The following is a 144,179-nucleotide window of genomic DNA, read 5'->3' as shown; positions in this document are numbered from 1 at the left end:
TGAAGCACAGGAGTGTCCAAGGGCACACAAGAAGAAATTGAGGTACAGTCACACATATCCACAGTTTTTCTTGACTGTATTACACCTCCCTCCATGCATACTACTTAGCCTACAGGAATAAATGGAAATGATCTTAGTGCTTAACTGAACAGTAGGCACTGTTCCGTAGGCAAAGCAAATCCAAGCAAAGGAAATAACAAACAGCTTTTAAACAAGAGTATCTTAAAAGGACCCTTGCATTGTTTTGATAACACTGCCTTCTCCCTCTCAAAAACATACATTTAAAGATTTTCCCAAGAGTTGGATATTTTTAGGAAAATATTTGAAATAATTAGTTTTAAAATGCTGCACTGAGCATTTCTATGACTATTATCCACTTCCTCGTCTTTCATGCTCAGGGACTAATGACAATCAGAGAGCTCAGGTGCCAGTCTGTATATTATAGTCTCAGCCAGAGTATTTGGCTCCTTGATGAGATCCACAGGCAGTTATTCTGGCAGCTCTCAAGTTGTCCTTGCCTAGTAAATGATCAAGGCTGTTGACTGACTGCTCAGACTATCCTGTTGTGGACATCTGGGCTGTTTCCACTCTCCCCTTACTTGTGGAAGAACAGCTGGTCTGTGCATGTAGCCCATTTGTACAAGTGTGCATCCATTCATTTATTAACCAGGGATCAAGAAAGCCATGTTTATATAGGTCCCTTTTAAGCCACAAAACACATGGTTATCCCCTACGCTAGCATGATTTTGCATAAATCTGAGAGAAAATTTCCAAACAAGTACACATAGAAATATGCATGAAAGATTGTATCTGGGAAAAGGTCCCTACACACACGTAGGTCTGGGGTAGGCGATGCATATTGCCTATTGCTTTCTCTTGGAATCTGAAGTACACTTGTTTTAACATGTGCCTAAGAAAGTTGCCAGAGACTCTGTAAACCCCAACTCTGACCTTAGTCACCTCTTTGACTTCCTGCACAGAATTTCCTCTGCCTCGAATGGGCTAGAAACACTCCATATGTGGCTGATCTCTCAACAGTATTGGCCTTAAATTACTTATTATTTCTTGAGTGCCATCGAGGTATCTGAGGCTGTGTGATACAGAGGGAAAGACGTGTTCCCTGTCTCATGAGACTTGCTCTAAACGAGACAGAATGTTTAGTGCAGACATTCAAAGTAATACCACACAGCATGAACAGATGAAAGGCCTGGCTCAAAATTTCATCACTCAACTCTGTTATTATCTAACATTATTGCAGAACATGTGTGCTTTCAGTAAGGCCAGGTGTGCATGTAAAGATTTTCTTAGATTACCTATGTCAAGATGGAAAGTGATAAAAATCAGACCTGTTTGATATAATCATTCTGTCCAAAATGTTACCATAAATGAAACAAAGTCACAAGCAAAAATGTCTCTTTATGATTTAGTTTAATTGGTTTGATGAACAGGTATAGGCCATTGTAGCTGAAGAACTATTTTGCTGGTATAACCCATCTCTGTTAGAAGATTTGGCTGACATAGCAACTTTGCAAAATGTTCCTGATGTACCAAGACCTAAAACTGCTCTGAATGCCAGGTACAATCCTGGAGGTGGTGGCTAAATGTTTTTAAGAAAGCCTGGACTGAATATACATGTAAGGTACTTTAAGGTTATGTAACCTTAATAATTAAGTATTAGGTATAATTGCAATAAAAATAAATTCAACATAACTTCAATGATTAGATAGCTACCTCTCAGTAACTACTTCTATGCCTGGTCGTACACAGCAGTGCACATCCTTAACAGGGTAAGAATTTGCAGGAAAATTAATTATATTTACAGCCAGGAAGAAAATGGAGTTGGGTACTTATTGGGGTGCAGCTGATACACTGTAGATTTCCAACCTAACCTACCTTAGGGCAATTTGTGTATATAATCACATGCTTTGAGAAGTAACTTCACCCCAGTAAATGGGCAAGAAGATGATGTGGAAAGCAAGCAGAATTCCAGGCACAGCTGGAATCACTCATAGTTATGACTGCAAGGAAGCTGGAACTGAACGCAACAGATATGGGAAAGTCGTTAAAAGGGTTCAAAAGCAAAAATAATGTGGTCTAAAGAGTCACAGGGAAAATACATTGGATTGGTGGGACAGAACGAATTGAGAAATCTGAATGTTCAGATGGGTGAAGTATTCGAGGCAAACCCTATTTCTGCCAGACGTCCTATTCATAGACTAATTTACTGACAGGATGTCCCCTCTGCAACAGGGCAAATGCTCAAGATACCAAGTTCAGATATAAACCTGTGGATAGTCTACTCGGTCATTTTCTTTTTTATGCTTCACAGTATTTCAAATCCTGGTCTAAATTCCCATAAATGAAGAACAAACATGACTACTTACTGCCTACACATGCCCATCTGTTCACATGGCAGAGCTCCCACTAACAATTTAGTTGGGCAGTTTCACTAAAGTCTAGGTGCCAAACCAGCATACGTTTCACAAAGATAGTCTGTATGACACTACAAGCACCGTCCTCTTTACAAGATTCCCTTGTCTGGGACAGGTTTGAAGTTTAGCCATCCAGTGCTCCCCTGTTAGCCTGCTTTCATAGGAAACAAGCTTATGTAATCACAGTGTGACTCCTCATCTGTCAGCCTGCCCTCTTCTTTCCTACAGAAGTTTTGCAAATCCCAACCAGATTTGACAGAAGAGCAACATTTTCAAAGTTATTGTTTTCCTACACATTTCATTGAAATGAATGGCTGGTTTGAGGAGACCTTATCAGTGACTTTACTGAGGGAAATTCAATTGTGTGAACTAAATCCTTACCAGACAACAGAAAACCTAGACAGGTGAATGCTGCCTTACCCACGGAAAAAGCTATTGTCAGAACTAGACAGGTGTGCGTACAAATCCACAATAAAGAGGAGAGCTGCTCACAGAAAAACTTGGTTTTCGTCACATTTCTCATCAAAGTATGTGATCAAACCAAATACCTGAAGGCAAATGCTGAAGAATCCCAAAGAGTTTACAAACATTTCTGGACAGGGCTCAAACACTCCATATGTGTGTAGCAGAATAAATTGGCAGCACACTCGCAGCTTGCACAGGGCGAGCACAGTGCCACCCACCTACACATAGCAAGAGTGCATCGGAATATCTGTCGGGTTTTTCAGATTCCATGAGTTTCCTCAGTAATTTCCTAATGAATGCCACAGAACTTGGAAAACTCCCGTATACGCTCTCACACTTCCCTGAATGTTCAATGTTGTCCATCAAACACTCGGCCGCAGGAGAGGACTGATTCAATGAGCAAGTCATCCATGGACTTGTACAGTACAAAAGAAAAGCCTATGTGACAGCTTTGCCTAGTTGGTACAGTCCAGTCCAAGTACCTTAGGCCATTTTACTGATACAACAATTTACAAAGTTATGCCATTAAAAACTCTCAAGCAAAGTTACATTATACTCCAAAGACCAATGGCAGCAAACTGAGCTCTTTTTCTGCCTCAACAAATGGCAGTGCAGAATGGAATGAGGAACTAGAGGCTAGTTTCCAGAGTGATAACAAAAAGTGACCAATGCATACTGGTCATGAGAGAAGGCAATTGTTGTTTTTTTTCGTAGAATCATAGAACAGCAGGGGTTGGAAGGGACCTTTAGAGATCACCTCATACCCCAACTTCCTTACATACACCATTTAGATATTTGTAAATATTAATGAGATCTCCCCTCAGTCTTCTCTTATCTAGGCTGAGACTAGACTAGACTATATAGACTAGACTTTTTAGCCTCAAAAAAAACCAAAATCCAGCATACACAAGAGCTCTACAAAAGCAGTTGGCTGTAGGGAGAGATGGGGAGAACTACCATGTTTGTGCTCATAATGTGGATGCAGCCACATAAAAATCAGTTTCAGATGTCCTGGCTAAGAACAAGGAGGCTAAGGTCATGAAGAGAACTGAATTAACAGCACAGAAGGAGATGGCCAGCACCTGCAGCATGTAAGTAATGTCATCCTGACAGGAAGAAGGAACATTTTCCTGTTCCCTTTCAAATGCACTGTGGTCTCAAATGATCCGTCTCTACCATGAAGTTCATGGCGAAGAGCAGGATTTAATCTGGATGTGTGTATCACACCAGCTATCACATCTGATAGCACAGGACCTGCCCTAAACTGGAACCCTCCCAAATTAGGACTTTACTATGAGAAATGCCAAACCATCCTCACAATTAACAGAAGTCACTGAAACCCTTATTTCAATCCTTATTTTGAATAACAGCATTTTAGTTTCCTTGTTTCTTTTTTCTGTTTCTTTTTAAAGTAATAAGTGATTTCTTTGGCAAACCTGACTTTAACATTAGCGCTACTGTCACTCACATTCTGTCCCGAGAAGAGCGTTCCCATTAGAAATGGTGAATTTTACAGGTATATTAATTGGCCCTCTTGACCTTTTTGGATCAAATACAGCACAGTTTCTATTTACAGGTGGTTGACATCCTACAGAATAGCTTCAATGGAGTTATGCACGCAGAATGGTGTCATTGCCAATGAGAAAGAGGCAAATGTAAAATGGCCCAATAAGTTACCATTTTGATTTTTTCTGACTGCAGTTTTGGACTAAACAGAGAAAAACATTGCCTGTGTTTTCTGAGAATCTTTTACCGTTAGATAAAATTGGTGGAGATTTTGAAGTGTCCAGTTTTACTGGCAGTCACTCCTCAAACTAAATCTATAACTGTGACAATTTTTAATAGCAAAACTCTTTCCATCTGAGTGGCTGCAGTGCATGTGCATAAACTGCAGTGATGTTTACTGTACATCAAGAAGAAAAGCTTGACTTTAAATTGCGTAACTTTCCATAACACAGTTTTCCTGAGGGCTGTTCAACTCAAGAAGCAGCCAAGGAAAAAGGAGGCTGAATGCAGCAGACCTGTTCCTTTCCAGCTTGAGATGCAGATGAGGCCTCACCCAGCAAACCAAACCTTTGGCATTCATCCACGTGATCCTCCAGGCTGAGTAAAGAGAAGCCACAGAACAATGCAGCAATAGGATCCCTCCTCACCCTTCTCATCCTGGTGCTTTCCTTTCTCGGATACATAAACTGCCATAAATAGTAAACAAGACTGTCAGATTCGTGTCCTCCAAAACTGAAGTAGCCATGTAAATCTTGCTTCTGATATGCTACTGTTTTCCCAGTTTTAATATAGAAGCAATTGCAGATTTTTCTTCCCCATTCTTCCCTGAGTCTATTGTACTGGGCACAAAAAGGGGAGGCTCTTCAGCATGGGCAGAAAACATTCTTTTTCCAAACCTAATTATCAGTGAAGCAACAGGAAGATTCACTCATATGAAATTTGAGAAGTAACCAGAATTCCCTCAAACTACAAGATTTTTACTGCAAGATCAACGTGCAAATAATTTGGTAGAATATCACCATCTGGTGGATACACCCATTGACAATTTGAGTTTAATTTCTATTTTATTTAACACAGAGTTCTGCAGCTCACTGAGGAATATTAGATCGTGAGACCCCAGAAAAAGTACACTCAGTCTATTCAGTAGCAATCTACAGCTGATCTCCTTGGGACAGAATATAAACCTGCAGAAAAAGGTGATGAAGTTCCTCTTTTCATATACCATCATAGGTGACAGATCTGTTGAATAAATAGCCCAGCCTCATCTCAATAACTCTTCCAGGATGCTATGGAAAGTTCCTATCCTTTGTGGAAAGTAACAGCCACCTCCTTCAAACAAACTCAGAGAGCAAATTGTACTCTGCTACCAGTTGGTTAAACAGTGTATTCCACACCAAAGATGAGATTTCTTTTTTACTTTTACTCTCAGAACTGAGCAATTAGTCTCATTATTGATGGAAATCATCCTGCAGTTTCATATCAGCCCCTCAACAAGGGACTTTACATGATCATTCTCTGTCTTTATGCCTCTGAATGTTCACCTGCCCCTTTCAACCAGGATCTGAGAAAAGGTAGTGATCTCTAGGTCCATTATGTAACAGCAAGTTCCATATAACTTGGCTCATATATAAATAATGGGACAGAACTTATAACACGGGGGAGATTTCTGCAGCACAGAGATTGCATAGTGTGTGGAGCTCAGATGCCCAGAGACAGAAGTGCTTTGGTCAGTGAAGAAAAACTTAAAGCCCTGTGAGATGATTCGGGCTTCAGTGCTCCCAAACTACATACTAAAAACCATAGGCCACCATTAACTCTGCCCTACCTCCTTTATATTGTTCATAACTTACTCCCTTATCATAAGTCCCTTAGCCTGGCACACTTAAACTCTGCATTATACTGATAGCAGTAGATGTTTGGTAACAGAGTAGCACAAAAATCAAACTGATTTCAATAGAACTGTGTGTTGTGAGATTTACAGCATAATGTTACACCAATATTAAAGCATAGGTAAAAGTTGAGAATGGGAAAGAAAGTCTTTTTCTCTACTTTAATAAAATAAAACCACATACAATGCAGCTGCTACCTCCTAGGCTTGTCAGGAGTTGGTACCATAAAGTGCCCATGAAAGCATGTGAAAAGCAGTGACACGGCAAAGTATGACTCTAGAGCCACTCAAAGATATCTTATCCAGTCCAACTTGGAACAATAAATAATGTGCTTAAAAAATAACGATTTTCAGGCATCACTAGGGGAAAAAAAAGAGAAAAAAAAAGAAAAAGAAAGGGAGAGAGAGATCTGAACACATATTTAAAAAAACCATAAAGCAATAGTAAGAAGTGGATTCAAACTATCACTAGCACAGAAATTCAAGAGTTAACCACAAAACATTGTTTCTTATTTGTGAGTGTGGGAGAGGTCCCAGGGCATGGTATAACCTGAGAGAGAATCATATCTTTTCAAAGACTCTGAAGTCTGGAGGAGAAGCAAAACACCTGAGCAGTGGCTGAATTACCTAAAGCTTTTGTAATACATTTAAAACAAAAGATCTCTTTAAAGACAGCCAAAATACACACTCAGAAGATGACAGGAAAATAGGATCAATGGCAGATCAGAGATAAACACATCCTTAAGACATTGTCAATAAAAATAAATACAGCTTGGATTCCTTGTGGTGGCAAAAGCCACTTTGAAAAAAAAACCACAAAAAAACCCTGTTTAAAAGCAATTAAGCAATTTTACAGGAATAGTCTGGGATTTTGTGCAAAGGGAGAGAGACTCCAGGCTTGCCTCATCTCCTAGAAGCATCCCATATTCTTAGATGTGACGTTGCCATGACAACCACAACTTGGTGACCTCGTTATTTCAACCTAATCCTGCTTTGAAATTATAGTTGCTCCACCCTTTTGCCTGGCTAGCCTGATAACATAATCATTGTAAATGAGGATGGAAAAACACAGCAGGATATCATTCCCCTAGTGACATGGGACTAGTCTCACCTTATCAGGGAAACAGACCAACAATTAAACTGCACAAATCTAAAAGCTCAAAAGTAGATTTTTTTTTGTTTGTTTGCTATTCTGTTTTGCAAAAAAATCTAATAGCTTGTCAGTGCAGGGACTCAGTTTGGAATGGGGGCTTTTGAGGAAATTCCTTTAATTTAATTTCATGTCTTTATCAGGAAATTAAACAGTAATAAGAGGTAGTTCTCCTTAATTATGCATTTGTTTTGACTAACAGCTGGAGGAAGATTTAGGATATACACAAAGAGTCAGGACAGAACTTGTTTAGTAAATCAGATTGAGGTTTTTAGGTTCAGCTTGCCTTGCTTTATTTAAACTGGATAAAGCAGTGAGCATTACAAAATCCCAGCTGTAGCCATTGTGGAAATGCTTACTATATTTGCTCACATGTTACAGGAACATTACCGTAATTCTACTCTTATTAAACACATGGACAACGGTACTGTTGCTGTTGCAAATTTAAAGGAAACATTTTCTTGGCTCCTTGGGGAGAGAATTCAGAGTTTTCTATATACATAGGACATATGAAAGCTAGAGGAGGAAAAAATGGAGCAAATACCTTTAGAAGAACATAAATTCAGAGCTATTGATGTATGATCCAGCTGAAGCTCCATAGACTATAGTTCACAAAATCATTTTGTGACTGTTGTTACATACTTCCGTCTCCTTCCCTTTTGTTTCAGAGCAGCCTCATTTCTCCCTTTCTCAGCATTTGTATGTATGTATGTTGTGACGATGACTGAGACTTTTTGTGGGGATAACAAGTACACTGAGGCAACTAAAAATAATGTAAATAATGGTCATTATTAGGAGGAGAAGACAAAAAGGATGGAAGATGAGCTACTTGTACAGCGAGTATGGAGAATTATTAGCTTGCTCAATATGAACAGGAGACTTCTGTTATTATCTTTGTTTTCAGAAGACTAACACAAAGATTCCCTCAATTCTAAGCTTTTGTGCCTTGGCCAGCAAAGTGGCTGAGTCAGTCTCTGGGAATATGAACCCATCATTCTAGAAGGAAACTCTACATTTTAACATTTGGAAAGATGTAGCGCTAAATCATTCTTTCCAGCTTCCATGTCACAATAGGGAAGTTGCGTGATGGCCTCTAAAATAAATAAGCAAGGACTCCATGCACAAAGGTACCCATCAGGCACCCACAGATTTACTCAGTGACAACCCAGGAAAACCTTTACCAGAAAATGTTTTATTAACAGTGTAATCGCAAGTCTGTTATCAGTCATCAGCTCTGAGATAGCTGATGAAGCAGCAGGCCAAATGAAGCGATCCTCTTCTGGTGAAGCTTAACACACAAAAAAATCCTTTGAATGCTGCTTGAGTACTGCTTGGGGATCATTTTCCCAAATAGCCAAAAAACACCCCCAAAGCATGGTAGCCATACATTGCAGATACCACACGATGAGCTGAAAACCAAGTTCTGTCCTCTGTGCCATGCAAATGTCTTTGATTCAAAAGCATCTGCAACAGGCAAGACAAAACCAACACTTGTCTCTGTTTAAAAACTTGCAACTCCCAGGAAGAGAAAACAAGACCACTGATAGCTTGCACTGCTACCTTCACCTGTGATCAGTACAAGGTGTCTCAGACACAGAGAATTTCTCTTTTCTCAAGAAAAAAAAAGACTGACAAAACCCACAGTTGCCTCCCATAGTTTCTTCCATGAAGGGATCACTTGACATCCCCGTCTGGCCCTCCCCTTCAAGTGGGGCATTTTGCTGTCAATTGCCAATCATTACATGATTAGAAGATTAGACATTTCTTTCTTGAGGTATTCAGCAGGGGTTAGAAATCAGTCTCCATTAAAATATTTTTCTTAAGCTCTGTTGAATCCCAAGAGCAGAGAATAGACATGAGTAGGAGATGTTTATACAGCACTGCAGCAAAGGAAACAGGTTTTCCTTCACTAAAAGGCCAAAGTTCATTTTCTTAGAATAGCAGCATACATTCCAAAATGGTGCCTCACATTTACCAAGACCTATCAGTGAACAAGATTTATGTCCAGATTCAAATCTAGTACTTCTACATACAATAGTAAAAGGCCAGACCACCAACACTTGATCAGGATTTGAATCTGGTTTTTCCAGCCTTGCTTGAGATGGTGTGTAGGCTGATTAATCCTTCTAACCACCGATTCTAACACAAAAACAGGAATCCAAATGAAATTCCAAGTAGGAAGTGTACCTTGACAATTGATTTTTGCAGCTATAGCCTGACTTCTTAATCTGTTACAGTCTAGTTTTTTGTATTACTTTAAAAAAAAACATCAAATATAGTCCCTTTTGCATACAGTCCTGTATTTGAACAGCAGCTAAAATCATTCTGTGTTCAAAACAGCTAATAGTACTAAGGGAAAGAAAAAATACCATCTCTTCATTGTGTAGTTAAAGCCGACATTTTGTTGAAGTTGGGGAACACAGTGATTGTTTACTGATCATGGCATGGAGTCCATATAGACAATACAGAAGTTCTTATATACAAACCATTTTCTGCTTTGCACAAATTTAAAACAAAAATGGAAACAAAGCTTTGCTTTTCTCCTAGATCAGTAGTGACACCTAGTGACCAAGTACTAAAGGAACTGTGCCTGCAGAGGAGGCTGGAGGTTGTTCAGCCTGTAGAAGAGAAAGCTCTGGGGAGACCTTATTATGGCTTCTCAAAGATGTTTAAAAGAAGCTCATGAGAAAGATGGGCTCGGACTTTTTAGAAGAGCCTGTTGTGATAAGACAAGGGGTAATATTTTTAAACTAAGAGAGAGGAGATTCAGATTAGACATAAGGAAGACATTTTTTATTATGAGGATGGTGAACAACAGGAACAGGTTGTCCAGGGAAGCTGGAGATATCACATCCCTGGAAACATTCAAGGTCAGGCTGGATGAGACTCTGAGCAACCTGATTTATTGGAAAGTGTCCTTGCTCATAGCAGTGGGTTTGGACTTGATGACTTAAAGGTCTCTTCCAACCCAAACTATGCTATGATTCTGTGACTGACTTTCAAAAAAAAATGCTGTATTATATTAAAAAATATAATGTTGGCCGTGGACAAGGCCAGCACTGCAAAAATTCTAAGCTGTGACAGAAAGACATAAACCAAATAAATATTGACATCAGTTATGGAGTCATTTAAACTGATAAAAAAATGATACATCCACTTTAGTGAACAATATGCTGCAATTCAATTGTTTGCTTCAATTCAATTGCTGCTGCAATTGTGTTTTTCACAAACAGGGAAGAAATTATTTGTATAAGTAGAATGTAATCAACCAGTGAAACCTGGAAAGGTTCTGAGGCAGACCATTCCTACACATGAATGATGTCCATAAGACAGGGAACAATCCCTAGCTGTAAGAACTCCAGTTTTCCATCTTATGCAAAGAGGGTAACTACCAGAACAGAGTGCAACTGCACCAGTGCTATGCTTATTCTGGTCCTGGGTCTCACTGACAGAGAAGAACCACTGATATAGCTATATTAGAATAAGTTATTCCACTCAACTTACAACAAAGCAGACCTCTCTCTGGACATACTAGTCAAGAATAAAAATTACTTGGTTATTGATAATCACCTGGATCCATGACTAGTTGGTGCAGGGAAATGATGAAAAGACTAGAGTCTTCTCATAGGCCTTGTCCAACATTGTCACACATTCTACATTATTTGACTAGGGAAGACCTATGCAGGTGAATACATTTCCTGAATAGACAGCTAGCTCCAATCAGTAAGTTTACTTTGTAACACACTCTTTTCCCAAGTGGCAATAACACAGAATCTTAGCAAGTTGCAGTAATGCTCATCAATGTTAACAGAAATAATCTTTGCTTCAGTGGGAAATGAAGCCACTTTCTCTCTCAGAATCACTTCTCCTTTCCAGCTTTTCACTGGGCTTTAAGATTCAGAAAATGCTCTGTGCTGCACTTGAAATATAAAAAGTTAACAAAATGTCCAGGAGTAAACTTAGGAAAGTTCCCAGGGGAAGACATTAGTCAAAACAGAAAAAAATGTAAGGAAGATTACACTTAAAGTGGAAAAGAGGGAATTTTTTTAGTGTCCCTTGTATTCATCTTGTATTCCTTTCTCATCTGAGAAAGTGACTCCAAATCTCAATACAGCAGAGAATCATCACTGTAATGTCCAAAATGGAGAAACTATGTTGATTTCTGCAAAGGTGCTTGCCCAAAACTATTAAAATCCCAGATTACTAGAGGAGCTAAAAAAGAACTTGAATGAAAGGTGAGACATCCATGATCAGCAGCAGAGATCATTAACCATACAGATAGAAAGCTATACATGGTCCTTAGAGTTTCCAAGACAGGTGCACTAGAAAAAGTGTTCAGAAATAGAAAAAAAAAACAAAACAAAACAAAACAAAAACCAGTTGCTCTTTGAATTTCTGAGCTAAAGAATGCTGAGGATCTATGAGACTGAAGGTTTAAGAACTTTTCTGATGACAGCTTCAACTTTGATTTCTAAAAAAACTACCCAGCACAGTGACTGGTAGTGTCAGAAGTATATGACTTGTCACACCCAAAAATAAATCCAGCTGTGTTACTTCTGCTTGCTACAAGCAATTTGACCCATAACTATCCCATCTGACTTCACTTGTGCTCCTATTTGTACCACAAACTAGTGTGAGGTCCTCTCGAAGAAAAGGGAAAAAATTCTAATGGAGACTAATGGGTTACCCTAATCAAATAGCCTGGAGATGGGTTCAAAGCAAGCCCCACTGCACCAGTATAAGAGAAAAGAAAAGGCCCTATGTTTCATTGGTTAAGGCTTTTCCTCACTGCCAGCAAGATAACTGATGAGACTAGCCAGTTACCTCCATCTCATTTGTATAGACTGTATCTAAGTTTGAAGAGGAGCAAAAGATTTTGTTGCTTCAATCTGCCAGCAGACAGTGGATACTTCTATACGGAGAAACTGAATAGATTCCTGAAGTCAAGAAAGCTGTTCTGTGTGTGACTGGTCTTTGATAAGCAGTTTTCACCCTGGCCCTGAGTCAATGTAGTATTACTGAGGGGCCTAGAGGAAGTGAAATACAGCCGTTATTTGACCTTCATGAAATTTCTGAGAGTCAGAGGCACTGCTGGGAAATCTTTAGGGGTCCACAAACAGGAAAAAAAGAAAAAGAAAGAAAAAGAAAAAGAAAAAGAAAAAGAAAAAGAAAAAGAAAAAGAAAAAGAAAAAGAAAAAGAAAAAGAAAAAGAAAAAGAAAAAGAAAAAGAAAAAGAAAAAGAAAAAGAAAAAGGAAAAGGAAAAGGAAAAGGAAAAGGGAAAGGGAAAGGGAAAGGGAAAGGGAAAGGGAAAGGGAAAGGGAAAGGGAAAGGGAAAGGGAAAGGGAAAGGGAAAGAGAAAGAGAAAGAGAAAGAGAAAGAGAAAGAGAAAGAGAAGAGAGAAAGAGAAAGAGAAAGAGAAAGAGAAAGAGAAAGAGAAAGAGAAAGAGAAAGAGAGAAAGAGAGAGAGAGAAAAAGAAAAAGAAAAAGAAAAAGAAAAAGAAAAAGAAAAAGAAAAAGAAAAAGAAAAAGAAAAAGAAAAAGAAAAAGAAAAAGAAAAAGAAAAAGCATTGACTTAAATTGGCAGGTCTTCAGTTTTGTTGTTATCTCCAGTTTAAGTTGGCTGTGACCTTGGAGAAAGTTCAGCAAGACATGTTTGATTAAAATAAATTGAAGTGAACTTTATTTTAACTTGTATTAAGATTTTCAGCCTTCTTCATGTGGTATCTTTCTTTACAAATAGTGAAAGAAAGGTCACTATTTATTCACAGCATAATTTATGTATTTGCTAATTACTGTAGACTATATCTGAAATGAGGTGATCACACACTTGTTAGCTATAATTACAACAGAAAAAAATATTAATCATTGCTTTATAAAACATCATAGGTGTTGTAGCTACTAAACAGATGCTTAGCTTATTACTATTCAACTCCTGTGGTATCAGCTCAAACACCCTAAATGTACAGAGGTTATAAAATATCTGGAATGCCTCTGCTATTTTGCAAAGTTGTGATCTGAAATGCTTAATTGCCAAAGAAACCAGGTGCACATGCACTAGGGTGGATAGTGAGAGACTCTTGATGTTTCATAAAATGAAAGGTACAGAGTTTCATATGAAAGCCCCACCTCTACATAAAAATTCGGCTTTTTCCCCAAATTAAATGGAATGTTATGATTGAAGAATATAACCTTGTAAATTACTCTATGCCAATGACCAGTTGGAATGCATGGAGTTCTGCCTGGGGATGGATGAGGAGCTGACTGAGGGTCAGGATTAAAGGGAGGGCAGTAATAAGTGACATTATAGTGGGAGACTGCCACAGGTCATCCAACCAGGAAGATTGAGCAGATAAAGCCCTCTGTAGACAGATAAGAGCAGCCTCACATTCACAAGCCCTAGTCCCCATTGAGCATTTCAACCACCCCAATATCTGTTGGAGGGAAAACACATCAGAGCACAAGCAACCCAGAGGTTTCCTGGAAGCATTGATAACTTCTTTCTCCAAGTGGTAGTGGAGCTAATAAGAAGCTCTATGCTAGACCTTGTTCTCAGCAACAAGGAGGCTCTGGTGGGGAATGTGAAGTTCAAGGGCAGCATGGGCTGCAGTGACCGTGAAATATGGAGTTTATTATTGTTAGAGCAGTGGGGAGGCTGCACAGCAGGCTCGCTACCCTGGACTTAGGAGAATGAATGGGCTTTGGCCTCTTCAAGGGGTCTGCTTGATGGTGCACCATGGGATAAAGTCCTGGAGGGAAGAGGGGATCAAGAAAGCTGCTTAATATTCCAGGACCACCTCCTCCAAGCTCAGGAGCCGTGCATTCCAACAAAGAGGAAGTCAGGGAAAAATGCCAGGAGGCCTGCATGGATGAACAAGGAGCTTCTGAAGAAATGTAAACATGAAAAGGAAGCCTATGGACGGTGGAAGCAAGAACAGGTGGCATGGAAGGAATACAAAGAAATTTTCTGAGCAATCAGGGATTAGATAAGAAAGCTAAACTCCCTGATAGAATTAAATCTGTCCAGGGACATCAAAGACAATTAAAAAAGCTTCTATAGGTACATTGGTGATGAAAGGAGGACTGGGGAAAACATGGGCCCTCTCTGGAAGGAAACAGGAGACCTGGTTAACCAGGATATGGAGGAGGCTCCAGTACTTCACAAATTTTTACATCATTCTTCACCAGCAACTACTCCAGCCACACTGCCCCAGTCACAGAAAGCAAAGGCAAGGACTGGCAGAATGAAGAACCATCCACTGCAGCTTTCAGGCCATCTAAGGAGTCTGAGGCTGCACAAGTCCATGAGACCAGAGATGTATCCACAGGTCTGGAGGGAACTGGCAGATGAAGTGGCTAAGCCACTATCCTGCAGATGGATCAAGCAATCCCAAACACAAATACAGGCCGGGCAGAGAATGGACTGAGAGCAGCCCCGCAGAGAAGGACTTTGGGGTGTTTGTTGATGAGAAGCTCCACATGAGCTGTCAATGTGCACTCACACCCAGAAGGTCAACTGTACCCTGGGCTGCGTCAAAAGAAGTGTAGACAGATAGCATGCTTCAAGGGAGGGGAATCTGCCCCTCTACTCCACTCTGGTGAGCTCTCACCTGCAGTGTTATATCCAGCTCTAGGGTCCCCAACATAAGAAACACACAGACCTGTTGGAGTAGGACTAGAGAAAAGCCACGAATGTGATCAGAGGATTGGAACATCTCTGCTATAGTGAGTTGGGGTTGTTCAGCCCCAACAGAACAGAAGGCTCTGGGGAGATATTAGAGCAGCCTTGCTGTACCTAAAGGGGATGACAAGAAAGTTGGAGAGGGACTTTTTACAGTGATAGGACAAAGGATAATATCTTTATACTGAAAGAGGGTAGATTTAGGTTAGATATTAGGAAGATGTTCTTCACCATGAGGGCAGTGAGGCACTGGGACAGGTTGCCTGGCGAGGTTGTGGCTGTCTTATCCCTGGAAGTGTTCAAGGCCAGGCTGGATGGAGCTTTGAGCTATGTGGTCTAATGGAAAAAAACAAACAAAAAAAACACCCAAAACCAAGAAAACAAACAATTGTATCTAGCATCAGGACAAGGGTTAACGGGATGGAGCTGGAACAAAATTCCATTTAAACATAAGGAAAAACTATTTCACTGTGAGAGTGAGGGAGCCCTGGCACAGGATACCCAGGGAAGGTGTAGACTCTCCTTCTCTGGAGGTTTTCAAAACCCACCTGGATATATTTCTATGTGACCTGATCTAGGTGGACCTGCTTCTGCAGTGAGATTGGACTGGATGACCTCTAAAGGTCCCTTTCAATCCTTACCATTCTATGATTCTGTGATTCTACAAAGATATCCTTACTCATGTCAGGAGTCTGGAACTAGAGGATCTTTAGGGTCACTTCCAACTCAAACCATTTTATGATTCTATGAATATGTTGCCGCTACCGGCAACACCAGCAGGCCACCCACACGGATCACTCAGCTCACCGACCACTGACGGGACAAGATCACTGCATACTCAGTATGGATGATGCTTTATTCCAGCTTTATTGGTTGTGCCATGCGCTTTTATCTGCTAACACAAGCACCTCCTTTCGCTCCACCCCATGCCCACCTCTTCTGTACTCTCCGCCTCTCAAGTCACAGCCCAAGATCTTCTGGCCGCCTACAATATGAATAGATGTATTATTTCTTTGCATCAACCCTTAGACACTTTCCTAGGTGGTTTTCTCTAATGATCCTACAGTTAAGTTCCACAAAATTGAGCATAATACGATAAACTGATATTGAACTTGTTGATCAGTGCATGTTAACATTGACAAAACTGACAAGTGGCCTATTTCCTTTTATTTTATTGCACTTTCGGTTCAAGATGTGGCTTTACAAGCATAAGCCCTTTATGGCTTGTTGGTCAAAAAGTAAGTTAATGCTCAGGAATACATTTCTTTGGTCATGATTCAGGCACTTTTATCAGTTTTCCTCTTTGGTATAAATTTCAGTTTGTTAATGGTACCTGGATACAAAGGTAAAAACAGAAGTATTTCATGGACTTCTAGAGAACTCTATTTTTTTAATCAAGGAGTTTTTTCTGAAACCGTTTTCTCAGAGAAAAGGAGCAGCAGAGATACCAGTAAAAAAAAAAAATAAAAGATCATACTTTGGTTTTACTGATGAGATTGTTGCTAGACCTAGTGCTAAATGTAGGGATTGCTACCTGGAATGTTTTTTCTGATCAGCCACTAGAACATCTCTTTCACACTGACCCCAAACCAGCTACATTGGCAATTGCAGTGGTGTGGTGGAGGATAGTCAGGCAGAAATGTCAACAAAAAGCCAAGAAAAAGGATGATACATTGCCTAAATTTAGAATTTCAAAACTGTATGTAGTGGGTTGGTTTGGCTAGATTTTGGTAGCAGGCAGGCTATAGGGGTGTCTCTGTGGAAGGCTGCTAGAAAGTTCCCCAGTATCTGCCAGGGCCAGTGCCAGTCAGCTGGACCCACTGCTGACCAAGGCCAAGCCAATTAGCAATGGAGGTAATGCCTCTGTGATTAACGTATTTGAGAAGGGGAAGTTACTGTGCAGGGCTGAAAACTGCAGCAGAAGGGACTAAGAACGTGAGAACAACATCTCTGCAAACATCACGGTCAACGAAGAAGGAGGGGAGGAGACATTCCAGACAGCAGAGCAGAGGTTCCCCTGTGGCCATGGTGCATCCCATGGTGAGGTCCTGCCCCTGCAGCCTACGGGGCAGCAGAGATCCACCCGCAGCCCAAGTTGGATCCCATGCCAGAGCAGACCTTGGAACAGGCTCCTGGCAAGACCTGTGACCCTGTGGAGCCCACAACAGATCAGGTTTGGTGTGAGGACTTATGACCCCATGAGGGACCCACACTGGAGCAGGGGAAGTGTGAGGAGTCCTCTCCCTGAGAAGAAGCAGCTGCAAAAACAATGTATAATAAACAGATCATAATACCTATTCCTCATTCTCCTGCACTGCTGTGGGGGAGGAGGAAGAAACACAGGAAGAAGGGAGGGCTGGGGGCAGGTGTTTCGAGATTCAATGTTATTTCTCATTACCTTATTCTGTTTAGATTGTTAATAAACTAATTCTCACCAAGTTGAGTCTGTTTTGCTCATGATGGTAATTGCTGAATGATCTCCCAGTCCTTACATCAAGCCATGAGCTTTTTGTTACATTTTCACTGCCCAGTTTAGGAGGGGGAGTGACAGAGTGGCTTTGGTGGGCACCTGGTATCCAAACAAGGTTAAACCACCACATCATATTTCTAAGTAGCAGAATTCTACTAGGTAAGTTCGTCCCAACTTAAATTCCCATGGCTACCCAAACATTTTATGGGACTAGACTGAGAACCACATGAACCCCAAAAGATATTTGATGATCTGCTTCAACAGATGGGCTTATAAGTAGTCATATAAGGACAACTGAGATAATTAAATTTGGGCAGAAATTAGAGCATCAGAATCACCAAAAGTATTTTGCCTTCCCTGATTCTGTCTGTGTTTCCAGGGAAATCTCAAGTTTGCGTAGGGACTTGGTTCAGTGGTGGACCCTCCAATGTTAGGTTAGTGATTGGACTTGATGATCTTAAAGGTCTTTTTCAACCAAAACAATTCTATGATATCCAACATGGTTTGTGTTGAATCTAACTCTCAGAAGCAATTCAAAAGTACTTCATACATTTTTTAAAAATGCTAAATAAATAATACAATGCAATGTTTGCATGTAGTATGCTGCATATGAAAATACATTATAACTAATGCATAAATACCTATGCATTAATTTAGGCTCTAAGTGTAAAATATCCGTTTATTACATATATTACACAAGTCAAAAGAGTATTTACTGATCGCAAAACCAGGAACCTCAAAATTAGAAAAGCCCCTTTGGAGACTCCAATTACAATAAATGCATTAAAATCATGCTCATGTATCCTTTTTTACACCTAATCCTCATCAGCCCATTTCCAGTCTGACCAGAATCACTACTATACACTTTCTCTCCAAGCCCTAATCCTAACACTTGCCCTAATAACAGTAAAAGACTGATTCTTTACTCAAACTCATCAGTCCTTTAGTAGCCTAAACCCTTCTTTAGCAGCCTCTTTCCAGCCTTACTTCAAACAGATTCTGCCCAGCCTCTAAGACACTCAAAACAGAAGCTTTTGCCTTATTTCTGGGAAAATCCAAATATTCAACACTTCGTTATAGAAAAGCAGGGCACCAAGATCTCTCAGGTAATTAAGGCTTTATTCATAGACCTTCACATCTTCTCGTAGCATTAACATAGTTTTTAATTTTGCATAGGGAAAAGAGGAATTGTCAGAAATTTTCAGACTTTCAGAATACCCTACCATCTACCTCAGCTCCTGGCTGGATCCCATGAAATGCAGCAATGATATCACTTTTGACTGAACTATGCCTGCAAATCCTCTAGAAAGGTTTTAGAATGAACTGCTGCCAGCTTAACAGTAGACGTGCTTCCCATAGATTTAAAATAAAGTACCTGTGTCTAGTTATACAGTCACAATCGAACCTTGAGCGAGGGCTAAGTTTCCGCTTCCCAGTTAATATAATTCTTAAGTAATATTTTTGCCTGATGGAAACATTATAAAGAAACCACAGAGTAATCTCCAGTATCAAATTAGGAGATACTTCTGTGTTTAATTTAAATAGATTCACATGGCTGAAATGTGCTCAAACATATGGTTGCCTACAGATATCTCAAGATGAGTGAACCTTTTTCCTCCAATGCTTGCAAGGTCAAGACATTTCCTTTCAGCTGCAGTTCAGACTGCAGTAATCCATTCCTTCCTCACTTCTAAAACAGATTACAACATTCTGCTCTTGTCCACTTGAAACTGCAGCTTTTGCAGCTGCTCTCCTCAAATCACTCTCACATGCAACAAAAGATACTTGTGCTTCTAGCATCTGCCATAGCCTTGGATTTGTTTGGATTAAGAAAAATTCTGATCCTGTGGTTAACAGCTAGTTATATCACTGTACTATATCAAGTAGCTGAGGAAAGAGGGAGTCCTCTGGCTTGCAATGCTCAGACTTAAACACTTTCAGACAGGATAAATTTGGCTCATGATCCTACACTTTGCTCTGTTTTTCTGACAGGGAGAAAGTCTGATGAACTTTAAAATATCTGCTTCTAGTACTGTCTTGTTCCCAAGTGGTTTCCAGGTTATGTTTACATAAATCTTAGCTCCTAGAATTTTTATAATTTATATCCTAAATGCAATTAAGTATATTGAGAAAAGTATGTAATAAAAAAATATAGAGAGAGATGGTAGAAACAGAAAGTATTATTAAAAAGCAAAGCCAGTTGTAAAACTGAAACTGACCCCACATTTTTCAAAATAACACAATATTTTCCATATAAATGATTGGTTTGAGTTCTTTTCTAATTTTCGTTTCCTATTTCAAGTATGATGAATATTGATTTGTCCAGAGAATTACACCCACAAGAAAACTACTTTTCATTTATCCCTCTTGCTTTGCTAAAACTTTTTATATTCTACATTCTTTTCTTATTTTTCACAGCTGAGGAAGACACAACCTCAAATGAAACATGAAGTCCTCCTTGTGCTACTTTTACACTATGGAGTGTAAGTGCCTCCTAACTTTGCAGCTGTGGTGCAGACAAGCAGTGCAATTGTTTAATGCAATTTACTCGGGAACAGCTAAAGAAGGAAAAATCTGACTTAGGAAACATTTGAGACAGATTCCAGCTTTGCTCGTTAAGGTTTAATGAAAAGTACTTTATGTGCCTGAATGACTGCCTTAGAGTGGTGTACTGCTTTCAAAGTCCTGAATTTCATGCCTCTTATTCTTTCTAAAGCTGACTTGAATTTTGTACAGCACCCATTTAAAACAACTTGTGTGTTTTTAATCTCTCCTTTGAATACAGAATTAAAACAAACAGGTTTGGCTGGGTGGCTTTAATCACAAACAGAAAAAGAGAGTTTTGAAAATGAAAACTAGGTATGCCTCATGCACCAAAATCAAAATTAATTTCATTTACTCTTTCTTTTTTTAATATTATTTACAAGAGGATGTTTTAGCACTCAGAATTCTCAAAGACCTGAAGGAAAACAAATTAAAAAGAGCACCAAGGATACTGAAGTTACATATCAATTTTGTCCAGAAACCTGAAATTAAAGAGAGCGTCAAACAGAGCTTTTTGTCAGAACTAGATAAAGCTGGAAGTGAGTCCAAGGTAAATGGGAGATAATAAAATATCAAAGACCTCAAGAACAGAAGTTTGCCTGCTTTGGTGTTATGAACACATCTAAGGTTTTTTTGTAGTGCCCTAATTTGTTCTTTATTCTTCACTACTGGCAAGGTAAGATTGATTTATTACAATAGTGTTAACACCACTTAAGAATTTAAATTTACTGCAATAGAACAAAGGTAAGTTCTTTTTTAAGAAATAGAACTCTATGTGCAGATAAACCCCTTGAGATCTTGAGATTTGATATTAGCTTCTAATTGATCTTAGTTCGTAAAATCTTGGGATCTGGTCTTACCATTAAGATAAACCTCCTCAACCAGACTCAACTGACATTAAAAGTGGGACTACTTCTGCAATGAAAATAACTTCTAAATTCAATCCACCTCAGTAAAAAAATTAGTCTTGTAAAGAAATAAGCCTATCATGCTTCATTTTAAGTTCATTTCAGAACATGTGCATTAAAGAAACATATAACACTTTCCATTGTTGGAGTCCTCATTTAAATATATCTGTGCATATCACTGGTTGTTAAGCGTGTTAGAAATCAAAGCTTCATTGAAATCTTGGTTCCATCAATGTCAATTAGCACTCTGCTGTTGAATTCTGTATCATCAGGATTTCATCCAAGACACTACAATCTAAAACAAGCTCTGAGATGTTTCAGTTGCCCTGTTTATCACAACAGGGTTTTGTCCTGAAACCATACAAAGTGAGATTCTGAAAGTTACATTATTTTCACTAAAAATAATTTTTAGTATTGTGTTTATCTCTAACTTTTGAATCAAACAACAACCAAGGAAGTAGAGACTCCAGGCTTGTAGGCTACCATCTTTGTTGGATAAGAGACTAGAAGTTTGCATTGCAAGCAGTAGAAAAAGAGAAAGAAATGAAAAATCACCCAAAACTAACTTCTCCCCCATCCCGATTTTGGCTGGGATAAGATTGATTTTCTTCCTAGTAACTGGTACAGTGCTGTGTTTTGGATTTAGGATGAGAATACAGTGGGTAACACACTGATGGTTCAGTCAACTTCTTAGCAGTGCTTACACTAAGTCAAGGACTTTTCAGCTTTTCCTGTTGCCCTGCCGGCGAGGAGGCTGGGGGTGCACAAGAAGCTCAGAGGAGACTCACTCAGGACAGCTGACCATAGGGATGTCCCAGACCATAGGACATCATGCTGATGCTCAGATCAGCTGGCCATTGGTCAGCAGGTGATGTGCAATTGCATTGTGCATCACTTATTTTGCATATTCTTTTATCATTGTTATTATTTCCCTTTCCTTTTCTGTCCTATTAAACTGTCTTTATCTTAACTCACAAGTTTTACCTTTCTTATCACTCTCTCCTCATCCCACTGTAGGGGAGCGAGCTAATGGCTGGGTAATTTAGCTGCCTGCCAGGTTAAACCACAGCAGTCTGTATCATCCAAGTAGCAAGCACTGAATAAGAACAAATAGCCTCCAACAATTTTCCAGAAGTCAAGAGTATCAATTATTCCATATCCAGACATCAAATCCTTCTTCTCAACTTGTAACAGCTTCTACAGTAGTTATCTGTTAGTCAAACAAAACAGTTACAGCAATACAAAACCTCAGGCCTTGCTCGGAGGAGTGGATAGAAGAATGGGAAGTAACTACTGAATACATTATAGTAGAGCCTCTGCATCCAAAAACTTGCTTACATCTCACCCATATCCCTGCCATGGCATCAATAGGTGGAATAGATTTTTTTCTTCCCTTACAATTTTTGCCTGTGTCATTCTGTATTGAACAGAAATTACTCCTTTTTAAAATGTAATGACAGTAGAAGGGCTGCAGAAAACTAACTGCAATACATCCAGGGTACATGAACTGTTCCCTAAACCAAGAAAGGAGAGGAGAGGAGGGGAGGGGAGGGGAGGGGAGGGGAGGGGAGGGGAGGGGAGGGGAGGGGAGGGGAGGGGAGGGGAGGGGAAGGGAAGGGAAGGGAAGGGAAGGGAAGGGAAGGGAAGGGAAGGGAAGGGAAGGGAAGGGAAGGGAAGGGAAGGGAAGGGAAGGGAAGGGAAGGGAAGGGAAGGGAAGGGAAGGGAAGGGAAGGGAAGGGAAGGGAAGGGAAGGGAAGGGAAGGGAAGGGAAGGGAAGGGAAGGGAAGGGAAGGGAAGGGAAGGGAAGGGAAGGGAAGGGAAGGGAAGGGAAGGGAAGGGAAGGGAAGGGAAGGGAAGGGAAGGGAAGGGAAGGGAAGGGAAGGGAAGGGAAGGGAAGGGAAGGGAAGGGAAGGGAAGGGAAGGGAAGGGAAGGGAAGGGAAGGGAAGGGAAGGGAAGGGAAGGGAAGGGAAGGGAAGGGAAGGGAAGGGAAGGGAAGGGAAGGGAAGGGAAGAGAAGGGAAGAGAAGGGAAGAGAAGAGAAGAGAAGAGAAGAGAAGAGAAGAGAAGAGAAGAGAAGAGAAGAGAAGAGAAGAGAAGAGAAGAGAAGAGAAGAGAAGAGAAGAGAAGAGAAGAGAAGAGAAGAGAAGAGAAGAGAAGAGAAGAGAAGAGAAGAGAAGAGAAGAGTCCAACTTCAGTAAATAAGTCATAGGTCTAATACTCAGTGCAATAGAAATTCTGGGGCGTGACCACACAAATATCAGCCAATGCAATTATTAGCATGTTTCTGATAGTTCTATTGCAATTTTCATGCATCAAAGAAAGGAGAGGCAAGGACAACATACGATAAGCAGGTACTAGACCATGCCCCTGACTTCCTCTTTGCCTTGGCTTTCAGGAATGCTTAGAGTAAAATGATTATAAAAGAAATTCTGTGAAAACAGAGATGTTAACAGCTGTTTTGTATAGTGGGCCAAGCACATTACTGGTGGCACAGAAATAGCCAGTGATTTCTTCTTTGTTTTTTTATGTTACTCCTCAGCAAATTTCTACTGATTTAGGTGTTAAATAAAATTTTTCCTAATCTTCCCCCAGAAGATTTGTTTAGTTTGTGGATAAGTATTGGTGTCTACGGCTCCCTTTACATTGGCACAGACTAACACATGAACCCTTTACAGTTAACATACAGATGTTTATTTTGCTCAGCCATCTGTTCTGTCTGAAACACAAAAGAGATCACAGAAAATGAACTCTCACTCTAACTCTCTGAACACATAGACAAACAACTGGGTTCCCAACAAAGGATGTCCCTTCGTTTTCACAGTGTGTTGGAAAAGATTGCACTTTACAGACAACTCAGAAAGTCAGGTCCCTAAATCTGAAGAGTGCAGAATCTTGCTAAGGTAACAGTAAATAAAAGATGACTGATGGTGGGACGAGGTAGCATATAGATTACTCTAGAAGGAATTTTATTTGCAGGATGGTGTTCTGAGTTCTTACTATTTTTTTTTTCCTTTATAGCATCATTTGGTTCTATTATTTTGAGACACAACTAAGAACCACACTGCACCAAAGCAGATGCAGCAAAAGGTGGTAAACTGAAAGAAATGGATTTAATGGGAGACTTGAAGAGTGAGTGAGGTGGACAATGACAAAATAAAAGAGTCTTTTTTTCAAGCACAGGGAAGAGTTGGCCTGTAAGAATTCAGTGACAAAAGAGTTGTCAGGTAAGAAGCCCATGCAGAGGGGCATGAAATGGGAATGATAAAGGCTGGAAGAGATATAGACATAGTATGCAGAACAAGAAAAAAAAAACTAATTTGGGAAGGCCATTAGGAAGTATTTGGCTTTAAGTCAATGACAGAAAAGGGAGAGAGTGTAAAACAGTAAAGCTCGTGGTGGAATCTTTTCACTGAAAAGAAAGTTCAGGTAGTTGGTGCAACTGGAAGACAGTAGAGAAAGGCAAAAGAAGGGTACAGCTGCTATAGTACTGTCAAAGAAATGGTTCTCATGAGTATTAAAAGATTTTGGCTGCCTGGAAGTAGTGCTTATCCATTCCTGTCTCCTGACCATGTATCTGTATGAAAAATTTCCCTTGATGTTTTGTTTTTCCTGGAGTCTACAGCTATCCAAGGCCATTCCAAACTTTGGTCCTAAGTGGTTTATAATGCCCACAATCTAAAAACTGAGGAGGTATCAATAGCTTAGCCAGGGGATGATCTGATCCCCAAATAAGTGAACATAAATAGTTTCAAACGTCATTGGAGAAGACAACAGCAACATCTTGACCAACGAGGGTTCATTATAAGTCTTCTCATTAACTATTTATATCGACATATAACCAGTCAAATTTCCACACACCAGGCCAATTCCCTCTACAGGTTTCACTTGGCCATCACTACAATAGATCTTGTACTTCTGCATTGCAATGGGTACCAAAGTATGTGACTTCAGGATGAAAACTTTCCATTTTGTACTCCTTGAAATTAAACAATCAGACAAAGTATGAAGTTTCATGGGACCAAGTCAGTCAAATTCATGCAAGTCAGACTTTGAACCAGTATCATACTTGGGGACTAAAGGCCAGGCCTAGAAGAAACCAAGTACCACAACCTTGCTTCTTATCTAACATATTCAAAAATAAAAAAACAAACAAAAAAAGGAAACAAAAAAACACTGAACAAAAGACCACTAACAGTAGTTTTTAAACCTGAAATTTCTGTGGAGGTATACCTGCCTTCAGGATCCAAATACACATACCGACTCTGTACAACAGGCTACCTGATCTCCCTGTGTATTAAGTAGCAAGTAGCCTTCACATGTGGAAATTTGGTCCAGTGTTTTTTTAAAGTGAAGCTGTCTGATACTGCAGCAATTAGCTCTTTCAAGATAGGAAATTATGATTCTTAAAAATAAACACATGAAACATTTGCACTATAAAACCAAGAGTACAAACTAACATTTTGGGCTGTAATTTTATGACATACTAAAGTATTTGTTCATCTACAGAAACAACTGTTCAATATTACATTGGAAAAATGTACTGGCGTATTTGATGCACACATGAGTTTGGAAAATAAGAGTAAAAGTTAACACAAAGTAAGGTGACTATTTATAAATCTGCTAAAACTTCCCATTTCTAGACAATATACAACTGTCTAGAATTACAAAAAAAAAAATGAACTATATTCAGAGATCTCCAAACTGGCACTAGCCAAACTTGAAAGCAGTTCTATGATACTGCTCTGGCACAAATCTGCTAAAGCTGACTTATCTTGTACTGCTGACAGAAACTGTATCTTTGGAAGAAAGCTGTTAGCCCAAGAGGTGCTTCACCACTTATGCTGCAGTAACAGTTACATTTCCAACAGCTCGTTTAGAACTAGCTCATGAGTCCACACATTGTACTTCACCGCACAGTACAGAAAAAGAGAAAGAGCCAGGACAAAGGAATAAGCTTTTGAATATCTTGAGATTCATATTCAGCCCTCTTACTTGTGGATGAGTTTTCTATCTGACTTCCTGCACTATAAAAAAATGTTCATCTGGTACATGGGAAACTTTCTGGTTTTTTGTTAGAACGCGTGTTTTATCACACATGGAGCAGGCCTAGTGACATACGACACCTAAGTCAAAGCAAGTTAAGATTCAGTCAAGTTCCTATTAAAAAGAAATGACAACACCTCTCCTAGAGTCCTTTCATTAGACCATATTATTGACGCCACGTTTTTTCTACTGATGTCTTAGGCATGAAATAATAACGTTCTGCCACACATTCAAACTAAAAAGCCTAGACATCATTTAATAGGAGAAAAGATACATCCACATCTCTTCTTACTAGGCTCTGGTCTTGATATAGTCTGCAACTGCTGAACTCATGGCATAAAACGACTCTAATAGGTTGTGCTTCAAATGCCCATCCTGGCTGATTCACTTACTATATCTGCATATACAGTCCTTATACGTTAATCAGAGGGAGTTTACACACAGGTTAGTCAAAACCACTATTATTTTAGAAACACTGGTTCAGTCATTGCCATTGTGCTTTCAGTTAACCTCATTCAAAAGAATGTGTCTCTCTCTGCTAGCTCTGATTTGATACATAACCCTTCCAGACTCATTTCTGTTGTTGTTCTTGATGCATTCTGTTCCCTTCTCAACCTGGGTATAACCACATGGATTAATGCTGATGCTGTACTCAGTACAGTGACAGCGTTATTAAAGCACTATTCTGTTGTCCACAATAAGCTCCCTCTTGTGCCTCTGGTGTTCTGTAATTAGGCCCCTTCAGACACACAGTTTGGTTATTATGGTTCATCAACTTATAATACATTATTCTAAATGGCTGCATTTCCTTCCCCTCACCCCCCTTTTCTTTTTTTGCAGTGGAATAAAAACACCAGATAGTGAAGGTAAAAAGGATTACTCACCCTTCACCTCGATCTAACATAATATTTAAGGACAGCAGAGATAGCAGGAAGACCTTCTTGCGAAGAGAGGAACTTGAGCAGCTTTATAGGACAACAACCTAGGAAGAAATGACAAGCCAATACCCACATTTACTGTTTGTAAATCTGAGCATTGATTCTGCTTTCACAAGTGGCTTTCATCAAATGCAAATCAGAAGCCTGGCATCTGCTTGAGTAACCAGGCAGCCCTGTCCCCCTTTCAGGGGAACAAAAGCCATACAATCAAAGGGTTTTAAAAGGATGGCAAACTTATTGTAAGCTAGAAAAGGTTAAAAGTCTGCCAGGGCTTAAATATACCTCTCAGAACTCCCAAGTATGAAAGCATTTGTGACCTTTATTATTTTTTTTTCTCTGAAATGTTTTTGTATATTTGAAACATGATAAAAAGTGACCAAACGAGAAAGATACATATTTATTATATGTCTTCCTTACCAACTGATTTTGAAAGCTCCAGAAAGCAAACAGATAAGTTTATTTATTCTCAGATTTTAAAAACCCTGCTCTGACCAAGCGCACTCTGGCTATCACAGCAGGGCCTACCCGCACCTCCTGCACCACTGACAAACCTCCTTCTGCAAAGATGGGTAACAACTGGATAGCATCCCAAATATGCTACATCCCCATCTCAGGAATCTTCACTGAGACAGGCACACCCTGGAAAATGCCTGAATCATATCTGGGTAGACAAAATTACATGTTTTTTAATATGCTGAAAATGTGCTACCTGTGCTTACCTGTAAAAAGCATACATTACCAGCAGCAAGGAAAACCACATTACTGTTTATACTGAAAATCTTACGGAAAAATGTCTAGTACTTACTTTACCTGTATATTTATTGTGAAAATAAAGCCTTCTCCTGTCTGGTAACAGCACAAAATAGGACTTCAAATAAAAACATATTAACAGTTAACAAGTTAATCACAGTGTGTCTTTCTAATAACTTTATTTCTCGTTCATTTGGGAATAATCATAGAGCTTATCCTAATGCCTATGAAGCTAGAAGCTAACATTAAAAGATCTGAAACAAACCCCAAGTGTCAGATTGATCAATTTTTTTTGCTATTTATTTGATTGATTCCAAGTTTCAAAGTACACAAAGGAGTAGCATTCCACATATAAGTTTACCTTCCTAAGAATATGATTTGTCAATGCTGTTAATAACTACCTAGAAAACAATTCAGTCCAAGTAAAGTCTGAAGGATGCTGCTATAAAGATATCACTCTTTATACTATTGAACAATTGTAATTTAAAACTGGTCTTACTTCTAATGTTTTGAATACAGTCATTGTATGACAGAAAAACCTATGATTTCTTCTGAAGGAATTACAGCCTAAGAAGATTGTACGTAACGTAGAGACAATGGGAAAGTAAAAGATGGTAATTCTTTAAGGCAAAATCAGAACAAAAGATTCAAAGCAGTAGGAAGGAATTTTTTTGTATGCAGTATGAACTATACAAATCAAATTATGAAACTCAGTGTCATGCGATGTCACGGTGCTCTAAAATATAAATAGATATGAAATGAAATTACATGAACTATGGGTGAAATCTATTGACAGCTGTTAAACCTGATGATGCAAGGGTAACCTCCAGGTCACAAGTGCAGACTGAAAAATAACAGTCTTAAGCTATACTTTCTGTCTTTTTAATTCTATGATTTTTGCACCTCATGTTGGCAGTTATCTTTGTTGAATTACTCCAGGAATAAGCTAGCTTGAAACAAACAGCCTTCTCTCTGAAGCACAGAACCTGGAGTTCAAATAATGCAGATGGAACTGATGAAAAAACAACCTAAAACAAATCAGGAATGATGATTTTAAAATGAAGGATCCAACAAAAATATCAAGTAGGAAAGAGGTTCTGTAATCATTGTGGACACAGAGGGTAAGTCTACTTCAAGGAAGAAGCATGACCTAGGTACAAAATATGAATGTTGATTGCAGGACAAAGCATCTTGCATTCTGACCATCACATCTCAAAGCCCATCCACTCTATTTGCTGCCAGTGATGGCTTCTCCCAAATTGAAACTCCTTACAGTAAGTAAGAAAGCTACAGAAAACCACACGGAGAAATCAAATGATCCCAGACTACAAGAAACTAAATAAAGAAATAGATCAAAGCATCAAAAGTAGAAAAGCCAGGGAAATGGAGAGGGGTGATAAACAGTGCATTCCTGATAGTGACCATTGCTCCCTGACACTACCCGAAGGGCTGATGGATGCTGTCAAGTAGTGGTCTGCCCAGCAGCAGAGACATCCAGAAACAAGATACTGAGCTAAACACATCTGATACTGAGCTGGCACTTCCATCTAACTCACTAAGAAAATTCCTAAGGCAACATGATCAGGAAAAGAAGAACAGAAGTTACGCTATGCTGTTTTTCAATATAGTTATTTTGTGTTCAAAGCTGACTTGTGGTCACAGCAAGGTTTTCCCCACAGAGACCTGTATTTTAATTACATTGCAAGGCCCTTCTCCTCTTAAGAAAATGTCTGGGTTTAGTGTATCTATTGAAATATATGTTTCAGACACAGAAACAAAAAAAGAAATTCTGTGCTAAGTCATGGTTCTTACCTTCTCCATGATCCTTTTCATCTGCAGCCATTAAACAGTCTCTTGAGAAAGAAAAATAAACTGCTTTCTTATTAGCCCTGTAAAAGAGTCACTTTCACAATAACAAGCATTACATAACTTGCTTTCATCTAACACAGTCATCTACGTAATAATAGGTCTTCCCAGGTCCTTCCACAGAACCACAAAATGTAAGAACAAGAGTTAGCTACTGGAGAACCATCCTTACTTGGCAGTCATACACACTAGGCTGTGTGAAAACTGCTAGCAAGTATTGTTACTTCAGTTATTTAGCTGGTAAGACTCTACATGACTCTTTTCTATACAGCAATTAGAAGCAAAGTTTAGCTGAAGATACTCAGGAAAAAAAAATCTATACTTCGGGGTATGAACTATGTATCTGATTAAACTCCCAGCTTGATGTACCTTATCTTGGCAGAGTTAAAGACTGGTATTGTTAGTGATTAGAGTGGTGTGCTATGTTTGGCTAAGATAACTATTCTAGAGTATCTGCAGTGATGCACATTGCACAATAAGGATGATAAATTTTACTAATGCTATCCAAATCGCCGATAGCCCAATGTTATGTACAGTATCCTTGTTTATTATGTTTACATGAGATAGCCCCATGTAATATGAGCATGACACATTGTGATAAAATTTATTCATGCTGACATTAAACTAGTATATTATTGTTTTTCATATAATCCTCTGGTTTTAGCTAGATCTCACTTGAAGCTCTGAAATATTATCAGATAATAGATGCTGATTATCCTTTGAAGTACCAGTCAGACTTCTAAAGTGTTAGTTCCCAGGTCCCATTGAAACAATGGGATCTTTTTTGTCTAGACAATGTAGGCTCCCTCTCCTAGGTTAGTACCTAAGGTAACACAGATTAAAGGCTAAAATTCTCCTTGTCTCTTTAATGCTTTTATTTAAAGTTTACATCAGAGGAGCAGCAGTCCTAACCATAAGTTTTTCAAAGACTTCTCAAAACAAAAACATCAAATGTTTAAATTGCATTAACCTTCTCTTCCGTTTGCTCTTTCACTTCTTTCTCCTCCAATACACACAAACACATTCACACACACACACACACAAAAAGCACTGAAGATTAGAAAGAGTCAACATTTTTTAATGTGAAAGTATAGAAATATGCTCTCACAAATGTGAAGCCACCATGGGCTGAAGTCTAAACATTCAACACATAATTCATAACTTTAATCAACACATCTCATTTTGCTAATGCATACTGACTGGATGCCTGAGTGCTAATGAGCGTCCCTGAATGCTAATAGCTCTCTGAAACTAGATGGCCTCCGAGCATCACATGGATTATCTAAAACTTATTTGCATCTCACATTCCCAGCACCATTCAGCTTCACCTCTCTTTGACCTTGACATTATATAAACCAGGGAGAACAGTTGTGTTATGAATGAAAAACCAAAACTAAACCAAAAAAATGCAGGTAAAGACATATCTATCTAAAATACATTTAAACAATTTACTTGAATATTCTCACACTAGAATGTGATCACTGTAAGACATTATGCATCCTATTTACTCTTTCTTACAGGGCTTACAGGACATATGGTTAAGAATGGAGTTGCTGTAACCACGAAGTTTTAAGGATATAAGACAAGGATTGTGAGAAGAGATAATACCTGTTAGAACTGACAGTTTTGCCAGCAATTAAAGCTATTAAATGGATTATACATTACTGCATATATTACTTTAAGAGAATATAATAACATATATGTCATAAATTCAGTGCAGTAGGAAACTCAGACAAGGTTTCAGGCACAGAAGCCTTTCTTCGAATCCTGTCTCATGTATCAAAAGAATATAATCCCTTTTGCCCTTCATGTAACATGTATTTGGTGACTGTCTGATGTGCTCTGTAACTGTTCAGAAGTCCCACCATCCTGCCTGAAACTGTTCCAGTGGGCAGACATTGCATTAATGCCCTGCTTTAAAGGGAAACCAATACTTGAGGTATTATTTCGGTACCCTCTATGTCATAGCTCTTGTACAAATACTTTCTCTGAAAGACTTTTTAAAGAGTTTTCCAAGTTTTACTTCTTCTGTGAAGAGATGCATATATATAAAAAAATACACATACATACATGCACACACATGTTTACGTATTTTCAGGAATAAAAACTTTCTTGTCTGACACGAAACATTCAAAAAATTATAATTGGGGAATGTGATACAGAAGTTTTTTAAAAATAAAGTCTTTCCATCCTTTATTGCCCTCAGAATAATCAGACATATAACGATCAGCTCTGTTTCCCAGCTTGAAATGCAGTGGAAGCACTTAATGTATTGTTAAAGTTAAAACCCAGGAGAGGCCATTAGATCATCTGGTTCAATCTCTGCAATGTGCAGCTTCAATATGGAAACCCAATCCTGCAGTTGTCTCAAATAAATTGCCCAAAAAGGTGTATGATTTTGAACTGAGGACTTCAAGTCATGGAATACCCACACCTTCTCCTTGTGTTTCTTTTGCAATGGTTAATCACTTTTCATATTAAAAACCGTTTCTAATATTAATTTTCCAGTTTCTACTCCCAGATGACAGAACCTTTTCATAGATGGAGAAAAATAACATTTGAGAGCTGTACACTTCTGTATCTGCTTTTCCATCTGCCTAAACACCCTCACCATTGCCCGCCTCATCCAACTTCTTTTTCTTTTAAATATTTTCACTTTCTCTTTCCTGCTCTTCTTAATTTTATCTAGTACTTCAAGATTTATTAAAAAATTACCAGCATGCCAGATGTCTTTCTGGTTCTTTAAAGACTGTTTGGTACAAATTAACTGTAACTCTAAAAGTGTTTATCCTTTAGTGACTATCTATGCCCTGAAAAGTACTTTCTTATCCTTATGGAATGCAAACACACAGATTTCCATGTACTGAACAGAAACTCTTACTGAATATTTCTACATCTTCTATATCATTATTAATGATTTAACTATAGCACAACTAGGATTTCTCTGACTCCTCATTACCATTAGCTTTGGATTTCTCCTCTGCTGTTCTTGGCTATTTTAGGAGTTTTGTACATTTCCTATCTTCCAAATGACATACACTGATTTTTTTTTACCAAAAATACTTTTCTGTACCTATATAAAATAACATCCTACACAAAGAGATCTACTTCATGAAACTGTCACCAGAGACACTTACATAAAAATCAGGTTTGTGTAAGACTGAAGACACGTTTCTCAAAGATGGAGCTCAGAGGATCATTCTTCTGGGAGAACTCAAGCTGATGTCCAAAACAAATTATGTCACTGTGCAGTCAGGAAACTTAGGACCCCTGCATTAACGAGGTTATGAACTAACATTTATGTAACACAAGTTAGCAATAAGAATCTGTTAAAACAATTAGATTTGACATTGTAAGGACCTCCTTTGGTACACTCTACACAAAGATGACGCAGCATGATGTGTGTTACAAATGGACTTTGCCTTACGTGGTTGATGTTAGCAGCTGCTACAATCAGGGCAAGAATATAAAAAGAAAATCCTGTAATGTAAGAAACAGGCTGACATTTTAGCATAGTTAAAGCTACGTGGGTAACTTTAACATATATGTTAATTATTTCAGGTACACATCTAACATTTTGCATAACTGATTTTCAAATACAAAACACTACATCATATCTGGACACCAAATGAACAAAAGGGAGAGTATCATCATCTACAAATCCTTTATGTAATAATCAAACAAATATATCAGCATCTTGGACTGATACACATGAGATTTATGCAGAAGATTGTTACTAATGACTACAGCAAAGCCTTTAAGCAGTAGCAGCAGAATGATATTCTACAATAAACTACATCAGGTCATGTAGATTCGTATCCTGGCTTGTATCAGAAATAGGGCAGTGATTGTCCCCCTGTACTCAGTGCTGGTGAGGCCGCACCTCCAAGCGTTCTGACTTTTATGCCCTTCACTAAAAGACATTGAGGTGCTGGAGCTTGTTCAGAGACCTGTAACAAAGCTGGTGAATAGTCTGGAGCACAAGTCTGATGAGGAGCGACTGAGGGAACTCAGCTCTTTAGTCTGGAGAAGATGAGGCTGAGGGGAGATATGACCACCCTCTGCAACCATCTGAAAAGAGGCTGAAGACAGGTGAGTGATGGTCTTTCCTCACAAGTAACAAGTGCCATGACAGGAGGAAATGGCTTTAAATTGTGCCAAAGAAGGTTTAGCTTGGAGATTAGGATTTCTTCACCAAAAGGGTTATCAAACACTGGCACAGGCTGCCCAGGGAAGTGGTGGAATCACCATCCCTGAGGTATTTAGAAGTTGTGTAGATATGGCACTGAGGGCCATAGTTTAGGGCTGGACATGGCAGTGCCAGGTTAATGGTTGGACTTGATGATATTAAAGATCTTTTCCAGCCTAAGCCATTCTATGTAATTTAGTTTTGGAGTCTAAAATAGTTGCATTTTTATTCATTGCCTTCTTATGTTAACAAAAAATAGTTTAAGGAACAGAAAAAAAGTAAACTTTGATGAATTTTATGACTTTCAAATAATTTGTCACTGTCCTAATATGACACAGAAAAATACTGTTATCAGATATTTAAATGACTTTATGAAGTTTTATATAGCTTGACAATTAGCAGCAGCTTCTGAGCTAATACTAGAGTAAATACCTCACTATTTCCCAGTTTCCTGTAAGCTTCCCAGGTTTCACTGATATCAGAAAACAGTCCAAACTGTTGTCTGGCTATTGCAACCAGTTGTGAATTGCTGTGGTGGGTTATGTAATTGAACAAAGGACTGTGCACCTCCTTAATTCTCCACTGTTTCTTTCAGCACACTCAAGGCAGGCAAAAGCCAGCTTCTCAGTGCCACCTTACCTGTGTTTTGTTCCTCCAGTGCACACCTGAAAGAATCCAAGTGGGGAGGTGAAGCTATTCCAGGCAGAGCCCACAGAGATATGGGACAATTCACACTTCTCAGACCTACCGTCCCAGACTTTTTTCTGACATCTCTTTTCTATTTCAGCTCAATTAATATTTAAGTTTGTTGGTTTTTTTCCTCCACAGTTTCAGCAATTACAATTTTAAATGTTAAAAAAGGAAGAGATGAACTAGGAAAGTCAGTGATACATCATAAGAATATTCAGCTGCTATGAGAATGTGGGAGAAGAGTGGAGGTGATCACTTGTTTTTTAAACAGAGTCCAGTTTATTCTGTGCCTTGATTAGCCTTTGCATCTGCCCCTAACATTTAAGCAGCCAACTTCAAACACTACCTATAGGAGGTATTTGAAGCAATGCAGCACAAGGCTGCTCCAGTCTGAACTGCAAAGAAATTTTCAATTTCAATGAGAGATCCTGTATTGATTATCATGTTCTTTGTTTCCTGAGAAGTCACTGAATCATGCCTCCACCATTGCTACAAAAGAAGCTTGTAAAGCTGGAGCCAGTATATAAAATTACTATGGAGCTAAAAATTCACTGAGCAGCCCTCCTCTAGTAGTACATCATGGAAAGCAGTTCTTGTTATAACTGTTCTTATGGACCATCTCAATTTAACCAGCACCATCTTCTGTGAGCAGCATTTGGAACTAGATCAGGAAACTCACACAGCCTGAATGAAATGGAAGAAACAAACAAAAGAGATGTTAAAGTTTGATCAGCCCTGCAAATTCTCCTTTTGCTGTATCTACAGCAAGGTTAGAAGTCACATAGAACAAAGTTATATGGAAGGAAAAGATCTGCTTTTGGGAGTGGTGCCTAATTTTTCTAACATGAATCTCTGTGATATGTAGAAACTTGATAATTTCTGACCTTGTTAAAATATCGTTATGTAGAACACAGGTTAAATATACACTTGTACTTGTTCACATTCAATAGGGATTAATTCAGCAGTTTAAGCATCTGCCTGAATATGTACTTTATTAGAAGGCTTGACAAAGCAGCTGTAAATAACTACGATATCACAGAATCATAGAATCACAGAATGGTAGGGTTGGAAGGGACCTTTAGCGATCTTCTAGTCCGACCTCCCTGCAGAAGCAGGTTCACCTAGATCAGGTCAAAGGGACTGTAAGAAAAGCTTCACAATAACAGAATTAACTTTCAGAACACTTAAAAAATGTCCTTCTATCCATTTATCCATTTTTATAAATATGTACATTTTTTTCTATGCATGTATATGTAAGAAAGATATTTTGAAAGTTTGTTGTTCTTTAATTTTTTTGTCTGTTTTTCTAAAACTATTCTTCCAATACAGACAACTCACAGAGATGAGTGAACTTCACAGTTCCTGAGCTAACTTCTGCCCAGGTTAGATGCCTGTTGAGCTTTGCTGCTGTATATTCACTGCTCATTCCAGTAGTCATCTAAAGATTGTTTTATAGTCCCTTTAAACATTCGTCTAGTTCTCATGAGAACACATGAAGAGAAGCATCAACTTGTGTGGCTGATAAAATTAAGCTTATTTTTAATCTTATTATCTCTAATAATGGCTTTAGAAGCTACTGTGAAAATATCTTACAATAACTCCATATAGCACATTTTAATCCTTGTTTAACACACCCTTTTATCGAGGAAAATAAATCCTATTAATGACTACAATAACTATGATCCACAGAAATAGGTATTGTCTTCAGTCAAATCCTCATTCTTTTTCACTTAAGACTTAAACCAGAGCTAAGAACCTGGGTGAATCTCTAATGTCAAATCAACATCATTTTTACATTTGCTGTGTAAAGCTTTCATAGCCTTTTTGAGCATTGATGCCATGTTTGCACCCCAAGTGTCAGTACGTTACAGGTATGCCACAGTGAAAACAATTTTTTTGGCTATTTAGTCTGTAAAGTATAAAAGCTTTACAGCTTCCATCTGCATAATTCTGTCACACTGATTCCACAGAATGATAGTGTAAATGTTTTGGGATGTTTTGCCCAAACTTTTTTGACCTAATTTTTCATTTCTAGTCAGGTCTTATTAAAACAACAGGAAAAATATTGGCAAATTTCTATATTTTAGTGCTTCTTTTTAATTATGTTCTAGCAATCATTTATAGAAGTTACTAACACTTCCCATAAATTCACAAATATAAACTATATTCATGACATATTATCTCTTTTACAAAATTGGAAAGTTTTAAGATCATATTTCCATTTCTCAAAATGTTTTCATCACGTTCCTAGCTTGTAACATAAATTGCACAGGTGTGAAAACAGTTACTTCTTAGCAGGAATAAGAGGTCAAGTCAATCTCTCTTACACACAAACAGCAACAAAAAAATCTGGATCAAAACAAAACTCTCAGCTACAGTTCTTACAGACAACAAGTAATTTTGCTGTTGTATTTCACAAGGTATTTTTCCCCTGCCTGCCCTCAGCGAAATGGGAGATCATTAATTCCACAGTCAGCAGCTGAAAGCAGTTAGTCTGACCTCAGATGTTCCTGATCACATCCCTTCTTGCTCAGAAATACCCAGACTACAAAAGATATATCGCTTTTCCTTTCTTGCTAGAAATTAATAAAGCAATCAGGCCAGAATGTTACTCCTAATACAAACATGCATTATTAGTTACAAATACACCTAGGTGAGCATTTTGATCCAAAGTTCACAGCCCTATAAGGACGAGAAGACAAAACACAGAAGCACTAATGAAACCTACATGCTACTTTAACCTATCTGACTTTGCACATTGAAACTAGAGTACCATGGATTTAATCAGTTACTTTTCACAATATCACTGATTTACAAAACAAGACCAATCCTCGCTGTAGTTTAATTTAAAAGAAGCAGGAACAAGACATTTAGGAAATGTCTGTTCTCCTGACCAAGATGAAGACTACAAATCAGAAAAAGCAGTCTTGCTCTCTGAAATGGTTGAACATTAAACAACTGCTCATCTATAGACCTTACAGTGCACTAATTCACCAGCTCTCAGAGTCAGATATAAGCCTGACATAATGACAGCCATGCAAGCTGTAGGATCTGGGACCATCCTGCACTAACTGTGTAAAGATAGCAATAAGCAAGAAAGAGAAGAAAGCAAGAGCATCTCTAACAAATAATCCCCAGAAGGGACTGACTATGCAGTGCATTGTCACGATGAACCAAAACCACCCATCACACAGTCACTCCATGACTTTCTATAAAGCTGAGGGATTGCCTCTTTTGACTTCCAGTTTATTTGAGGAAGCATGTTTCTGTGGATCCAAGCTTGACATGGATTTCTCAGCAGCCTACATGATATGGAAAGCCACTTCAGCTACAATATTGTAAAACTCTTTTTCATCACATGGTATTTTACAAAATTCTCACAGAAGAACATGTGAGAGTTCTTTAAAATGCAAGATTCACCACAGGGGAAACAGCAGTTAGTTCTGCAAAGGAAAAAATGTCACATGGCTGAACACGTTCTCTCATTACTCCCAGAAGCTAAAGAAGTAGCTAGAGGCACAAAACTGACAATAATTACATTGCCTAGAAACTGACAGCATACATAAATCTACTGTACTAAGCCTTTATTCATTGATTTACTTTCCAAAGCTCATTTCAGCATTAGCCCAGAAGTAAAACTGTGCAAGACACTGCTCTTCAGTTTAAAGAAAATTTGGACAAATTTTTCTTCCACGTACTGTGGTAATTGGAGTTTTGTATGGTTGCTCTCTCTATCCTGTGGCAACCTGAATTGCCATGATTTTTGACTGCAATTTTCTTCCTTAGTACACTCGGTAATACATGAAACAGAAAGCAGGCGTGCTTAAAGGAAGAGTCATTCAGCCCTTGTTGAAATTGTTATGTACAGCATAAGCCTGCAGTGATGGCAAGACGGCTATTCAGTCCTGAACGTCTGTTTATGTCAAATCACAAGAGCATAGTGCAAACAATTGAGACCCAGCGGGAATCTCTTACTGAACTAATTTTGACATAACACTGACAAATCATCAATCGGTGGTGTACTCAAAGGGAAAAATAAAGGTTGGTGATGCTAAGTGTTAGCACAGTACTGGCAGACTGGCACATACTTGTTCCTGTAATTGTCTCAAAGGCCAGCAAATTAAAATATTAACTTCCTTTCATTTAGGTATCACATCCAGCCAGCACTATTACTGTTCCTTCAGAGACTTGTCATAGCACATCCCTGTTGGGGCCCCTGACTGAGGGGAGGAGCAGACTTGCCCAAGTGGCAGCCAGAGGGAAAAACAAGTGTAAAATTTCCTACTTTTATGAAATCAACATTGCTATATTGCTGCCATTTATTGCTGCAGGGCCTGGCAGTCTTAGTTGCTTAAGTAAACAAACATTATACCTTTGGCATAAAGAGATTATAAATGCAATTAAAAGTCTGGAAAGCTGTTCTTTATGACTTATGATGATCCATTATTTCTCAGATTTTTGTGCATGTTGGTATTCACTTACATTATTTTGGATGTCTAATTATTAACATAATATTGTATCATTTAATGACATTTCAAAGCCAGAAAGAGTATTAAGAATTGTAACACTCCTGTAGCTACATTTACTGCATTTTGTATATCAACAAGCTAAATGTGGCACTTTTAGAGTGACGAGATGAAAGTTTATGAACCGTTTTTTCTCCTTTAAGTTTCAGGATATATGGTCTCCTCAAATCAATGGTAACAGGTTTGCATGTTGCTCATTGCACAGGATTTTAATGTCATTTGGCCTCATAGTAAGGATGAAGAAAAGAGTGCTTTCAGTATCAGATATTTTCATCATTTCTACAGTGTAACACAGAATAACACATACTGAGGGGTTTTAATGGAGAATGACAAATCAGACCTCAAGAATCACAAAAATTAACTGTGTCCAGAGCACTGCAGGCTATGTATTCTTCACGGTTCTTGAAATCAGAGTACAAACCTCATATCTACTCACCTTGGTCAGGGAGACAACTTGCTAGCTTTTCCTCTCAGGGAAGTTACTTAAGTGTGTATATGATTATCAGCCCTACAAAACAAGCTCTTTGCATTTTTAAGGGATAGAACAGACATAAGTCACACATTCATTCAGCAAACCTAGAGTCTTGAAAGAGAGGTGAAAGAAAAGAAATTTGAGGGACTCACAAAGAAGCAGCCAAGCAGGGGGATATTGTTGATGCCATGTCCAGGTCAATCCAGCCCTTCTGCAGTCTGTTCCCAAGCTGTCTCCTAGTGAGAAGGTCAAAAGGCACAGCATGTGCTACATACTCACTGTCCTAACGGCTGGTACAGGCGACAAAGCAGTCTGAAAGCAATTCCTCTCATCGCCCACTGCCTTACCCAAGGACTGTGGCACAGGCACTGCTATTCCTTGGCTTTTGGTTCAATCACATATGCAGAGTTCCTCTTGTCATAGGCCATACCTATGCAGAGAGCTTTGGTCTGGATATATTAACAGTGTCATTGTTTTGCTGCTCAAACCTTTCTCTATGACTTCAGGAAATTCCTGTTAAAAGGATAAAGGATTATTTGTGCAGGATACAAAACAGTTTATAGCAGGGACATGGTCATCAAGTCCCTCACCAGTTCCCATTTCAAGCACTGCAAGTGCCTGATTTAAGAAATTTGCCAAAATTTGAGATTTTGCTTAAATAAAGAGCAAGCAAAATTTTTCATTCAGGATGGTCTTCACCTAAAATTAGTATCTGCATTTCCAATATGTCAGCCTAGCTGCAGAAAAGAGATATGTAATAGTTTCTGGAGAAATATACCATATCTACAGCTTATCTTTTTATATTTTTAGGTAAAGCCCTGAAAAAAATAGAATTTCAGCACTGGGAACTTTCCATCTTTGACTCCATGATAGGAGCACTGCATTCATTTTTCTCCTCTCTATACCTATAGCTTATACTAAGCAAGAACAAACAGATATTTCTACAAAGTTTTTCCCTTTTTTCCCAGAAAGATAGGAAGAATAAGAACCAAAGAGACATCAAATAAGCAAATTAATAAACAGAGAAATAACAGAGCAAACCATGTTTAGTATTACTTACTCTATTTTATTTTTTATAAAACATCTAAAAATTCTCAGAGGAACTAGTATGACCTAAACATACCCAAAGATCCAAATAGGTACATCTCAAACTATAATTCAAGAACTTACTGGGACAAATGAGGGACAGTACTCTTTAATAACAAGGAAGAGATTTGCAATAGCACAATCTCTCTGTTAAACTCCCATCTACCCTACTAAGTAGTTAAAAAAATCCTTGCTTTGGCACCAGTTAAACTTTTAAAGAGTGTTCACTGTTAAGCTCTACCGTTTAAATGTGTTCTAATATACGAACAATGAAATATTCAGTTGCATATTACTTGTATATCCCCTGCAGGTTGTGAGGAATAAGACAATTTTTTATATATTGTGGTTTATTTTATTAAAATATCCGAATTAAATATTTTTAGGAAATTATTTTCTCTTTATCATACATAGAGGACTTTTTAAATTAAGGTCTTAGGGTAGAAGATTATTTTGGGTTGTATATGTCCAGCAAAGCTAGTTAAAACTCCTACTACTTTCTACATGGTCCTTAGCAGCTTACTCGTCTTGCTTTCTAAGTACAGTAGTATTCTTTATGTCTAAATGAAAGGTACTGAAGAATCATAACTAGGTGAAGAAGCAGGAGCCCCTGGTGCCCCTCACTTATTCTGCGACCGTGTGCCAGACAAGCACAGCCTTGTTCAGATTCTAAGCAGCCACCTCCTCTTGTTGGCTAAATGGTGTCTATTAAGTCTGGCTAAAATCTCCCCCTTCTTATTCCCATGTTATTTTGAATTTAGTACAAAACAATGCTGTCCATATATACGCTTCCATGTATCTATCAAAAGAAATACAAAACCCATTCCTTTCTTAAGCAAATTGAAGGAACATTCACAAGACTAGAAGGAGAAAATTCTTGTGGATTATGTGGATAAATCCTTTTTGTCTAGGGAGATCCTACAAGAACTTTTACTTCATGAATCCCTCTTACTAGACAAAAGCAACCCCCCCAATATTCACTCCTATCCATTGTTTCCTCCCTTCTCCTTTTGCAGAGTTCCTTAGTTCTAACTATTCACACAGTCAAAAAGAAAACACAAGTCAAGGAGAAGACACGTGACGTTGAAATCAGTGAAATCAAAGCCCTGCCTCATGAGGCTCTACGGCAACAGTCTCCATCCAGTCTTTGTCGGATTATGGATAACAGCACCCAATAGCAGAGAGAAACACAGAGATTCAGGGACCCGGTGTCAGTTTTACTGATCTCAGTACCACTTGAACAATGTCAGTTATGCTAGTAAGAGTGGAAAAGGTTCACATGAACACTTGTCATGAGTACAAAATATTGCAAAGGAATGCATAGAACTGGAACACAAGATGATAGATCTTCAGGACAGAGACAGAGATTGCATGGCATTTTGCTGCTAGATGAACATAAGAAAACTAGTACTTTTATCTACTGTGACTAAATGACTTTAAGTCAGTTGCAATTTGGCACAACATTTTTATTATGCAAATAAAAATGTTTATTTGGGATTTTTGTTCTTGTATTTTATACTTAGCAGATTGTAAATGCACATTATCTTAATATTTCATGCAATCTTTGGATTGTCAACATTCAGATAAAGTGTATTTTTAAAGAAAATGTAGGCTGGAAGAGCATTTGGATCCCGTGTCAATACATTAATCACTATCACTGCCTCCATCTTCTGGCATGAAGGGGTGGAAACCACATCCTAAAGATGATTAATCTTGTGAAATAAAGAAGAAAAGTAGTTTATCATTTTTTTCTCAACTACTTCAGATTCAGTAATTAGCTCAAAAGACCAGTTTCAGCACTTCTTGGTAAAACAGATGGGAATTTTTCCTTTCTCTGTTTCTTATTTTAAAAAAACCAAAATGTTTTAGTCACAATTAAATTCCTCATTAAGTATTTGAGAGTTTTACTTCATTTTCCCTTTTTCTTTTTGATTTTTTTTTCTTTAAAAAAAAAGGAAGAAAAATGTGGATAGTAAACTTTCCTCAGACTTTTTTACTGCTTTCTGGTTTTACATACATTTACACCTCAAAAGCACTATGTAGAAATAAAGGGAGAGGACAGGCTTTTCACTTTCTGAAGAACAGTTTTGAAAGCTGTCTGATACAGTTTAGTGCAATATACATTAAAATAACTTCTATAATCAGTCATGAATTAGTGCTTTCTTGAATTATTGCTTTGAAATACAGTATATTCATCCCAGATTATTTAAGTGAAGTTGCCACTTAACTAAGCATCTCTAATCCTGCTTTGTTTGCCTCACCAGAAGCAAACACTTTTACTACAATATGATATATAATTTAATGTCTTGGTGGTTTTTTAATTGACAAATAAATGCCTACAGAGTGACATTAGGTAGATCTGATCATTAGCACATTAGCTTCGTCGTTTCCTTATGCTGCCTGATAGCATACTAAAACACACACAAGGCAAAAGCTCATTTGAGTCACCAGTAACTAGGAAAGTAACAAGGCAATGAAAAATTTGAGTTTCCCACAAAGGTATCCAAGTCAGATTTAACTTCTCTGAATCATTTCAGGAAGGTCTGGAATCAAAACTCTGTCCGTGCAAATATTGCAAAGTACACCTAGAAGAGAAAATATGTGGGAAACAGAGTAGTGAAGCTGTCTAGGTCTCTAAGAAACAAAGACCAATATAAGCATCTATCCATCACCAATCCCATCCTTTCCCACCAAGCAGTTATATAAAAGATCAGCGTGGAGCAAGGCAGGGAATTACTATTGTACATTGTGAAAAGAAATTGGGGTTAGTTGATCATTAAACTGAAGAGCTGTTGGTGATGCCTGCACTCCTGTAATCCATTGCATCCTCAGACTCACTCATTCTGCCTTCACACTAGCTCTTGTTCTATTCACCTGCAGAGATGATGAGCAAGATTTTCAGATTAAGTAAATATAAAGGCCATTTGGAATTGTGGTTTTGTCACTTCAGCAATTTCATTTCCATTCATGCTTTAGGGATCTTAATTTGAGGGGGAATAAAGGCTTAGAGGGCAGTGCTAGAGGGAATTTTTAGCTTCATCGAACAGGCTATAATTTACATTTATCTGCATCTGTCAAGGCTGTGTATGGCAGGGGCAAGAAAATGTTGCTGCCTGTCTCTCAGACTATTGATAATAGGAGTGATGGTTAATGAATTACTAACAGAGTAACAGACCAGCTCCTAGGTTTAAGAATTAGATGCAGAGAACAATAGACACACTTCACCTGTGATTGAATCATCTGAAGTGAAATGCTTCTCTTCATCACCATTCCTAACACCAGCAACAGCAGACCTATTCCATGCAGAAACGCAAGAAAATCTGCTAAATGATGGATCTTGCTAACTATTGCAGCTTTTCTTCTTTTCTTTTGTGAATCCTACCCCCTGAATCCAGAAAAACATTCTGTTCAAACAGTAATACAGAGGATATGACCTATTATCCAAATAAAATGTGGCCGTTTACTCCTTGGGCACAGTTCTGCATGATCAGCACTAATATTCTGCAGTAAGAGAAATGAGGTCTAAATGTCTCACCCAGTCAAACTGATCACTTGGACTGAGTAGTCTACGAGTCTTAAAGGTCTACCAAGTTCTCCCATGAAGATCTTCAATACCATAGCTCTCTGTGCCCCCAAAGCTAAAGCATCTGGCCACACACCAATGGCTGCTCCCCACCTTTTCTGGACACAGAGCAGATTTTCTTTGAAGAAGGAAAATAGCACTGATTTCACATCACTTGTGATGTGAATCTCACCAGAATTTCAATTTCCCTCTCCCCGACAGACAAAGCCAGAAACACGTTTCTGTGCTGCTGATTCGCCTTCCCTGTGCAGCTCTGCCCAGCACAGCAGAAGGTGAGAACGGAGCCACGTGAAAGAGGCAAATGCAGGGGACAGCACTGAAGAGACATACCTGTTCATAGGGTTTATGCTGATGTGGTTAAGGAGTCAGCACGAAGCACCTCAAATAAAGACTGAAAAGACACAGATTAAAAAAACCTACAACTGTTTCACAAGGGCCAGGGCTGGTTCACAGGCTGACTCGCAGCTCAGCTCAGAGTCAGTCTCTGCCTGCTTGAACTGACAGTCTGCAGGCAAGGGAGATACTGTGTTCTCCTTTACGTGGCACATATTTTGGACCTGTGTTTTTTATCTGCACTTTTTTTTTTTATCCCCAGAGAAAAGGAAAACTAAGAGAGCTGCTCCTAACAAACAGTTTGCAATTACACACATGGGTGATGTGAGTGGGAATTCCCCATTTTTAGGTTACAATATGAATAAAATCTTCAACGCTGACAATTTATTTTGGGGTTTTTTTCCCTGTATATGTGTGTCTAATGTACTACATCTTAATGGAAATGCTGGCTTTTTAGTCCTTACTCCAGCCAGCTACAAATCATGTGGCTGACAGTTAAATGGCCAATCTGAAGATCTTATCTGACGTTGTTGTGGCTTTGGTGTGCCCCGGGATGTAGGTCACTGCTAGTGCAAAGCCTTTGTCATATCCTTTGCTCCCATGATGCATTTAGATGATGGTGCATTAATGTGACACTCTTTCAAAACAGAAGTTGAGAGATGTAAAGTGTTTCCCACATAAATGATTTTTAATCTGCAATTTCCATGACTCTTGACATCTGCCATCAAATGAATATATCTTCTTGTTTTATTCTCAAGAGAAAGGCAGATTGTCAGTATCTCCACTGTCAGCACCCATCTCATCATCTTTAAACAGCCTTATTCCTGGTTAGAAGAGGTGCAAGAGACTCTTGAGGAGCAAATCACTGTGGGGTTTAGGAAACACAGGAAACAATGGAATGAAGAAAGCTCCTAGGATTGGCAAACCTTGTCCCTCATGTCGCATGTGATGTCACACTTTGCAAAACTTAACAATTTAAGCAGCTCCATCTTGAAGACAGGGCAGTATTTTGCCCTTCTTTAATCCCACTGAGAAGGCTGTTCCCAAACCTCATAGATCTAATGACCAGAGCATTGCTCCAATTTTTAGGTTAAAGCTGTGTCATTTTAGTAGCAAGATGCAAAATTGAAAAAAAAAAAAAAATGTAAGAACTTACATACTATACTAAAGCCAAAGTCCATCTGTCTCAGCATCCTCTTTCCAACAGTAGGCAGTGTAGGACATTTTGGGAAAGAATTCAAGCAGCAAGTACTGGAATAGTGTCGTGGTTTGGCCCAGCCAGCACAGCAGCACCACGACAGTCTCTCGCTCAGTGTCCCCCATTCACCTCCACCCTCGTTAGGATGGCAGAGGCCTCAGAGAAATGGGAGTAAAAAGATAAGCAAGGCTGTTGTGGATTAAGACAAGGGCAGGGAGGGCTCGCTGCCAGTTATGGTTCTGGGCAAAACAGACCCCAGTACTCGACTAGGAGAGGAAAATAGGAAAGTCTGTTCTACAAGAAACAGAAGGGAATAAAAGCAAAAAGGGAGTAGGATGATGAGAAAACTGCAACCAGCACTTGAAGATCTCCCTCCCCCATCCCTCCTTTCTTCCCAGGGCCAGCTCACTGCTCCCAGTATCCCTGCCTCCTCCCCGCTCAACGGCTCAGGGTGGGCACGGATGGGAGATGTGGTCAGTCTCTCACAGATGGGCTCTGCTGCTTCTCTCTGCTCAGATGAGGACGACTCCTGGCATTCTTCCCCTACTGCAACACGGGCTCCCTCCCCCAAGACACAGTCCATAATGAACATCTCTGGTGTGGGTTCTCCCCAGCAGCTGCAGCTTCTGCTGATACAGGGTCCCTCACATGGGACGCAATCCTTACTGATTATCTGTGGTGTGAGTTCTTCATGAGTTATAGGGTCCCTTTCTCAGGACAAGGCCACTTACGGGCATAAGTTGAATGAGCTGCTTCATCATGGGTTCCTCCCCACAGTTACAGCTGTGGATATTGGGTCCCTCCCTTGGGACACAGCCTCCTCCAGCCATAGTGATGAAGGATCCCTCCTTTGGGACATGGCCTCTTCTGGCCATAGTTTTAAAGAAGAAAATCACTGTCCCTGGTTTGGGGCCTTTAATGAAGTGAATCGCTGCCCCTGGTCTGGGGTCAGCTTTAGCAACATGAGTCTCTGCCCCTGGTCCGGGGTCAGCTTTATCAAAACGAGCCTCTACCACTGATGCAGGGTCTTTAAAGAAATGCAAATAAACCTCACCTTCACCAGTCCTCTCCATAGAATGCAGGGGAGTCTCTGCTTCAGCACACCTCCTCCTCTCTTTCATCATTGACCTTGGAGTCCACATGGCTGTTTCTATCACTGTTCCTACTCCTTGTACCACTACCAGCCAGAAGAAGAAGGACAGAAGGAAGAAATAGGAAGAAGAAAAAGGAGAAAGCCTCCTCTTCCGACTTCTTCTTAAAAAGTGATCGTGGAGGCGTCTAATTGGCTCAGCCCCAGAAGCAGGTCTGGCTCTGAGCTGGGGAGAGTTGCGAGCAACTTCTTACAGAAGCCATCTTTACAGCCCCTTCCCCCTTACCAGAAAAGGCTGCCATGTCAAACCATGACAAACAGCTATACTGTGATAGAAACAGACACACTAACTTGAAATGCTCATGGGTAATTGTAACTGGAATTAAAATTAACCGAATAGGCACATTTTCTTTGGTCCTATTCTTTCTGACTAGTCTGAGCCTCTGAGAGTCATTTTAGGGAAGAAGGCTGAACCTTGACCTATGATGCCTGTACTCTTGCCATACCTGAGTTAATTTTAAAATAGTCTGCATTCCAGTCTGAATATGACTGGAGAGGGTCACTAAACCATATTGAGAGTTAGGACCTATAGGAACTTCATGTAGGTAGAAGCACACCTTTTTAAGACGCTCCACTTTGGCACGCCTAAAGTTAGTGCCAATGTCTAAAAACCATAGAGATGACAGTAACACTAGATCATTTGACAAGAACCATCTGATTAGCCAAAAATTTACAAGTGAAATGTTTAGTTCTCCAACACTGATTTTTCAATGCATGGAAGACAATTTAGTTTTCAGATAATACACAGATGAGGCTCTGGACACGATAAGATTGATTGTGGTGAGTAGCAACAAATGGGACATTTTGTAGTTTCATTTTCACTGCACTTGCCATGAAGCACTTTACAACTTCAGGTTATTAAGGTAGTAGCAGTGAAGAACATTCTTCTCAGAGCAGTAACAACTCAAAACGCCAGCTTCATCACCGATGCAAGCACTAACGCATTGATAGCTACATCCAGAATTTTTCCCCATGTGATATTTCATACTGGTTATGGCAAGTTATCTGAGTGGGAAGAACTGAAGGGAGTCTGAACTTCATCTCTTACACTCTTTAAAGAGATGGAAAGAAGCAGAAGTAACTGAACAACAGTAAAAGACATAATGGAGGGGGCTGTTATTACTAAAATAAGCCCAGATATAACTGAGAATATAGAAGGTGGTAGAGGGCTGTGGTAGAATACTGTAGAGGTGGATTTGTCTTCTAGCTCCAGAGTGATTCTAGAGTTTATCTTCCATTTTTCACATCCCACCCCACCAGCCAATTAACTCTACAGGTCAAGATGTCCCAGTTTTGGTCATTACCTTGTTTCTCATCCACTCCTTCCACTAAGTCCCCCTTATACCTCCTGTTTCCCCACAGAAAGTTTAACTACTTGGGGTAACAAACAATGCTGACTGTGAAAAGAACCACATTATTAATTTCTGCAGTGATGTTACAGGTGTTCCACCTCCTGGTACAAGCAGAAGGATGTAGAATTCAAACCTGTTTGTTTCCCCTTGGGTTCAATGACATCATACATTTTATTCCAAATCACAACTTATGCCACCAATAAGCATATGAAAGTCTTTTAATATTCATTTTGTATGGTTGGAGAAGCTTCCTACCCAAATGGTGGACTGTTCTGCTCACATATGAGACACAGACTCTGTAATTCATTACATGCATTTGGGAGCTCTGCATTACTAAAAAAGGAGGTTGGTTTCTGAAGTTAGCAGCACAGATAGCTTTGTTTGTTCTGGGAATACAAATCAGGGTTAAAATGTTATCTTTTCTGATTTGAACAGGCACATTATTTCTGTCACCTGGTTGATAATTTCCACTATATTGGAGACTTACCCAGTTAGTTAATTTTTTTTTCATCACTGTATAAAGAATTTGTGGAGTCTTGGTTTCCTTAACCTAGAAAGAATCAAGCCATTTAATATCCATGCCTGTTTTTGCTAAGTCTTAATTCAAAATTCACCTCTCAAGCTTTTTCTTTTTTCCCTCTTTTGGTCACAAATCCACAATTTTCATCTCTACCTACAACACTGATCTTTCTGTGTGATGCTGATACCCTCGCATCAAAACCTGCATCAAACCCTAGGCTTGCACTGTTACTCAACAAGAAAATGGGTGTTGCACAGCTCTGTTTCTTGACATATATTAGTCTTCTAGGCTCATATTTTTACCTTCAGTTTGAAGAGTAACCCCTTCTTTCTCACACCATGTTTGCTCTTTGTATTTCACTCATCCATTTTACCCCAGTCTTCAGTATCACCATCATCCTCCAGTACCATTTCCACTTATTCTCAATTCAAATAAACTGTACTCTAAAGCACTAGCATGAGTTCATCCACACCAGAGACCCTCTCTTGTTAACAGCTCCACTTTCTTCAGCAATCCAAAGCAACCTATAATCAGAGTGGCTGGAATTGTGCCTCATATAAAGTGGTTTTGACTGTGATCTAAAAAAAAATTAATAGGACAAAGAATAAGTTTAACAATGAGTAAGTGGAACAAAGCTACTTAAGATCAATGCCCCTTTTTTCCTGTTGAACTTCAAAATTATCCTGTAAATGCCACCTTCAGTGAAAAACCATTATAGGAAAAAAACCCTAAACATTAAGAATTTTCCTAATCATGACAGGTTTAGCTGCATTCAGAATCTCTGCATGAAATTCACAGAACGCAGCCATGCACAAAGCAATTGCTCTGTTTTTATCTGTTCCCTGTTGACTATAGTTCAGGTGAAATTAATGCATTAAATGATGGAATATAACTCAAATCTGCTACAGCTTTTAGAAAGCCTTGTGCCTGAAGATGCTTACCCCAGTAGTTTTGTAATAGACGTATGCAACAGTAGATGCACCTTTCCAAATAGGAAGTATTGACTTAAACCACTTAACTGCAAAGCCAGAGTTAGAAAAACAAGAGGTATATTCCTTTCTCTGAAGTCCAGTGTTTTTGGCAAGTTACTAACTAAAAGTGTGAGGGTTGAGGAAAAGACGCTAATTTGAAAATTCAGACCTCATTGGAAATTAATAGTGGTCATACCAAGAATGACAATTCCTGGAACCCAGCATGCATCCTACAGCAGGTATGGTAAACTGTCCTCATCCCTTCAAACAGCCTTTTATTCCATTGTAAGCCCCTTCCTGATAAACAAGAAAAAAATCTTTGAAGTGAATACATGACTACATGCCAGCTAAAGCAGTTCTTAGATCAATAATACTATGACGTCCTCATTTCCATATATCCTCACACATCTTTCCAGAGCATTCAAGGTGTTTGCACGCCAAGCACACCCAATGAAGACAAACTCCTTTGGCAGTGGGAACAGGGTGCACGCCTGCACTCGCATCAGACAAGTCGGCCCACCCCGTGGCAAGGTGGTGAAAACTCAACACAAACTTAATCTTTTAATCTCCTTTTTGCTTCCCAAGCCTATCCTTTGCTGAGCCTTGCCCATGACCTTTTCCCTCTTACTCTCAAAACAGGTCTCAGGGAGCTGAGAGTGTCCAGGGCTGCCCAGTGCCCCGTGAGGGCATCAGTTGGGAACTACCCTGAGCTACTCAGAACTGGTTCTGCCCAGCCCAGACTCCTGAGGTAACAAACTTCTTGTGTGTCAAAACTGTGGTAAATCAGAACAGCATAGAGTGCCCAGGATGAAATTTGGTTAAGATGCTGGTAGCAGCCTGGGGACAGCCAGGGGAGTGAGGGGGATACAAAAGGAAGAATGTGCATTTATGGCAGGAGCTGCTAGCTGTGGGATGCCCCCGAGGGACTGTAACTGAGGGAGCACAACCCTGAGGGGATGTCTCAACCCAGCCAGAGGCACCAGGGAACACAGCAGGAGGAAAACTGGTAGACAAAGTGGTGCAGAAAACCGTGAGGCACACAGTACCTCAACCTCCTACACTGCCTGACACCTAACTGAGCAAATTGAAGATGAGAGACTGTAATCCACAGGGAAAATACTAGAAGCTGAGACTAGGGAGTGGGGAGGATACAGGTTTTTACGTGTGTGTTTGCCTTCACATGACTAATAGAATTGTTTCCCTATATGCTAGCTGTACATATGGTATAAAAGTTTGCAGGGTAACACTTTGGCTAAAGACAGGCCTTAATTTTCTAGCAGAAAGTTTTTGAGAGGGTTTGTAAGGAGACAGAAAATTTGTTGCTCACAAAAACTAGTGAAATTAAAGCTATTTCTCAGGCCATGTGAATAAAGTAGGTCATTAACACCTCGTAGATTATGGGCTGCTTTGTTTAACTTGTGCAATACTGTATGCATGAGGCACTTCAGACATACATAGCCATGCCCTGCTGTCCAGGATAGTATACACTGATTGTGAAAACTAGCAGCTAGCATTGTAAGAGTCTAGTCACTCTTCTCATAAAGGATGGAGGAAAATCTGGGAGTCTGAGCATATGAGAAGGATCTTAACAATTTGGGAAAAAATACCTTCTTGGGTGTCAAAGAGACTCTTTTCCTCCAGGTAAAGTTTTTGTGTGGACTTAAATAAGCTAACCATCATGCTAACTTGTGTGGATCCAAAATCTAATACAAGGCACACATATATTACTTCCTCATCTCTGTCTCCCTAAGATGTGAAGCTGTATAGAGAAATAATAATTGATCTGTTCAAAATTTAAAACAGTATTGTTTTTTAAATTCCAGCTGTGATAGTCACAAAACAATGCCTGTTGTGTTGAATAGAAAATATCACTACCCTGCTACCACTTGCCACAGGTAAGTGATGTCCAGACTCCCTGGCTGAGGTAATCTCTGTCACTCTACTTGTTTTGCAAGTCACCAAATTTGACTGGTAGCAAAGAGGTGTGACTTTGGCTTGCAGTCACCATTTAACATTAACTTCAATGAAAGTGATGGCAATAGAGGTATTTTGAGCTTCTATTATTGCACTTACAGACTGATTATTGCATTCCTGTTTTTATTTTCATCATTAAATCTCAGAGCAATTTACAATGGTCCCATATATATTTGGGATATGAGGCACAGATATAGAGATGTATTCAAAGTCTTCCAGCAGACCAGTAGCCAAAGCAGGAGCAGAAACCAGGGGCTCTAATTTTCAGGTTTTACTATACTTTTCATTTCTAAGAATGTCCTAATATGTACTTAATAACAGTATTTAAGAGAAAGTTCATACAAGGAAAATACTGTGATTAGCGATGTAGTTCATATCTACAGGAGGCATTGGATAATGAATATTAAGCTACAGAAATGAATGTGGCTTGCTACTTCTTGTTCCCTCCTAAATAACACTTTTTGTTAATAATATCCCTTCAATTTCCAAGCAGAGAAGTTAAAACTTTCACATTCAAAACCTCATAGTAATTACTTTTTATGTCTCCCAAATTCCATCTTTTTGTTACTACCACTCTGGTCTGAGTAGATGCTGGTTCTTTCAGTTGGGTTAGGAAATTATTATAATACTTATGTGCAGTGCAGAAGTTAAATAATGTTCCACTTCCTATTGTGTCCAAGCCCTTAAAGCTGTAATACAGAATACAGAATGACAGTCCACCTGCAGGTAATGTGTTAACAGCAACGCTACACCCTGCCCTGGGACTCCCTTCACAGCCTTGGCTTCTTTTTTGTTGGGTTTTTTGGTGGCGGTGGTGGGTTTTTTCTTTTTTTTTTTTTGCTTTGCTTGGAATGTTTTCTGGCAGTGAAATACCTAACAGGCTGCATGTGCTTGCTGAAGGAAAGGCCAGAAAGTTTGGATTGTGGGCAAGAAAGGAGAATGAACATCTTGAGCAGCTGTGGCACAAGTTAAAATCCTCACTGCTAAAAAGAACAAGTTTCTTATTCCTAGAAGTAGAGAAATCTCCCTGATGTATTGGAAGTCCCTGCCCTCTACTGGCATTCCTGAAGCTCAGCCTCAGCTCAGCTGTGGGAGATCCTGTCCTTGAAGAGTCCTCGTAGCCACATAGGCCTCATGAGCCTGGCCACACTTACAAAGCAGATCCTTTAGAACACGTTGTTTCAGGATTGACAGTTGTTGTCAGGGATTTAAAGCTCAAGGGACACATCCTATTGACTTCTGAAATGCTTTTCAGATGTCTGCCTACTTCTCCCCCTGTTCTACACTGCAAGTGTTAGTCTGAACCATCTCTGCATGCTATTACAGTCCCCATTTATTTTCTTCCAGACAGCCAAAACAATGAAGAAACAAGATGATAAATGTTAATTCACCTTGTGATGGTGATTTTCATTCCACTATTAAAAAATTGTGTGTGTTTAGCATAATGAATTACTTCAACAAAAGGTTTCAAAGTGCAATTTTGGGTTAATGTAGAACGTCCAACTGCTGAATGACTCAGTTGTCACTGGATGTGGAAACAATTCCATCTGTGTTCCTTGGATGTAGTGCATAATTTTAAACCTTCACCTTGCAGCAATTGTTAGTAGCTATTTGGTAGAACACTAATTTTCCCATTAAAATGTAACTCTGAAAAACTAATTAAAGCTGTTGGTAAAATACAGGAATTTCACTTCACAGTGAAGTCTGAAGACATTTCAGACTCAGTCCTGCAACCAAACAAGGTTCTGCAACTTTGGAGGATGGCAGCCTCAGGCCAAACAGCAGCTCAGGTACATTCCCACTTACACCCGGAGCGTCAAAACCAGCTTCCTTCCCAGTATTTGGAGGTCTTTGGATTTGTAATGCAACTGATACTCTATCATACAAAAGTCTCTTTTTTTCTTACTTGAGGTTTATGAAAATCTACTCTTTTTAAATCTATAGGAGAAAAAATACCACTCATACAGAATAGGCCTGTCCCGGGTGCTGTGGTGTTCTGACACAGCCCTGTTTGGGCTCTGCACATTGGCATCTGATACCATGCAACAGTATCCCTCATCTGGGGTAGTTGCACCTATGTGCATATGGACATGCCACATAATTGCATCTTCTTCTCCAAGGTACTTCATCTCAGGTACGGAAACGTCCCTTTTCCAAGAATAACAGGTGAACTGCTACTCCTGCAAGAGTCAGAGTGCTAAACACAACGGGTTAGAGTGTGAGAGCAAGGCACCCTTTGTCTTGTACTTCTCCCAGGACCCTACTGATCTGTTTCTTTAGTAAATACTTTTATGCATCTTCAAAAGAATGTTTTATAGAAAGGTGCCTTACTAAATTGGTATGTGAATTTTTTAATTCCTATTAATGATGCCAGTTGTACAGTTTTAAACACAAAAAAATGATAAATCCAGCTGCTCAATATATATGAGAAATGAATAAATACTACACTCCTGAAAGGAGGACAAACTCCTCAGTTCTGCAGCATTACATTGCTCTTGATAGTGCCATATGAACAGTAAAATATGCTGAATAATTCAGAGGTTCTCAACATCAGAGTGGAAATTCAGCAGGTATTGTGTTTCTGTAAAAAGCAGTAAGCTGTCTCTGCCCATGGCAGGGAGCTTGGGCTAGATGATCCTCAAAGGTCCCTTACAACCCCAAACCACTTACTGGAAAAAAATTTGTAGAGACACAGGATGAAACTGGTCACATAAAGCCTCTCTTCCATCAAGCTCCCAGGTTAAATATCTGGCCGCTAGCAAACTTGACATATACTTGCTAGCACCTTCATTCTCACTCTCAAGCTTCAATAATGCCATTTTCATATCTTTCCACTCATACCTGCAATGATAAAAGTTAATAATCCAGTCAACATTTGATAGCCTGAAAGCTTGCCCCTGTGCTGTTCTTCCACATCTCTACCACAGAGATATATTTTATGCAGCACAACCAGAAAGAAATAATAAAGTCTTTTGCCATAACTGAACTGCAAGTTCAGTTAAATCAATTAAAATGTTATCCAGGTATTTGGGCTACAGCAATGGAGACAACCCAGTATCTAAAACAATACACATTTATTTAGCACAAGAAGTTCCATATTCAAATATAAGTGTGTGAATGCTTTTTCTAGTACTTCATTTTCCAAAAGCAAAGTGCTGTAAAGAACCATCACGATCCTCAGAGAGACATACTAATTGTTTGGCAGAATGACTGGTTTATCCTACAACCGTAGGTGTGACAGCAGCTTATAAACTGTAAGGCAAATGAGGAAGTCCTCAAGGGAGTAATTCTTACACAGTTCCCTTAACTCAAGTGGAACATTCACAAGAAAAAAATGTTACAAGACCAGGACATTATATATGACTGCAACATCTCCTATAATGCTAGCCAACATAATATGAAGGGCTAGGTTATACTCTCAGACAGAAAAAGACAGACTGTGGAAAGATTCGCAGTAAGTTGCCAGAAACACATACTGACAGAGAGGAAAAAAACCCCACAACCACCATTGCGTATGTAAGCACAATTCCCATTTCAGAGAAAACAGGTAAGTCAACATATAATGCTCAGAATCAGGACATCTACAGACTTTAAAGCCTGCAACTTTCATTTAAAGAAAAAATACATGATACTTGTTGGTAAACAAATGCTGATAGCTCACAACTGACACCACAGAAATATTACTTGAAGTCTGCTTCCATTAATGACATAACTACAAGTACTGGATACAGAATACCATCCAAATTACACTGGCAGAAAGATTCTTCCATAGCTTCCTTCTCCTTTGCTGAGGTTCCACCGCCTTAAGTGACTGACATCAAAGGTGTGCAGCTGCAACTAGCTCAGTCTTCCCTCCTGTAGTTATCACCTGGATCAGACTCCCTGTGTTTGGTCGATTCTTTCCTGTTACCCAGTCGTAAAAGGTTCTGTTTTAACATAAATGGATAAAAGAGGGTGAAGAGCAGGTAAAAACAATAAATACGGCTGTCAGAGGTGTACCGACAGAAAGCACAAAATGAAAACTTATTACTTTTCCTTCTTTTCCCTCTCTAGTGATTTGTGTGTGTGTGTTGTAAACTAGCAACGTGATTGCTTGATGCAGACCGTCAGAGAGGAAGAGAGGCCCAGAGCAATCCACAGAGCTTTACACAGCTCTTGGAACACCTCAAGGGAAAAGGCCAGTAGCTTAAAACAGCAAAGTGGCAAACCAAAGCTGCAAATTTTTTCCAAGTTAAAAAAAATGGTAAAAAGGGAAGGAGAAGCTGCTTAAGTTGTCTTTTATACTGCATATCAGAAACATGGGTTTATGGCTAAAATAGAGATGCTAAACTCATTCTGACAAGAGGCCATTAAAAGACTTTGACATCTTAACTACAATAGTGGTCTCAAGAGAAGTATAGAAAGCCTTAAGACATCCAAAGTAGTGCAAGTAGACAGACTCATTCTAGGTAGCACATCAGAACACTCCTTATCAAAATACAGAACAAATTTCTTGGGGATCTCATTAACATTTACAAATATCTAAAGGGTAGGTGTCAGGAGGCTGGGACATCCCTTTTTTCTATGGTATCTAGCAACAGGACAAGGGGTAATGGGATGAAGCTGGAACACAAAAAGTTCCATTTAAACATAAGAAAAATCTATTTCACTATGAAGACAACAGAGCCCTAGCACAGGCTGCCCAGGGAGAGTGTGGAGTCTCCTTCCTTGGAGGTCTTCAAGACCTGCCTGGATACATTCCTATGCGACCTGATCTAGGTGAACCTGCTTCTGCACGGGGGGGCTGGACTAGATGATCTCTAAAAGTCCCTTCCAACCCCTACCATTCTATGATTCTTACTCAAAACCTAACACAGAAATGGAGTGTACTTTTACAGGTCCACCAGCCCTTCCAGTACTGCAGACATAGTGATTGCCATGTTGGAATATTCTGCTGACACAACAGCTTCCAGGGCACAAAATTCAAGTGCTATGCAGAAAAAAACTTCCTGCGCCCTTCCCAAGATGCAGATGTTACCAGCACTTAGGAACAACAGATGTTTTTTTTCCACAGACAATAAGATTTTCAGTTTTCGAAGCTGCCTTTAACATTTAGGGAATTAGTACCCATGAGACAAAACAAATCAAACAACCTAATTCTCCCATAAGGAAAAAATACTTACAAGTGAAAATTGTAAAAAATTAATTTGGAAAACCACAACAGCTGTCTAGGCAGCCTCTGGAACACAATACATTAAAGATTTTTTTTTAACATTTTTAAGTCAACTAAATTCTATTGATGGGGCCCTTTTAAAGAGCCACATCAAACAGCTGCATAGGCTTCTTTCAGCAAAATAATTCCCACTATGAGATTCAACTTAAAACAAAAGGCCAAAAAAGAAAGAAATCTAATGTTGGAACAAAACTATACTCTGAGCATTTAGCAAAAGGCAAATGCAACTTCACTGTCAGTTCCAGAAGGCTTTAAAAAACATCTGGAAGTAAAGCTCTTTACAATGTATGAGCACAGATTCATCTTTGTTTTTTCTCACAGGCGAGACAATTGTGTCTTCCTCTTGACAGCTCACCCTCAGCAGAATCTTTGCCACTCCCCATCACACTGCAGAAAAGAGTAGGTATGCTGCACCTTCTCCACCTGAGAGGGACGAGAAGCACTAAGCCCCATAACCTCAGCCTGCTCCCACATATTCTACAGCGGATGTTTCAGCATTTCACAGTATCACTCAGGACAAGCCTCTGTAGATGACGGAAAACAAAAATCTTGACTAAAATTTTTCTAAACAAGAACAGGAATTTTAGAAGCTGAGAGAAGTGAACTAGCACACCACAGACTGGGCAGTAAGGAGTGTTTAAAAGAAAAACACAAAAACAACAACTCCCACCAAAGTTTAGGTGCCTGTTTGCAGTTTATCTTTCAGCCACATCACTGTCTCCTGCACCTTTAATTTGCCTACAGGCTTTATGAGATTCTCTAGCTTCTAATTGCTTAAGAGAATCTCCCTTGTCTGAATAACTGATGTGGAGATGCTGAAGTTGCTGGAGGGGATCTAATTTTCTCAGTTAAGAAGCCTGTGCACTAAACCCAACATGACTTAGAAACATGCAAAACAAGGAGATGACAGAGAGAAAAAGACCACCCCAATCCAAGACAGCTGTTTAGAAAGAACATGCAGTAAGATACAGCAAGAGGGACAGTGAGGAACTGCTTAGTTACCACAGGGATACTCACTCAGCAATGAACTCTAAGGGTGTCCAGGAGCTGAAGTCTGCATCAGGCATTGATTTCCTGTTTGCTGGTGTATCTAAGGTAACCCTATGTTTACAAAAGATAAACCTTTTATTTACACATCATGTTTCTGATGAGCAACAGCTGCTTCTATTCATTGCTGTGACATATGCTTGATTTTCAGACCACATGCTATGGATTTCCACTGCATCCTCTACAAGTGTTAACAGCACATAGCCGTCAGTTTTAACGTATATCAAAGGCTCCAACCTATAACCCCTCATCTTTCTGGCTCACTGATGACATCCAGCCCATGGGGGGAACCTCTCAGCCCACAGCCCCCTCCCAGTCTCTCATGCAGACAGGGAATGGCAGCAGTGTGCTCATTCACACATGCTGACCAGCACACCAGCATCACATCCATGCTTTCCCATAGCCCCACGTCAGCTGCAAACACGGCAATCAAGTGCACAAGGATGGGAAGCTTTGACTTTGACAACACATATTTATACTACACACAGTGATATTAAGGGGTGAACTTTTCACAGCTCTCCCTGACATGCTGTTGACAGCCCAAGGCATAATTAAGCTCTCAAAAATTCACCAGAGTTTTGCATGAGAACTACACAAACGCAGAATGCCCAAAGTCCCAGTGATCTTGGTGTCTGCCTGTCTACAAAGTTCTGTAGAAGGTGACGTCTATCATCCAAACACTTTCAATGCCATTACTCCCTGGCCTGAAGAAGTACATGTAAGAGTCTGTACATCAGGAAAACAAAGCAGTGTGAATTCAGGCAGTGTTCCAAATCCCTATACAGAACTCTATAGTCTAAATTTTGGGCCCTGAGCTAGAGATAGATCTGGCAAAAAAAAAGCTTTTGATTTTTGCAGCAGAATTGATAAGGTTAGACATAGTGAAGACCCCTTTTTACTAGCCTTCTTCACTAAAAAGAAAGCTGTGACAGTCAAACACAAGCTAAACTTTCTTTCCACAGATCCTCAAAGTGACCTCATTTTACTGATCAAGCGCAGATACGCAGCACCTTATGAAGAATCATCTTTAATCAAGTCAAAACATGTCAAGTAATCCTTTGGGTTACTACAACACAGCTAAGCTTAAAACTGTGCAGAAGAGCTTATCTCATTTTCAGATTTCTGTCTACATTGAACATCGTCATTCTTTTTTTAATCAAATCCCACGTTAATGCATGGCTATGGTCAAACTGGTTAAAAGTGAATCAAGTTTTAATCTTAACAACCACCACTATCTTGCAAAGGCAAGGAAAACACCTTAGTTATTTTTAGAGTGACTTGCATATCACTCTGTTCATACATTCAAGATGTCTTTTTCTCTCCAAGGCTGTAAGTAGGTGCAAGAAGCTGTTTGTGTACTGTGACCAGGACAGGGCAAGCATTTTCACGTGACTGTAGGTTACAGCGGTAATTAAATAAAATCACACAGGCAGAGGCAGCTAAGCAACCACTTACGGTAAAATGGCAACAGCAGCAGAACCAGATGGCAAGCCACTGCTGGCACCAGCTAAACTCTGACAAAGCTGATGCACTGCTCCTTTGGCCATGCCATAGCCAATCATTCCTAACAAATAAAAACAGGCAAATTAGTGCAAAATCAAAACAGCTCTCAATATCATCAGTAGTATGATACAAACTGAGATAGTTTGATGAGAGTACATTTAAGACCACTTACCACAATCAGAACAGAATCAGACTTGTAAAACCTATCAAAACATACATATTAAAACAAAAAAGAAAAACACAACAAAAAAAAAGAAAGCTCTTACTAGACATCCAAGAACTATCACTGAACTCAGTTTTCTCAGCCCTACAGAAATAAGCAGCTTACCAAGTTAAGTACCTTTAGTTCTGTACCCAGATGTACCTTGAAGGGTGAGACCTACAGGGCTAATGTTACAGGTCTAACAGAACACGAACATGCTCACAGTAATTCTGCTCAAAAGACTAACATATTTGCAGGTTTAGATCCAAACAGCTACAGCTAACTTCTCTCCAGAACTGGTTAGCACCCCGAGTTTGACAGGCCCTTTGGAGGAAACTACAAAAAAGCCCTGCATGGTAGGAAATCACTAAACAACATGCAGGTAACACAAACTTCCTCCTAACCACCATTGTTTTCTAGCCAGACAGTATTTAGCAGCGTGAGAGCAAAAAGAACGAGAGCTGTTTAGGAACAAGACCTGGACATCAGGGTGTTACAGGTCTGAGATGTCTGCCAAGCAGTCCAGATACAGATGAACATGTAAGAAAACATAAATACATGTTATCTTCAACTGGATGCTTTTGTACCGATCAAGATAACTACACAACACCTGTCCAGTGTTTCCAAGGAATTATTTTGTAACAAAAGTTACAAAGGTAACTTTACATTGTAGAAGAGTTTCCATCATATTCAATTAGACATATTGTTCAACATCCATTTTTATTAGGAGGAATCATGGGCAGCAGTAGTTAGCTTATTTTGTGGTTATGATAAAAGTGTTTGCATCTCTATCATATCCCCCTTGTCTAAACAAAATATTCCAAGTCATCTTAAAGCTTCCCATGCTTCTACATTTCTTAGCCATCGCTGTCACACTGCTTCTGTAACTCTTTATCCAGTTTTTAGTATTCTTCAGTTTCCACTATGTGAGCCAACATTTTCACATAGGAAAAGAAAAACCATACTAACAGCAAACAAGAAGACTACTCCTTTCAAAATTCCTTTCAAAAGCCTAACAAGTTATATTTGCAGAGGTTGAGTAACAACTCTTTCCCAATTCTCCCTGATGTTAATAAATTGCATGTGTTTGCCCAAAGCACTGCTCTGCTTTTTTGAAAACTCCAGACTCATTGAAACCAGCTAGTTGAAAACACAAAAGCAAATCACTTTGATTCCTGTGCTGTGGTCCCTACCTCCCAAAACCACCTAAAGAGAGAACATGAAAGTTTGCCAGAGTTCAGTTTTTCATTTGTATATAGTCAGCCAGTAGTAGACACTGAATTATTCATCTGCTTATTCCCATAAAATAAGCTTTTTATCTTCAGATTACGATGGATGCAGCTGTAAACATGGAAGATAAAGATTTAACTAGAAAATACAGCATATTTTTCCTGAACAGTTTTAGACAGATATTTCATGAATACTCACAAATTTCGTACGTTTTAAAATTTTACCATCTGTCTGAAAATACTGAAGTCCCTCTAACAAAAGACTGGGAAACAAAAGTATTTTTCTCAAAAACCTTCATTCCCTGCCTGTGGGCTTCTGTGTCAGTGCCTTTTTTGTTTGTTCATTTTAATTTTAAATTGCTCCCAGATTTCTTCTTCCATGCAGACTAACACAGCAAGGAGCAAGATGAAAAAAACTCCATAAAGTTTGTACTAAATGGCTAGTGGAGGACAAAGCCAAAGGTCAGCAAGCTTATCTATGCCTGAAGCAAAGGTAGGCTGGCATCAGAACGTGAGGAGGACAGGCACAGTTCACAGAATCAGCAGAGTCATCGCCAATGGAAAAACTAGGCAGCTAAGGACTCTGCCTTTCAGAACACAAACAGGAGGTTTAACTTTATTTAAGCAGTGCACTTACAGCTTGCTGTGTGCTTCTTCATTATTTTCCAAACTTTTGTTACCATATCACCTATTAGCCAAGCACATTTCACCAAGCATGTCAGATATTATGTAAACACCAATTCGATCTGTTTGCACTCCAGCTTCAAGAGATTCAGTATTGCTCCCTGTAAAATTACTTTCCTTAAGTGTTTCAGCGGTAATTTTCCGCTTGTACTAGATGTCAAGAAATCAGGGAGTGAAACTGTTGCTTCACAAACAAGAATGCTCAGACTAACAGAGAGCTGTAACTGCTGATGTCCCAGCAGTTCCCACACATTGCATTTCACCTGGGGTTCCAGATAAAGCAGCTTGAGCTCCTGTCAAAGTCAAGAGACCACCTTCTTTCAGATGCTTTGTGGCTAGGTGGCTGGAAATAGTCGATGTCCAAATGCTCTGCTTCCACATCAGATCGCAGTTTTTGTATAAAGCTGATTAGGAAGAAAACGCGTGGAATTAACTAAAAGACAGAAGACTTCTATCTCCTAACTTCTAACTTCCTTACTGTCACGCAGAGTGCAACAGTACATGCAACAGGACTATGAAAATGTGCTTCCTATCTACTATTTATCTATCTTTCTTTCTGCTTCCACATTAGGTAAAACATCAGTTTATGGGTTTTGTATCACCCTTCTCTTTGGAATCTGAATCTCATCTCTACAGCATCTATTCAAGGCAGTTATCTGCTTTCTCACTACCAGAAACAACAAATATAAACACAAATTAGTTTCATTAGCTCTCCATTAATGGTTCAGATTTCCCAGTTCTTGAGACTCCTGTAGGAGTTGTTTCAATCTACATCAAGAACCTCAAAACTCTCACGCTAGCCTTATCTCATTGCAAAATCTGAAGAGGATATGAGTGTCATCATTGGTTTTTATTACCAATGGCTGCACAGGAAAAGAAGAAAAAATATAACTAGCCATGTAAAAGACTTTAGCATTCAGAAAGAATCATTTGCATAACACAATAGGGAATAAGCATAAATAACTGACGGAAGCCAACCACCTATGCCAAGATATCCTGCTACTCTACCAATAACATCACTATGTAATCATGATTATGATAAATTATCTTATCTGAAACATGGTGCACACTAATAACAACCTAATATAACACAACTGTGGTGTAAGTGTCCATGCCTCTTCCAAAAGAGATCTTTGCCTGTAATGTCCAAACTGGAAGAAGGGAAGAAAAGGGACACGTTTTATCAGATTTACTCCAGATGGAAAAGAAGGCTAGATTTTCTTCTCTTGTATCTCTACATCAATGGATAAAGCATAAAATTAAATTCTGAATATTGTAGACACATTTTTATGTATTACACAATTAGGAAACACTGTCAGGCAAGTTACATAAGACAGCAGCTGGGGAGAAACATCAGAAGTAAGCTCAGCAAAAGACAGTTCATAGATAATAACCCTGCACTCCCCTGTAAAGCACATCAAGATTTCTCCGATGAAAATTGGTGCATTAAGAAGTATCACTGAGGACACACACTAAGGGCTGTGCAAATTTAGCAGCCAACAAAAATTCAGAGAAGCACTAAGAAGCATTGTGATGGAGTTGTTCTGTACTTTTACACTCACGTCCTTTTCTGGATGCAGGAAGAAAGATGATTTCAAATATCTTTACTACCATTATTTTTAAGGCCTCCTCTCGGATTTTACTCATGTTCACCAGTACACGTGTACCAAAGGCTTACATTTAGCTTTGGCGCTGCCTCCAGCCCATCCTCCTGCTACACAGAAGATTGCATCCACCTTTTCTTCACCAAGAAGTTTTCCAACCTCTGTTGTCACCTTTAACACACAAAAAAACCAGGGAAAACACAGGACTGATAAGGCAAAGGAGTAAATATCAAGCCTGTCCTAAAGTTACTTTTTTCCTAGAATTACATAGCCAAGTAACACAATACATCACAAATTAAACAGCTCCAGAAAATTAATATTTATGATCTATAAACCAAAAACACAATAATTGTGTTGAAAGATAACAATGAAGACCAATGAAAGTCAGACCTTACAGTGCATGTCACTAGAAGTAACTGAACAGGACTGAAAGATCTGACCCTTACCTACATCATTAACAAAAATTTCTATTTGTGGCTTACTTTAGACATGTTCTTCTCTGGGTACAGCACCATTTAGTATGGGAAATGAAACCGCAATTCTGACCAGGACTAGACTACTGGTGTCACTCTTCATGACAGTGTAAGAAATTAACAACTACCAATTAGCCTTCTTATTGCTCCTATCTAGACCACAACCATCAGTTCAAGTCTGGCCTCTAAATTTAAGTTTGAATACTTTAAAATATCCAGTGTCTTTTTCTCTTTCAAGTACAAGACTTCACAGCTGGTAATGAATTTGTTAGCTATGAACTTTTTCTGCCAAAGTGAAAAGCAAACAATCTATCTCTCAACAAAGAAAACAAAAATCCATTGCTTTCCACAAAGGCTCAACCTATTGAAAAATACGTTGCAAACATTCAATATTACTTTTGAAAGCCTGAAGAGTTGTGTAGATGAAGAAAGCATGTTGGCCTGTGAATCAGTTTATCAATAGGAGAAATAGCTTCAAAAGTTGGAATTAAAAAAAAAACCCTATATCCTGTCTCTCAAGGCTAAAGCAAACTAGTTTTTAGGCTAGCTTGGACCCTCCCATATTTACCTTTGTGGAAACCTGTCAGAGTTTAGGATTTGCATGCTTTGAGGAAACCATCTCCCTACACACAACCCATTTAAGAGTTTGGACATTAGAAAGAAGTGTTGTGTTTTAAGATGTCCTAATCCATCCTCACTACAACTCATTTGATTCAGTCTGACTTCTCGAGTCATCAAGAGAAAAATAATGCAGAATTATGTGCTGAACCTCCGAATCCCAAGATGAAGCCCCTTCTGCATATTCACGCATGCACAGTTAAAAGGACATTACAAAAATGAAAAAGAAGCAACGGGCAGAAGGTTGGATGCTGCGGGTTCACGGCAAGCAGGACCGGCCGGTCCTCAGCCCACAGCGGCGGCTCCTCGCCTAAGGCAGGACTCATCTCCACAGCCACCTTCCTCACCGTTGCTACTGCGGGTGAACGGAGGAAACCCCTTCGGGAGAGCGGCAGGAGGCATCCCCTTCACGGCCTCATCCGGAGAAAGCCGCCTCGGATCCCCCCGAGCCGCGGCCGCCCGCACCCCCGTGCCGACCCACCTGCTCGGCTTGCTCGGGGAAAGAGTCGGTCGTCCGCACCACCACGCTGGCACTGGCATCTTCGTTCTCCGCCAGGTCGATGCTGGCCACCCACTGCCGCGGCGAGAGGAACGGCGTTAGCGGCCCGCTTTCCCGAACGAACGCCTCACGCAGTGCCGGCGGGCAGCACACTCCCGGCCGCGGGCTCCGCCTCGCCACTCCCCAGCCCAGCGCTTACCCAGTTTCTGGCCTTGAAGTACCGCACACACTGGGACCCCAGCGCCCCTCTGCCCCCGTACACCAGCACCCTGCCCGCCGCGGCCATGCTCGCTACCGCCCCGTCCCGCTCCTAGCTCTAGCAGCCGCTGCAACCCGGCCGGCCCCTGCGCATGCGGGCTGCCCCGCAGGTGGCGGGGCGGAGGGCAGGCCCCGGCTCTGCCCACCCGGGGGCCGTGCCAGCGCCGGGAGGAGGAGCTGCCTCTGCCGGGCCCTGGGCTGCCCCCGAGGGTTGAGGCGCTGCCGCCGCGGGACTTTTACCTCAGGCGATCCCATATCCGCGGCTCCCTCGGGCGCCCCGCGCTCATGCCTTGCTCCGGGGGAGAGCTGGCGGCGATGCCGGGCGGGCGGGCGCCGCCCCCTGCCCGCCCCCTCCGCCAAAGGCCAGAGCGCAGGCGACGAACTGTGATACCTGCCTCCCCAGGGCTACTGCCGGGGTTAATTAATTAGTGGTTATAAGGGTTCCCGCACGTCTTGAGTAGCAGTAACTGTAGAAGCGCTGACAATTACGGCCGGTTCTCTTGCTTACTCCTGGAGCGCACCTGTAGCTTGAATTACGCTGCTTGCTTCAGTCCTCGGGCGGCTGCGCTGCGCTGCGCCGCTGGCACGGCAGCTACGGCCGGACCTCCTGGGCTGCACGCAGCTGTGTGCGTCCCCTTTCACTTGAGAAGATTCATACGTAGCACAGTTAACAGGCTTAGAGATGGAAGGGCTGGGCTCCGAGGCGGCTTTGACAGCAGTGACATTTCCAGGCAGGGGAGTTAAGTGCCGAGAGAGAAGGCTGCTCGGCATGGCTGATCCGCCAGCAGTGACACATCGTCTGCTTCAGTGCTTTGTCCCTTGCACACAGGCATTTACCCACGTTTGTAGTAATCTAAAATAATAATAATAATATTTAAAAAAGGATTCTGCTCCTAATTTTCTTCCCATGAGGTTCCAGTGAAGAACCTGATGTCATTTGAGCAGGACAATCAAACCTCTCATGAAACATTAGCCAGGCAATAGATATAGGATTACTTTCTGCAGAAACAAGCATCACCACACTATGGTGTAATGAAGCTGCTACTTGCAACCATTTCAAGATGCTGTCGCAGCAAAATATATTTTGGACTTGATTTTTAACCATGCAGATTAATTTCTGGAGCTTCAAAATATAATGAGCCTTTTTTTGAAATGCCTGCTATTCATTTGTGGATTTTGGAGTGTGCAAACAAACAGGAACAGTGCCTGAGTGCTGCAGGGAGGCCTTGGAGATGATACTGTGAGACCACGAGGATGCCTGGCTGTTTTAAAAAGACTTTATTTGCCTTGGCTTCTCTAATAAGTTTTGTGTCCTCTTTCTTGATTGTTGTTGCAATGGGGACTCCAAAGTGGATGACGGGAAAGATCCTTTGCAAAACAGGAGCTGACTTGGTCAATGCCACAGATCCAGAGCTGGTCAAGTTCATTGGAGAAATATACTACGGCCTGTTTCGGGGCGGCAAAATCCGCCAGTGTGGGTTGGGCGGGCGGCGTTCTAAATTCACAAGTAAGTACCATTTTGGTTGAATTGTTTCCTTTTCTTTTCCATTAAGAAGTAGAGATTTATTTAGCTGGAGACACATTTCTATATTTCTCTAGCTGTCCTAATGCAGATGTCTGCCATAGCTGATACTCTTAACACATTGAAAAAAATACCTTCTTTTCTGGTAATTTTGGGGAGAAAAAACTGCTGATCTCTTACAAAAATGTGGACATTCTTATAAATGTATTCCATTTAGCTTAAAAGATTTTCTTGAGGTCTCAGAAGCACTCAGATGTTGTTCTGTACTTTGGATGATTTACAGTTTTCACACCTCCTGTGCTATGATGGCATTTTGCATTGAAGATTTTTAGTTCAGTCTGCAGTTTAATCCAGTAAGCATTGAAACTGCTGCAGTCTCACCCTCTCCCTGGCCCACAGTGATGCTGTCCTGCCCCATCCTTGGCTCAGGCAGTTGTTGTGGTGAGGTAGTTCAGGCAGTTAAGCAGGCCAAAAGATTAACCTATCAAAAAAAAAAGAAAATGATTTTCCCAGTAGGATCATGGCTGGTCACACAACTACTCAAGTGCTACTATAAAAACTTGAGGGAATGCAGGAATGGGCTAGTCCAGAGGGAATGGAGAACTAGAGCAATCTCAGCTTAGATCAGCATGACCAATTGTTGAGCTGTGATGAATTTGCACTGGTTGCACCAAATCTTGCTCAAAGTCAAACTGCAGATGCAACTTCATGAGATGGCCATCACACCTGGGGTCAAATGCTGTCTAGTGAGTTTGATTGGCTCTCAGACAGGGCATCAGGTCAAAGCTCTTCCTGCTCTGCTCTGCTCCCCTCCCCTTTAGGGCATTAAGAAATACAGTCCCAGTGCTTTCACCCTATCCTGTGAGAGAGAATGAGAAAAAAAGTAGCCAATCTGCTCTAAATCCCTGTACAACTTTGTGGACTCCTAATAAACTTTCTAATTAATTCTGTGTAACCAGAGAGGAAGGCCTAACATTCACCATCACTCCAGACTGCATCAATACATGTTTGGAGGACATGATCCTTTACTCCTCAGAAAAAGAAAGCTCTCCCTGAAGCTAGTAAGAGTTTTGCCTGTTAGAGATAGAAAATTGGGTCATTAAGTACATTATGCATTTAGGAAGACAAGTGTCTCACAGATTTTTCCTTTGAAATATTTCAACAGGTCTATTATGTTTGATACTTTCACAATACTGGTGTCAAAATGATATCATGATGGTATCCAAAGCTGTTAATTACTTTTGCACAATGGCCAACTGGACTTCTAGGGGCTCTGGGCCTGACTTTTTTTGCATTTAATGTCTGCCTTAATCTCCAAACGTTCCAAATTTCCTGGGGGGCAAGACACGGGGGACACTTCTTGGGGAATTTGTTAGCATAACTGGACTACCTAGGCAGCTCTGAGCAGGGCAGCTCACATGCTGCAGTAGCTCCCACACTTTGGAATTCCCCATGTCAGCAATGTATGGTTATGAGTTCATTGTCTCTCACTGTGTCAGCCTTCACTAGAGTAGGCTTACAGCTGGGACAGTGACAGCAGATTCAGTTGCCATAATAGGTGTCCAGTGCTATTTTAGACTCCTCAAGGTGTATCATGTGGCCTTCAGCTGCTGCCTCTGGAGTTGCCCCATAGGTACTGTGGCATGTATGTTAGACTCATGAGGTTGTTACAGTAGTCAAGGCATCTAAATTGGCTAAGATGTGATGTCTTGACAACTGAATCAAGCCCTGAGAATGAGCTGGGGAAGGCAGACATATTCTGCCTGTGCATAGTAAGCACAACTGGAATGTGCTGGGAGCCTCCATAGTAATATTCTTCATGAGGATCCTTATTTCTGTGTACTAAGCCAGGGTCACTGGTTATTGTCTTTGGGACTTGGCTGAGCGCCTCAGGAAGAGTCAAGAGAATCCTTACAAGCAATCCTAAGAACTCTGCTGCTTTGTAAGAAGGCTAAGCTTCCTACAGATGTAACTAAACCACAGCCAGATACTTAGAAGAGTAGAAAGGGGCCATAAGCAGTAGATGAGAAACCAAGAAGGGAATCTGAGAGTGGAAACCTGTGAGATTAGGAAGTAGGAAATCATAGTAGATCCTACTGGAGCCAGCACTGAAGAGAGGAAAAGAAACTAAAGATAGCATGGCAAAATAAACACAAAGGGTTGATACTATTTTAGGCAGCAAAGGGCTGGACAAGGAAACTGGGACTATTGGGCTTCAAAGGGATGAGATTAAAAGCAGGAGACGGGAATGAGGAGCTCAAAAAAGGGGGTTGGGATGGACAACAGAAATGAAAAAGAGTCAGAAAAGCATGCAGCAGAGATACAGACATTAACACAACTAGATAAATAAACCAGAACTGAAGCCATTTTCACGGGCCCTGTGTAAAAGATGACTCCTGTCGCAGCATATGCCTGGTTTGTCTGCTGTGGTGACAAATAAAGCATCATGAACTAAGATGTGTTTAAGCACCTGAAATGATCACCTCTGTAAAAAATAATCTTAAGTATCATTTAAGTTTGTAGCACCAGGATGGTATAATGAAGAGCTGATTTTTTTTTTCTCAACAGTTTTCCCACACATGGTGAAAAAGCTGAATACAGGCCTGCACATGATGATTATAATATTCCTCTGTGTGGCCATTGTCTTTTCTCTGGTCAGTTTTGGATTCTGCATTCTCAACGCAATAAAAGTTCCGTACCGAGCTATTAAAGGTCCAGCAGGAATATGCCTTTGGAATTTTCTTGCAGGTAAAAGAATAATTTACCAGTACTTTTCACCAGTCCCATTCATAGAAAACGTTAAATGTTCCTTCTAAATATCTCCTTTGACTTCAATATTTGTGAACAAAATGAAGTTAGTAGTGAATTCTTATCTATCAAAACTGTATTGTCAGCTGGCATCTCAGTTTATTGTGTCAATTTGTTACAGGAGCTATGAATTCCAGTCTTTAGGCTCTGTATCACTGACAAAAGGACTTTATTACAATACAGTCATAAAACTGCCCATAAATTAAAGACTAAGCGTTTTGCAGATGTTTAAGCAGTGCCTGAGTCTATTCCTACACCTTATAATGCTCACTGTTGCACTCAATAAGCCTTCTGAAGCACAACCAAAACGTCTGTTTTGTTTCAAAACCAACAGTGAATGCTTCTTTCACTTTGTTGCAGGTGGATTTGTAGTTCTTGCAGTCACCAGCTTTATGGCTGCTGTGAAACTCCATCACCTCACAGAAAGAATTGCCAATTTCCGGGAAAACGTCTTTCGGTTCGTTATCTTAGAAGAACGCTTTGAAGACTGTTTTTGGCTTTGTGTGGCAAGTGCCACAGCACATGCAGTAAATATGCTGTTAATAGCCATTAGTGAGATCCATTTTCCTAAAATCAAGACTAAACCAGAAGAAGCAAATGTTACAGCAGAAGATATCATGTACTAATAAATCTATGCAAAGCTACTTTAGTCAAGTGAACTGTTGTGATAGAAACAGCTTCTTGGCTCTTCAGCTTTTGTTTGGATTAATTATTTTGGTATAAGCACTGAGTAAAGTTGTCAGTCTACAGTACCAGTAATTAACATGTGTGGGAAAGCAGGGAAACCCAATACTACAAATACTATTACTCTCAAAACTGACCAACATCTGCAGTGAATATATGCTGTTCACAGTTTTTAGAAAAAATGGGGTTTGTGATATTTTAGAAAACTAAGGTGAAATACAATTTCATCAAAACCAAGTGTCTCCTTGATTTAGAAAGAAAACATGTGTACCCCAAATCTTTGATAGTATAAGGTTATTCCAAAACAGAAAGAATCGGCATTTGCCAATTACCTTCACAGAATTATCTGGAAAATGTTCAATGGGCCATATAAGGTAGCTTTGATAACATTATACTGCATTGAAAAAGAAAACTTCATCGACAGTGAGGCTAAAGTTAAGGGGCTAAGTGTGTGCAAAATGTTTTTAAAACAGGAATATGAAACCCCACAAATAAAAGAGGAGAGAAACTAAAGTTCATGGGATACTACCAGACTATGAAAAGAAAATTCTTAGCTGCAAGATGAAGGTTTCATTGCAGCTTCTGTAAGTAAAATAAAATCTAAGTAACAGAGTTTTTTAGATAACCCAGAAAATAACAATCTGATAGATTGTCTTCAGAACCCTGTCAATTCTTATTTCTATCTGAAATCAAGTAAAAGTGATGTATGATTACACAGTATTGAAATGAATAAAAATGGTTAAATGGATGGAAAAGTTACCATAATTTTGAAAGGCTTTCAACCCGTTCTTGGGTAATGAGGAATGAATATTTCAGGGCAAAGAATATGCTAGTAAGCTTGTCATTTTTAGAATTTGACACTATAGTGAACACATACTAAACCTTTCAGCAATAGAACCTACATGTAAATGAAGAATGACTTGGAATGAATGAAAAGAGTTATCAACTAAGTTAAAGAAATAATTTTGCAGCCAGTTACTCCTCACCAGATCACTAGGTTGTGTAACTATTCTTGTGAAAAGCTCTTTGAAAAAGTTACTAACCTTTTTAGAAAATGAATTCAAAGTGTTTTAAGAACATGTCAGGATATGCAAAACTTCTTTATTTTTTGCTTGGAAAGACCTCTTCACAAAAATAGTATTGTAAGGATCAAATACTTTCACAAGTGCCTAAGCCCTTATTTTATGTACTCAAATTACTAGTTTTATCACTGAAATGTGCAGAACACTCAGTAAAGAAAGTTACTAGAATAGCTAATATTCAACATATTTACAGATCAGGCCACTTATTTTGGCATTTAAATAAGGAATTATAAATCATTTGAAGCCTATGAGTTTAAAATCTCTTTTTTTCTCATAGGGATTGGAAGGGATCTCTAAAGATCATCTAGTCCAATCCCCTGCAGAAGCAGGTCCACCTAGATCAGGTCACATAGGAACACATCCAGGCAGGTCTTGAAAACTTCCAGAGAAGGAGACTCCACACCCTCCCTGGGTAGCCTGTGCCAGGGCTCCCTCACCTGAACAGTAAAATAGTTTTTCTTTAAGTTTAAATGGAACTTTTTTGTATTCCAGCTTCATCCCATTACCCCTTGTCCTATCACTAGATACATCAGCCCCAACCTCCTGACATCCACCCTTTAGATATTTGTAAATATTAATGATTTGCCCCCCCAGTCTCCTCTTCTCTAGACTAAACAGCCTCAGTTCCCACAGCCTTTCCTCATAAGGAAGATGTTCCAGTCCTCTGATCAGCTTGGTGGCTCTGTGCTGGACTCTCTCCAGAAGTTCCCTGTCCCTCTTAGGCTGGGGAGCCCAGAACTGGGCACAGTACTCCAGATGAATACTTGTCCATAGTACTAATACGCATGTATTATAACACATTTTTCATACTGCTAACAAACTACTTAATGTCCCCCAAACTTTCCCCAAAAACTAGTTATTGGGTAAAGGCCATGGGACTAATTAGGTAAGGACAACATAGGTCACACAATCTCTGAAAGAATCGTTAGAGTGCACTGTATAAATAAAGCCAGGCTGATCATGGAATCATAGAATCATAGAAAGGTAGGGGTTGGAAGGGACCTTTAGAGATCATTTAGTCCAACCCCCCTGCAGAAGCAGGTTCACCTAGATCAGGTCGCATAGGAACATGTCCAGGCGGGTCTTGAAGACCTCCAAGGAAGGAGACTCCACAACCCCTCTGGGCAGCCTGTTCTAGGGCTCCCTCACCTGAACAGTGAAATAGTTTTTTCTTATGTTTAAGTGGAACTTTCTGTGTTCCAGCTTCATCCCATTACCCCTTGTCCTGTTGCTAGCTATTATAGGAAAAAAGGGATGTCCCAACCTCCTGATACCCACCATTTAGATATTTATAAATGTTATAAATGTCAATAAGATCTCCCCTCAATCTCCTCTTCTCCAGACTAAACAGCCCCAGTTCCTGCAGCCTTTCCTCGTATGAAAGATGTTCCAGTCCCCTGATCATCTTGGTGGCCCTGCGCTGGACTCTCTCCAGAAGTTCTCTGTCCCTCTTGAGCTGAGGAGCCCAGAACTAGACACAAGATTCCAGATGAGGCCTCACCAGGGCAGAGTAGAGGGGGAGAAGAACCTCCCTTCCTGCTGGCCACACTCTTCTTCCTTTTCCTGATCATCCTTTTAATTCCTTGTTTCGAATCTATTGAACTATTTGAATCTATTGAACTATTAAATTCCTGCATTAAAGGTCCAAAAACAAGCTTCTCACAGCAGATGTACAAAGTATTATTGTGGGATACTGTAGCTGCAGGATTTGAATGACAAAATAACGTTACCATCCAAAGGCTATTTGTGACTTGGGAGGAAATAGTATTTTGCGTATTACTTTAGAGTGAACAGAAGTATTAACACACATTAATTAAACTGGACAAAAAGGATAAAAGGCCAAACGAACCTTTCAGCTGCACAGGTTGTCTCTGATCAAGTACTGCTAAGACATACATAGAGTATTTGCCCTGGGAAATTCTGTCTGGGGAAAAATGTTACATGCAATCACACATAGTTAAGATGTATAATCGCAAAACACATCTTAAGGTCAACAATAGGTAAGTCTTTCACTTAGACCTTTTGAGCTTTCCCTTCTATGTGATACAGTATTTTCCAAAAAATCTGGAACCTGATGTAAGCAGGACCTACTTCACACATTTTCATTTTAGTTATGCTTCACATGGTGTATCTGATCATATGCACGTTCAACATGTGGAAATGAACACTTCTTTGAGGGTAGGTTTCATACACCCTGAAAACAACTACTTAATTTGGACATATGGAATGTATAGAAGTATTATGCAGGATGTAGAGATGATATGGAGCCATTCTTCAAAGAACTAAGAAACTATTCCTTGCATCTAAGAGCCTCTACAAAATAAATTAAGATTAAAACTGATTACCGCCTTGATTCTTTAAATAATGTGATTTAGTGTTAAAAAAGGCAGTTTTACAAAACACATCAAAATAGATGCAATTTCCCTCAGCCACTGCCCCCGAGTGCTGCTTTCCTTAGTAAAGTCATGTTATTTCTCTTAATGGACAAGGCAGTCAGGTGGGAACTGCAGTAGAGAAAAGGCCCAGCTCCCTCCCCTTCGTCCATAGATAGAGCAGCGTCAGTTCAGTTACAGATCTATGGAAAACACATTGTTTTAGTGTCGTAAGGTGTCAGATTCTCACATATAAAAGCAAATTACTTATAGCCTATGTTTTACATTTCTAAAAACAAAACAGAAAAGAAACCCCAATAGATCTGGCTCACTTGACATTAAAATCCAGTGCATTTTCAGTGCCACTGAAACCCCGATTTTTCATACTGACAACACGATGAATGTCAGTAAACTTCAAACAGTTCTTTTCCATACAGAGTTTTTACTAGAGAAGTGTCATTCTTCTCCTGACGTTATACTGATGACTCAGTATTCTGGTGTGAATTTTCCTGGTAAAATATAACCACAGGCCTTCTCATTAGTCTCTCTCTTTAAATTTTTTAATTGTACTAAATTACCAATTTTAGTTGTGCTAAAAAATTTACTAAAAAAAATGAGATTGCTACTTCTTTCTGTCAGGACCGAATCAACTCTTCTCATAGTGATATCATACAAGCTATCGGACGTGGAAAATAATATGCATACGTTGTCTTTGTATTTGCAATAGAGCTTTGGTTATTTACATTTTATTCTTGAATATGCAAAGTAAGTGTGCACTGTACGCATACCAGGCCCGGTTTCTAAAGCCTGTGACAAGCCCTCACGAGCGGCTGTTCCATCCTTGGCGGCACACGCGAACACGCCACAAGAGGGCAAAAATCCACCGCGAAACCGACCCGCCCCTCGCGGTACAAAGCCTCACGCCCCCAGCACACGGCGCAACGTCACTCGGTGTTTTGCCAGATGCGGGCTTGTAAACCCTCCCCCGCGTTCTGCCTCCCTCCCGTTCGCTCCCCGCCCCGCCCCGCCCCGCACGGCGCCGGCTGATGAGACGATCGGCGCGCCGGGCCGGGCTGCACGCCGGCGTCTCGGGGCCTGCCTGCTATGGCGCTGCCCTGGGTGCGGAGGGTGGCTGCGCGCCGCCTTGGCCGGGTGCTGCCGCTGGCCTGCAGCTGCTGGCCGCAGGGGCCTTGGCCACGGGGCTACAGCCGCGGGGCGGGCGGGAAGGTGAGGAGCGGCCCGCGAGGGGCGGGGAGGATCCCTTCCTCCTCCTCGGTTCCGCGGCTCGTGGCTGAGCGTGCCCACCGCCCGGCTCCGCCGTGTGCCCGCCGGGTCCCGTGCCCCGGCGCCTCACTGCCCCTGCCCTGCCCTGCCCTGCCCTGCCTGCGGCCTGAGCCAGGGCGGGGTGCGACCCCTGCGCGCCTCCTGCCCGCACCGGCACAGGGACCTGGGGGGAAGAAGCCGGGGGAAAGCTCTTTCATACTTTAAAGGACAGATTGAAAGAGCTTTTATCTGCATGTATCGTGTAAAATTATCGTAACTTCAGTTATACTATATCTAATTTATTTTTCACACACAAGATGGTTATAATAGTTTATCCTGGTTTACCAAAGCGTCACTCTGCATCATGCTAGGAAAATACATAAACTGAGATGAATACATACAGCGGTAGCTACATTTTGAACAGCATGCTTGCTGCTTTTTGGATAGGTCTCTCAATCTCATATTGTTTATGCTAACATGTGCTTTTTCAGGGTCTTGTTCTAGGAATCTACTCAAATGAGAAGGATGAAAGTGCTACTCAGTTCACTAGTGCAGGAGATGCTTTCGACAGACTTGTGTCTGGAAAGCTGAGAGAACTTCTGTCTCTGTAAGTATGCAATAACCTTCCAAAGTGGATTGAAGTACCTGCAAATAGCAATAAGAATGATCTTTTAGTCATAATTCTTAGTGGTAATACCATCTCTCAGGCTAGTATTTGCTTCTACCAGACTAAGCAGTTTGGAGGATAACTCCTGTAGAAAAACTTTGCACTGAGGAAACAGATGCAAGCTCTTCATGGAGACTGTCCTTTTCTGTGAATCAGCACTGAGCCAAGTGCCCCAGCAGTGCTGAGGAGCACTGTGGAGCTATGGAGTGAATGTAGTACTGTAAGATTTATCACCAATAAGTACTTCTTTATTGAAAGAATCTTTTTGTGTCCTAGATCTGGGCCACCTTTGAAGAAAGGCAAAACACGCATGTTCCATGGTTTGCATCAGGTATGAGCTTTGGATTTTCTTGTGTGTATTGATTAATGTGTGAGGTTTGCCCTTACATCTCATTTTATGCTGAAGGCTGGGGTTATTCAGCCTGGAGAAGTGAAGGCTCCGGGGAGACCTTTGAGCAGCCTTCCAGTGCCAAAAGAGGCTGACAAGAAAGCTGAGGGGGACATTTTACAAGGGCATGTAGTGGCAGAACAAGTGATAATGACTTTAAAGAGGGGAAATTTACTTTAGGTATTAGGAAGAAGCTCTTCCCTGCAGTGAGGCACTGGAACTGGTGGCCAAGAGAGGTTGCGGATGCCTCATCCCTGGAAATGTCAAGGCCAGGTTGGATGGGAGTTTGAACAACCTGATCTAGTGGAAGGTGTCCCTGCCCATGGCATGGAGTTAGAATTAGATGCTCTTTAAGCTCCCTTCCAACCCAGACCATTCACTGCTGTGCTTGTATAAATACTCTGCTCTCCCCCGACCTCTCTCAACAAAAGATGTGGTTCTCATGGAAGCTTCCTATTCTGTACTCCCCGTGTCTGCGTGGCCTCTTGCATGATCCTGTACTCCCTCCACTGTCCTGCAAATTGAGAAGTTGTAAACAAGTCTATTCCAAAGGTGGTGTGCTCTGAATAGCTGCTTGTTGATCAAGCTGAAGCACAGCAGTTTTGTACCAGACTTATAACTGTGCCCCCTCTGTTCAGGGGAAATGAGTACACGAGCGTGTACCAATACCTGCAAAGACCTCTTGTAACAGAGGGTAGTCTCATCGTAGGCTTTAAATGGAGGTTTTAAAGTCATGTGCTTTAAACTTCTGAAAACAAGATGTGGGAATGTTCCTCAAGCAAGACTTCTGTCTGCACAGACAGCATACGTGACAAGGGCACGAGATGGGGATTCATCTGCCTAAAGTCAGGCTTTTGAGAAGCCCTAATACATCTAATGCACATATGTGGAGCTGGTAAAAATGGTCTGATTAGTGCCTTTTTGGAGTAGTAACTAGATGTGTAGTGTGACACTAGATGTCTCTTAAATAACTGAATCTTACATTAGGACTACTTAAATGATTTTAAATAAAACAAGTTATAGTGAGTTTGCCTACCACAGATAAATTCCTGTGTGGAGACCCCAGACGGATGACACTAGGCTCAGTAGAAAGGCTCTTTCATGGAAGTTTAGTCCACTGAAGGTCTGGTTTACCTCAATTCTGCATACAGGATGGCCTCTGAAGTGAGGAGCAAGTCTCTGCAAGAGAAGGCAGTAGATCTGGGAAGTTTCAGCATCTTGTGGACTAACAGGCTTTACTAGGATGACAGAATCTGACAGAGCAGCTATTTGCAGTGGAAGGGAAAGCCCAAGATTAACTTAATTTTTCTTCAGAGCTGTGGGAAAACTGTTTGCATATGGAGCCTTGAGTTGTATACAAATTTGACTTCATTCCTATAATGCTCCTTTAATCCTTGTTATTTCTTCCTTTTTGCCTTCTGCTTGTAGGTTACAGCATTTAGGATGCTGTGCTACACTCCTTTCCTGAGCTCTGGAGCTGTGTCCCCCTGTGCAGCTTTGGTTTGTTAGCTGGCAAATCACACCGGCTCAGCCTTTGAAGTGATTTTATTTCATTTAGCATAGTCCCATGCAAAAAAAAGTTACACTTCTCCAGCTCAGTTCTGGCCTTTGTTGCAGCTGCAAATTTAGACTTGCCCAGGGAAGTATCCCATTTGCTGTGTGTTGAGCATAGAGGTGCTACAACACAAATGAACTGGCCAACTGATTGCATGCCTATGGCAAGTGATTGGGAGTGCAAGACAGTGGCACCATACTGGCACTCTTAACAAAGAAACGTAGGAAACATAAAGTACTGAATGTATTTTAATGCTCTGCTTCGTTTGTTTTGGAAAGTGAGATTTTTTTAACAAGTCTGCAGTGGCTGTAACAGTGGAGAAAGTTAATTCATTCGTGTGTCACTTTGTCTAGGACTTCCCAAGTGTGGTTGTAGTTGGCTTGGGCAAGAAGAATGCTGGAGTAAATGACCAAGAAAACTGGAATGAAAGCAAAGAAAATATCCGTGCAGCTGTTGCAGGTTATTAACTATTTTAAGATTTTCTTAAGCATTTTGTCTATAAAACTATTGGGATGGTGCAGCATGTTCCATTTGTGAACAGTGAGTCAAGACACAATTTTGTTTTGAAATGCAAAACCTACTTCATGGTTTGGTAAATGTGTTTACTTGTCACTGATATTCATGTAAGGTTTTCCTTACTGAGGATATAGGGCACAGAAATCATTTTGCAGATGGGCAACTGTGATTATTTGTATCAAATAAGTTCCCTAAACTCTCCTAAACAGATTGAAAAAGCACTTGTTTAATTGCTAGTATCTTGAAGCCTGAGAGCACTGCTGATTCACTTTATGCTAAAGCGCTACTTAAGTATGCATATATAATTACTTTAGCCACTTAGTTTGTAACTAAAATAGTGCTATTATAAACTGGTATCTTTCACATCAATAATATGATTCAGTATGTTACTTGTTGTAGAGGGAAGGGGCCTATCTTAGTTGAGCATAACAGCCCTATCTAAGTGTGTATAAAATAAGAATGAGAAGCTCTCCCTGCAGAGTTTATCATTTGAGACTGGAAGTCAGTCACACGTGTATGACACCTGCATGTCCAAAGTGTTGACCAACTGCCTAAACATTGTTACATTATTTGGGTAGGAAATGGAATTTATGGAAAATATTATTTTTATTATTTGTTTACAAAAGTGTATATAAACTCTTTTGGAAGAAAAAAGCAATCATATTTGCTTAGCAAAAAAACCTAAATGACAGCGGATTTCTACATAGTCATATTCCATAGCACTCTAGAATGAGAGAGCTGTTATTTGGTACAGAATGAGCTTAAAGGAATCGACACAACTGCAGAATTTCCTTTTTATCCTTGTGAAATGTCTTAAATATTACAATTGATCAAGTGATATTTTGAGTAAAAATTAATCAGTGCATGGTCATTAGCATTTTAAATTACTGCATATTGTTTTCAATTGATTTCCTTAAATATCTGGAGTTGAAGTTACTTTTTCCTTGAAATGTGATACTGGTCACCTCGGACAGCTCTTTTGCTAATTCTGTTCTGTTTTTCAGTTGGCTGCAGACAGATGCAAGATCTGGAGGTCCCTTATGTTGAAGTAGACTCCTGTGGAGATGCTCAAGCAGCTGCAGAGGGTGCTGTCCTTGGATTGCATGAATATAACGAGCTGAAGCAGAAAAAGAAACCTGTAGTTACTCCTCAGCTTCATGGAAGGTGATGGCAGAACGAAAAATTGCTTGTTTATCTGTTTGATTGTTTATTTATAGAACTGTGTGTACCCTTGTGCATGAGAAAAACATAAAACCAGAACAACAGGGCTAGCAGCAATATCCCTCTTAAGTCCTCCTGCTCCTTTGAATTTCCTGAAGCATTTTACATCTCAGGTATACTTAGGTGTTTGCTCCATGTGTTTTGCTAGTATGACATGCTCAGAGGTTAAGGGTAAATACTGCTTCATAGAAGAGAGGACTCAGGATAAAAAGAAAAGTAAAAAATTACTTGAAATGTAGTTGTGACACAAGGACTGCTGTTACTATTGCTTGCCAAAATTGTGGAGCCAGAGGTATTTCAAACTTAATAAATTAATAAATCATTTTGAGGATCAGGAAGTGCTAACTGACAGCAGACCATGCCATGATGGATACTTTTTGCATAATTTGCTTGTATTTTCATTCACGGAGTGTAATGTAAGCAGAAAAGCTTGAGTGCTTCTGGCCTTTAAACAGAACTCTTTGTTACTTAAGAGCAGAAAATGATGTGGGAGCTTCTGGTTCCAGAGCAAAGTTTTATTAATCCCCTTTTATTCTATCAGAGTGGACCCAAAATTTGTTTAAATATCTTCCATATAGGGTATTCTGTCATGTAAGGGAGGGGTATTTCACGTATGTACTTTATAGAGGAACAGGTCCTTCCTTATGAGGAAGTTAGTGAAATTAAATAAAACCCTCTCAGTTAAGCATGTCTCGGTAAACTACATGCAAAACTCAGTTGTCTAGGATGCATCCTGCCTGCCATCAAAAATTTGTGTGTGTCCAGCTTCCTTATGCAGTCCTAAATCAATCTTATTTACTATGGGTAGTACCTTTCTTCCTCAAACTCTTTTCTAAAGCACAAGGAACTGGGGAATCTGGAAGCAGACCTTAAAAGTTAAGATCAATGCGAAGCAGGCATTGAGAATTTCATTCTTCTCAGCTTTCTCTAGATTGCCTGCCCCATTTAGGAAGGGGACAGTATTATTCCTTACTTTCCTTTTTCTTATGATATATCTGTTGAAGTCCTCTTGTGGCTTTTCCCACTTCTTACCAGTTTCAGTGTCAGCTGAGATTTGGTTTCTTAATTCCATCCCTTCATATCCAGGCAATGTTTCTGTATTCCTCCTGGATTCTTTCTTTACTGTCTCTCTCGTCTGAGAAGCAGTATCTAGCTTAATGCCCTGCTTTGTGATATCTTTTAAAACAAAAGAGGTTTCCAGCTCTGTCTCGAAGTGAGAGGTTTTGTACTAATACTGTTGCAGAGTAACTGGAGAGACATCCTTGTTTCCTATGCAGGCAGCTCTTTGAATGCTCTGTCATTCATTAGTGAAATGCCAGGAGTGCATTGTGAGATGAATTCAAAATTCCATTTGTATCACGTAATGGTATTTCAGTGAAGTGAAAAACAGAATTTGAGGTGCTAACTGGTAAATAAAACTTTCAGAGCTGTTATAATTAATGTGATTACAAATTTTGGAAGGGATATTAAACCTTGTGCTTAAGGATTTAAGCCAGTCTCTGACTAGTAAGGATTAGGACAAGACCTAATGTATTAGACAGACAACTTTACATCTGTCTGCTCTAGGATTGTTCTAGCTTTGTGAAGCATTTTGCACTGACTGGAACCAGAGATGAGCTACTAGACCAGATGCACTTTGGATCTTGTACTAAATTCCTCATAGTAAGATTACTGTGACATTCTTAATTGCTCCAAATTAATGATACCACATTTTCAAACAGTAGAGAACAGATGGATGCTGACAGCATCTTACTTTTGCAAATGTTTATGATGCTGATTATTGTATGGTGTTGTTTAGTGCTGAAAGAGAAGCCTGGCAAAAAGGTGTTACGTACGCTGAGGGTCAGAACCTTGCTCGGTACCTTATGGAGGCTCCAGCTAATTATATAACTCCACTCAAATTTGCTGAATATATTGAACAGAAGCTCAGAAGTTTCAGCAACGTGAAGGTTCATATAAGGTAAATTCCATTGAAGTGATTCCTCTGTAGAGTAAGATACTTTCCAGGTTATTCAGATGGTTCTCATTTTCACTCTGCCACTTTGAATGACAAAAGCAGGGGAAGTGTTTGGCAAAAAGGGGTAAGGGGTACCCAGACTGAAAGCTACTCCCAGTACTAGAAAGTTGAACTTCTGGGTTTGCAGAGTAAGCAAAATACTATGACACAATAAAATGATTACGTGCCAATTAGTCACGCAATCAATTACTGTGTAATTTACACATATGCTGTAAAAGGAAGCCTGATGAAGACTTGCATAGAGGGTGAATAGGTTTTTCCTGATTTGTTTTCTTCCCAAGTGGATTTTACACGTTTTTTGTTTGAATGTGTTGAGTAAATATCCTTCATTTATTGCTGTTACTGTTGGGGATTTTTTTTAGCTTTTAAAAATGTTGAGATGGAGCTGTAAAAGCCCTTGCAGCTGCATTTGCACAGCTAAGGCTTCTTGCTTCTAACTTTCTCATTACTGCCTTTGGGTGGAAATGGGCTAAGTGGTTGTGCAGGTGTTGGAGGCTGTTTTGTTGAAAAACAAAAGACGGGAAAATCAACTTTGCCTATAGTTAACCGTCCTGATAGCAAAAAGCTAAACTGGAACCTGCTGCAGTGTTGTTACTACAGCCTCACGGGCGAGGGAAAGTTTAACGTTTCTGATGCACAAAGAGAATGTGAGTTATTGTTTGCTTTGATGGTTTGGCAGATATTTTTTTTAAACAAGGCAAAACAAAAATCAAGCAGCAACTTTTAGGAAGTTGTTTTCTTTTTTTCACACACACACACACACACACACAAAGAAAAGGGTTGTATTTAAATGACAGCTTACAAAATAAATGAAATTAATAGTGTCCAAGCCTTTAGGAATTGTGATCTCTTAAAAACAAAATCACTTTGGTCAAAATGTCTAGTAACCAAAAAAAAATTAATATATATTTCTATTCCAGACCAGAGTCTTGGATAGCAACACAACAGATGGGAGCATTCCTGAGTGTAGCAAAGGGTTCGGCTGAACCGCCCATCTTTCTTGAGATTCACTATTTAGGTGGTGCTAATACAAACGATTCCCCGTTGGTATTTGTAGGAAAAGGAGTTACATTTGACAGGTAAGTATGCTAATACTTCAATGACTAGAGGGGCAAAAAAGTCTTCCTGCTATTCATGTTCTTTGGGGAGATGCTTTTTATTTCCTTGGCACTTGTTTCTTTTCTCAGTAAACTTGTTTCATACAGCAAATTGTGCTGCCTTTCCTGGGGATAAGAAAAGCCTGAGTGGCTGGACAAAGCAGGAATTGATAAGCCTTTGTCTTGCAATGGGAAAATGAAAACTCATGTGGAAAGAAAATAAAGAATGTGCTATTTGTTTTCTTTGTTGGCCTGAGCAAACCTCTGGATAATGAACGTACAAGTTCAGAATTGCAGTCTGCCACTGGACTTCCAGCTCATGCTTAAGGAAAGTGAAAACAGTTCATTCTTTGCAGCATGTTTTTATAACTACTTTTCACATCACATAACTATTGAAGAATTGATTGATCTGTTCCTCATTTCTATGCTGATTTTTACCAAGTGTACTATTCCTGTTTTGTGCCCTTCTGCTATTATGAAGACCCCTGAGTTGGTCTGCTGCAGATGACCTGGATTTTTATGGCATCCTAACTGGGGACAGTTTATTTGAAATGAAAGGCCAGATACCTTGTTTTCAGTGTGCAATAATGTGTTGCAGTAATATTTGAAAACACCCAAGTCTAGAATGTACTGATATTTGGTGCTCAAACGTAGACGGACAAAATATTACCAACATATGCAACATGGAACTCTTCCATATTGGATACTGCTTCTGCTCTCTGTTTCAGTGGTGGCATTTCATTGAAGCCATCATCAGGCATGGATGCGATGAGAGCAGACATGGGAGGGGCAGCAACTGTCTGTTCAGCCATTGTCACAGCAGCAGCTTTAAAACTACCTCTTAACATAATTGGTAAGTATGTTTGTGTTAGAATCCAGAAGTCTTAATTTTGCATCATTTCATTTAGTAATTTTCTAGTATCAGCAAACAGTGTTACAGAAACATCACGGACTCTTGAGACCTGTTTCTCTCATTTGGTTGTTCAGCCTCAAGTTCTTACTTGCTTACCAAAACATTACCAGCTTTGGTTGAGTAAAATACTGCAGCATGGAATTAAAATTTTGAAGGCATGACTTTTTTAGATTTTAGGGGATAAATGATCATTAATAAACTTATTTTCAAAGAGTTTTTTTAGAAGTCCTGATCCTTAGAAGAAAGAAAGAGGATATCTGTAAAAGCAATTAAAAATAAAGAGGAGTTAGGTGAGCTACCTCTGCGAGTGTTTGCCACACAGCTAAACAGGAAGAGGGATCAACGCATGTTTCCTTAGGTGAATATGGCAGCAAAAATCCCAAACAAAAGCAGTCTGCTGATACTATTTTTAAGTAAGACCAATGCTCTTTTTAATCTCGTTTTAAAAAAACAATAGCACAGCTAAAATGAAATGAGCTGATTGACTGAGGAAGTGTGGCAAAGCCACTTGGTGGTGACATGTCATCCATTTAAGGATAAGTTTTCAGCATCAGTACCCTTCCCCCAGAAGAGGGCAGAGAGGCCCCAGCCTGCAGTGGGAAGGGACCGGGTGGTGGAGCAAAGCCTGTGTACCGAACTGCTGAAACAATTCACTTACTCCTTGTGCCAGGAGGGGGTTTACTCCGGGAATGGTGGAGTGCCTTTCAGCCTGTTATCCTGTTTATACTTGGAGTTTTGATGCTGACCCTCTTTTTTTTGCTCATCTTTGTTTGCTGCTCTTATTGTTGAAATTCTACAGTGAGTCCTTGGACCACTCTTTATGTTAAACAATGGTTATTTACAATGAGCAGAGCTTGAATGCCACAGAGCGTTCATTTCTGAAGTTTTTCATTTCAGAAGGAAGGAAAACCCTTTACTTATGACTAATTACTCGTATATAGAAGACATAAGATGATATTTGTAGCTCTTCTGATCTCACTTGTCTGGGCATAAAGGTAGAAGTAAATCCTAGTGGGCAACTGATGTAGATGAGCAAATGTGGTGGTGCAACATCCAGAGAAGTTTCCCCAGTTAAAAACTGAACAACATGTCTTAAAGTAACCAGGAAAATTTGGATTTCAAGCATAAATTCAAGATGAGAATAGTACTGTTTTCTTAAGGAGGTGTTGGAGTGGTTTTTAAGTGGGTTTTTTTTTTCTCCTTTCTTTTCTGATAAACTAGTAATACACTTTTCTTCTTCCTTGTGAGGTTTGGCACCCCTCTGTGAAAATATGCCCAGTGGTAAGGCAAACAAACCTGGGGATGTAGTTAGAGCCAAGAATGGAAAAACAATACAGGTACGCATGTGGAACTTGGATTTTGGATACTTTTGGTGAACTGGTTTAATTAATCAAGTTATACGATTGCAGTCAGAGTTCGTGTTTGAAAAAACCCTTTAGAAAGATAAGCAGTGCAAATGTACTGTTTTTAAAAATGGAAGAAGCAAGTAACGTATTAATTAGAAATTTATATCTGAAAGAATCCTGTGATAGCAATATAGATTGAAGAGTTCAGACATATTTTATAAATTGCTACAAAAAAAGCTGAAAAGTATGGTCATTTACTGAACATGCTAGAAAAGCTTGCTTTAATACAAGAGGTTGTTATGGTGCTGTTAAATATAGGTTCTCAGAATTAATAACAGAAGTGCTTCCAGCAGACCCTTCAGGACACTTCCCTGCTATCTGGAGTAAGACATAAGAGTATTAGTTTTCTGCTGATGCAACCAAAGTCTTTACGCTGCCAAGCTGCTCTGTACAATCAGAACTCTGAGTCATAGAGGCTGTTGGCCAAATTAGCACTCAAAATACATATTTTGTAATTAATCCAAATTATCCCATACCCATCTAATAGATTAAATGGTACTGAAAGTGATTTGAGCTGTAGACCACTGATTTCATGCAGAAGGAGATCACTTAATCGATATTTCTCTCTATTTCTGTGATTCTGCCACCTTTGACTTGCTGAACCTTTTAGATCCTTTGAGGTTCTCCCAAAACTGATTTCAGTCACCCTCTGTTTTGAGGGAAAAGACTGGGCATGTATTTCCCACTCCACCCCCCCACCCTGCCCAGGAATAAATTAGCAAGAAAATGCTAGTATCTCAGAGTTCATTGTGATATTCATCTTGCAGTTTTCCCTGAAAGGGGAAAGGAACAAAGGGGCTATTGATTTTTCTTTTTTTAGAGGCAAAACGTTTCAAGATCCAAAGAGAAAGAGATATAACAAGGAACTATTTGCAAGGGTGCATCTATGCTTCTTTGTGGTACCTTCTCCAACTTCGTGGTTTGGCCAGATCTCAGCACTTGATTGGGAGCAGCCCCTGGGATTCCTGGGGCTTCCCTGGGCATGGTCACCAGCCCCCTGCACTCCACAGGGCACCTCCTCCACCCCTGGGCAGCAGGGAGGCCCAGCAGGTAGAGGAGGTTGCAGTGCTGAAAGATGACTTCACCTCAGCTACAGATACGCTTCATTTTATAAATGTAACTGTATCGATACTTTTTTTTTCCTTTGAGTGAGTTTTGGCTCCCTGAGATTCCTCGGGCTTGTGACAGTGCATTTACAATCTGACAGCTACTTGAGATAACACATAAGAAATACATCAGTGAAAAATGTTTTCAGTAGTTGACCTGTTTCTCCTAATTTTGCCCCTGAAGGTAGATAACACAGATGCAGAAGGAAGACTGCTGTTAGCTGATGCTCTCTGTTACGCCCAAAATTTTAATACAAGGGCTATTGTGAATGCTGCAACATTAACAGGTAAGCAATCTCCCTTCCCTGCTCATTTTGCAAGTCAGTTCTTTGTTACTGTCACTAGTTGGGCAGTGGATCAGTTGCACCATGTAAAGCTAGCCTGAATTCAGAAGCAACTGAGATGACTTTACATGTAGTAGGACAATACTTTATGCTCTAACAACTTGTTCGGCTGTGCGGTGCTTCTGGGGAGGGCACTGGTATGCAGCACACACTCAGCAATGATGATGGAGTTAGGCTGTCCCAGCAGAGCAGGAACTAAGAAGAGTGGGAAAACTTACGCAGATTTGGATGTTTTTGTAGTGTTTCCCACTTCTGAGCTAAACCCTTCCAAGCTCCCAGGGCTGTGTGATGCAGAGAAACTGGCATGGTTGTTGAAGAGTCTTGCCAGGCCCCCATGGCCATGCTAGAGCCAGAACACCTTCTTTGTGAAGAGCTCCCTGGGTGCTGGAGCTCTGACCTGTAACCAGCACCAGCTCTACCATGATGTGAGCAAGTCCCTGTGATTCCAGCAAATAAAGCAGGAGAGTCGTTATCATCTTCTGAAGGATTTCTTTGACTGAATTATCTCTTGGTTTATGTGCCGTTTGCATACTTTCAGGCATAATAAAATGCACTTTAATGTGGGTTTCATCTCTACAGTTGTATATGAGTGAGGTTATGTTTTTCAATTAAAACCAGCATTTTGTATGTATCTCATGAACTGCACTAACAACCTGTCAGTGGTGAAGTGACTGTAGCTGAAATAAGAGCAAAAGTAGAAGAGTAGTTCAGACAGGCATCCACTGTGTTGCTTAATGAATAAGCTAAGCAAAATAATTATACGTATTCTCTATTAGTTCTTGAAATTGGGTTCTATCAGTGGAAAATGTCAGTAGACAGAAGGGAAGCCAATTTTAAGATTGTTGGCTTGTATAAAAGTATCCCCATATAAAGGGGAGGATAGAAGGAGTTTACTCCCACCACAAGATTATTCTGTTTCAGATCCTTGGGCATCAAGCAGGAAGGAAGAGAGCTCTCATAGAAATTTCTTTGCCATATAATTTTGTTAAACCTACTTTTTTCTTTTTTTTTAACCTCACTGAGGATTGAGTGTTGGCTTTAGAGAAGCAGTTCTGTGCCATCAAATAACTATGTATGTAATCCCTCTGTTTTTGGCATGGTTTAGTATTTTGACAAGGATTGTTTTCATTTAAAGTCAATTCACATGTGCTGGGCAAAAATCTAAAAGCTAAATTCACAAAAGAGCTCAAAAAATTAGCTAAAAAACTTGTAGAGGTCTATAAATTGCTCTTATTTCCTATATGGAAACAATCAGATATTTTTAGAAGACATTTTTAGAAGACATTTATTGCTGAATGTTTATAAGAAACATGAAGTTGAAAACAGAAAACTAGTTTTGTGAGCAAATACAATTTTTGTGAACTCTTGTCCCATTAGATTATATAAATATCTTATCAATGTTTAAACCTTTAAAAATGTCAGGCATATTAAGATCTTTAGGTTTTGCTGACTTTAAAAATTACTGATAGTGGGTGTTTAAAAATGTGAAGTTCTGTGAGGAGCCAGGATGCAGAGGAATAGCCCAGGCCCACCCTTGCCTTTGGTGTATGACCTTGAAGGCTCGTTTCTATAGGTGCCATGGATGTTGCATTGGGGTCAGCTGCCACTGGAGTGTTCACAAACTCATCTTGGCTTTGGACTCACCTCTATGAGGTAGGCCATCTGCATTATTATTAAATCATTGTCATAATTCAGTCATAACTTATTATTGAAAAGATAGCATATTACTGAAAGTCTGTGCAGATCTCAAAGGTATGTTGTTACATTTTGAAATCTCACAGGAATGGTGTTAGTACTGTTAATTGAAATGAAAACATTTTTACTATTACTAGCTCTTTAGTGAGGTTTGATATACAGCAAAGAGCACGCACATCATCTCAAGGATCTGCATGTGCTGATAACTTGCTGTGTATGCACAAGTGCTGAACTATTGATGATAACTAGTTCATGTTAAAAAAATAATGGATCTTGCTTAACAACAGTGAGATGGAAATTCAGAGAGGCCTTGTGAGTAGCTGAAGTGTGATGGCTAAAGGAAGTCTCTAAAGGAAGGATTTGTGTTGTCAGGAAAAAAATATGCAGTCTTTAGATTTCGCCTTTTGTTCAACACTAAAGTACTTAACAACAAGCAGGATTCAGGGCTTTGTTCTGCACTGAATTACCAAATCCCTTATTACTGTATTGGGCTGAAGATTTTGAGATTGATCAAAGCTAAACAAAAATAAAAATGCATGATAACAGGGAAGTTTAAATGCAGTTTAAAAAAAATTGCCAAAACAATCATTGTTTTTCAGGCCAGCATTGTGACAGGAGACAGGGTTTGGAGAATGCCTCTTTTTGAGCATTACACAAAACAAGTAACAGACTGTCCTCTTGCAGATCTGAGTAACATTGGAAAGTACAGCAGGTAGGATATACCAGTATCCTTCAGATTGCCCTTTCTTTCAGTGTATTAATGTTTGTGCTTTAGAAACAACAGTGTTGCTTTAGAAACCATACCATTTTTTCTGCTTCCCACAGAGCTGGAGGAGCGTGCACAGCTGCTGCATTCCTGAAGGAGTTTGTGACTGCCTCTCACTGGGCTCATTTAGATATAGCTGGTGTGATGTCGAATAAAGATGAGGTGCCCTATCTTCGCAAAGGCATGGCAGGGCGGCCTACAAGAACACTCGTAGAGCTTGCAGCGCGATTGAGTCAAGACAGTCCCAATACCAAATAAAATGCTACTTCTGAAACTATCCATTCTGCCTTAAGAAAAAAGAAATCTTGAAAAGTGTTATTCATACATGAATGCTCCAAGCCTATTTTCACTATGGCAATGAACTACACGTGCATTTTGTAAATGATTACTTGGGTAACAATCTCAGCTTTGAGATTTGTCATTCCCTATTATGCAGTTTACAATAAAAAAAATACCGTGTGAACTGCTGAGGTATTTAGTACCAACACAGGATCATGGAAGCCTATTTTATATGTAAAGTAAGCGTACTTATTGCCAACAATAAACTTTTTATTTCACGGTGTGTTCTGACAGAGAATTTAACAATAGATGGTAATCCCAGCTGTGCTGCACTTCTGGGTGACTGTGCGGTGGTGTAGGTAACTGCAACTTTGTTTATTAAAATGCCCTTCTAACACTTTTCTTTACAAAAACTAAAAGTGCAGGTCCTGTGTATTGAGGTAGAAAACACACATCATCAGTGTTTTAGGCCATTGCAGTTAGCGTGATGAGTGTGGCTTCACTAAATTATGTAGCAAGTCTTACAAGATACACTTGTTGAACTGTTTTACAAAAAATAATAAATGCAAGTTAGAGAAGGGTGGGGTTGGGGGGGGGAACCTGCCCCTATATCTCAATTTCTGTCATCCACATACTTCCCCTCCTTTATTTGTCCGAGGCTGTCAGTCTCCACATCGGGACAGTACTCCTAGAATCAGTTCACAAGTCACACTTAACGCAACGTGGTGATGTTTCCTAGAGAAGGGGGGGGGGGGGGGGGGGGCGGCGGATAGAGGCCCCTAGGGTAGGGGTTTTGTTTTGGTGTGGGGGTAGTTTTTGTTAAAGGCAGGGGCGCTTACCTAGACTGAGGGCTGTGAGGGCGCGGGACGGCAGCGGCTGGAGAGGACGCATCCCCTCGGGAAGGACGGGTGTGCTCTCTCTGCTTCTCTTTGACAGCTGACGTGGAGGGCGATGCTCCCCGGCACGGGCTGCCCGTGCGGGAGGCGGCGCCGGCTCGGGCCCGGCGGAGGGGGCGGGCGGCCGTGGAGGCGGCGGCGGGCCCGCCCTCTGCCCCCGCCTCTTCCGCCGCCGCCTGGCCGGGAGGCCCCGCTAGCTGCCGCTCGCCATGGCGGGCGCGCTCAGCGGTATGTTCGCCAGCCAGGCGCCGGGGCCGCCGCCGCCGGGGCCTCCCGGTGGGCCTGGCCCAGCCGGCCTCATCCCGCCTCCGACGGGGCCGCGCAATCTCAACAACACGCTCGTGGACGAGCTGGAAGCGTCCTTCGAGGTGTGTGGGGGTGTGTGTGGGGGCCGGGGTGGGGTGAGGCCGCGGACGAGCGCTGCCCTCACGGCGCCGGCCGCCCGTGGCCGTCTCACCACTGCGCTTCCCTGTCTCGCAGGCCTGTTTCGCCTCGCTGGTGAGCCAGGACTACGTGAACGGCACGGACCAGGAGGAGATCCGCACCGGTGAGGCCCGGGGAGTGGGAGGGGGGCGGTGCTCCGCGCCCCCGCCTAACGCCCGCCGGGCCGGGCAGACCCCTCGACGGCTTTGGAGCGCTGCGGTTCGGCTACATAAAAGCTCTGGTCACGCCACGGTTTTATTCTGCAGGCCGAATGTACCAAGGGCTGAAAATCTAGGGCAAACTTCCCCCAAAACTTGTTGTGAAGTTTAGCAGGTGCATTTAGGCTTCACCGGAGTGTACGAGTCTTGTCGTCTGAGCAGAAGTGGTTTAAAAACCATCTTGCGGTCTTTGAGCTGCTGCTCTGGCACAACTCAGCCTTGCTCACCATTTTCCAGATGCAACGCTGTACACAGCAGTAGGAGGCTTTCACAGAAAGAAACGCACCCAGGAATGGTCAGGGTCCTGGGGAATGGTCCAAGTGCCAGCTGGCTCCTGGGCTGGGGTGGGACGATATTAACGTGCAGTGAAGTCTGTGGCTCACAACTAAGAAGCTGATGTGACACATAATGAAGCCACATGGAGCAGTGGTAAAAGGCAGGAAAGGACAGTCTGAATTTCTTAGTAGATTTAAGACTTGTGTGACAGACACCTCTGTGGGAAGTGTAATTAGTACTAAACTGGTAAAAATAGGAAGTAAAAGAATGGCCCTTGACTAGTGTTTAGAAGTGCACTATTCCCTGAAAAAAACTTGACATTTACTCGCAGTTGTCATTTTGAAAACAGCATAAATGCTGTTGAGAACTCCTTTATGGATATTGGGTCATATTCATAGCAACCTAGTGCATCATGTATGAAAGTCTATTCTCCTAAATATGCCCATATTTTAGAACCTTACACTGAGTTTGTTGTTTGGGTGTGCAGTGAAATGCTTTCTCTATTCAACCAGTTCCACATATTATCACTCTTTTATTATTTTTAAAAGCGTAATAAAACTTGGGGAAAAGAGTTGTTTTGCACCTTTACAAGAAGTTCTGAAAGTTTGCTGAGCAGTGTTTTATAGAGACACAAGGCACATCCTGGTTTTATGAATGTCATTTTAGTAAGTCTGAAGATTTTCTTTCTAGAAGGTACTGTGAAAAGTGTTTTTACCAGAATGCAGATAATTACCAGTACCAGCCTGATAACTTCTTTTTTGGAATCTGTTCTTTCTGTTTTATTATTCTGTGTTTAGGTGTTGATCAGTGCATCCAGAAGTTTCTGGATGTTGCGAGACAAACTGAATGCTTTTTTCTACAAAAAAGACTGCAGCTATCAGTGCAGAAACCAGAGCAAGTAATTAAAGAGGTACGCCAAAATTAACTTCCCTGTGTTGTACTAGATCCGATAAGCTGGGTACCAGCACAGTTAATCACCTCGTTCGCATTCATTTTGGGTTTCTCAGTATGATCCTGTATCAGAACTTGGTAGAACCTGATTTAGTTCTCACCATGAACATGGAGAAAGCTGGATACCTGCTGTTCTGTGCAGTATGGAAGAAACAAACTAAGATTTTTCTGGAAGTAATGATCTCTGAACTGCATGACCTGGGGGAGCAGAACTGATGCATTCACAGTGCTTGCCTTCAGTTTCATTAGATACTTTTACATTATTAGAATCCTGCCAAGATCAGCTTGAAAGCTCAAGCTAAAGAAATTGCATGGTCTTCATGTGAGGTGGCCATTCTCATGAATACCTTCTATTTGGTAATACACATTTTTTCATCCATAGGATGTGTCAGAATTAAGAAATGAATTGCAGAGAAAAGAGGCGTTAATTCAGAAGCATTTGAGTAAACTGCGACACTGGCAACAGGTCCTGGAAGACATCAGTGTACAGCACAAAAAGCCTGCAGAAATGCCCCAAGGCCCATTAGCCTACGTAGAACAAGCAGCTGCTGCTCTTCCTGCTCCAATGAAGCAAACATGATCTTTGATTTCCCATACCTGAGTATTTTCAGCAGTGCAAAGCAGTGGTGGTCTTTTTGCTCTGTATGCTTTTTGTATAATGAAATTTGTACTACAAGAACCAATTAAGACAGTTAAGCAAAATAAATTATCTTTGTTTTTTATCCATAAGTATTATTTGGTTTCTATTTCAATGCAGAGTTGCTACTCAGGATGCTTTCTGGTAGCAGTGTGTTTTCCAGAATGTGCCCTTCTTCCTTCTAGAAAGGGTTGCCCTACCTCTCCCCTAACTATACCTTTACTGGTACGATGGAAATACTTGCAAGTATTACTGTTGGGTTTCTGTGGAAGACTTCAATGTTTTGTGATCCAGTAATTATCCATAAGGGTGACAGTAGCAGCACCCTTAGAAGTGGTTGTATGTAGGTCAGATCAAGAGTGTACTCGTTTTTTCTAGTGAACTGTCCACGGGACATTTGCTCACCTCGTGAAGGGATCTTGGGAGATACACACATTAGATTCTTAGAGAATGGAATGAGACTGCAGAATGCATACTGGGGGTATGCATACTGGTGGTCTGTTGATGAGCCTGGTGCAGAGCTGATCCAAAACACCTCCAAAATAAAGACTGCTCATGCTACTTGTTGGGTCATCAGCACTGTCCAGGCTGCAGAATTAGCTTCTAATGGGGTGCACTACTTAGTAATCTAAATGTAGCAAAAAATACATATATATTTTGGAGGTAGAAATAGCAAAGGAGTTCTGTCTCTATTACTCAGCAACAAGCTTAAGTCACCCATAGATCCAGGAAAGCCGCTTTTTTAGGGACATCTTTTTGGGGACAGTTAACTAAATAGAAGAGTGTAACCCTGGAAATTAGTAATTCTGTATTGAACTTTCTAGTGTGTTTTGGGGGCAGAGTGGATGAAAATGAATGAAAAATACAGCCTTGTACATTTCTGGTCCTCTCACAGATACCAAGGTATTCCTCAGTGTTACTCCACACCCTTTTATCCCCTTCCTGATTACGTGTATAAAGTGTCTTTTTACTAAATCTGATGCCAAAGTCTCCTTCCAAAGCCCATCTTGGAAAAAATGTTAGCCAGCTGGCAAAAAAAGGATTGCTCTGTGGCAGCATTCTACCCCTTCTGCCACCTTTTCACCACTGGTGAGGTGCAGTGGCTTGTTTTGCAGCAAGCGCAAGGAACTATCCTATCTTAAAAGCACTGCTGCTGGCTGCCTGGCTCCCTGCCTTTTGCATTTGTTGATGAAATACCCGAGGGTTATTAATTTCCTCATGTCTCTCTTGCCTCCTGGTAATGAGTTTGCTCGCATGACCTGATAAATGTGGTCGTTTGCCCACTTTGCATTTTGAGGGCTGTGAGGACAAGGTAGAGATAAAATGTACAAGTACACAGCTCCCGTAGACTGATACAGAGTTTCAGATTTGACTCACCCTTCAGCACAATGTAAAACTATCTTATAAAATGTAGAACTGGGTGATTTACAAGCAAGGTTTAATGTTCATACTTACATATTACCCTAATTCATCAGGCTGACACATGTACTTAAGTGCAACAGGAATATTGCGTTGCAATGCTGACTATACAGAACAGTTTGTTACACAAACCAGACATGATTTTTGAACCAGCCTGCTATAAACATGCTGTCCTTGGAGGTATATTGCATGCTCTACAGCTTAAACCGAGTTTAACAAAAACATATTAAAAACTTTGAAAATTACATTATTGTTATACGCAGAAATAAACAGACGATGAAGCAAATCAGAAATCACCAACAGAAGTCAGATCTTTTTTCAGCTGGAGGCAGATTAACAGGATGTATCACAGATCAACTTGAATTTTGAATGGAATTGTGAAGTGCTACAGTCTCTTGGTTAAAAAGTCTCTTCACATAACATTACCCAGAATTTTGCTTTATTATTTACAATTTGATAAAAAACCTCATTTTTCTGAAATCCATGCCTATAACTCCATAGTTCCTAGATTCTACAAGAGAGTGTAATTGTTCCTAATTATTTACTTAGAAATTACTTTTCTTTTTCCTAAATCATATCTCAGTTTAACATTCCCAAAAAAAACCTCAGGAACAGCTTTTCTAGTAATTCTGAGAAGTATGGAAATGCTCTGCTTTAAAATGAAAAATATTTAGTAAACCATTCTTGATGCTGTGGGTCTTGGCTTTGGTCATCTTTGTTTTGTGGTGGTTCATCGCCATGTGTCCTGTGCAAACAAATAAACATTAGCATCACTTACTTACAATCTTACCTGTATTTAACACTTCTTTCCCCATAAAAAACCGGTGATCCTATGAACGGATCTGTGCCCACATGAGCTGGATGGGGCCAGGAGGTGCTAGCTACAATTTCTAGTGGCATCTGTGTTAGCCAGGTGACTGGGCTAACAGCACTGGTAGGAACACAAAGGATAGGACAAGGGGTGATGGGTATAAGCTGGAACATAAGAGGTTCCAAAGAAATACAAGGAAGAATTTCTTCACCATGATTCTGTGAAAACACGAAGGAGAGCTAATCAGCTACTGAGAAATGTTGGAACATAATTCTTGACATCTCAAAAAAGTGAAAAAAAGGATGCTTCAAGAATGCAAAGAAAATGAGAATGTGGCAAGTCATTCTTAAAAATATGGAACAAGTTATGCATTAAAAATGATGTGTAAAAGGGGGTTTTTTTGAATGGAAAAATTTATCTGACTAGTAACTGGCTTTTAGGATCAACCCTATTACATAGTAACTGGCTTTTCAACATTCAGGTGCTTTTCAAACATTTATTTTCATTTTGGTTAGCTTATATTAACAAATATTACTTCACTTACATTTGATTGATTTAGAAGAGTAAGTCAGTAGCAGCCAAGCTACTCTGAGTCTCCCTGTACATTTCCTTTTAAAATACAAATCACATTTCCCTTGGCAGTCATCTGGCATGACACAGAATGCTTTTGTCTTTAAGGAGGAGGAATTGCCAAACTGGATCCGAGCCCATGTCCTGCATTAGTGTCTTTGGCAGCAGTCAGCATCATCTGCCTTAAGTAGAGAACCCTAGCCCACAATTTACAGGGTAGCTAACCTCCATGAAGAGATAGGTGAGGAGGCTGGCTTTTGTCCTGATGTATAGTGGTAGTTGAAGATTTTTTCCTAATAGTTATCATTATAACTCTGAAGTACACACATTTTTAACTATTATTAAAGAGATAGTTCAGTCATAGTTGTAAACCACTAAACGTTGTTTAGTTGTTTAAATAACTCATAAATTTGAAGAAAAAACCAAGATTTTCAGAGAAAATCCATCAAACTAAGAAGTTTTTTGTTAAGTATTGCAAATCAATTTTTTTTCTCAACCCTTTCTCGAACCCTTTGGCAAACGATTAGCCTAGATCTCCTGAAGTAAACACATCATCTACAGCTACCAAGTACAAAGTGAGGACACAAAAGTGAGGAGGAAATCGCATCTTTAACAGAACCACTGAGAGGTGCTCAAAGTTTCAAACAGCACCGTTCACAGTTTTTAAATACTTGCAACTCCTTTCTTTTGTGGTCCCAGGAGGGGTTGCAAGCATAGGCTGAGCTGGGCAGTGATTATAGCCAGCTTCTGCAGTAAAGTTTTGGGACTCTGAATGCCAATTCATTCCTCATCTTACAAGTCACAGCACAAGGGACAAATACCTTGTGGCAGCACTGTTGCCTGAGGACTCTGCTGATGGAGAGCTCACCCTGAGGCAGCCAGGACTCCGGTCTAAGCTTGTAGATTTTGTTATTTGAGGAGCACTTCTTTTTGATCTCAAGTCACAGCTCAACAGGCTCTTTGCGTAGGAAGCTAAATTCGGAACACTGACAACTCGACTGGGCGCTTCAACCGTTTTCTTCTGTTGCTTTTTATTGTAACAGAAAACTTCATTAAACATGCATTTTTATTTTTTTTTACACTTTCTACTATAAAGCTTCACCAATACCTCATTCCCAGATAGCTTGTGAGGAGCCCCCAAAAATGAAGATTCCCCTTTTTTTCCATAGGCATTTAAAAAAACATTTTTAGGGTATGCTGTGAGTATGCTGTGAGGATTCATGGACTAGGTAGTCTAATCAAAGCAACTTGTGTATTGGACTTTGAGGATTTAGGTCCATCAAACCAATAGCTTTTCAGAGCTTATTTAAATGCTTCCCACCAACTTGACCTCCCTTCTTTCCATGACTATAGACAGTACCATATGGAGGGGCTGCAATGACAACAGGCAAATTTGGAGCAGCCCCAACACAATTCATAATTTTCCTTGATGAATGCAATCAACTCCCAAATCTGTAAGCAGCGCCCAAACCTGCAAGCAATGGCTGTGCTTATCCCAGTGGAAGACTGATGTCTTTGGAATTCTAGTGTCTGACTTTAGCTTAAACAACTCTGGCTGTGCGCATATGTACTTTTACTCAATTTGTGTTACACTCAGCACTTGACTGTAGGTTGGCTTACTGCATAGAATTCTACTGAATAACATTACCATAAAAAAATAAATAGGACCTTTATTGTCCCCATCATCTGTATGATTCAAATAGCAATAAAGCAGCATGATCTGTGATTGTAATTGCATTTCCCATCTTACCTTCATGGCAGGAGTCAAGCATCCTGTATTAGGATTGAAAGAAAATGATCGATTCCTGTGAGATTCGGTGTTGGCTAGAAGTGAATGTTGACATTTTCTTCCTTCCTGAGGGGAACGAAAGTTATGTGTATGGAAACATCTATTTGTTGGAAGTTGGGATGGAAGTATATTTGTCAAAGTATTCCAGAACAGAAAGAAAATATCAGTGTAAAGAACGTGTGAAACATTGAATAGAGCTTTTAAATGGATTCTGAAATATACATCTACATATAAAAGGCAATCTTACCACTAGCTGCTTGATAATCTCTTCTCTCTCATTTAATTTGCCTTGCAGACAGTTTATAAGGTCTGTATCTTCTGATGTAGACTCCCACTTTCTTGACTTTTCTTCTAATTCTTTAAGTCTGTACCAAAGAAAATATAGACCAGAAAAAACTTCCTCTGACTAGGTTCAAGAGTTACCTGTAACATGTCTGAAATTCCAGGCCTGAATTACAGGGACATAGGCCTTTCTCATAAAACAGCATTTTTAAAAAATGGACATCTGTACATAGATTACATGTAAGTATAATATGTTGTAGAGCTCCAGGGTTAACACATCCACCTATCCAGTGTAAAATTCAGCCCCTGAGATAAAATACTAACAAGCTTGCACATCTTATTTCCTAAAGAATAAAAAGATCTGTGTCACAGTACCTCTGCACATCTGCATTCATGTACTTGTAAATACAGGGATTATTTCTGAGAGGCCTCTCCCGTACATTCTCCACAGGGGGCTGCAAAGTGCATTTACTTACATGAGTTAGTGGGGGCTGTCCTGGGAAATTTGCGAGAGAGGGAGAATGAGCAAGAGCTTAACCTCAAACATGCTGCTCTGCTGAACAAAATTAAATACAAGATCATGGATTAAGGCCTCTGATATCACCTGTAACAAGGTGACTTTATACTTCATAAAATTGCAGGATGCTAAGTGCAGGTTTTAATTTAGCATTGTAAATCTATACATATAGTGCTTTACATTAAACCATATTCAGAGTTTATTACAATATATCTGAGTCTTTTTGTGTTTGGAAAAAAATTACCTATATACTTCTATTTCACTGTTTGTAATAGTCTACCTACGAGTAATAAAAAATTACACATATTAAGAGTCATTTCAAACAGAAGTAATTGCCAGTATGAGCTAGAGTTTATTTAAATTACTTAGTTTCTAAAGAGAAAATTTTTGCTTGCAGATGTGCCCAAGTGCTGCTGAAATAAGATAATGTGCTTTCGATTTCCTTCCAGTGATCTCATTTCAGTATGTCCCACTATTTTTTTTATACTTGACATTAAGGCCTTCTATCAGTAGCCTTTCATTAGTATTAAAATACATCTGAATTCTCACATTTCAATATTAGCTTATTATCATTGATCAAAGCATGAAGTTCTGAGTTGACTACAAAAAGTAGTTCACTGGGCACAGCTCTAGGCTTCTGCTCACTGTTTGCCTTTGACGCTACAGTTGCAATCTGAAGCAGAACAGCACTAACACTGAGAAAGAGGAAAATTATTTTGGGACTCGTCTATTCTACACAGTGGTGTTACTGGTGTTCTGTCTGTGGCCAGTTTGTACATCAAACTTAATGGTCAAACATGACTTTATAGTACCATGGGAACTCATTTGTATAACGTAAAAATATTTTGAAATCTCTGGGATTTTCACATGAGGCTCTGATGCTGTATTTATTTCATCACATCATGGTACCAGGAACATTTAATACTGCTTATACCATCCTAAAAGTTCTTTTTTTTTTTTAAACAAGTGAAGGTAACAAAACATTATAACAATGCCTTTAACTACAACAGACAATATCTTTTGAAAGATACCACTATTTGTTGACGCCACAGTTAGAAACTAAGAAATGCCTCACTTTTTTCAGGCCTAGCCATAACATTGCTTTCTGATACCAATCCCAAAACCAACAGACATCTATTGATGTTGTTATCTTGTTGCCTTTGTTTGCCAATTGTTTGTTAAACTTTGGAGAACTCAAAGCAGAGCCAATGTTCTGTTGTCTATTGATTAAAAAGGAGATGTCAAACTCAAGAGATTAACAACTGTAATTTTCACAAAAGATATTCAGTTTACCTTCCCCCTCCCCCACCCTTGAAATGTGTTTCTAAGTCCCTTTCACTTGTTTCTGAAATTCTTCAAAAAAGGCCAAATGGTCCAAGAAAGGTTTCTGCCCTTGAAAGTAGGACTAAAGCCAGAGGAGTGATTGGCACAAAATAAGAGTAAAAAGAGAAGCAGAATCCCTAAAATGAGTATTAACGGGCAGAATAAAAGCTCTCCTTCAGAATAGTGATTTTGGGAGTTGTCCTCTCTTCCCATAAAAAAAAAAAACAAACCTTTGTCTGCTCTCATCCTACTGTGAAATGTGTTCCCCTGACTGGTGTCAATGTGGAGCAATGGATATGGATGGTAATTTTTGGTAGCTTTATTTGTTCTTGTGTAACTTGTTCTTGCTTTTCGTAACCCAGTTTGACAGGTGTCTTGGTAGACTAGCTTGAACCAGGTTTTGATAAGGAGGGTGTTTCTGCTTCTTGTAACAGCAGCTTGGCAGGTGTTTTGGTAAGATTAGCTTGAACCAGTTTTGCGGTGATATACACATGGAGGTCGCCTGGGGGACACTGTGAGGAAGACTACTGACTTCCTCCAACGACCACCTAAAGAGGGTGAGAAAGAACCCCAAGATGGAACAAAGCATGCGCAAGAAGGAGACAACCCCTGCCCAGAAATGATTAACATTTTCCAGCCCCTTCGAGGAAAAGTCATGAATATGGATAAGGCCTATCCTACTTGATGTGAACTCGGGATGTGAAGGGTGTGGGTCTTGGAAGAGCAGAGGCTCTCGGCGCACCCAGCGCTGTTTGCTTGCTTTTATTCGTTTAATAAATTCCAAACTTTAATTGGAATCCTGTTTGGGGATACATCATTTATCACAACTGGGGGCTCGTCTGGGATGGTCTCGGTTCCTGAATTCTGACTTGATTTAGGAGCAGCGCCCCACCATTTGGTGGCTCCTGATTGGGTCGGGTCAGGAATAAATCCAGCCTGAACCTGACTAGGGGCAAGCACAGAATTTTATTTTGATGAGCTCCCTTGCCGGCTGCAGCAGTTTATTTTGCCCGTAATTCTGCCCACAAAGATCCGAACGAAGACAACGGAGTCGTAAGTATTTAAGGCGGATACCGTTCGGTTGTGTGGGATTCGGTTGCCTGTGTGTGTAAGAGTGTGACTGAGACGGAACCTGGTTCTGAAGCGAGTGTGGAGGTCTTCTAACCGCGGTTCCAATCTCCCGCGAGGGACTTGGCCGGTGAAGGACCAAAGCGATTCCTATAGCATTTGTGGGTGGGTGATAGGTCTTAAACCCCCTGCAAGACACTCTTACTGGTAACCAAGGGCTGTAGGAATTGCCACAGTAAAATCCCTAGATGGGTCAGAAAAAGTCAAAGAACCAGGACCTGAAGAAAGGGAGCAAATTACCAGACATACCATCAGAAATTCCCTTACGAATAATGATTAGGAATTGGAATGAAAGGGGCCCCAGAAAAGGAAAAAGTAAATTAAAATTAGTCCAATATTGTATGTTTGAATGGCCGAAGAAACCTTTAAAGCCACATGTCTTTTGGCCTGTTTTTGGATCTGCTGAGGACTGGATTTGCCAGGCCTTAAATATATATGTTAATTCAAAGGAACCTTTTATTCAAGAGGAAAGTGATTATGCAGGATTACGGATTAGGACTTCACGTCTTCTTCCGGCCTCAATACTTACATTGAAAGCAGATGAAAAGTTTGAGGAAGAAGAAGGGGATAAAAATGGAAAAGTAAAGGAAAAAGATGATAAATGGGAGCCACTGGATAACCTATTACCTCCATATTCTAACAATCCACCTCTGGCAGCAGCTCCCCCTTCAGTGGCTGTAGTAACTCCACCAGCACCACCGTTGCCCCTGCCTCCACCACCAACAGCACCGGAATTAGATCGACCTCCGGCTGCATGTAGAAGTAGGACTGCCGCATCTGAGGGAGCTTCTCTATATCCCTTACGAGAAGTACCCCTTGGAGGTAATCAGGGAGGCATTGGGTTTGTGGCAGTCCCATTAAATACCACAGATGGAAGGAATTTTAAGAAAGGAATGGGGACCCTATTAGATGATCCCCTTGGAGTAGCTGAAAAACTAGACCAATTCCTAGGCCCTAATACTTATACCTGGGGAAGAAATACAATCTATTTTAGGGATCTTATTTACTGCTGCGGAAAGGGGTATGATTAGACAAGCTGAAATGAGAATTTGGGAAAGACAAAATCAGGCTGGACCTCCTGGGGATCATAAATGGCCAAATATGAACCCTCATTGGGATCATCAACAGCCCCAAGGGAGGCAGAACATGAGAGACCTGATAACATTAATTATCCAATGGACAAGGGAAGCGGTCCTCTGAGGACAAAACATTAATAAAGCATTTAACAAGGAACAAGGGAAAGATGAATCACCGATGGAATGGTTAGAAAGGTTAAGAAAAAGTTTACAAATGTATTCTGGAATAGATCTAAATACAGTGTCTGGGACTGCCCTCCTTAGAACACGATTTGTAGCAAAATCTTGAGGGGATATAAGAAGAAAATTGGAAAAATTAGAGGACTGGCAAAATAGAGGGTTAGAGGAATTACTTCGGGAAGCTCAGAAAGTCTACTTAAGGAGGGACGAAGAAAAGCAAAAAGTGAAAGCAAAAATCTTTGTAGCAGCCCTAAGAGAGAGTAAGAAAACTGAAATCTCATTTGGGAAGAAAGAGGGAAGAATTTAATACATCAAGAATTAATAATAAAAATCCTAAAAACTTTAAGGGAACCAAAGGAAATAGCCATAGTACATGTAAGAGGACACCAAAAAGGATTAGATTACCGAACCAGAGGAAATAACTCAGCAGATAAGGAGGCTCAGGAAGTAGCTCTCAGGGCTCAGACTATTAAAGTCTGTGTAGTACAAACTAAGAGAGGCAACGATGAAAAGTAACAAGAACAAAGGGAAAAGAAATTTACCCCTGAGGAATTAACTAAATTGGAGAAAACAGGGGCTAAATTAGAACAAGGGAAATGGATGTTACCTGATGGGCGAGAAATGTTGTCAAAAGCCCTTGCTAGATATATTATGGAATGCTTACATGCACAAACATGCATTGGGCTACAAAAGCGTTAAGTGATCACTTTCTTAAACAATTTGGCTGTATTGGAGTCTTTGAAATAACAAAGCAAATTACATGGGATTGCTTAATGTGTCAAAAGATAAGAAAATATTTCGACAAGTAGCAACCAGAGGAAGAAAAACAGCTTATAGACCTTTTGAAAGAGTACAAGTTGATTTTACAGAATTACCCAAGGTGGGAAGGGTAAAATACTTACTAGTAATAATGGATCTTAACACAATGGGTAGAGGCTTATCCTGTGGCATGGGCCATAGCACAGATGGTAGTAAAAATTTTACTAGAACACTTAGTACCTAGATATGGGATAATCCAGTACATAGACTCAGACCAAGGCACATATTTTACTTCTGAAGTAATAAAATTATTATGCCAATCACTAGGTATCCAGTGGGAATACCATACTGCTTGGCACCCACAGAGTTCGGGAAAAGTAGAAAGGATGAATCAAACAATAAAACAACAGTTAGCTAAATTGATGATCGAGACCCAAATGCCCTGGACAGAGTGCTTGCCATTGGCACTTTTGAATATAAGAACTAAACCCCGCAGTGAAACTGGATTATCACCATATGAAATGTTAATGGCATGCCCTATTCCCAAGGGATGCCTCTAGAGAAAAATGTAATTGAGGATCCAAATATCCAGAAATATGTGGTAACCATTGGAAAAAGATTAAACGAATTAGGAGAAATTGGAATGTTAGCCCAGACTCCACTGCCGGAATTTGCAATTCGCCAATTAGAACCAGGAGATAAAGTTCTAATAAAAGCATGGAAGGAAGAAACCTTATCTCCTCTCTGGGAGTGACCTTTTCTTGTTTTACCAACTACAGAGACGGCTGTGAGAACTGCTGAAAAGGGATGGACCCATGTTTCGCGAGTAAAAGGTCCAGTGAAAGAACGGAAAGTCGCATCTGAGCCTGGAGAGACTAAATTGACCCTCAGACGATCTTAAAAAAGCGCGCAACAAAGGAGACTTTGTGACAGTAACTGAGAGTGGTGGTAAGATCATTTTGAGAAAATTCCCTCCCTCAACACCTAAGCACATTTTGAAGATAAAGTGCTATTACAATAAGGTAGGGAGAAACTCCAAACAAGTTTAAAAGATTGTTAGGCCACGTGTTAGAAACGGAACTAAATAAACTAGGAAACCCTTTTAATACTGAAGTTTGGCAAAATCCTTACGAGACTCGTTTAGCATGATCCATATGAGACCCCTGAAGAATACCCCTGCTGCCGTGAAGATGAGTAACCCCGCTGCTGGAAGCACCCCAGTAGGCGGTGGAGGCAGGGGAGTAAAAAGGTGGGTCTTGATTTTGTTTGTATGGATCAACCTAATCCTACATGGAGTTTCAGCCAATTCGTGCTCCAAATGCTACCAACAAGTGGCATATGGGAAACAAATGGTGTCAACTCTGGTCTATCATACTCACATAAATGCTGGATGTTATAAAAGAACTCAATTGGAAAAATGCCAAACAGCAGGACTGACTCTTTGGGTAGCTGAGAATCTTGGAGACAAGACAGGAAGAGTAGTCCACGGCTACGGAACTTGTCCCAAGGGAGAGAAATATATATGCTTCACCCAAGGAGGAATGTGGGGTTATTCAGACAGGGGAGGGCAATAAGATAGATTTAAAGAAGAATTAGTAAAGAATGTTACACAAAGATTAAAAATTAATTGTAAACCACCTCCTTCAACTTCAAAATCATTATATGAAAAACTCAAAGAAAGGATGAGCACATGAGATTTACCAACTAGAGGACAGAATTTATTTGTAGATTTGATGCAGAGAATAGCTATAGAATTGAACATATCCTCTTGTTGGATATGTGGAGGATCTCAGATGACTGAGCAGTGGCCATGGAGAGGAGAGAGTGTGGAACTCCAACAATTACTAGAACGGAACAACACCCATAAATCCAGCACAAAGAGGCCTGAAGATTGGGTGCTAAGTCATGAAGTAATAGGCCAGTTTTGTATATCTAGAAATAGCAGCGATTTTACATGATATGTTTTTTACACGATATGTTTTACACGACATACACCTTGCAAAATGATCTTGACCACTAACTCAACAAGTAGTACCTGGTGGCCAAAGTCACCCGATGGGTACTGGACTACCAACTGCTCGGGCAATCGAGCTCAGTGTTGGAAAAACAAAATGAATGCAAACCCTTTTGAAGAAATTAGGGATTTGAAGTCCTTTTGGGAAAACCCTAGAAAAACAAATAGCAATTGGAAGTCTCCTGATGGGCTATTTTGGATATGTGGGCAAAGAGCATATAACGAATTACCAAAGAGATGGAGAGGTGGCTGTACCATTGGAATGATCCAACCCGCCTTTTTCTTGCTGCCAAAAATGAAAAATAATCATTTGGGAATACCTTTGTATGAGACCCTGAGCCAAAGAAAGAGAAGTATATTAACAGGGGGAGCACAAAAGTCGCAAGAGAACGAATGGCCCCCTGAACGAATCATTAATTATTATGACCCCGCTACATGGGTGCAAGATGGAAGTTGGGGTTATAGAACTCCTATCTACATGCTAAACTGCATAATTCGATTACAAGCAGTAGTTGAAATAATTACTAATCAAACTGCCTGGGCTTTAGAATTAGTAGCAAAGCAATTCTCAAACTCAAGCAGCTGTGTATCAGAATTGGCTAGCTTTGGATTATCTACTAGCAGCAGAAGGAGGCGTGTGTGGAAAATTTAATACATCTGAATGTTGTATAGAAATTGATGATCATGGGGATACAATTACAAAGGTTGCAGATGAAATTAAACGAGTCGCACATGTACCTGTACAACGATGGGACTCGATTTTAAAAAATGACTGGTGAGATAATTTATTTGGTAGTACTAGGTGGAAGAAATTAGGATTTATGATATTATGTTCAATGTTAGGCTTATTGTTTTTACCTTGTATGATCCTGTGTTTGATTAGACTGATCCACTCTGTAATTCAAGGTATGCAAATTACTGCTATGCCCATAGATCCCGAAAAAGCAACAAGCGGTAAAACCAGCCCTTTGAGGATATTAAAAATAAAGGAAGATCCAAAATTGATATCGATCAAACAAGTATTAACTCAGTTAGAAGCTAAAACACAAATCAATAGTGTTAAGAAGAAAATGGGGGATTGTGAAATGTGTTCCCCTGACTGGTGTCAATGTGGAGCAATGAATATGGATGGTAATTTTTGGTAGCTTTATTTGTTCTTGTGTAACTTGTTCTTGCTTTTTGTAACCCAGTTTGACAGGTGTCTTGGTAGACTAGCTTGAACCAGGTTTTGATAAGGAGGGTGTTTCTGCTTCTTGTAACAGCAGCTTGGCAGGTGTTTTGGTAAGATTAGCTTGAACCAGTTTTGCGGTGATATACACACGGAGGTCGCCTGGGGGACACCGTGAGGAAGACTACTGACTTCCTCCAATGACCACCTAAAGAGGGTGAGAAAGAACCCCAAGATGGAACAAAGCATGCACAAGAAGGAGACAACCCCTGCCCAGAAATGATTAACATTTTCCAGCCCCTTCGAGGAAAAGTCATGAATATGGATAAGGCCTATCCTACTTGATGTGAACTCAGGATGTGATGGGTGTGGGTCTTGGAAGAGCAGAGGCTCTCGGCGCACCCAGCGCTGTTTGCTTGCTTTTATTCATTTAATAAATTCCAAACTTTAATTGGAATCCTGTTTGGGGATACATCATTTATCACACTGGTCTTTGCAAAAGGTTTCTATGCTAGAGGTGGAATTCACCCAATACAAGAGAATGGAAATTGGAATTATTACTTCAGCTAAATCACTGGTTTCACTTCCTTGGCAACAGTAAAATAATTGTTTTAAATAATTGGTTATAAAAATTTGGCACATGCCAATAACAAGCTACTCTCAGCTTTCAAATCAAGAACAATTTTATAGCATAATACAAGGTCACTGCTGTTAAAGTAACAACCCTGTTACTTACACGCACTCACCTCTTTAACTAGTCCCCTACACAAATTATTGGTCCTGCAAAAGAAAAACGAGTTGCAAGCTTATGTTGTAGATCTTTCAAGGGTTAATTTCAAAACAGCCTTTATCAGGTGCTTAGGACCATTTCAGCCCTTTGGTTCTGCCTCCTGTTATTTGAAGGATTTCTCCTTACATAATTTCCATTAATGCTTCCTTCTCAAATGCTTGCTGTGGTAGAGCTATCCCCTGTAAAGATTATCCTCCAACCCAGCAGCTTTAGCATTTGAGGCCTTTTAGACCTCATCACTGACATACGAATACTCTTCATCATGAACAGAGACTTTAAATTCCTTCAAGGTAGCTGGAGGGCACTGATGAAACTCCCTGGTTTGCAATTCTTTCTGATGATCTTTCTTCAAAAGACTAAAATGAAAGTCACTTTCAAGTAACTCTCCAAAGAGTGCAAAGGAAAAAAAGAAGTTTCTTTCTTATTCTTTAAATACTGACTGACATAGCAATGGAATTACTCTGGCCACTCTCTCTGCTGGGAGACACTGTATCACTTGTGTGCTTTCTCCAGACTATATAGGACATAATTTTAAAGATACTTTTCAGGGCATACTCTTCAGAAATCATTTTTTATATATACAGCTTGAGTAGCTAGGGGCATATTCTACACTGTTGCAGAAATGAAAGGTACCCATGCACCAGATTCCTCAATCTCTCTGCAAAGAGAATGTGTCAAGGATGATCATTCAGAAATTTCAAAGGATTCAACAGCCATACAAATGTAGCGCACAGTGAATCTCAGTCTTGTTCCCCAAGTAGAAGGTAAGTCCTGAACTTTTTTTGCACACAAATGGGAAGATTGCCACTACTGCAATACAACATGTGCTCTGAGCCCTTGGCTACATTAAGGGGATGCCATCCACCTTCTACAAGACAGTCAAGACTCCCAAGACAGCTTGCCCTTCCTGACAGCATATTACAGCTCCAGGATTCTATCAGCTCAGAGGCACTGACAGTATCTGCTGTCACTGCCCTTACTCCTCCAGTGCAAAGCTGGCTGTTCCAGCCAAAGTAGAGTCTCAGAGTACATATGGCATTCTGAAGTGTTTCCTCTATAGAGTTAACAACAAACCCATTGGTTTCAGCTTCAGACAGCATGTATAAAAACCTGATATTTATTCTCAGAGATTTCTACATTTTTTTTTTCATAGCTCTTGGGTGAGTTTGGGATTTGTTTATATCTTCCAGTGCCTTTCAAAGGCTGACGTTGCACAGATTTTCTCAGGTCTCTCCTGTGGGGTTACACTAGACGTATTTCTCCATGACAGAAATTCAAATGTTTTTATTATAGCTGGAGAGAAATGAACTACTGCTTTTGCAAAACTCCTAATGTCTAAAATACTTTAGAAAGTATTTTTATTTAGAAAATATTTTAATAATTAGAAAGCAGAGATTCTGACACTCATCACATTTAGAAGACCCCTGATTCTGGCATTAGTATTAACTCTCTAGATAGCATTGTGAAGTGCGAATTTAAGGCAAACCTTCTGTGCTGTTTCTCCCTATCCTGAAGCTGTGCAGCTTCTTGCTTCTGCGACTCCAACTCAGAACTGAGTAGCTCCATTGTGTTCTTCAAAAGTAAATTCTCTTTCTTGAGTTCAGAAATTTCACTCTGACACTTTTCCAGTTCATCATGAAGAGATCTGATCTGGTTCTGGCTGCTTCCTTCCTAAGAAAAAGGCTAAATTTAATTATTCACAGCCTCATTATTTAATGCAAAGAGCTCACTGGAATTGTGTGCACTGAATTTTAGTGAACTGATTTTTCAATTATATGTGCAAGACAAAAATCTGTGATCAAAACCTCCCCAATATATTTTATAACCCACATAAAATTAATTTTGTTGTAACACTCAGTTTTTTTGTTTGTAATGGTTTTGCCTGGTCCAGGTTTTTTGGTAGCAGGGGGGCTACAGGGGTGGCTTCTTTAAACAAAGATCTGTCTGAAGCTTCCCCTGTAGCTGACAGGGCTAATGCCAGTCAATTCTAAGATGGATCCCACAGCTGACCCAGGCCTGGCCAATTAGTGACTGAGGTAACACCTCTGTGAATAACGTATTTGAGAAGGGAAGAAGTTGTTGGGCAGTTGCTAAATGGCAGCAGCAGCAGGGAGTGAGAATGTGGAAATATCTCTGCGGACACCAAGGTCAGTGGAGAAGGAGGGGGAGGAGGGTCCTTAGACCCTGAAAGAAAGACTCCCCTGTGACCTGTGGTGCAGACCATGATGAGGCAGCTGTGCCCCTGCAGTCCATGGAGGCCACTGGGAAGCAGAGATCCACCCACAGCCCGTGGAGGACCCCACACTGGAGCAGGTGGATGCCTGAAGGAGTCTGTGATTCCGTGGGAAGCTCACCCTGGAGCAAGTTTCTGGCAGGACCTGGGAGTCTGTGGGGAGAGAGGAGCCCACACTAGAGCAGGTTTGCTGTCAGGACTTGTGATCCTGTGAGGGACTCAGGCTGGAGCAGTCGGTACCTGAGAGACAGCTCTCCCGGTGGATGACTCTTGTTGGTGCAGGGTGTGAGGAGCTGCTCTCGTGGGAGGCCCCATGCTGGAGCAGTTTGTGAGGAACTGCAGCCCATGGGAAGGACCTACACTGGAGAAGTTCATGAAGGACTGTCTCCCATGGGGAGGGACCCCACAGTGTAGCAGTGGGAAGTGTGATGAGGCTTCCTCCTGAGAAGAAGCAGCAGCAAAGTCCATCTGTAATGGACTGACTGCAACCCCCATCCCCCATACCCTGTGATGGAGGGGAAGAAAGGAGAGTCCTAGGGAGAGGGAAGGATAGAGAAAGTGTTTTAAGATTCAGTTTTATTTCTCATCTCTCTTTTCTGATGGTTTATTAATAAATCAAACCTTTTTCCCCCCAAGTTCAGTTTGTTTTGCCCATGATGCTAATTGCTGAGCGATCTCTCTGTCCTTATCTCAACTCACAAACCGCTTGTTATACTTCTCTCTCTCTCCTGCCCAGTTTAGGAGGGGGAGTGATTTGATGACTTGGTGGACACCTGGCTAAACCACCACAAAGTTGTAGATTCTAGTCTTTAAATGGAAAAAAGCCTGCCCACGGGGAAAAGATGATAATGCTAACAGTGTGACATAAGGGAAGGAAACCCATTCCATTTCTGTAAGAGATTCTGTACTCTTTTTTTATCTCTGGAGAGAAAAATCCGATACTATTGCTTTTGCAAAACACAAAATGACAATGAAGTAGGAACTGATTTCTTGCCTGTTGCTTCTTCAGTGTCCTCACACTCCTCAGCTCCATTTGGAGTTCTTCTAATTGTTTCTTGAGATCAGTGCACACTGTCTGTTGCTCACAGAGTTCCATTCTTAGAGATCCTAGGAAAAAATCAGACAATCAGTAAGGCAGAGGCCAGCTGGGTGGGGAAGGTAGATAAAAATATCAATACATTTTCTTTGTTCCTGAACTCCTTTGTCGTTAAAGTCTTCTATTACTAGAGAAGTAACTCAGTTGAGCAACAGTAAGAACATACAAAGCTACAACAGCCATGATGCAATATCAGAATCGGAGAAGTAATTCTGTGGCAGTTGTTTTGCAGATTAGATTGCTATAGTTGCTGCTTCTAACCTTGAACTTTAGGGGGGCGCCCCTGAGCTTCCCTGTTGAATCCATCAGTGTTTTACAGAGGGCTGTAAGGCAGACTGAAGAGAGCTCTGGCTGTTAGAGAAGTGTAACACTTATCTATGCAGACCTGTCATACTGAAACTTTGGTGATATTAGGTACGAGTTTTGGGATGTTTTTATTGATATATATCTTGAAGAACAGAATTCATCTATTGAGCATATCAGCTTTCATAGAATCACAGAATGGTAGGGTTGGAAGAGACTTTTAGAGATCATCTAGTCCAACCCCCCTGTAGAAGCAGATTCACCTAGATCAGGTTGCATAGGAATACGCTTTAGAGAGCAACAAATCTTTTAGCAAATTGCTGATAAAAAACCCCAAAAGAGCATCCAGTTTGTTTCAAATTATTTTTTTCCTTATTTAGAAATCTTTTACAAATAATCTTTATTAATCCAAGTTCAAATCCAGAGATACTAGGTCCACCTAATGCAGTGTTCTGCTTAGTTCTGAACAGTTCAGGGAACTTTGTAGATGAATTAAACAATATGTAAGGAGCAACTGATCTCCACTGCTAAACTCAACAGAACAGACACGAACCACATAAAATATTTCTCTACATCATAGGAAAAAAGAGGAAAGTCACATACACTATATTCCAACCTAATACACCTGATAATGCATACTTGAATATTGTACACCAGACTACTCTCCCAGCAACATTTTCCCACTCATGGTTGAGAGCTGGGTTAACAAAGAACATTCTGGCTGTATTGCTGAAACTGCAGGGTATGGACAAGAAGATTCAGAGAGACCTGAGCTCCCACAAGATGGGAAAGAAAATTAATGGGAGCAAAGTTGGTGCTTCTCAGCATATAATCAAGCAGTAGGAGCTGTGCATGACATAAGATAATATACCTAGCAACAGGGTTTGCTGCTTCTGTATCTGCTCGAGTTCATCATGTAATTCTTTCTTTGCTTTCTCTTCCAAGGATTGTATTTCCAGCCTATGAGACTGATGTTGGATCTTGAAAGTTTCATTAAATTCCTTTTTCAAACGTTCTTCTGCCTCCTGTAAGCAAAAGGCCCCCCCAAAAAACAAGGTAGTTGGAGCCTATTTGTCACCTTGTTGTTTAACTTGTAATGCCAGGATGAATCTGGTCTTTCATTATAGAACTTTTGTTTCCATCACCACTTTACATTACAGTTCATGAACACAAGCATAAAAATGAGTTGAAGTTAAAAAAACCCCAACTTAATAGGTACAAGAGAAATTATCAAGATATCATCTATTGGATTTGTTGAACATCATTGAATAATAACACTGACATCTCTGCAGTATTTGGCATTAGAAAGATCTTTTATTATTCAACAAACAAAGCCCTCCAGATTTGACCTGCATTTCCTTACTTCACAGATAAAGTATTATCTGTGTCAGATAAAGTATTCTATCTTTCCATGCATTGTTCTCAGGTAAAGCTTTTACTGTCATAAGAAGTGCTGCTGATATACTGTAAAAGATGGAGCACTTGCTCTCTACTGCCTCTCAGCTTCGTTTTTACCAGCTTACTGCCTTCAGCTTTGTTTTGTCAAAACTGGGATTTTATTCTGAACATCTAAACCTATTCTGAATACAAAAACAAGGCATTAAACTCTATGTGGAGTGGTTTTCCAACAAGCAGGTTTTCCCTAAAGTGTGCAATGTCAACAGGGACATCTGAACCTCATGCCACGATCACATAATGATCTTTTAAGTTGCCTTTTTTTTTTTTCCCCAAACAGCAACACTCTAGAATCTCACTATATTTCATTACAATTTGTCATTGAAATAAATCTACTTGAATCTTTAAAAGCTTTGGATTATCCACTTATAGAATTGATTTTTTGAGGGTATCTAAAGCAATACATGTCATTATTCATGCCTACTACACTTCTTTTAAAGTATTTATGTATAAATTAATAATGGATGAAAAAGAATAAAACTGAGTCCTGTTAATAATACACTTAGGAATTCCCTTGTATTTTTGAAGCAAGAGCACAGCTAGAGGAGTTTGTATTCATCACGGTCTTAACTCTAGAGGGTAAACTGTATTATTTTATGAAACTATTTCACTCACACTGAGATCTAAGATCAAATGTTGAAATTTAAAAAAAATAGTTTTAACAAGTCCCAACTTGAAGATGCTGAGGCTACAAAATCACAGAACAATTCATTCTGTGCAACAATGGCAAGTCATCATGAAGATAATGGGAGAAAACTGAGTTTTGATAATCGGCTTTAGCTAATACAATTTATGCCACAAACACTGTTTTTTACACTAGTATGTCATAAACTGACCTTGAGTTCCTGGTTTTTGCTTTTCTCCAACATTTTTAAGACTTTTTGATGTGATTCCTCCAGCTGCAGTTTAACATTCTGGTTTTCTTTAATGGTGTTCTGAAGATCCTGCAAAAGCTTCTCTTTTTCTTTGTTGGACTGTAGATTATGTTTCTTCAGTGACTCCTTGAAATTATTTGCTTGTTGATCTAATATTTGTTTCAGATGCACCACCTTCCAGAAAAGTAAGTCAGGAGGATAGGATTAATGGCTGCATTCACAAAGGAGAGGAATTATGTAAATTTGAGTACATTTTATGAACTTGTTTCATGCAGGGAGCCCTTTATTTTTCAGTGAATAATAACATCTCTTTTGCACACACGGTCTGTTGACCATCAAGTACTTTTCTTAAATTACTTCTTTTCAAATCATATATCTCATATGTACAATCCCCAATTCAACTTGCACAATAACTATGGCATAAACCAGGAGGCAGGCCTAAGGCTGTACTCACTGTCGCTCTCAAGATGTAACATTGCAGAGTCCATTTACACAAAGCACTAGACTATAACCAATGGAAACAAGAAATCTGCACATCATGCTTCAGATTTGTTGTATTTTCTCCTCTCAGCTTAATTACTAAATACAGTAGACACGTGTGTTGGCTGACACAAAAGTAATGAAAAATAGCTATTTATAAGAATAACTTGGTAGAAGTTTTCTTGGTGGGGAAGGAAGACTTCCCTTCCCTAATTAGTAGGTTTTCTGAACTTAAAGCAAAAATTTGTATTTGCCTTTCTTTTTAAATTTGCCATTCCCACTCTTTATGTATTTGTCAACATTAATGAGATCACCCCTCAGTCTCCTCCAAGCTAAAGAGCCTCGGCTCCCTCAGCCTTTCATCAGAAGGGAGATGCTCCACTCCATCATCTTAGTGGCCCTGCACTGAACTCTCTCCGGCAGCTTCTTGTCCTTCTTGAACTGAGGGGCCCAGAACTGGACACAATATTCCAGATTCTCATGAGGGCAGAGTAGAGGGGGAGGAGAACCTCTCTCAACCTACTGCCCACAGCTCTTTTCATACACCCCAGGATGCCATTGGCCTTCTTGGCCACGAGGGCACATTGCTGGCTCATGCTTATCCTGCTGCTCACCAGAACCCCAGGTACCTTTTGCCTACATGGCTCTCTAAGAGTTCATTCCCCAACCTGTACTGGTACATGGGGTTACTCTTTCCCAGATGCAAGACTTGCCCTTGTTGAATTAATTAGCTTTCTCCCTGCCCAACTCTCCAGCCTGTCCAGGTCTTGTTGAACGGCAGCACAGCCTTCTGCTGTGTCAGCCACTCCCCCCAGTTTAGAATCATCAGCAAACTTGCTGATAGTGCCTCTGTTACCTCATTAAGATCATTAATGAATATATTGAACAGTAATGGTCCCAGCACTGACCCCCGAGGGACTCCACTAGATATAGGCCTCCAACTAGATGAGGCCTCCTGCCTCATAGATCAGATGGGCTAGATGTTTAGTTTATTACTCACATTTCACATGTTATGAGATCTAAAACAATACCTGTAATTTAGACACGACAGAAGACTGCAAGAAGAGACTGTTAAAAAACTCTTCAATAAAGCTAAAACACCTCCAGTGTGGGCCATTGACTTTCTCCCATTTGTTGGCAAAACCAAGCAAACAACAAAACTTCTGTTCAAGTCCATCCAAAAGAAACATTTTTAAATGTAGATGTCAAAATGAAAATTGAAATATTTCCTCCAGATTGAACTCTCATGTTTTTAAAACTTAGATTATTTCATCAGCTGCAAAGAGACAAATGTCTTTATTCACAAAACATGGGTGAGGAAGGGATAGCAGCCATGGTTCTGCTTTGTGTGTGTGAGAAAGGAAGCACACCGGCACAGGAAAACCTGTGAGAGCAAGAGAGTACGTGTGTGTGCATATGAAGGTAACTGGGACACATTTAAGTGATGAAGGCCTACGGTGTCCAGTGATCACTTAATATACAAGTGAATAAATGACAACAGGTGACACATTGTAATTCATTGTTTTCTCCTATAATCCAGTGACAAGGGAACTCTTTAAAAAATGAGAAAGCTAACAGAAGAAAACAAAAATCCAAAACCGCAAACCAAGGCCAAGTCTCGCACACACCATGGGAATGCCAGCCTGCAATGCTAGATAAGAAGGTGGCAAATGTTCCTTCACCCAATGCTTTGTGAATCAAGTCTTAATTTTTGTTCTCTTTTTAGTGCCAGAAAGCGAAAGATTAGCTTTATCACTTCTTCAACAATTTCAAACCAACATGGTACCTTTTGAATTTCGTTGAAGCAATTGAACCAAATTGATTTGAGTCAGTGAATTTGAAAGAGCACCTAGATGCAGCTGCCCCAAACTGTGAGTTTAATTATCATCCAGTTGTTTCTTGGTTTTTTTAAACACAAAGAAATCTGTTTGAACAAACCAGTGAAGAATAATTGCTAAATGTTGTTCTTAATGAAAAACATTAATTGCCTTTAATGTATCTGTGTGATGGGATCTATCTGTGGCCTGGATATACTCCAAGAACAGGCAGATGCCTGAGCCACTTGCCAACCATACCTTTGTTTACAGAGCTGCTGCAAATTTTGGGTTTTGTTTTGTTTTGTTTTTCTTTTAAATAAGTGGCAAAACATAAGATTTAACTACATGGGCCCATTGGCTTCTGGCTACAGGTAAAAACATTTACTTTCTCCTAGTGCCTATTGAACTCAAGCCAGTGTTTTCCTATATAAAGAAACACTGAAGTTTGTAGGTACTGTAGTTTCTTACAAACCTAACCTCTGAGATGAAACACTTCATGCTGTACAGCCCTCTATATCAGCTGATGCAATATGTATTAGCATTACTACACTCCAGCATGCTGCTTTTTTTTTTTTCTGGGCTTCCTGAAAGTAAGCCAATGAGTTAAAAAGATCTGCCAGAAAAGTAGGCTGTATATTTTCTAATAGAAAAATTGCAACCAGGAAAAATGTTGCTTGGAATATTTTTTTTTGCAAATCAATATTAATCCAGGTGGAGAAGATGAAAAGAGGTGTATACAAATTTCATCTGTGCTCACAACATTATTAATCTTCCAGGTAATCATACTAACTAGAAATAGGCAAAGCAGTAAATTAGTAGCAACATGGAACATAATGTAGTAAGAAATCAGATGGAAAAGTATTTCTAAAACCATTACTTGTCAGTGATTTAGGGAAAAAACTCTACACAAATACATCACAAAACCACACTCTTTCTCATGAATCCTGCTACTTCTAACATATTAGAGGTTAAGAAACAAACAGTTCTATCCCATCAGTTTTCCATCTCCTGTCTTTCAGTTAAAAGGGCTTTCAAATCCAGCAGTACAAATCCTTCTCTGGAATATTTTGCAGAGCCCAGGCATTTTATTGTATTTCATTACTTCAAAACAGCTAGATAGACCTTCAATTTGTAAAACTGGTAAAGAAACATTTAAGCCACAGAAACTATGTCAACTCATGTCACTCCAGAATCTATTTGGTTCCTTTTTACTATTAACAAACCAGCGACATTGTTTTATGTCTTTCTGCTGCAAAACAAAACCTCTTGAAAAAACTGTACCTCTGATACCGTTCATTCACTTCTATCCACCAGACTTGCATAAAGCATTTTTAAAGATGCAGCTAATACAGTATAAACTTCAGTATAAACTCTAGGCAACTCTAGTATTTTTTCAAGCTCTGCTGAATTCTCTTCAAATTTCAGGGCTATGTTTGCATTTGCCTGCCCTTCTGACAGTTGATTTTGCCTCTCACTGTCTTCCAAGTAAAAAGAAAAACAAAAAGAGCAACTATTACTAAAAGATGACAGATAAGTTTTGAAATATTTCAAAAGTCTTTCAAGTTTCATTCTTTACTAACCATAATTACTGTTCCTCTCCTGAGAAGGATGTCTTGATTCTTTTGAACAAGCACCTCTCAGGCTTTGGTAGCCAATGGGCATAAATACTAGACAGGTACAAAGCTGTGTGTGCCAGCACAAGTAGGTCTCTCGTTTGACTTCTGCTTTATTTTAATTCATTTGCATGCACTATGACTACTTGAAGTCTGTCTTATGTCCACTCTCCCCTTCTTTATTTATTGTACATAAGAAGTATGATATCTAAGGCAAGATCTAAAGTTGAAATCAGACAGAATATATTTACTTCCTGTATCTTTTAAGTAAAAAGATCTGTGTTTCTGCATGGCTAAGGGATGAATTTATATAAAAGACTTAAAACTGCCTTTTGATGTATTATAAAAGAGTCAGCGCAACCGAGAATTTGTTCAGACAGTTAAAATGAGGCACCCAAGGTGTTGCTCATACTATGATGCTGTTGCATCAAAACTGTAACATGGTATCAGAGTAACAACAAAATAATGAGACTATATTTTACTCGTCTTATTTCACAGTTACTTCAGTTAATCTCGAAGTTAACTGCCTTCCTAAAATTGTGGCAGCTCCTGACTGGATGGAGAGGTGCAAACACCCTAAAAGCACATCTCTACTGCTGTTATTTAATGGAACCTACAAGATCTCTATCAAGGCTTTGGCTGTTGCTGTGCTAGCATTGTTCAAAGATACACCATGACAAGGAGATGTCTCCATTTTATATACCTTCTAATTCCAGAACAGCCACTTTAATACATGTCAAAGAGATCCTGTAGTGCAAAAGCCAAGAACTTGATGACTCCTAACGAACTGGCATTTGACTCACACAGAATCTTGCATCTTTTCTTCCAAAGGACCAAACGGGTATGAATCTTATTTCCTTATCCAGAAAGATCTCTGTAATCCAGAAATATGTCCACTTTGAATTGCAGTGCCTAGAGACATGAAATTACCATGATTCTGTTTACTCTGCATAGTGTTCCAGCTATGTCAGCCCAATCAAAAATGTGCCTTATGCAGCCAAGGAAGTTATTTTTAGATCTGAAATTGTATCCAGGTTAGAACTGGATTAGTAACAGCACATTGCCTAGCCTTTGAGGCGGAAGCTTTGGGCTGAGCCACTGGAAAGGTTCCCAGATGGAAATCATGCCCTCAGTGAAACATAATGTTGTATAGTTAATAGTGCTTTCTTGGTTGTGAATTTTGACATTCTTATAGAAGGAAAGTATTGTAAATTGAAATCACTTCCCTGGTGTCATGGTTTAGCAAGGAGCTGTTTTTACTTGGTAACAGGGGGAGCGGGTTGCAGTGAAGATCCGGTAAAGAGTTTTTGGGCTCTCCCTTGGCTCCTGGGTTCACACCCACCTCCGGCCCGGCTGGGCCAATCTGGCACCTCTGTGATCACTATTTAGGAACGGGAATTTGAAGTGCTGGAAGGAGGTATAACAGTGATACAAGATGGAGGTGACCACGTGAACCCCACAGTCAGAGAAGGAGGAAGGAAGGAGGAGCACCAGACCAGAGATCCCTCTGCAAGCTGGGTGAGAACGCAGGCTGTGCCCCTGGCAACCTATGGAGGGCAATGGCAGGACTGAGAGTCACCAGCAACTCTGTCCGAGTGCACCCGGATGGGCGAGAGACTGTGTGGGAAACTGGAAGGACGTAGGTGAGGGGAATCAACACTTTGCTTACCCCCTGATGAGCCTATCTGTACTTTTACTTTCTTGAATACTCAAAAATATTTTCTTATGGACACTCAGTCTACAAATGCCAACTGAGACCGATCTAGGTCTTCAACTTCTGTCGAGTTGTTCCCATGCAAGCTCAACTTTCTGGAAATGAGACTCGTTAGAATCAGTGATGAAAGCAAACCTGGTTAGAGTAAGTGAAAATTCAAAGCAACAGCAACTATAGACAGACACTTAGAATGACACTGGCTACCTGTAATGCAGTAGTTCCACAGTGTGAGCTGCCTAATTCTTGTTAATGACTTTGTCTTGAACTAGACTGAGCAATTCTGTGTATTTGGGCATATCTTATTTTTTTTTAAATGAAATCTTAGACCCTCAAAATCAGCATTGGCAGGAAAAACCCAAAGAAATGGATGACAAGTTCTCATAGTGAAAACATGTCCATTCACCCACAATCTCCCAAAATGGACAATCACAAATCATTTTATTGTTCTTCTGAAACAAGTATCAAATGCAATGGTATACTTGGGGTGGGACTGTTTTCAGTTCTGTTAAAGCAGTTGTTTTATAGTTTATCCATGAAATAGAAGTATCAAAACATTCACAGGCAAAAACTTCACAGGATCACACTGACAAAAAGGAAATATCCTGTATGCAACATTTAAAAGAAGAGAGTATTTGCCAAAAAGAACAACACAAAAGGGGAACACCTGTGAGGGAGAAAATGTGTATTCATAATTGTCAGCAATTTTAAAGGTGAACTGTTTACCTGGGTAAATAATTGCTTGCAGGGATTCTGTTTTTGTTTTGGCAGGAAATTATTTATGCAATGTTATGGCTTTTCAAATAAAAAACCCGTTCCTCTATCCCTGCAATTGCCTACACATTACAGCTCTTAAGGTGGACAACCTATTACTAACACATCTCAGATAGTTATTTCCAGCTTAATTCACATCTGCAGATTTGTGTGATGACTTACACGTAACCAGAGTGGAAAACAGTACATGAGCTATGACATCCTCAAAGTTACTCTGGGGCTACAATGTTTTCTGTTTCATTCTTGATCTTAAGAACATAAAGAGAGGCACATCTAACTACTAATACATACTAAATTATTGCCCATTCCAATTGGCTTCAGTTACCACCCTTACCGTTGAGTAAGAACAACAGAAACAATGACCTATTTGACATTTTTTTGCATTCGATTCTCTTGCTCAATGGAGCAAGCAAGCAGGCCCTTTGACATACAACAATATACACACAACAAAAAAAACCCCAAAACCAGAAAGTCAACAAGAGCTGTAAGGGAGCTTCTACTCTCACTCCTGTATGCAGATTAAGCGAGTCATCATCCAACTCTGATAACAACAAGCCTTAGTATTTCTTCAAAGAGATATATATGAAATTTTTCAAAATAATTAGTCCTGTCAAAATCTGCATAGATGTTCAGGAGTGATATTTTCTGTTATTTCTATCCAGAATTCTGGACAGAAAAAATACAGCAAATACAAATAAATCTCAGCAAAGACAAATACATAAGTCTCAGCAAATACAAATAAATCTAATCACAAATCTCTCAGATAAGAGGAAAACTGAAGAGCCCTTTTATTACTGGGTTACATTTATGCCCAGTTTACCTCAGATGAAGAGTTTTGGAGTTTGTCTGTTAGGACTTCTTTCTCTTTCTCTAGTTGCTTTAGTTCACACTCAGATTTTCTTTTAAATTCCTCTAGCTGGGTCTGGAGATCCTAAAGTAAAAAAAAAAATAAAAGAAAGAAAAAGGAAAAAGCTTGCAATAGCTGGGACAAAACATGCATCATGAGAAAACAAAGAACATTTCTTCTTCATTAACTTAGATAATAAAGCAGTTTACACAGTAATATATGCTACTGTCTTTTAATGTCACATATATTATTAAATCAAATAAGCATTAAGAGTTTAGTTTAGTTATTTCTAATATTAGTCTTAGACAATACAGCTCACATAACCCTAATCTTGTACTGAAAGCTTCCCTGAGGTGGAAATCTGTACAGCATGAAGAGTCAGACTGTTTTGCCTTGAGTATTTAAGAGTCACCCACAAGAAAACATAGGTATACATTAACCATATAAATAACCAGATGACTGACTAATGGGCAACTAGTGGAAAATGGAATCAAAGGAAAGACAATCTTACAGTGTCCAAAAAGAAAATCCTAATGAGGAAGTAAAAAAATAATAATAATAAAAAAGAAAACTATATTATCATCTTATTACTGGAAATAACTTTTGAAAAATCAATGATAATATCACTTGCAAAACCGTGACCAAGAGCTTGTAGCAACTGTTTGCAGTGATACACGACAAGCTTATTAATATGCCTGTTCTTCCTATTTGTGCCAATTCGATGACTCAAAAAATATTCTACCATATTTCAGACAAACCAAATAGAAGAAACAAAGAAAAAAATAGCAATTCATAGCAATTTAACACCTCCTCCGCCCTGTCCAGACCCTTCTCACAGCATCCTCCCCTCATTTTTATAGCACAATCATAGAACAACTTAAGAATTCAAGATAATAGAAAAAGAGAACCTAAAACTTCAGAAAGTATAATCACTGGGAGGATGGCACGATACTAGGAAACAGAAGCAGAATGAGTAGTGATGTATTCTTTAAAACTCATAATTTAAAAATGGAGAATATATTAGGATTTCGCAGTTTAAAAACAGAATATCTGTTAGGTAGCAATTAAAGGATGGAATCAAACACAGAGATATGAATATTGCAAGGGAGAAATTAGCTTTAGTTTTGGCTGTAAGAAAGGGAGAAGATATAATGGTCTTTGTGATCAAAACTTGAAGATAATGTGTTTTCAGCATTCCCACTGCAAGTCTGTCAACTGACTTCCTTCTCTGTATCTTAATTTTTCCATCTAGAAAAGAAATATAATACTTCTCATAAAGTTGTTACAGGCCTTAATTCCATCAGAGATAAAGAGCATTAGCAATGAAAAATATTGTAATGTTATTTAAGTTTTACTGACTCAAGATTTTTATGATTTAATTAACATTAATCTCTCAGAACAGATGGTTATAAGCAATAATCTTAATTGCCTATAAGCAATAAATGCCTACTATTATGCATTTTTACTAAAGTATAAAGGCAAAGTCCTTTTGATAAGGCTTGTAACTGTGCACCTTGAAGAACTGCATCTTCACAAATGTAAGCACTTCCACAATCACACAAAATTATTTATGCACACAAGTACTTTTTTGAGAAATGAAATTGTATAAATGTATAAACTTCAGCAGTTTCATAGGGAGAACTGAATTCTCCTGATGACCACTTTACACAATTCCTAGTCTTCAAAATCTGAATGTAACATGAAGCTTAACATTTGGTAATAGGAGCTGATGACTTTTAGGACTCCACAACTCGTCAGCAAGTGGTTTGGTCATTCTCAAGTAAATGTTGAACTTGCAAAGGTATAGCAGCATTAAAACTGGGGAAAAGTGGTAAAAGTATATTCTTAGCACCAAGGAAGGTTGTGAGCTTCACTAAGCATTAAAGCATGTGCTTAAAACTAAACGTGAGTTTCAAGGTTTTCCTTCAAGTGAATAGATTGCAGCTCATATTTAGGTTCCTGTGGCACAGAAACATTACAGATAGCAAACTTCCTAAAGCCAAAGGATTCAGCCATAGACAGTAGTTCTACAGAAAGCAACATTCTTTGAAGAATCCCTTAAGCCAATTGCTGCTACTGCATACTGACAACAAAAATTAGAGCTCAGTTACCTAAAACACCTTAAGAAATGCATTGAGGAAAAGTGTTGCTCAAGTAACCTGTCAAGATCCGCAAGTTTTCTTTCTCACTAAAGTTAAATAAGGAGATATATATGCATGTATTTGTTTGTAACTATTTGTCATTTCATTGGTAACACCTGCAATCTGAATCCTTTTACCAACACTTTGCAGAACTAGATTCTCTGCTTATACAATGCAGAATTTTGATTAAATACTTAATTTTAGTATTTCACAGCAGCAATCCATGGAAATTTGTGTCAGAAACTGGAATACACTTGCAACGCATTTTTCTTCAGGAGAGTCCTTATATTAATCATTCCAGCTGTCACATGTAAAGCATGCAAGGGTAAGTGTTGCTAAGAAGGCAGTTTATCACATCAAGGAGAAATTCACCTTCCTGCCTGTGGAGCTTTTCATGGAAATACATCAGCTCTATTTTTTTTTCCCTTTTCTTTTCTTTAAACTAAGACCAGAGCAAGAAAATCCTTGCATTTCGTGTTAATTCAAAGTGCCTTCAGTGAGGATAATTCAAATAATGTCACTGTGACCAATAAGATTTAAACCAGATGAATTAGAGCATCTATTAATAGAACATCTTTACCTTCTGCAATTTTTTCTTTCAGCTTCCATGAAGTTTTAGATTGGCTTGATTTCTTTTGTATGCTTCATTACAAGATCTTTGAGCCCTTTTAATAGCTGTTCCTTCAGACAAGTCTTTTCCTTCTTGGACTGATGTTTGTCTTTAAAAAGCAAATTCTCTGTGTCTTTTATTCAGACCCTCTTTTTAAAAAACTAAAGTTTCAAGAGTCTATAAAACACAAAACTATATGACATGACGAAACCAGGGTAGAATTCTAGGGTCACAGTAGTCTACTTTGTAGGGAATATGCTATTTAGATGGATATACTCCACTGAAAACTCCTGGATTCATGTTATTAAACAACATAGAACTGTAGCAACTTGGGGCTGTATGCCTCTTCTGCAGTCTAGGGATGGGACCGTTTTTTGCTGTTCTGATTTGAGTGCGTGACCTACTTCCAAACATGCAAGCTTCTTCAAGGACAACCTTACTTCTGTGAAAAAGCACAAAGCACAGTTTGTTTTTGGTTACACCTCTGATGCCAGGTCTAATTTTTCAGAATGCTACCACAACAATATTCTAGAACTAAAAAACATAGAAAAGGTTCTAGGTTGAGTAATTGCTTAAGGGTGTAGATATTGTAAAGAGGGACCTCTCAGGTTACATCCATTCCTCACTGTACTGAGTTTATTCCTGGTATTAATTCTGCATAGCTTTTCAAGACAACTGTTTTCTATTTAAAAAAAACCCCAAAACTCTGTATTCCAACTTGACCTAAGCAGAGAAAGTTTGCCTTGGACCTTGTTCTTTAATGTTTTGGTAACAGAAGAAACTAAACACCCTGCCCTGGTCTAGCTCAAGGATGTCAGTAGTTTCCTTGCTGTCATTGCAGCAACTCATATACTTCAGGTTATGAACACAAGTAAGTGTTCCACTGGATGAGGTCAGAGATCTGGAAATATTCCAGGACTGACTTCTGTAGAATAATCCAAAATCCATTAATCTTAAAAGAAAAAGAGCATTAATTTCAGCACTTTTGGCATGCCATGCCTTTGAATATTTGAGAGCAAACCACCTGTTTAAGCTCTTTCACATCTTCAGGGCGACTCTTGTTCTGGCCCTGTTTGGTAGAAGTTATTTACTGCAGCTGTGTTATTTGATGTTTCAGTTCCTCTGCTTTATTAACAGCTTTGTTTTGGGAATTCAATACAGATTCTGTGTATTCTGGAGTATCAAAATTTAAGTTTCAAATAGCATACGTAACTTTTGGAATTTCCAATGCAATTGACTGCAAACAGAGGAAATACTTCAGAATTACATTAATTAACATCTTACCTGCTTTTTGCAGTATTTCTTTCTCCTGAAGTGTATTTTCTCTTTGACTCCACTTAGATCCTCTTCCACTTTTTTCACCATCACCTTTTGATCCCAGAATTTCTTGTGTTTCCTTAAGCTACACTTCCAAATTCTAAAATACGCATGACATTACTTCTACATTTCTTACACATGTTCTTTTATTTTCATCTGAAATAAATGTCCTTTTCTCTTTTGGCAAAGTTCCATGATGTAAATCTTTCAGCTACAGAGCTGGTTTGAATGCATTTCTTCTTGCTCCATACCCTTAGACCATCTCTGCTACCAGAATATTGGTAATGTGGAGCCATTCTTTCAGATTTAGGCATCACTGTGAACACTCATCAAGAGTTACAATCCAAAAAATGACTGAGATTACCCTAAACTTGGAATAGGATATACTGTCTTTAATTTCACTACAACTTGTGCAAGAAGTTAATGATTGGTTTTTTAGTTATTTTGGGGTTTTTTTCAGCTGCTGAAGTACAATAGTTTGTAACATAATACAGATGCCTAAAACAAGAAAAATAATTTCCTACAGACTTTGCCAGGAATTGTCTGCCCATAACTAAAAGCAAACATTTGAACCACATTAAATGTTCTGTTTCTGGAGGTTCTAGTCTCAGTTTCCAGGTATTTAACATAATAGCGCAGTATGCACTTGGATATAATTACCATTTGTTTGGCTATGAATGTTAAGTAAAACCTTGTGGGTTAAAACTAACTTATATTTAACACTCTCTGTAGTTGAAAATTTAAAGGTAAGTCTGTTTCTTTTACCTCTGGCATATGCCAAAATTCTTCCAAAACTAGATTGAACACTTAATAACTTGTCACCTTTTCTATTCTCTTTTCCCTAGCAGTAGCCATAGGAATAAAAATTATTATTAATAATACTAATGTACACTAATGTGATATCTTTCATATAAAGGCCTGAAACTTCTTGGCATCCACTAAAGAGAAAACAGAAAATTAATCTTGATTAAACATCAGTCCTTTTCTCTTTCAAGCCTTACAAAAGCTTTTCTTGCTAGTATTTACTAATGACCAGAAGTATTACTGATTAAGGAAATATTTCTGTTTCCCAGTCTGCCATTGTCCACAGAATTAATAGTGGCATCAAAAATGGCCAATGTAGAAAGAAGAAACTTCTCCTTTTTAAAAAATTTAAACTGGAAAGAAACAGAAAACAACATTGTGTCTGTTTTCCTTCTTCCAGTTTTATCCTAGCCTGAGGGCCTTTAAATATTTGAGGCAATATGCTCCAGTGGTATGTAAATCAGTCTTATTCCATAGATTTAGAGGATTTGAAATGCACAAGTTGACCATATGTCTCTCAGAAAATTTCAGTTTTATCTAGCTGATACTGAAATTAGAAATTAAATTGCTAATTAATGACACCACCTTATTTCTAGTTACTATCACATTTTACATTACTTATTCCTATAAGAATAGAATAGTATAAACCACATGCACAAATTTTCATGTCTCCATTCTTTACTTCTCTTGAATGTTACTTCAAGTACTCACAAGAAATCAGGACCCTACTTTCCCTTTTCCCCCCTATCAGCTTGAAATTCCACAGTCTGGACACCTTTCTTTACCGAAACAGATGTTAATGATTTCCCTGACTCGGTTTTTAAAAATGGCTTACCTGCATCTCTGCCACTGATTATATCCTCTCCATTTTTCTGCAGAAGATAAAGGTTGCTCTCCTACAGATCTACACACTGAGAGAATGGAGTAATGTTGGGGAATGTGTATTCAGTTCAGCCTCTGATCTTGTGAAACAAAAAGGCAGCAACTGCACTGAAGGCTAAACTCCCTCAAAGAACATCCTCAAAGAAGAGGCACAGAACTCTGTACCATCAGCAAAATGATACTGACAGGCAAGATGTGAGGACAGATGGTGAAAAGGGTCAGAGTTGTCTTGGAGAAACACAGCTGACTGGAGTAACCCTGGTCTCTTCAGAACTCTGGGGCTCTCTGATTCTAAAGGAGATAAATCCTCTTTCCCATCAGGAAACAACTGTTGTTATTCTGAACTATTCCAAGTCTAATCCTACAAGATGTTTTCTTATCTAATATGCAAGACTGCTATCATAGGGCTGGGTACAGGTCTGGTAGCTGAATTTATGTGATGAGAAGGACCAACAGTATGGGACTTTCACCATTAGTTCTCACCTCATACTTTGCCTGTCTTCCCTAGCTGATAAATATTTTGTACATTTGCAGCACAGCTCATCATGGCTCAGCATATAAAACTTCACAGGTGCAAAGGACACTTTATTAAATGTCACTTGGTACAAGCCACTGTAACAAGAGTCACACAATATAAGGCACTTGGTTCCTAACCTGCCAGCTCACATCTCTTATCTATGTGCAAGCACAAGGGAGAAGAGAGTACTCTGTAAATACTCATTGCTACCATTAGTACATGCTTGCTGTCTTCTTCACATTTCAGGGCAGGAAAGGTAAAGCTTTGTTCAGACAACAGAAAAATTTTACCTCACTCGTGCCTCAAGGAATACAAAGTCCAGTGTAAAAAGAGCTCTCCTAATAAATTACTAATCATCACTCTTCTGCTAAAACTCTCAGCACTATATCCCTCCTATTTCTCTTCTAAGCCTCTAAAACCGCTTTACTGCTTACAAAGCATTTGACTCAATATATTTAAAAGATTGCATCTCAAAATTTTGAAGAATTAATAATGTGCACTTTTATAGGGATCACAGTCTCATACTCTACCTGTATTCTATCCTTCAGCTTCTGGGAATGCTTTTTTCTCTCATTTATCTTCTGGCTTTTCTCCTCTAGATCAGCCTCCAGTTTCTTCACCTGCTGCAGTAAAAAACCTTCCTCAGCCTCTGAGCTCTTCCTTTGCTCAATTTCTCTTTGCTGACAATTCTTCCTTGTTTCTACCACAGGTTGCTGCATAGCATTTTTCAAATAGTCTTTATCTCTCTCATAAGAGCTTTGCAGTTTGCTTGTTTTCTGATTATATTCTCCAGTTGGTCTCTGGCTCTCACTCTTCAGGTTTTCCATCTCCTTTATTAGAGCTTGTCTTTCTACACTATGTTTTTCATTTAAAATTACTTTTTTATCTAAATTTGCTCTCTTAGATGCTTTGCATTCATTTAGCAGTCCATCAGACTCCTGATTTAAATGTAGAAGTTTGTTTCTAAAGTCTGCATGGGTAGCTGCCATGTCTGGAGAAAGGACTATCTGTGTTTGTTTCACTTCTGTTCTCAGCTCCCTCTCTTCCACCTGCTTCTTGCACAATGTTAACTCTGCTAAGGCTTCTTCCTTTAGTCTCTTGTGTTGTTCCACTGCAATTTCAAGGGCTTGAATACGTTTTCTCAGCAATTGTTCTTCTTCAACTTTGCTTTTACACTGGAGAATCGTTTCCCTTGTCTCAGCAAGAATGTGCTGAATTTCTTCCTCATGAGCCTCTCTCAGAGCCTGTATACTAGCCTCATATTCATCATTCTTGGTGTTCAGGGCATATATCACCTGAAGAACAAGAAAAAAAATAGGAAATTAAAGTATTTGGTAAATTATCGTCATGAATTCAGTTATATTTACCAAGATGTTAAATGCTAAAAGAGAATTACTGCTATGGTTCAATCTTTTGTTGTTGTCATTTCTTTGTGGTTTTTTTTTTTTTTTCACTAGGAACAAGGGACAATTACAAACTGCTAAACCTCATAAGGGAAGGAAGACAATACTGTGAGAAACATCTTTTCCCCTGCTTTTTGTCAGAAATTTCCCTTTTTATTCTTTGCCAGTTGTTACTTTATGCCCTTAGTAAGGAATGCCCTTAGGAATTAATCAGTGCCCTTATCTTTAGCTAATGGACTCTGCATTTGCAGCCCACTTCACCTAGCTTTCAGTGCAGAAGGACTGGCTGCCACAATGCCTTTAGCATTGTCAAGTGCTGTGGACCAGTAACAGTCGATCTATAAATGAAACTTGAAGTCCTGACATCCAGTTCATGTGTTTCATAAATCACTCTGTGACGTGAGAGGAAAGTTTGGAAGGAGTATTATATTTTGTAGTTCTGATTAAAACAAAGCCACCACTGAAGATGCACTCCTGGAAGCCATGTGCATGGAAAGGTAGTTTGATCAGCATTTCAAGATAGGTATTACGCGACTGCAAGCACCTTTTGGCTGGACTCTGAGATGTGTTCATGCAGTGGGGGTTTTTTAATACTTCAGTAACATCATAAATCTCAGAAATGGGGTTTTAGCAGATTCCAGCAAGTGTCTGATGACAATGAGCAATTTTTTCAAACAATTTATTTAAATCTTTTGATGTTTTATTTTCTTCTACAAAATGCAGAATAACAATTGTCATGAACATAAGATCGTTATCACCTCAAGCAGGCTTTGTCCATTACTCCTGACATACACCAGAGATCTCTCACAGAAGCTGTTTTACAAGCACGCTACTATTGTTTTAAAAAGAAAATGTTATTAGAAGCCTCCAGTAGACTGAAATGAAGAGTTCAGAGTCAAAACTGGTAAAATGCATGTTAAGCTTAAAAGACATTGCAAAACATAGTAACTGCCTTGAAAAGACACATGCTTGTCTCTTCAGGCCCCCATTAGAAGACATGGGGGCTACTCTGGTTTCTACTGGGCACATTCACCTAACTCAAAGGAAAAAAACACACCATGTATTGACATATATGTGGACATTTCCCACTTGTTTGTTTGTTTGGGGTATTTTTTAGAGAGAATTCCTCTACAAAACTAGATTTGGAGTTTGTACACAAGTTATTCCAGATACTTTCAGTCTGGGCTGAGCCCATAGAGGTTAACCAAAAGATTCCTAGAGAAATAATATTCTTAAGTATATAAAAACATACAGAAGCAACTAATTCTTTAATTATATTAGAATTTTGACCCTGTAACCATCAATATTTCCTCAGGGAACACTCAATTGACAGACCAATAGGCATCTTGACTACAATGTCACAAATCTGCAGTCTGTGTTGTATATACCTGAGGATTTCTGCAGAAGTACTGAATTTGGTTACCTATGTCTTACCATTTCTTGTGCTACCTGTATAAGAATATTATATTAAATTTCAGTCATCCATAAATGGAAACACACACACAAGAACATCTTGCATGTAGTCAACTTCCTCCCTGCAGTAATGAATTCAGTACAGAAACCTTAAAAAGTCACAAATGCAAAACATGGACTGGATAAATTTCTGGATAAATATGTGACAAAAGGGAGTAACAGTATCATATTCCAGAAGACAAGCAGACAAGAAGTCACTGTCTGCATTTAGATATGTGTATTTTTGGGCCCTGGATTACATGCCATGAATTATTCTCTAATATTTTTAACCATTTTTCCTTTGAAACAGAAGGTTGCAAGATACCAAGCAGATTCCTCCTCTCCACTAACTAAAATCATTCTATGAACTTCTCTTAACTGTTTAGGAGACAGACATAAAAACTACAAGGAGAAGATCAATTTTACCCACAGGTTTAGAATGATCAGCAATTAGTTTGGGCAACTATTCAAGTAACTAGGTCTGATATTGATGATCACATTTCTGTGTTTCATTCCACCAGCAAAACAGAGATGAACATCTAGCTTTTGTGACTCAAAGACTTCTGCTCTTAATTATTAATCTGTCTAGTAAATCAGCATTGCCTGTTTCATGTTATGTTGTGTTCAGGTTGACAGTGGAATCTGGGTTCCTCTAAAGTCTAAATTCATCCCAGACTCCACTGAGACCATCACCAACATCATAAGTGAGTTTACTATAAGAATGGAAGAAACTGGCCTCCTGGCTCTATTATTCCTACACTTCTGTTTAATAATGGCTAGAACCACAGTGAAGAATTTTGACTGGAAAAATGCATGCCCTTAAATTTACTCTTCATGCTTGAGTGCTGAAATAAATTCCTCAGTATCTGAACCTTCTTAAGAGATTTAGCTTTTAGAGGGCTGCTGCTCTGTACGTTATAAAATTTAAGCCCCTCACATATGCCATTCACTCCCTACCAAATATAGCTACTGTTTTCCTGTTCCAGACACCTCATTTAAAAGATTGGTGTTATGGGAGATGAATCTGGGACTTTATGTGTTGGAAGGACAAACTCTGAAAAATTATTTCAGCATCTGTACTTTGCAAGTGTACATACTGCTGGCTAGTGTAGTATAAACCTTTTAACAGTTGTGTTGATAAACAGCTTTTTAAAGCAGCTCCAGAATTTATCAGTTTGACAATACAGACAGAATTGCTTTCAAACGAAAAGAGTACACATTAATCTGAGTTACTACTGTAACACCAAGGGCTCCTGCCTCCTCACTGTTCTCCAACACTGAATATATTGGGAAACATTGTACCAGTTTTATAGTAACTACAGTTTTATGATAGGTTAGCAAAAACACTATTATATACATACACTTGAACCTTAACAGTGCAGTGAATATTAATACATCTTATTAGTCCTATTTTACTCTCCAAATGCTGTAAATCTAAATGGCAATGGCATTTCCTTTCTTTTCTTTATGATGAGGCAAAATAAAAAAAAGAAATCATTCAAATGCACCTCATCAGTGAAGACAGTTCAAACTAAAAAAAATCTGTTCTGTCTTCCTACAGCAGTGTTAAACACTACTCTTGTAGGAACTTGGCTATCATCATTTTAAAAAGTGGTTCTAGCAGGTTGCTTTGCTAGCTGAATAAGAAGTGAGACAGTTTGGTATGGATGGTGAGAAGTGAGGACAAAAAGAAAAATCAAAGAAAGGCAAAGATAGTGACTGTTCTTCCTTTGGCCCAAGCTAGTAGGCACAAATCCTTCCTTATGAAGAAAGATCTAAAAGAAAGAGAAAATAAACAGAAGAATGAGAAGAGACCCTGGATAGGGGTGTCAAACAGGATACTCCTGGCAGCATCCTAAACCAAACAAGGAGGGACATCCATTTTGATTCCCAGTTAGCTGGCTAGAGGCTCACTGATGCTAGGTCAACATATCATCTCCTTTTCACAAGTAGCAGTAGTATCTTACCTTCACTAGCAGCTGAATATGTTTTTATGAATTCTGTCTTGTCTACTCTCCAAGCAGATCAGAGTGGGTTTTTTTTTTTTGTTTTTAATTTGCTTTATGATTTCTTAATCCTTCAGATGTGCCTTCAGTACCTTGCAAAAATACAAGATAAAGCAACTTATTTTTCTCTGAAATGAAAGCTCAGCTCCAGCTGAAATAACATTGTTTCCAAAACATGGAGTTATGGGGAGAAGTACAAGGAGTTTCTTTTGTGAGCTTTCAGATTATACAGCTGACTATCATCCCATTGTGAGAAACAGAACAAACTTTCTCGCGAAAGATTCAGGTCAGAGTCTGCAGTGAAGCACTTTTATTAAGCGTTCTTGCAAGAGGGGGTGTCCTAGCTAGTAGGCACACCTAATAGATACAATATTCGTCTTTTTATACCCTATCCCAGCCGCAAGGTCCCTCCCTTGTTTCCCCATTGATTAGGTACTCCAAGATTTACAACTTCTCGAGGTGCCTAAAATCCCCTCAGGGGATGTCTGGTTCTTTTATCTTATCACCCGTTCCCATACAGTCCTGAAATTTAAAACTCTAGTTAAAATTACAAACAAACAGATAACAGTCTTATGGTCAGTCCACTGATTTACATTACACAGAGGCAGATAACAGCTGAATTTCCTTGTCTTAATTTCTTTCTAATTCTGCAAAAGCAACATTAATATTTCTCACACCATTTCTTAGAAAAATGCTATAAAGTGCATTTCTTTTTATAAGAAATATATACGGACCATAGTTCATTTGTCCACTCATTGTGACAGTATGTTTAAATTTCCTTGAATCAACACAGACCAACACCGTGTCGACTGTCACTTATAAAACAATACAAATACCTTATTTGAGGCCTCTCATGGTCAGCAAGTTCCTAAAAAGATTTTTCCAAAATTTTCCAATCTTCGATCTATCCATCAGAGTAGGCATGGATAACAAACTCACAAAGTCAGAGATGCAAAGAGTTCAGGGCCAAGTTACGTTCAACGATGTTCATGCGCTCAAAATCAGAGCCAAGACAGTGTGTCTACTTTTGTCTCTGGAAACTATAACCAGAAACAAATGAGCCTTGAGAATGCAAGGTCTACAAAAAAGCCAGATTAGATGTCCCAGCATTATGTTGCAAACACATGCAATTTGCTTTACATGGCCTCATTCAGGAAGCTCCATCAGCTCTCTCCTATGCTGGTGAAGTAGAGGTCTGAGCAAAAAGCCCCAAACCAAAGTTGACCTCTATATGAACCTCTCAACCAAACATTATGTAAAATTACTATCTGATTTTTAGTGAAGTATATATGATTATTAGTGAAAGATGTAGCTTAGATGGAATATAATTATTAGTGAAGACAGATGCCATGTATTCCTTTGCTTGCTCACAGGCAGGCTGTCAAGGCCATGAAACAAGGTGTCTGGCCTTGTGTGAAAATGTGGTCAAAGTCAAATGGTTAAAGAAACTCCCTTTGTTCCTCCCTGAGCCCTGGCCAGGCTACGGGTGGCAACTCAATGGAGAGTGAAACCAGATGTTCCTGTTTTGAAGTTGTGCAATGTTGTTTCTTCAATAATAGAACAAGCTGGACCCTCTTGCAGTGACTTTGGAGAGCTCACCAACGCATATGTTTTTTTACTCTTTTTGCCTTTCCTTTTGGTTTTTTTGTGCCCTTTTGGTTTAAATTTTATTCAAGAAAATCACACAAGCACATTTATTCATTTGGGTTTCCTTTGTTCTTTCTCTGCCCAGTATGGTACAATACTGAATACAGAAACCTTAGCTGAATGGCCTATGCTTTACACTTGATCTCTCAAGTACAACTGAACATTAAATTAGCCTAAATTTTACTAGAGAGACATCCAGCTCTCCCTCATTTGTATTTTATAGTTTCTAATAAGCTAGGTACAACAATTGCTACACAACTTAATCATTGGGAAAGTAAAACTATATTGCAAGAATGTTTCCATAAGCAGAGCAAGTGCTAAAAAAGGCACCAGTACCATATCCCACCAATTTCAGAAAAGTAAAAATGTACTACAGAATCACACAGGTTAATTGTGGACAGAGACACCTCTGCTGGGCAACTCGCAGCTTATTACAGAAATTTCTTCTGTAACTGTTCTATAAATCCACTCAACTTTAATCCTTTCTCTTTACACTGGTCACAAATCCATCTGCTGTGACTGTGGTGGTAAGCAGCACCTTCTCAGCATCTCAGCATAGGTCTTCCTAGACAGTTATAGAAACATAACAGACTGCAGTTCTCTGAGAGAGACTGGTGGTTCTGAAACATGACTACCACAGAAGGTCAGAGGAGAACACTAGTAATCACTGCAAGCAAACAACCAGAAGATTTCTATGCATTTAATTCTCAGAAAGATGCTTAGAATCATAGAATCGTTTCAGCTGGAAGAGACCATTAAGATCCTTGAGTCCAGCCTTTGTCCCAGCCCTACCAACCACTAGATCCTTTCCCTAAGTACAACATCTACCCATTTCTTTGTCATGGTTTAGGCCCATCAGGGAACAAAGACCACAATTAGCCTCGAGTACCTAAGAGGGTGAGAATTGCCCAAGGGCAGGGAGAGCTTAATTGGCGCTTAAGGTTCAGGACAAAACAGACCAGGCCACTCGGCTTGGGGAAGAAAACAGAAAATAATTTAATGCAACATCAACAAAAACATACCCCCAAAACCCAAAACATAACCAAAATAAAACAACACAGAGTAATACAACAGTGAAGAGTCCAACCAGCCTTTTTAAGAACACCTTCTTGCCACACCTCCCCTCTTCCCGGGCTCAGAGCCCTGATCCCGGTGTTTTTACCCTGTCCCCCCCTGAATGGTTCGGGGGGGCAGGCAGTGGGGGTTTTAGTTAGTCTGTTCCCGATAGCTTCTGCCGTTTGTCCCTCCTCAGGACGGGTGAACTCCACACCAGTCCTCCCTGCAAGTCCGTGGGTAACTCACAAGCATGGCAGCCCTGCACGGGCTGCTCCGACGCGCACTTATTCCAAAGGCTGCAGCTCCTCTCTGCCTCTCGTGTGGGGCTGCTCTGCGGCGTGCAGGCTCTCCAACACGGCCTGGGCCATGGCCGTCTCCCCACACAGTCCCTCGCCCGTCCGGGCTCACTCACATGGAGCTGCTGGTAACTCTCGGTCCTGCCATGGATCTCCATAAGTTGCAGGGGCACAGCTTGTATTCTCCCCACGGCTTGCAGAGGAATCTCTGGTCTACTGCTTCTCCTTACTCCTTCTCTGGCCGACGGGCCCGCGTGGCCGCCTCCATCTTGTATCACTCTTACACCTCCTGCCTCGCATTTCAAATTCGCGTCCCTGAACAGTGCTGGCAGAGGCGTCAGGTTGGCCCAGCCGGGCCGGAGGTGGGTGTGAACCCAGGAGCCGGGGGAGAGTCCGCAAACTCTTTACCGGGTCTTCACTGCAACCTGCTCCCCCTGTTACTAAGCCAAAAGCTGCTCCTTGCTAAACCAGAACACTCTTGCATACAAGAGATGAACTTATTGTCACCTAACAGTATCCATTTCATCATTACACATTTAATGTAGGTTAGTCAAAAGACATGTGGCTCCAAAGGACAATGTCTCCATTTCCAATGCAGGTGTCTAAATCAGGTAATAGAAGTAAATTGCTTCAAGTGTTACTCTGTTTTGTTATTGTTTTTTCTGCATGCCCAACTTCCTTGCTCTTCCTTCCACATTGCTGAGACACTCTCATAAAAAGGGAAAAGTTTCATTTATCAGAGGTGAAAATGGATTAATTTTCCTCTGTTTCTCCGAGGTTTCTCTCCATCCTGCATTAATGTCTCAATTCATATTTACTTCATTTCCGTATATCCACTTTAAGTTCTTTTACCAACACATTACAAACCAAAACAGATACTGGGTTTACCAGATCATGCACATCTGCTTTGATGAAGGAGTTTGGAAAAACAAGCATTTTTCTAATACATTTTATTTTGTCTTCCAACTATATTCCTTTTTTTTTCTTTTCATCTTGTTTAGGTGTTTATAGCTCCCTTTGAATTAGTATGAACTGTTAACTTCAATATGTTGTTTATTTTTACTTGCGGGTCATTAATTAATATGTGAAACAATATTAAAAAACAATCTAGCCCAGATCTTTATAGTATCTGCCTTCCTACAATATGATGTTATAATAATTTTCTTTTTACATTTCCTGACTCATGTTGTATCTTATCTGTCAACTGTTTTTCTACATAACTTTGACATTATTTTGCAAAACTTAAGTAACAAAAGCACTATTATTTTTTGTAGTTTTCATATGTAATTAAAAACTAGAATAAATAAAATCTGTCAGCATGATATTTACAAGAAATACATTTCTATTTCTTTGTTCTCCCTGAGGTGAATCAAATTCATGTTGAGCATATTTATTAGGTTAAGTTGTATTCAAATGCTGTCAGAGAGGATGACGTTATTTTTTAGTAAAAGTTAAATTACGTAAAATTTCTGTCTTATTAAACCCCAGGAACTAGATGAAAACACTTTAAAAGATTGTGTTCATTCATTTAATAAATGAATGTAAATCAACACATACACATATACATAGACAGCAGAAAGGCCAAACTTCCCCATAAATCTTACGCTTTTACAGCCTTGGATGAATTCAATTCCATTTTATGAAGCTGTTTCAGATAGATAACGTGTAAGAAATACATTTCTTTGGCACAAGTCACATTTCTATCCATGTCCTCTCTCTGTCCGTGTTAAGGTCATTGTAGTCAAGGAGAATTTTTATTGCAGAAGTCAAACAAGCAGAAAAGTCTTATTTCCATATAATTCAATGAAAATTTTTGTTGTTAGCTAACTGAAACTTACAGGAGAGCTTAATAGGTTTATATCCTAGAAGTTTGATATCTATTCCACTTCAAAAATAAGAGCTAATGCATCTCATTAACCACATCTAAATACACTGGTGATAGAACTCACTTGACAAATTAATACTCAATTTTGGAAAAACGCTTCATTACATTCCAGCTTTGTAAAGATCTTTAAGGAGTCTAAAACTGCAGACTTTTCGTATTTTCAAAGGGTTGAGAGGTTGGTTTTTTTGATGATTCTGTACATTTATTTGCAACTTTATCCTTCCGAAATATCTCCTGAAGTCTTGTTACAGCTGATAAAGCAATGTTGCCCAATTTTACAATAAATACAGTAAACAAATTTGTTAAGCATTTTCTCACCTGATTTCTATTTGTAAAAATATTCCCTTACTTGAAATACAGCAAAATTTTGAAATCCTGCAAATATAATTTGTAGAATTATTGATTTAATTATAGCCCAGGGTGAAACAGATTTTCCCAATCAAATATATCTTTTTGTGGGGACAAATACTATAATTTATTTAAAACACAATGTTTATTGTAGGTTTTGCATTCAACTAACACACTTTGCCAAGCTCTGGAAAACACTGGAGGTAAGGAAGAGTACTTTATACAAGTGCACTAGAGGCATGCCACATTCATGTAACACTAGGCACCATCAGAGGCAAGCTACTGACTCAGAAGGATCTAGGCGTATACAATGTTTTTTTAAAATATGTTTTTCTTTCAGTTTCTCCCCTCTCTTTTACATTGGTATTGTAAGAGCCAGAATCAACACATTATTATGTAGTTAAAGGGATACACAATGACACATATCATAATACTCATAGAATCACAGAATAGTAGAGGTTGGAAGGGACCTTTAGAGATCATCTAGTCCAATTGCCCTGCAGAAAGTATATCCACCTAGGTCAGGTCACACAGGAATGCATCCAGGTGGGTCTTGAAGACCTCCAAGGAAGGAGACTCCACACCCTTCCTGGGCAGCCTGTGCCAGGGCTCCGTCACTCTCACAGTGAAATAGTTTTTTCTTACATTTAAATGGCACTTTTTGTGTTCCAGCTTCATCCCATTACCCCTGTCCTGTTGTGAGACACCATAGAAAAAAGGGATGCCCCAACCTCCTGACACGATTACTATACTACACTAACCTCCAGACATGATTACTGATACTACACTACTATTCATGTACCCAAATACTTGTAATGGAAAAAATGGAGCTAGACCAAATACAGCCACTACTCTCACTTCATGAAGACATTCTTATTAAGCATATGCATATTAAGCACATGATAGACACCTTCTGAGATTGTATCATTGATCACAAAACCAAGAAAATTTAACCACCATTAATCATCAGAAAAAGAAGGAACAGTGTGAAAAATGTAAATTGATCTGAATAAACAAAGAAGGTCTCTGAGCAACCTGATGTAGTTGAAGATGTCCTGAGTCACTGCAGGGTGTGGGACTAGATGACCTTTAAAAGTCCTTTCCAACCCAAACCATTCTATGATTCTACAAGAGTCAGTCCAAATATTAATACTTCAGCTACTTTCCAATTATGCTTTATTTTAAAAATTTTAAGCATTAAAATTCAAAGCTTTAAGCCTCATAAATCTCTGACTGCATCATGATTATATTGTGAACAATGACACACTGGGTGACCAAGAGGCACTTGTCACTACTCCATCTTGACCACGCTTCCTGGCTGCATCTGGCTGCACTCACACGTCTGGGTGCATAAGTGGACATGGAGCCATATTGTTCACTAATACACATTACCTGTCAGGTAATCAGGATTAAGGTGCATTGCCAAGACTGTAGGGCAATGCACTGTAGTTGTATTGCAACATCCTGCAGTTTTGGGACAATTCATTAATTTTATGAAACACTAAAGAATATCAGCATCTTAGGAAAAAACATTTAAACACTGTGTAAGCATTTAAAAATACCAGTTGTACCAGTTCTTGATAGCCCTGTTAGCCAGCTCTAGTAGTTCTCCCCTCCTGAATGGAAAAAAAAAGCAAAATGTTCAACTATGATCTATTTACATCAAATGCTAACTCTTATATAACCCTCAGTGCACAGTCACAACAAGATGCTGTATCATCCAAAGAGAATTAAAACAGACTTCTCTGCTACTTTAAGTTAAAATTGTGTTTAAGTACCTAAAGGCCAAGTCATACAAAGTTCTGAATGACAACTACATTAAAAAAGTATAACCTTACTTCAGATTAATTTCACTGAGGTCATTAACTTAAGAAGAAAAAAAAAAATCTCCAGTTTGTAGGTTCTTTATGAATAAAGGCAGTATTTCCTCAGTAACAGGGTTATGCCATAGTGTTATTTGTGCTCTGCTGCCTCCGAGCCCTTTGGAAGACAAATGAATATACATTAAGTAAAATGCCAAGTCTGAACTTTCTAAAAGCGCAGGTTAAGCAGTCTTCAGCATCACACAGACAGCCTGACTGTGTATAGGCAGGAAAAACAAGTGAATAGTTATGAGACAGCTCACCTGTTTTAATATTTGACTGTAGAGGTGGCAACTGAGGTAGTTCTACCTCAATGTAACAATTGTTTTAATAAAACATAAACACTCTTTTACCTAATGAAAACATGGCTTCAGAGGAAAAATGGCAGGATACTTTAAGGGGAAAAAAATGTCATATACCATAGACAACGCTAAAATACTCAAAAGCCTAAACACACAGCTTTAGCATATTTAAGAGAGAATGTCTAAAGCTGAGTTGGTGTTGGCTTCTCACTTGAGTACAATTTTCTCAACTTTAAAATATTGGCCTCTACATACCAGTTAACAAAAATGTTAGGACAGTGGTATCATTAGACTGTCACTGAAAAAAGTACTTTTTATATGTTATTTGTGAAGAAAAGATAGAACATAAAAAAAAACTATAACCTTGAAAATGTTTTGGTGTGATTAATGGATTGTTAGACATTTCATTACCTATTGCCTGTAACACATCACATTTGTATACAAAGATTAACTGGGATTCCTTGAAAAATGGGTTTGAATTTAGTACATAGCTTCCATTATAAAGCAGCTTTGAGATGTTAATTACCAAGGCTGTCAGATTTTCTGCAAACTTGGTGTAGTCAGTGACAAACATATATGGTAAGAAGATAATTCCAATACATGGATGTCATTCTTACACCTTGAATTAATTTAAATGACAGTTTGTAGCTATCCAAATAATAGGGTTATTTCCTAATAGAAATAGTGGCTTCAATATTGCTCTTGACTAGTTGATCAATACCATTATATGACATTGCACATGGATTTTATGATCCAGGAGTTCCCTTCTAGTTCTGTAAGGAAAATGTAGTGATGACAAGTTACAGAAGTTTTAAGTCTGTGCATTTTTGTCATCTGGCAGGCAAAAATAATGCTAGCTTTGAAATCTTGATAGAAAATTGTACATAAACATAATGAAAAAAACCATCATCAAGTAAAGCACATGGGGATATTGATAGCTGACTTTGTTAGTCCTCTTAGTATGTGATGTAAGCATCTTTATAAAAAGATTCTTTCTCTTTGCCTACATTGAACCCAGTTTCTATATTCCTTGCCCAAAGGAAAAATACTGCTGCTCCAAAAGCATGATCCTGGTTTTTATGCTATTCCATTTTGCTTCATTTCTGTAGAACACTGAATACCCCTCTAGAGAACTGAGATCAAAAAGCCTCAAGCACACAGGAGAGCTCTAGTAGCATAACAACTAACTGCACATCAGCTGAGCTACTGTAAGCATTGGTTACTGAGTACTGTTAACACAATACAGTAAATGAGGTCAATAAACCTAGCTTAAATTATGGGAAAAAAAGCGCATATTTCAACTAGAAACATCAGTAGATACCAGGAGTGCTTCCTTACAGATGCTCAGCTGATAAGTACTTCCAGAGCAAGCCATTAGAATTTTATCACTTTTCATTCCTAAGCCTACCAGCCATTTTTTAAAATGGCAAATGAAACAGGAAAGGTTAAAAGGCCTAATATACAGCCATGCTGCAAAACACTGGAGTGGTGTCAATGGTCTATGCCCTCACACACGTCAGGACACTTGCTAATTCTTTGGAAATCTCCACCCATAGAGTGAAGCTCTAACTAAATATAAGCCTGTATCTTATACACTTCTGTGCAAAAGTCAAACATCCTTCCTTAGATAATTAATGAAGGTGGGAGTTGCTTATCTGGTTGATTTTCCACTGAAGCCTATTAAATAGTGTTCATATTTCTATCCTGCTGACTCAGTTGAGGGGCAATAAACCTCCTGGTGACTGGTGCTGGTAAGCTTTCTGTGTAACATTTTCTACTGCTCCACACAGTCATTAAGGAACATCTGCCTGTGCTGCTGCATCTAGAACAGGAACACACTTGCTCCTTTTTGGCATTTCTTTCCCCTGAAGGAAAAAAAAAGTTCCTAATTGTGTTTTACCAGCAATTAAGTTTTCCATGCATCAGGATTCTCTCCTACTAAGACTCAGAGTATCCAATATACATACACAAGATTCTTGCCAGACTGCTTGATTTTTTTTCTAAGAATCTACTTGATCAGATATACTGCAATTTGAAATATGCTTCTTATAACAAGGCTTCCAAATTCACAATATAGAGTCATATAAACCCTGGGAAAATGAGTTTGAGGGTAACTATCTACTCTTATTAAAAACATTCCTCCATGACACCCAGAAATTTGTCTCTAATAAGGAATCTGAACTGGTTTGTGTTGCGTAGCTCTCTGACTGCCTGGTATTCTCACCATCCAGTTACTGATTCCAGACCACAGTCCAGAACAGGTGGTTTGGTCTGAGCCTCACAGGCAGAAGTATGAACAGCACCCTGAATAACCTGGATATCTGCAGCGTATCTAGCTCTTGACAGCCCTGCCCACACTGCCTTTCCAATGAAAGCTGATCCACTCTCCTCTGCATTCCTCCTCAAGAGCTCATTTGCATTTCTATCTCATCCTACCTTCAGTACAAAGGACTGTCCTGAGAATCCATTAGCCCATGAAAGTCCTGTTTGAAATCTGTTAGAAAGTCCTATTAGTTACAAAGTCCTATTAGAAATCTGTAGCTCGAGGCAGCAGGAAGTGACATCCAAAGCGTCTTCTGAAAGTCACCATGTTGAACTATGTTACTGCTAAACAGAGCAGAAGCACAGAGAACTGGCAATCACAAAGCAGCACATGAAGGGTCCAACATCTGACGGAAAAGTCTGAACTTCATTACTAGTAAAAAATCATGCATTCTTCTGTAATCATAAGAATATATTAGCTACAAGTCCCTCTTTAATTTGAATGCTCTAGTGTTGCAGAAAGGTAACTACCACTTAAATGTGTGACTCGTTTATGCGGATGACAACTACAGATGCACATTCCCGTTTGCAAACGGGAATGTTTCTGGTTTAACTTCTGTAAGTTCATAAATGAAAGCATAGCTCATCTGGAAATATTACCTCATAACCTGGAAATGTTACTTCATATAACGTTACCTCATTGTAAAAATTCAGAAGGCCTATACAGTTCTCATGCAAACTCACTAATCTTACCAAGGCTTTAATTTTTTTTTACCTGCATCCATGGGATCAAAAAATTTCAGTTTGCACGTTTTAATATTTTTTTCCAGCAAAATCTGTTTGTCCCACATTTTCATTTCACACTGTGAGCCGAGGCTTTAAAAGCAAAACCTAAACTGTACAATTAATAATAAATCCCCACATTTTCATTAGTGTATTTCAAATATGGGCAGACAGATGTCTAATGGTAAATGTTAATGGCCACCTTACTTTTGAGGAAACAGTGGAGCAGAGCTGAATAGCCAGCCTGACTGAGTTTACAAATACGTTCATTGGTTTTGCTTGTTGTGGAAAAACGGGGGATGTTCTACATGTCAACAGTGGAAGGAGTCAGTCTTTGTGAGAAGGGCCAGGCGTCTAAAATTACCAACCAGTGGGTTACCAAAGGAACCAAAACATTTCCAAAGGCTTGTATTTTTGCTGCTCTGGTCAAAAAGATGCAGAACCGAAAAAGCGCTTCCAAAGGTATGAAAACTTATCGTATTCTACCAAAGCGTAAATAGTGGGGAGAACAGCAGTAGAATGGAAACAGCTTTCAGACTTTCTGTATCCTGTGGGGATTCCCTGCACCAACCCTTGTCTTACAGAGTAATCAGCACTTCCTGTGACCATGGAAACTCTTATCACCTCACCCAGTGTGGTTCTGCTGTTGATGCTTTTGCACACCCCTCCTTTGCCTTTGAGAGGCCACTACTCACCATGTAACAAAGAAATACAGAGTAAGTCAAGCACTGTATCCTACACCTAATTTAAATACTTTTTACTCATTTCTCCCTGCACAATGCAGAATACATAAGTAATGAGATCACTATCTCAAGAAAACCTAACATCACTAGAGCAGGAAGTTGCAGCTGTAACAGACAGCACTATTACATACTAGGTTAAAAACCACTACAGGCCAATTTAAAGTTAGAAAGGATTTTATTATAATTATCCCAACTGTAACATAGCCAAGAAAACAGTGATTTGATGGGTAGCCCTTGAAGTTCCTAGGCCAAAAAAAGATTATAACAAATTTTCTGTATAGACATTTTTCATCTAATACAGTGTCAAATGTTTACTGTTGGTATTAGCATTTCTCTATCCAGAATTTAGAAAGGAAAGCTTATGATGAAAGTTCCAATTCTGCCATGAGTTCTCTCTTAAGTGTAGTGTTACTGCAGAGAAAATAGATTCTTTAAGGCCACATTAAAAAATGGAATTATTTTCTTTTCAGAAGTACTTTTCTCAGTTTCAGGTATAAATCATCCTCATTCTAGATGACTGAAAAGTATCCAGAGTGGAAATTCTAGTAAAAGCAAATAAATCACCCTGCCCACATTTTAACAGTAGAAACTTAGGAAAGACATTTGAAAGAAACCCACTGCAATAAAATTTCACCGTGACCCTTTGCACTGGGGTGATTTTTTTTTTCACCTCATTTTGCTGCTAAAATAGCAGAACTTCCTTTGCTAACCCAAAGACAAGTATTGTAAAGTCATGTGTTTTCGTAAATAATTTCTTTTTTTCCTAAAAGCTTGACATTAAAGAGACTTTCAAAATAATCACTTGCTATAAAAAGGCAAAGAAATCTCCACAGAAAATTTAGCTTGAGAGTCAAAAACTCTGAACAAGTGTTTCTTTGCAGATTTCATCAATATGCTCCAAATCAGCGTTTTTTTCATTGACAATGGTTTTTTTCATTGCTATTTTTTTCCCAATTACAGTGAGATTACAGACATATAAAACAGTAAACATGGGTAAGAAATAGGTTTTTCCTTGTTGAGAAAGGTGCAGCATGAAAATAGCTTAAAAGATAACCACCACCTCTCACAGATTTTCTTATTTCTTAACACGGTGTGGAAAACGTTCAAAATATTTTGTAGTGTAGGTCGGTATTTACTAAAAGTTTTACCACAATATACTACTTAATTTAGTTTCTTTTCCTAACTCCCGTGTTTCACGAATGTCATTTAAAGTATCTCTACTTATGCACATCAAAAACAATGAAGTACAAAACAACCAGTAATTGCACTTCAGTACCACATTTCTGCTGCAGCTTTGCAACAATATTACTCGAGAACGTGTAAAACTCAAATGAGTAATTCAGGAAAGAAAGCGGATACCGCCACTCTCGGACCAGCACACAGAGAAAGAAATCCTGTGTCTTCGCAAGAGCTTGAGCTCCTCTCGCTGCTGTTGCACGCTAATTAGAGCGGTTACGTGCGAGTCACCGATCGTCTGCCCTCCCCAGCCCCCAAATGCAACTCCCTAGCGTTGAGTTGTTGAACCCGGGGGAACTGTTGGAAAGGAAGTTTGCGCACACCAGCTTCGTAGGACAGGACCGGCTTCCTGTACGTCCTCTCAGCCAGGGACCATCAGAGGCAGCAGCTGCGAGCCAGCCCCGTCGCCCCCGGCCGTGGCAACCACACCGCCCGGGCAGGCAGCAACAGCCAGGCTTACCTTAGTGAGCTGGGCAATCTTCTTGCACATTTTCATGTGCATTTCCTGATTGCATTCCTCTGCCGAGCCGCTGCGAGCGGCTTTAGAACCATTGCAAGTCCCGCACTGATTAATCTTGTTTATGCCAGAAGCCATTAGGCTTGAAATATTTTAATCAAGCCGCTAGAGGAACTTCAGCCCCCAAGAGGGCAAGCTCCCGCCGCCGCCGCTTGCCCCTTTGGGCAGATGTCCCAGTCCGTCAGCAGAACACCCAGGCGAGGAGGCAGAGAACAGCATGTGCAAACGTCCTGATCGGGATTTTTTTTCCCCCCCTCTCCCCTCCCCTTTAAATGGTTGAGCTTCCGCCAGGAGAAGACGCCAGCGGCTGCATGCTACGAATTCCCCACGGGAGAGGCTGAGCCAGCCGCACAGGCAGCAGCACAGACGTTGCTAGAGATCTGTTATTGAGATGGTCTGCAGATTAAATCATGTTGCCTTCTTGGGCTGCCAAGGTTGCAGAGGTCATCAAAGACGGTGTCGACACCTTTCATAAACTCTATTACTTGGGCAATCTTCTCTAATGCGGATGGTCCAATAAAGTGAGAAAGAAAACCTTGTTCCGTTTTGGCTGATGTGCTGAGTGCAGAACGCAGCGTTTTTTCCAGCTGGGAGGCACACTGAGCTTGGGAGCAGACACACTGAGCTTGGGAGCAGGGTCCAGGATCCCAACCACCTTATCTAAAGCAGCTGCTCAGTTCCCCTCAGTTCTACTGAAGGCACTGGAAAGGTGCTAGAAGAAAACAAACAACATTACTTGTTTGCTTTTTTTTTCTGTTTTGTTTTAATTTTTATTATTCATCTGCAAGCCATTCTGTCACTTCAAAGACAGCAGGCTTGCACATGTAAAAATAAAGAGCACAAAAAAGGCAAGCTATGCAGATAATGGGGTTTTTAAAGAACAGTGATTCAGTAAAGTATTATACAAGAAGAATATGGTTAGTGAGCAGGTTTAAACAAGTCTAAAAGAGGAGAAGGTAAAGTAAGGTG

The 144,179-nt window shown here is 39.7% G+C and overlaps 5 protein-coding genes and 1 long non-coding RNA gene across 8 annotated transcripts; 3 read left to right on the top strand and 3 right to left on the bottom strand.

Moving 5' to 3' along the window:
- Positions 1–54,739: 54,739 nt before the first annotated feature.
- Positions 54,740–65,350, bottom strand: QDPR (quinoid dihydropteridine reductase). Of its 2 annotated transcripts, none has more exons than XM_061992759.1 (7): positions 65,250–65,350; positions 64,734–64,826; positions 63,236–63,332; positions 61,821–61,961; positions 59,395–59,503; positions 57,910–57,993; positions 54,740–55,606 (listed from the first exon to the last, which is right to left on the bottom strand). In XM_061992759.1, the coding sequence occupies exons 1-7, from the start codon at positions 65,262–65,264 to the stop codon at positions 55,498–55,500; spliced, it is 648 nt and encodes a 215-aa protein (XP_061848743.1). In that variant the 5' UTR covers positions 65,265–65,350; the 3' UTR covers positions 54,740–55,497. The 2 variants fall into 2 exon arrangements, with proteins under 2 accessions (XP_061848743.1, XP_061848742.1); XM_061992758.1 differs by lacking the exon at positions 65,250–65,350 and adding an exon at positions 64,951–65,084.
- Positions 65,351–66,263: 913 nt separating this feature from the next.
- Positions 66,264–69,965, top strand: CLRN2 (clarin 2). Its single transcript, XM_061992760.1, has 3 exons — positions 66,264–66,516; positions 69,100–69,279; positions 69,700–69,965. The coding sequence occupies exons 1-3, from the start codon at positions 66,264–66,266 to the stop codon at positions 69,963–69,965; spliced, it is 699 nt and encodes a 232-aa protein (XP_061848744.1).
- Positions 66,302–89,696, bottom strand: LOC133625121 (uncharacterized). The gene is made up of 3 exons (XR_009818439.1): positions 89,550–89,696; positions 76,832–76,974; positions 66,302–67,012 (listed from the first exon to the last, which is right to left on the bottom strand). It is a non-coding gene; the product is annotated as an uncharacterized LOC133625121 (long non-coding RNA).
- On the top strand, positions 74,520–88,988 carry LAP3 (leucine aminopeptidase 3). Its single transcript, XM_061992757.1, has 13 exons — positions 74,520–74,704; positions 75,232–75,347; positions 75,684–75,738; positions 77,704–77,809; positions 78,871–79,030; positions 80,886–81,047; positions 82,025–82,183; positions 82,930–83,054; positions 84,363–84,451; positions 85,811–85,913; positions 87,544–87,623; positions 88,265–88,377; positions 88,491–88,988. Exons 1-13 carry the CDS (start codon positions 74,582–74,584, stop codon positions 88,687–88,689), a joined length of 1,590 nt encoding a protein of 529 aa, XP_061848741.1. The 5' UTR covers positions 74,520–74,581; the 3' UTR covers positions 88,690–88,988.
- Positions 89,697–89,771: 75 nt separating the features above from the next.
- On the top strand, positions 89,772–92,203 carry MED28 (mediator complex subunit 28). Its single transcript, XM_061992799.1, has 4 exons — positions 89,772–89,974; positions 90,087–90,153; positions 91,321–91,433; positions 91,857–92,203. The coding sequence occupies exons 1-4, from the start codon at positions 89,816–89,818 to the stop codon at positions 92,052–92,054; spliced, it is 537 nt and encodes a 178-aa protein (XP_061848783.1). The 5' UTR covers positions 89,772–89,815; the 3' UTR covers positions 92,055–92,203.
- A 1,356-nt stretch (positions 92,204–93,559) lies between these two features.
- On the bottom strand, positions 93,560–143,423 carry FAM184B (family with sequence similarity 184 member B). Of its 2 annotated transcripts, none has more exons than XM_061992797.1 (11): positions 143,154–143,423; positions 125,943–126,707; positions 119,115–119,225; positions 111,861–112,073; positions 110,441–110,594; positions 109,165–109,277; positions 107,424–107,608; positions 96,948–97,065; positions 96,662–96,766; positions 95,733–95,938; positions 93,560–94,275 (listed from the first exon to the last, which is right to left on the bottom strand). In XM_061992797.1, exons 1-11 carry the CDS (start codon positions 143,286–143,288, stop codon positions 94,185–94,187), a joined length of 2,196 nt encoding a protein of 731 aa, XP_061848781.1. In that variant the 5' UTR covers positions 143,289–143,423; the 3' UTR covers positions 93,560–94,184. The 2 variants fall into 2 exon arrangements, with proteins under 2 accessions (XP_061848781.1, XP_061848782.1); XM_061992798.1 differs by having other exon boundaries at positions 95,733–95,932.
- Positions 143,424–144,179: the final 756 nt, after the last annotated feature.

This window comes from Colius striatus, chromosome 3 (assembly GCF_028858725.1).
Source record: "Colius striatus isolate bColStr4 chromosome 3, bColStr4.1.hap1, whole genome shotgun sequence".
In the NCBI taxonomy this organism is placed as follows: domain Eukaryota; kingdom Metazoa; phylum Chordata; class Aves; order Coliiformes; family Coliidae; genus Colius; species Colius striatus.
The sequence above is the reverse complement of the archived record's forward strand: the minus strand, read 5'-3'. Positions and strand labels throughout refer to the sequence as shown.

Coding starts and splice junctions, on each gene's coding strand:
- QDPR (XM_061992758.1), bottom strand. CDS start 65,037: ATGGCCGCGGCGGGCAGGGTGCTGGTGTACGGGGGCAGAGGGGCGCTG. Junction 64,827..64,950: donor ACTTCAAGGCCAGAAACTGG/GTAAGCGCTGGG, acceptor TCGCCGCGGCAG/TGGGTGGCCAGCATCGACCT. Junction 55,607..57,909: donor CCCTTAGAGTTCATTGCTGA/GTGAGTATCCCT, acceptor ATGTTAAAACAG/AACCTTTTACGACTGGGTAA.
- CLRN2 (XM_061992760.1), top strand. CDS start 66,264: ATGCCTGGCTGTTTTAAAAAGACTTTATTTGCCTTGGCTTCTCTAATA. Junction 66,517..69,099: donor GCGGCGTTCTAAATTCACAA/GTAAGTACCATT, acceptor TTTTCTCAACAG/TTTTCCCACACATGGTGAAA. Junction 69,280..69,699: donor CCTTTGGAATTTTCTTGCAG/GTAAAAGAATAA, acceptor ACTTTGTTGCAG/GTGGATTTGTAGTTCTTGCA.
- LAP3 (XM_061992757.1), top strand. CDS start 74,582: ATGGCGCTGCCCTGGGTGCGGAGGGTGGCTGCGCGCCGCCTTGGCCGG. Junction 75,739..77,703: donor TGTTCCATGGTTTGCATCAG/GTATGAGCTTTG, acceptor CACTTTGTCTAG/GACTTCCCAAGTGTGGTTGT. Junction 88,378..88,490: donor AACATTGGAAAGTACAGCAG/GTAGGATATACC, acceptor TGCTTCCCACAG/AGCTGGAGGAGCGTGCACAG.
- MED28 (XM_061992799.1), top strand. CDS start 89,816: ATGGCGGGCGCGCTCAGCGGTATGTTCGCCAGCCAGGCGCCGGGGCCG. Junction 89,975..90,086: donor AGCTGGAAGCGTCCTTCGAG/GTGTGTGGGGGT, acceptor CCTGTCTCGCAG/GCCTGTTTCGCCTCGCTGGT. Junction 91,434..91,856: donor CAGAGCAAGTAATTAAAGAG/GTACGCCAAAAT, acceptor TTTCATCCATAG/GATGTGTCAGAATTAAGAAA.
- FAM184B (XM_061992797.1), bottom strand. CDS start 143,288: ATGGCTTCTGGCATAAACAAGATTAATCAGTGCGGGACTTGCAATGGT. Junction 107,609..109,164: donor GGACACTGAAGAAGCAACAG/GCAAGAAATCAG, acceptor CCTTTTTCTTAG/GAAGGAAGCAGCCAGAACCA. Junction 94,276..95,732: donor GGCAACAGTGCTGCCACAAG/GTATTTGTCCCT, acceptor TTGTTTGCACAG/GACACATGGCGATGAACCAC.